The following is a 144179-nucleotide window of genomic DNA, read 5'->3' as shown; positions in this document are numbered from 1 at the left end:
AAAAGCACAAATCAAGACAAAGCAATGTGCAGAAATACTCAAAAAACTGAAACAACAAAACAAATCTCAGCCTCTGCTGACCAAAGAAAATCTACCACACACTCATGTGAAAATATTGGATTGCCTCATGGTTAATGCTAATCTCATGTGGTTGACGGAATAAATCTCAAGAAGAATGTTTATTTATTTAAACTATTTCTGTCCCACCTTTCTCCCCAAAAGGACCCAAGGTGGGATAGAAATAGTGAGAAAAATGGCGCAAGGGGTGGGACAAATGCCTGTGTAAAAACTTCCTCTCTTTTGCACATATTTGCTGAATCAGTACAGGAAAAAGAGACGCACGATATTCATTTACAAATATTTTGCAGTGGTTTATAAATAGACGGAGTTTCAGAAATGAATGGTACAAAGGATTAGACCATTTCGTTTCGCCTAACCAGTTTCCATACCTATGGTGACCATGGATCTTAAGCTGTGTCTTATCCTGCAAAAGGATATGTTTAACATATGCTGGACCTCTGAATGACTGAGTAACGTGTCTAATTGCTGGCACTGCAACCCACACTGAAAAGGTATATAAAGATTCCTTCATTTCCCTGGAAATGAAGGCATATCTCCGAATGAGATATCGGACTCAAACATGAGTCAGATATCTCATTCAGTGAGATATCGGACTCATTTTTTAAAAAAAGGAGAATTTTGCAAAATTTGAACATTTCTTGTTAATTGGGTGGACAAAATACAAGATTTTTTAAAAAGGTCAAATGTGTGATGGAGTAATTTTTAACCTCTATCCAGTCATTTAAATGTATTTTGCAAGAACACATGGGGGGGGCAGAAGAGCATGCCAAATCAGGAGCCCAGTGTATGTGGCAAGCCATCACAGATGGTGGACAAAATTCACCATGGCATTTACCTTGAAGAGCAGTGGAAGGCAGTGGACCTGCAGGGTGGAGGGGCAGGAGCTAACATGGCTGCTGCCTCACATGTTGACACGACAAAGTTTTAAATGACTGGATTGGGGCTTTAGCCTCTACGATGGAGTGTGCAACTGAAAATCCTGAGGGCCAAATCTGGCTCCTAGCATATTCACGTCCATACACCCATCAAATAATTCTTACCTATGCCTAGAACTTGGTGTTTAGGGTAAGTGTCAATAAATAAATGAAACCACCCAGAATTCCTTATCCTTATCCAAAACAGCCACTGGCCAAGAACAATTGAGTTCATATTTGATCAGGTTAGTTAGTTAGCTAGATATGTACCAACGTATAGTGGAACTAGTAAAACTTTCAAAGTAAGTAAGATATTTAAAGAGTGGTTTTGCAGTTTTTTCCCCTAGCGAGTTTCCATGGTCAAATGGACCACACTGATCTAGCACCCACTTTTGCCAAAATGTATCAAAAAAGCCTTAAATATCTTTTAAAAGTAACTTTTAGTTGTTACTTTATTACATCTAAGTAGCCTATATGTTACTTGTTGCACCCGAAACTGAGTAATTAGCTATAATTACTACTTACTCCAAAAGCAACTAGTTTCAGGTAACTATATAACTTTAAATTACCAAGTTCACACTATATATAATACAATTGGCAATGCGAGCATAAAAAAGCAGTTACTTAAAGGAAGCATGCTAATTACTAAAAAGTTGGATTTGTATTATGCTTAACATTGTTCAGTTATAACTAAATAATGACTGTGTCTTTGCTTAATCATCTGGTTCTAATGAGCCATCACACAACTTGATCTTAATTTCAGTAGCAGGCAAAACAAAAATAGAGAACATGCATATAAAGTGGATGGATGAGAATTTCAGTTTAGTTCTTTTATAAGAATTTACTCAAAATTGCAAATAAATATTTATCACACTTCTTTTTTCTAAACCAGATTTGAGGGAGAAAGGATTTAAGAGTAAAAAAGGAAACCTGATAAATGTATACATTCAGACAGAGGACTCTGGAGAACAGAGTTCAAATCCCCACTTGGCTATGCAAACTCATTGGGGAGTTGGAACTGGTAAAAACACTCCTTAAATATCTCACTTACTTTGAAAGCCCTATTAAGGTTGCTATCTTGGCTCTGGCTTGATGACACAGAACACATACACATGCACACTGCAGAATGCAGATGACAGGGTTACATAGAATTAAGCTGCTCCTCCATACATTAATAATTTTATTTTAAAGCCTGCATATGGAAAACTAGGCAGTTAATGCACTGACACTCACATTTCTATACCAGAGAGTGGACTTCATTTTAGGACCATTTCAGCACATGACTCTGCTGACTGCTAATACCTGGACACAAGTTTAGCATCAGAGTTGGGGTGGGTGGGGTAAAACTATAAATACAGACAAGCCCTCGTTATTGTTGTTTAGTCGTTTAGTCGTGTCTGACTTTTTGTGACCCCATGGACCAGAGCACGCCAGGCCCTCCTGTCTTCCACTGCCTCCTGGAGTTGGGTCAAATTCAAGTTGATAACTTCGCTGACACTGTCCAACCATCTCGTCCTCTGATGTCCCCTTCTCCTCCTGCCTTCACACTTTCTCAGCATCAGGGTCTTTTCCACAGAGTCTTCTCTTCTCATGAGATGGCCAAAGTACTGGAGCCTCAGCTTCAGGATATGTCCTTCCACTGAGCACTCAGGGTTGATTTCCTTCAGAACAGATAGGTTTGTTCTCCTTGCAGTCCAGTGGACTCTCAAGAGTCTCCTCCAGCACCACAATTCAAAAGCATCAATTCCTTTGCGGTCAGCCTTCTTTATGGTCCACAGCTGAGCATATTTTTGGCTTTGGCCCAACCACTTCATTAGCTCTGGAGCTACTTATCCTTGCCCTCCGCTCTTCCTCAGTAGCATGTTGGACGCCTTCCAACCTGAGGGGCCCATCTTCTAGCGTCATATCTTTTAACCTTTTGTTTCTGATCATGGGTTGTTCTTGGCAAAGATACTGGAGCGGTTTGCCACTGCCTGCTCCAAGTGGATCACGTTTAGTCAGAACTCTCCACTATGACCTGTCCGTCTTGGGTGTCCCTGCACGGCATAGCCCATTGCTTCTCTGAATTACTCAAGCTCCTTCGCCATGACAAGGCAGCAATTTGTGAAGGAGAAGCCCTCATTAGAAGCTGGAATTCCTTGAGAGTTCAAAATGTTTTACTCTCATGGCAGAAACATGGCAATCTACATTTTATATAGCTTGCAAATTAGCTTGGTTTATTCTGTGATTGGACTTCAGATGCTAAGCACAGGCTTCAATTTCAAATGTGAATGTTCAGTTAAAAAAAGGCCTGAATCATATTCAATAACTCAGTGGTTTAGATCTCTGACTGCAGAGCTAGAAGTTGGGAGTTCTATTCCCCACCATGCCTCTTTGACAGGGGCTGGCATGGGGTCCCTTCCAGGTCTGCATTTTGAAGATGGTGATGTCTTTAACAATTCCGTAACAGATTTTACTTTATAATAAAACATATGTGAAGTATTGTTTGGGCTCAGTAAAAGTAGAACAACACATCAGGCACAGTTCCCTGGTCTGCATTTGGACTCTCTGCCTGTATGTGCTTATATGTGCATGGATCCGTATGCCTCTTTTTCCCTTGCTTCTCTAACCCACTCACAAAAATATATTGATCAACTAGCATTTAGCAGTGATTCTGTTATGTTATCGATCTGACATCAATCTGTCTTTCTCCCAGACCTAGTGCTCAATGAATGACAACAAATTAAAACGGATATGGAGCTTTAAAAGATGATAACAGGATATACAAATAAGAAGAAAGGAAATTATAATACAGTTGTCTAGTTATACCATGAAAGCATTCCATTAAAAGCATATTTTAAAACACATACTAAAACCTTGATTATATAATATTCCAGAACAGAATTCTGATTTATTATTTATTTTCCAAGTGTAGCAGATAGTTTTCAAAAACGGTGTTCACATCTTTCTCTCCCTCTGTGGAAACCAGGGGCATTCTTACATGAACCGTCTCTGGAGGGACCCATGAGGATGGGTTATTCAGAGACAGGCTGTTCCCATGATGCTTCTTGTTCTGTTTTCTGCAGATGTCTTTAGTGCTTTTTTTAAAAAAAGGATTCTGTTGTTTCCAGCAGAAAGCGAAGCTGCTGCCCATTCCGTTGCCTGGCACCTGTGTCCCAGGGCATGAGTCCAAGCAAGTTGTGAATGGGCAAGATGCCATTGCAACAGATGGGCATAAGGAGAGGCAGCCTTGGGCCCATGATCCTGCATCAGCTAGGGTGCTGGCTCTTTAGGTCAAACATCTCCCGGCGGAGAGCGCCAAAGCAGCTGCTGCCCTCAAGTTTATACACCTATAATTAAGAGGCTATGCAATTTCTAATCCAGTTCCATTTGAGCTGGATTAATTGGTAAGCTATAAATAGCTTCTGTGACCATGTAAGGGAAGTTTTCCATGCATGTTATTTAAAAACAGCAGAACACTGGGTAGCAAAAAGCCCTTCCTATTATAAATATCCTCTATGCTCATTCACGGTCTGGTACCTTGAAATGTCTGTAACATTCACCAGCCACTGACTTCTGTAGGAGAGCGACAGGGTGTGGGCTTAACCCGCAGGTCATCAGGGCTATTGCTCTTATAGCTGCTTTTACTTTGAAGATTTTTGCAACCTGTTAACAGCCCCAGATTGCATAAACTGAACTCATTCACAAGTCGCAGTTATAAGAAGATCCTCCTAATGCTGATCACAGAATCATAGAATAATGGAGTTGGAAGGGGCCTATCAGGCCATCAACTCCAACTGCCTGCTCAGTGCAGGAATACATATCAAAGGCTACCTGCCAGGTAGTTCTCTAAATTGCTCTTGAACGCTTCCAGTGTTGGAGCATTCACTACCTCTTGAGGTAACTGGTTCCATTGTTGTACTGCTCTAACAGTTAGGAGGTTTTTCCTGATATTCAACCAAAATGCCTGTAACTTAAGCCCATTGTTGTGTGTTCTATACTCTGGGACGATAGATAACAGATCCTGCTCCTCCTATGTATGACATCCTTTCAAGTATTTGAAAAGTGCTATCATATCTCCCCTCAGTCTTTTTCTCTCTCTCAAGGTTAAACATGCCCAGTTTTTAAAGTCTTTCTGCACAGGGCTTGTTTTCCAACCCTCTGATCATCCTTGCTGTCCTCTTCTGAACTTGTTTCAAGTTGTCAGCAACCTTCTTGAAGTGCAATAGAGTGGCCACAAGAACTCTTTTGGGGAATACAGTTTTCTCTTTGAAGGGCTACCAGAGGACCTCCCCTTTGGAAGACGTTCTCCATTTGAAGAGCCATCCAGCCCAATAGCTGATTTAAAGATCGAAGTTTCTAAGGTGGGTTGATCAGATACCTTGACTTTACCTCTCTGCGGGAAGCACCTGGACACAAAATTCAACAAACACCCTAGCCACCTGGTTGCAGTTTTTGAATGAGATGCTCTATAATTTTGTTTAAATTCTAATAAACATTTCTGGTTTTGAATCTGCACCAGTAATTGGCTTGTGTCCTTCTGTTCGGTGATGTATAGGTGCCCACCTTAAACCTGAACTAGGAAGATCTGGGTTCAAAGCCCGCCTTCCAAAATCCTGCTAGTTTGAAGAACCACCAAACTGTTTCCCACTTTAAAACGGCCTTTTGTTCCTTTTCAGGCATGCCTCAATTGTATCCGTCTTAGCTTCTCTGTAGATATCTGTTGTTGCCTCATTCAGAAGGAGAATTGCCTCACAATCAGCTCCCATGGAAACCTGGTTAATGTTCCTTGATCAAGTCCAAGACTTTGATAGGTGTTGCTTCAAGTTGGAAGCAACAGCAATAGTCCCAGCCATAGAAATCCTCTCGGAAACCAATAGCTGTGCCATCTTGTGTGAATTCTAGATCAGCAAATGTCAAAGCAAGCCCCTCTGTGTTGCTTTGTCCTCTTTTGGAAGACAGAAATAATTATTTTCTTTCTCATTCTGCCTTTGAGACTAAAGCCCCTTTGAGACTAAATCACCCTAAAGTCTTCAGGTACTGTACTGCTTCCATCAGCCTATTAATTTTGTTTTGCAGTTATTTTTAATAATAGTTTTCGCTGCTTTTATTAAAAAAATACTGCTTACACCTTTCCCCCTTGCAAACTGCTTTGGAAAGGTGTTAAATTAAAAAGTTATTTAAATAAATACCGTAAATAAATATTCTGTAAATCTATAGCTTTCATAACTTAGTAAAGCAGGGGTTGGCGAAGTGCTGCCCTTTGGCCAGATGCAACATCAGAAGCTACGTCTACAGCCGAAGTTGCTCCCTGATTTTAAAAAACAAACAAACTGGGAAATTTGTATTTTCTTCCCTATTTTCAATAACACAAAATAAGGGTGCATAGCCCTCCAAATCCTTCTCAGACCCACAAAAATGAAATCAGAAGTGCGCTTCTAGATATATTTAGGCTCCCCCACCCAATTTTTGCTCGCTCTAGGGGCTGGTCCTGGGGAGGAGAAATTCAGCCTTTGGGCCTCTAAAGGTGCTTACATCTATATTCATAGAGCTGCTGTAGTTCAGAAACAATTTAATGGCATATAACAACTGTGACCAATGGTTAATAACTACAGGCTGGGTTAAAAATGGAATGGTACTGATGTTACTGAAAATGCTAATAATCTAGTAGGATGTCCATATCTATGTGGGTAGATTCCAAGCCTTCCGTCCACAGATGTGTGAAACCATGGATAGTGACAAATCCATTCAACACAGTGAGAGGCAGAGGGAAGGGTGAGAGGAGGTGGTAAATGCGCATGCACGTTGCGGTGTGCACTCTGTGGGCTGGGTTGCAGCAGCGGCAAGCACAGATAGCTGAAACCATAGATTCTGGCTACACAGATACATGGGTCCTACTGTATTCCTATAAGAATTGCATAGGCAATTTCTAAATAAAAAGGAAAAACCTCTTTTTATAAAAAAATCACTCCCCCTCCCCTCCCCGGAGTCTGAAACCTGTTGAAAGGGACTCATCACAATATGCTCTAATAAACATGGCCCTGCAGCCCTCCCTGCCTCCCATTTGTTATACCTCCTAGGTGTTTGAAAACTCCCCCTCCCGCAGCAAGTAGTTTTAGACTTGGGCCATACGCATTCCAGCTGGTATTACTGTTAGAAAACTATTCATCTTACACCAGAAAATCTTAGAAGTGGCAAGATTTCCCCCCTGCCCCCACATACACCAAAACATATTTTGGCATGGCACAAATTCTATGAAAACTTCAATAATGTCGCTTGCTTGTGAACGGAGTATCTTTGCAGACATGCTTTGTGTTCTCGACTGCAAGTTAAGATTGACTTCCTTTCCAGAAAATGTGTGAAATCCCCAGAGTGTTTGAGCGTTTCCACTTGCCAGACAGTCATAAACCATTTTAGTGAAACCAAAGGGGCCTCAACTTCCTTGTCTCTGAAACTATTAACTGGGTCACCATGTAGCTTTGGATACCATGCCAAAGTTAATATCTTTACACACATTTATTGCCTGCCAGTTTTGCAAAGCTGATGTTGCTCAGTATCTCTCTGTGAAGACTACATAGCACAATGGTGCAGTAGGCAGTAATGTTATTTTTTTTAACAGATAGAAATGTATTTCAGAAATGCAGTGAGCCAAAGGGTCACTTAGGGTTCTTCATCAATGCAACGGTGCAGCGCTATGCCACTTACCAAACAGCTTAAACCTTCTAATCAGTATGAGGAAAAACGAGGGTTTTTAAAATTGTAATTTTCAGAATATTCCGGATGGCTGTAGCTGTGGTGGTTGGAGGATTCCGAGAATTATTGTCAAAGAAAGGAAGACGTCAACATTTCTGGAGAAAACAAACTTTCAGAAAGCTGTGATTCTAATTACAGTACAATGATGCCCCTTAGTTGGTACTCGGTTGCTGTTCCAGTTCTGCTATCAAGAAAACAGAAGACTGATTGACACAAATGCATGGACTGGCATGTGAATTTAGTCACCTCTTTAGAGGCACAGCTCAGTTCTGTTCAGGCCAGGTGGTGCCCTTGCTTGCACAGAAGCTGTGCCATCCTGAATGCACTGTCATAATCTTTCATTTGAAAACCATTTGCAACTATCAATCCAGGAAACTTCCTACTCCGGAACCAATGAGCACAATGCAGCTGGTTTAGTGCAGCTCACTTTTGTATAGAAGCTGAAAGCTTTGAATTAATATCAAAGACTATCTTAAATTAAGAGAAAGTATTTATTGAAGAAATTACGTAGCTAATATAGAGAGGATAATGGATCAAGGGGAATAGCTGCTGGCTATGGGCATGCCTGCAGCAACTTGATAGCATTTTGCCTGCCCTGGTTGAGTCATATAGTATTCTGGGACTTGTAGTTCAGTAAGGTACTTCTCTGAGGGACTGCTCATGTGATGCAGCAGAGCAGTCTAGCAGAGAATTGACAGTATCTCACCAGACTGCAGATCCTGAGACCCTAGAGCAGTGGTTCTCTACCTTGACTCCCCAAATATTCTTGGACTACAACTCCCAGAAGCCTTCACCACTAGCTGTGCAGATCAGGATTTCTGGGAGTTAAATCCATGAACATCTGGAGACCCATTAGGAATCACTGCTCCAGAGGATAGAACCATGCCATGAGTCCCCCCTCATAAGACTTTAAGTGCAGACTAGCTAATAAATCATGTGGGATATTTGAGTAACTAATCTGCTGACCGCTACGGCCATGGAAGGTGGGGGAGAATTATCATCACAACTGGCAATGGATTATATCAAGGAACTTCTTCAAGAATGTCAAAGTAATATAATTAATCACTTGGAAATGCAATTTGAGGAGTTCAGAATGGACCTGAAAGTGACTTTTTCTGCTTTGCACAAATAGATAGAAAGCAAGGAGAAACTGCTTAACCAGATCTTTAATGAACAGTCTTCAGTGCCGGAGAAACAGCCACCGTCGTCAGAGAGAGGCGAAGAATCTGTATGTCATGATTGCATCCGAAGACCTGGAACCAGAAGGGTTAACTGAGGCTGAAGAGAATGCTGAGAGATCAGAAACACCTGAACCGTCTCCAGATTCTCCTTCCACAGCAGACAAGCTTCGGGCCAGGCTTCGGGAAAGACTTAGGACAAGAAGATCAGAGGATTGCTCAAAGGCAATCCACAGAAACCTACGTTCATCTAGTCCTGAGTATTAACAGGATAGAAAGCTTTCCAACAGCTCAAGGAGCTGTTTTACTATAAAACAGCTCCCAGTGAAGCCAGAAATTCTGTGGAAGCAAAGAGTCAAAACCTTGGCTTGCATCCATGCTTCTTGAACCATGTTCCTAACTCTGGACTCTGCCCCCGGACTACGCTGGTATTGAACTTTGGACTCTGGCCCTGGACTACGCTGTGTATCGGACTCTGGACTTTGACACTGGACTTCATTCTGTGAGTTGATTCATGGACATTGGCTTTGCATTCTTGGTATCCTTGACCCTGGACTGGTTTATCGGACTTCGGCTGTTGTAACCCCTGGGAATGGGACACTGTACGATCTGAATAGAAACCAGAGTCAGAGAGAGAGAAGGAAAAGACTCCTTTTCTTCAAAGGATGACTAAAAAAGACAAAAGGGGGGGCAGGGAAGAGAGAATGTTTCTCAAGACTGTTCCGAAAAGAAAGAATGTAGAGGGGGAGGGATGGACAAAGCTGAGGGGAGGAATTTACGATCAGAGATCACATACTATGTTGCTCCAAAACCAGAATACTGACTGCATTGGGATGAAATTAGTGAATCGCATAGAAAATGTTTTTTAAAAATATTAGAGATGGCATTTCAAAACTGGAAAACACTTTGTTTGTGAGGCATGTATATTGAGACATTAAATATGTGTGACCATAATAGTGACAATGTTGACAAGATTAGAGAGCCAATCCCGGTTTGATGACACTGGAGCTGATAAATAGAAATCAGAAAGGAGGAAGTTACTTGCTGAATAAATAACAGAAGTCAATTGGTTTAAGATAGATATAACTAATATCTAATTAATATATAAAGCAACATGACTAATATACTATAAGCAAATTTGGCCAGATATGAAATTTAAGGTTAGACAAGCGTATGTGATTTATGAATTTTAGAAATGATGATGAATAATAATATTGGATGTTCTGCTCTAAGGCATGTATATGGAAATATCAAATATGTGTCAACCATAAGAGTGATTATGTTGAAAAGATTAGATACATAGTTTTCTGTATATAAGAATGGAGATCATCGAGGAATGAATAGGCCTGTGAAGATATTATGGTGGATATGATGAGAGACAGGTGGATGGAAATGCAGATGAGGGAATTTTAAAAAAATTATTATAAATTTAGGATGTTTAGATACTTAATTAGATACATAAAATAGTGATATGGAATATAACATGTGCAGATGCACACGGATATATTACTTCTGTAGTCAGAATCTATATAATAGATAAGCTGGCATGGGAAATACCTCCCCGGCTATATGTTTGTTTTGTTAGTCTTGTATGTTTTGTTAGTTTCATGTGTTATTGTTTTGTAGGTATTTCTGTTGTTGTTTGTTGTAGATATGTATGTCATAAAAAATAATAAAGTACTAAAAAAAAGAAAAAGAAAAAAGGAGGTTTTTGGGAAAGGCTGGGGACTGCATGAAACACAAGCACTGCACTCTGTCCATCCCTGATGGGCAGCCAAGGAAGAAAGGAAACAGGGAAGACAAAACAGGAACACTCAGAATCCCTAACTTTCTGCCTCTACCTCTACTGTCCTGTGTTGGCACACGATTGCATTTCTCCAATTCCAAGATGTACTGTTGTTTTCAAGGTTAAAAGTGGGCCACCTTGTGAAAAAAACTAGAGACGTTTCCTGTTTAGCCCCATATCGTCCATGTCTGTGTTCCAGAAAGCTACGCAGTATTTTACTGAGTAGCAGGTGTGTCTCACAGTGAAGGGTAACCTTGAGCTCCAAATCAATGAGCAGCATGGACACGTGAACACCTTCCTTCATATAACTCTCCCTTTAAGAAAAAGAAAAAATGAGCAGAGGCTCTCTTTGCTGTCCCTCTAAAAAATCATAAGACACCAGCATGCCACAGGGACTGTTCTGTGGTGGCTCCCTTCCTCTGTACCTCCTCCACCTCCTACCTGACATTTCGAACAGAAAAGCCAAGTATATTCGCGAAAGCTTTCATGGATGGGGTCTAATGGTTGTTGTGGGTTTTTCGGGCTCTTTGGCCGTATTCTGAAGGTTGTTCTTCCTGATGTTTCGCCAGTCTCTGTGGCTGGCATCTTCAGAGGACAGCACTCTGTGCTCAGAGTGCACAGAGTGCTGTACTCTGAATATGCCAGCCATAGAGACTGATGAAATGTTTGGAAGAACAACATTCAGAACACAGCCAAAGAGCCCGAAAAACCCACAACAACCAGAAAAGCCAAGGCTGAACCTGTGTTTTTATTGGATTTGTTTCCTGGAGCCAATTTCAAAATGGTGAGATCCTTTTCCTTCCACAGGTATTTCTTGAATTTCGCAATATGGGTGAAGACGGATTTCTTAACTGTCCCACATGTCGAACGGCATCCAGTTGCTTTTCTCATTCCTTAAAATTCCATTTATTTTAGCTGAACAGACACAACGCACATTGAGATGCACCAAACACTTTTCTTAAACCATAAGACTGAGCTATAAGCTCGCTCTGTCCCTTCAATATCTAACGAGGTTAAACTATTTTGAAGAGTTTGCAAATAGGATCGGAGGCCACCTCTAGCCCTCTGATATATAGGTCCATTCTTGGGCAAAGTAATACTGCACTGAGTGATCCTCAAGGTTAAATTGCTTTTAATTCCAGCTTAATTATGTGCAAAAGCACAAATAACTAACAGCATCGATCTGAACTTGGCACCGAAGGCTGGTTCCAAATGGCGAAGCATATTAAGAGATCGAACTATTAAATGCGGATAATGAGCAAAATAATTATGTGTTTCCAAGCCGTAAAAGGTTAGACTTTAAAGTTGTCACAGTTCATAAGCAAGGAGAGATTTAATCCCACTCTTAATAAACTATTTATATTATAATGCACTTTAATCAAAACAGCCGCAATTAATTTGGGGGTAGGAGATATATTGTCTTGGGTGCTTGTCCAAGATTTTCAAAGAGAGACGGAGAGAGCGGAAGACAATGAGAAAGGGAGAGTGTTTTACTCAGGCATATGTTTTCTTATTGAATAATGAATGACTCCCAGTCATATGCTCGTAAAATGCAGCGTAGCTTAGGATAAATTGGCATAGCTGTACCAATTCAGCACAGAGGAAATTTTCTAATCATTTGTTTCTCTAAATAGGAGATGAGAAATCCAGGTTCATGTTCTCCAGGGAGCCATGAAACTTACTGGGTATCCTTGAGATAGTCTCGTACCCTGATCTACCACACAGGGTTGTTGTGGGAAGAGGTTATACATGTTTGCCAGCTTGAACTTGGTGGAAGAAAGGCAATGTACAGATATATTCTTAAAATACAAATATAATCAAGGCTACTTTAGATTGTTACATGTGTCCCACTTTCCCCTTGGCAGTGTGAATGTTCCTGGGAGACAGACTTGTTTGGCTTCATTTGTGTCTCATCTGGAACATTGGACACTTAAACATCCCAGTGGGTATCATTTGTTTACTTCCTGTGTTTACATTTAAAAATGTGACATGTGGATATAACTCACACGTGCTTACAGAAATGAGACTGGTAGAACAAAAACTACTGGGGGGTCATGTGGGTGATGTGGTGTGGGATATTATGGATAATATACAGTGGACCCTCTACTTACGGAATTAATCCGTATTGGAACGGTGGCTGCAGGTCGAAAAGTCTGTAGGTCGAGGCTCCATTGACCTACAATGCATTGAAAACTGATTAATCTGTAACCGGACGTTTTTATTCTGTTTTTGTTCCATTTTGATTTTTTTTTCCTGGTCTGTAGGTCGATTCTCCGGCTGCAAGTCGAACCTAACTTTTGTGGCCAGAGAAGTCTGTTACTCAAAAAGTCTGTAAGTAGAGCTGTCTGTTAGTAGAGGGTCCACTGTAGTCCAAAAAAGGTAACTTTCCCCTATCTCAGGTTAAAGGAAGCAGAAGCAAGGGGCCATGTTATTGTTTTTATGGGTTGTCTGGTGCCTTCCCGCTTACAGGGGTTTTGACGCCTGTGAGATATACCATTGCCCCTCCTTTTTCCATGGCCAACGAGGCATTTGAACCCCAGTCTCTTGGGCCTCTGTCCACGGCACCACATTGGCTGTGCTGCCAGAGAATTATATCATGTGAAAAGCACCAGAGCAGGAAGCTAATTAACAGAACACAGCGGTGGGCCCATGTTCTGTTCTTCACTTTATAAGTAGCAGAACTGGCCAGCAGGTGGAGCACCTAGACTACTTCCAACCAGACCTTCTGAAGTTGCACATCGTTGTGCCAAACACAGCCAAGTTAGTGAACTGTGGGAGTATCCACTGTATCACAGTTTTAAAGTAGATGCTAATGCCATAGTATAAACTAACACATCAACATATAAAGGAGATGGGTTTTAAAAGCCAGATTTGCTTCAATACTTGTCTGTAGGGATCTTTCAGTCTGAGGTGGGATAGCTTTTAGATCTTAGTCATGTGTATCAGTATGGGGAAGTTTATTAATTAGAGGATGTAGTTCTTTGAAGGAATACATGTAGAACGAACTCTTGAGTCCATCCAGGTGGACAGCTGAATGCACTCCTACCAAAAGGCAACATTCAGCTATTTTGCCTTTCCTTCCTCAACAGATATTCGCTGATAAGAAAAAGAGGAAATGGAAAAACACAGGAGGTTATGAAGAGATAAGAGTAAAGCAAAGCAAAGTGTGCTGCTTATATACCGCCCCATATCACTTCAAGCACTCTCTGGGCAGTTTACAAGTTAATTATGCAGGCTACACATTACCCCCTCCCCAGCGAGCTGGGTACTCATTTTACTGACCTCGGAAGGATAGAAGGCTGAGTCAAACTTGAACCGGCTACTATGGGATTTGAACCCCAGGTCATGAGCACAGTTTTAGGTGTAGTACAGCAGTTTAACCACTGCGCCACAAGTATGTTGGCATTAAAAAGTTGTATCTGTCTGGTAGCACTTCAAAGACTATGGCTTTATCCCATGGAATCCTGGGATCTGTAGTTTGTTGAGGCACCATTCTCTGCTAGACAACAGAGAGTGGTATCTCTAGCATACAATGCTAGTAGTTTGTTGTTGTTGTTGTTTAGTTGTTTAGTCGTGTCCGACTCTTTGTGACAGCTCTATTAGCCTTTGCCATGCTTCGTTTTGAACTCCAAGGCCAAACTTTCCTGTTGTTCCTTTTATCTCTTGACTCCCTACTTTAGCATTCCAATCCCCTATGATGAGAAGAACATCTTTCTTTGGTGTCAGTTCTAGAAGGCGTTGTAAGTTGTCATAGAATTGGTCAGTTTCAGTCTCCTCAGCACTGGTGGTTGGTGCATAAACTTGGATTAATTTGATGTTGAAAGGTCTGCCTTGGATTCGTATTGAAATCATTCTATCATTTTCGAGATTATATCCCATTACAGCTTTTCCCACTCTTTTGTTGACTATGAGGGCTATTCTATTCCTTCTACAGGATTCTTGCCCACAATAGTAGATATGATAATCATCTGAACTAAATTCGCCCATTCCCATCCATTTTAGTTCACTGACACCCAGGATGTCGATGTTTATTCTTGCCATCTCCTGTTTGACCACATCCAGCTTACCAAGGTTCATAGATCTTACATTCCCAAAATCCCACAAAATGGAGTCATGGCAATTGAAAGTAAAGTCAAAGTGCTGTGACAGTGTAGTATGTTGTATACTTAATGTCTGGTGTATCCTTTATAAATACCATGATTTGAGTCATGGTGATTGTGCAATAAAAGCTTCCACTAGATACACCCTGAGTCCCGAGAAGAAGAGTAAAACATGGAAATATTGACTTTCTGTGTTGCAGATATAACTTCCCACACAGCAGGAGCTGGGATATAGAGGCCTCTGACTGTATTTTAGCATGACTGAACAATGATTCATGCTGCATGTAATATTTAGTGAAACACACAAGTATAAAAAGAATGAGAGATTTATTCCCACACCTCTTTCCCATTCATACAATACTTGCAGCCAGTTCATACAGCAGAGAGATCTGCAGCCAGAAGACAATAGAAGCTATAAGAGTGACAACAGAAGTTATAATTTTTTTCACTGCTACAGCTTTTATTGTAAGAACCGTCTTGCCTCCCTATCTCCCTGCCATATTGGTGCTACCGCTACTCTCCAAGAACAACTTCTCTAGCACTAGTGAAGATCACAGGAACATACTTTATACTGTACTAAGATTCTTGATTGGCAGGTACTCACCACACCTTCAGGTATGACTGATTCCAGATCCTGCTTGGGAATCCCATTTGAGCACTAACAAGGACCAACCCTGCTTCTCTTCTGAAACCAGTCATGATTGAGGCATTATGGTGTATTTGAACAAGCCAGGGTTTACCATCATTCACAGATTTCTGACCACAAAGTGCTTTGTTCATTGCTTCTGTTTGGCCTGTCTCCTTGCCTTTGCACCCAAAAATAATATTGTTGGTGGTTTTTTTTCCTGCCTCTTTCTTCCATCAAGGAAGAACTGTACATCGAGTTTATCTTCTGGGTTGCTTGGAAATATCTCCTACTGTTTCTTTTCCCAAGTGGTGGCTTCACTGGAAGTGACTGCTTCATCGTTTGTCCTTCCAAATCAAGCACTCCAATGCAAGACAACCAGTTTTCCCAGCCGTTTGCCATTCCTGGAACCACATTTCCTCTGGGAAGCCTCTCAAAAAACATCTTGGTTGTGCCAAAAGCATTGCCATACTTTTAGCAAACATCTTCCACCCTTGTTCTGCCCAGTGTATGATTTAATTCCCATCAAATATCTCCTGGTGAGTGAGTGTTATGTTTTCTTCCTATTTTCGCACTTCATCAGCAAGTGTTCCTTTTTGGAGGGGGAGGGGTGTAGAAGAAATGCTGAGTTGGCGCCTTCTCTCCGAGTTCAGATGAAAAGCTTTTCAATGAACCATCATTGATTGGAGCAACTTCTGTTGCCTTCGGTTTGTCCAGATGTTTCCTAATTAACTATCTGTCATGTTTTTTAAGAACAGACATTTCCTCGAAATGAAAAGTAGTGTATATTTCTTTTCTTTTCTTTCCTTGCCTGGGTGAAATAGGCCAAATGATTTCATTCCAGCACTGAGGCTGTCTCCCCACCTCAACACATGCACACTTTTCTCTTTCCTGAAGAGGGAACTCAACATCAAAAGCTGGATCTTTTTTATTATTCAGTGCAACCTTTTAAGGCGGACTTTAACAAGTTCCAAATGGCCCATTTAAAAAGTTTTGTATTTAAAACTTTGGGGATGAGTGAGAAGAAATATTAGCTCAAAATATTGCAGAGACTTCTCTTACCCAGCAACTCCAGGTAAAAGCTCCTGATTTGTATTCATGTATTTATTATTTATTTGAAGGATTTTTAGCCTGCTCAGTAGCTGGAAAAGGCCTCTAGAGTGTCTTGCAAAGATCAGCAAGAAGGCAGCCCCTTCCCTCAGGCATATGAACTAAAAGATGCATCAGAAAAAGAAAGGAAATTGGAAAGCAAGGAGAAAAAAAAAGGCAAAGTCAGGCATTTGTTCTCACCTAGAAAGCAGAGACATAACTTGCCGACAAAGGTCCGCATAGTCAAAGCTATGTTTTTTCCAGTAGTGATGGAAGTGAGAGCTGGACCATAAAGAAGACTGACTGCTGAAGAATTGATGCTTTTGAATTGTGGTGCTGGAGGAGGCTCTTGAGAGTCCCCTGGACTGCAAGGAGAACAAATGTATCCATTTTGACGGAAATCAACCCTGAGTGCTCACTGGAAGGATAGACCCTGAAGCTGGGGCTCCAATACTTTGGCCATCTCAAGAGAAGAGAAGGCTCCCTGGAAAAGACCCTGATGTTGAGAAAGTGTGAAGGCAAGAGGAGAAGGGGATGACAGAGGATGAGACGGTTGGACAGTGTCATCGAAGCGACCAACATGAATTTGACCCAACTCCGGGAGGCAGTGGAGGACAGGAGGGCCTGGCGTGCTCTGTCCATGGGGGTCACAAAGAGTCTAAACAACAACAACAACAACAATTGTAGAGCAAATCCCAAAGTATTTGTCGATGTTGTTGTAGTCAAGAGTAGTCACTGGGAAAGGATTGAGGAAGGGACTTCAAAAAGGTAATAGGTACAGTAATGTCTAAAGGGCAATGCATAAAGGTGACTCTTGCACAGATCCCCCTGGTTTGCCTTGTATTTACACACTTGTCTGAAGACAACGTACATTGTCTTCTCTGACTGAGACCGTCAAAGGTTCAGGTTATTTAATGGGAATAGACAGCATTGTTAATTTCTTCTCCAGAAAAGACTAAGAAGATTTTTGTTCCTAGCCTCTCAAACGTAAGAAGTGCTTTGTCAGTGGATCCATGACAAGTTAATTATGAAGATAATAAATCTCTGAAGGACATGAATATTCAAATTCCTTCTCCTCAACCCCAAAGATTGTATATACTTCAGTGAATGCATTTCAGTTTTTAAAGCTGTTTTTGTTATTAACTCACTCCCCTGTCCCAGATATCCTTTGAACATACAATTTCCTATTGGTTCTGTCGGAACAGAGGTGGAGAAATTTGGGGACTCCCCATATTTTGAACCAAAGTTTGCATAATTCTTTGTCATTGGCAGTATTGGATAGGGCTTTTGAGAACTGAAGCTGCAAAAATCGAGAAGGTCAACAGATCTCACCTCTGTCTTGGAGCTAGAGATGGGCATGAACCTCGCTTTGGAAGTTTGTGCCAGTTCATATGCATGTTCCCTTCCCCCACTTCCCTATCTGTATCCCCGCCCCGCTCACCAGCTGGCACATGATCCTCGTCTCCTCCTCTTCAGCTGTTCAACCAGTCTCCAGCAGGAGCATAGGTTTACCTGCCCCGCCTCCTTGGCTGATCGGCCACTCAGACAAGGAGGCAGGGCAGGCTAACATGTGTTCCTACTGGTGAATGGTTGAACGGCCAAAGAGGTGGAGGAGAGGAGTGCCCTCTGACTAGTGAGTGGGTCATTGGCTTACAAAGGGTGTGATGAACCGGCACAAACTTCCAAACTGAGGTCCGTGTCCGTCTCTAATTGAAGCACCTAGAGGCATGTGTGCACGCAGGACAAAGTGGAACTATGCTGTTATCCCTGACCTCAGCTTCTACATATCTCCCAACCCCATGTGATACTCATATGTATAGCCCTATGTTTGAACATAGGGCTACATGCACATATGTAGCTATAGGCACATAGCGAGTCCTTTTCACATGTCTCAACAAATCTGTGGATGTTCTGGCAGATCCAACATGCACAGTTGCACTATTTTCCCCCACTGGGGAGTGAGAAGAGTTTGCAAAAGTCCATTTGTTCGGAATGAATCCCCAAACCAGCACTGTCATTAGTCCACAGAAGGATGCTATTCCTCCCCACACCAAGCTCGAGGAGGGGATCATATAATCAGGAAAGCATTCTTAGCAACAGTGGGCTAAGAAGCAGCCAGATCCTCTAGGGAATCTGCAGACAATCAGGAAAGTTTTCTTGATCCCAGTTCTTGCTCCAGCAGAAGCAACAAAATCTTTGCCTTCCTACTACTCTGAATTGTATTGCTGAAATGAAGAACCTCAAGTGGATTTTTGTGTGCAAGGATATTTCTTTATTAAATGTTTTAACCCATCTTTATGTTGACAGCTCACAGCTTAAAAAATAGCTTAGAAATCAACCAATCAATCCTCATCATCATTTTAGAATTGTAGAGCTGGAAGGGACCCAATGATTGAGTCCAGTCTCCTGTCAAGGAGGCACAGCAGGGAAGCAAACTCCCAACCTCTGGCTCTCAAACCAGAGCCCTAAATCATTGAGCTGTCCAGCAATAAAATCACATTAAAAGAAACTAGTATACTCAAAGGCTTTCATGGCCGGGATCTGATGGTTGTTTTAGCTTTTTCGGGCTGTTTGGCCGTGTTCCAGAGGTTTTTCTTCCTAACGTTTCACCAGTCTCTGTGGCCAGCATCTTCAGAGGACAGGAGTTAGAACACAAAGATGCTAGCCACACAGACTGGCGAAATGTTAGGAAGAAAAACATCCAGAACACGGCTAAACAGCCCGGAAAACCTACAACAACTATCAAACCAATGTATTGTTGTTTAGTCATTAAGTTGTGTCCGACTCTTCGTGACCCCATGGACCAGAGCACGCCAGGCCCTCCTGTCTTCCACTGCCTCCCGAAGTTGGGTCAAATTCATGGTGGTTGCTTCGGTGACACTGTCCAACCATCTCATCATCTGACGTCCCCTTCTCCTCTTGCTCCACACTTTCCCAACATCAGGGTCTTTTCCAAGGAGTCTTCTTTTCTCATCAGATGGCCAAAGGATTGGAGCCTCAGCTTCAGGATCTGTCCTTCCAGTAAGCACTCAGGTTTGATTTCCTTTAGAATGGATAGGTTTGTTCTCCTTGCAGTCCAGGGGACCCTCAAGAGCCACCTCCAGCACCACAATTCAAAGGCATCAATTCTTCGGCAGTCAGCTTTCTTTATGGTCCGGCTCTCACTTCCATACATCACTACAGGAAAAAGCATAGCTTTGACTATTCGGACTTTTGTTGGCAAGGTGATGTCTTTGCTTTTTAAGATGCTGTCAAGGTTTAATTTTGTGGCTGCTGTCACCATCTGCAGTGATCATGGAGCCCAAGAAAGTAAAATCTGTCACTGCCTCCATATCTTCCCCTTCTGTTTGTCAGGAGGTGATGGGACCAGTGGCCGTGATCCTAGTTTTTTGGATGTTGAGCTTTAGATCATTTTTGCACTCTCCTCTTTCACCACTATTTCTCAAACCACTGTAGTATAATTTAAATACTTTAAAACAATTACAACACTGCAAAGTAGTCCAACAATTAAGAAAAAAAGTGGGAAACTGAAGGACTGAAGACCAAGCCTTGATTTCTCTAATTACCAAATGCTCAAATAAAACAGTCAAGTTTTAACTTGGCATTGTAATAAAGTCTGTGTTACTGCCAGTCAGACCTCCAAGAGGAGAGCATCCCACAACTGATGTACTACAGCTAAGAAAACCCTTTCTTGTCATCTCTACATAATGTGCTGTTCCCATTGTTAGGACATGCCCTCCTTCAGCATCTCTTAATGAGCTCCACCTCGTTCGGGGACTCAGAGCAAGTTACTGATCTCAGAATTATTCGATTGTAAGTGTTTTTCATTTGCACCAAGCCCCAACTAGTGGACCTTGGGGTTCTTGTGAAGAGCAAAGTAGATCCCAGAAAATGGACTCCCATTCATGGCTTAACCTTTGCTAGCAGGTACACAGAATTCTGCTAGTTAGTTTAAAAAGCTTTGAATGTTGCCTTTTTCTGTGTCCAGACAGATCTGATATCCTATTTTTTCATGCTCCCAAATTCTTTTGTATTATGACACTGTCCTGCGTTCCACACAGCCAGGCATATACTGTATTGCTAAACAGTGAAAAAAAACAACAGCTTTTTGACTATAGTTCCCATGAATTGCCAAACCAGTGTGCTCATGTTGGCTGAGAAGTTCTGGGCCTTGTAGTCTAAAAGTAACTTCAAACTCTGAGCTCCTGGCGCACACAACAAGGAGGAGGACAAGTCTTAAGGTGTTGTCTCTCCTTCAGAATTATTTAATGCATCGATGAGCATGTTATCTGTTGTTGTTGTTTAGTCATTTAGTTGTGTCCGACTCTTCATGACCCCATGGACCAGAGCATGCCAAGCTCTCCTGTCTTCCACTGCCTCCCGGAGTTGGGTCAAATTCATGTTGGTAGCTTCGATGACACTGTCCAACCATCTCGTCCTCTGTTGTCCCCTTCTCCTCTTGCCTTTACACTTTCCCAACATCAGAGTCTTTTCCAGGGAGTCTTCTCTTCTCTTCTCATGAGATGGCCAAAGTATTGGAGCCTCAGCTTCAGGATCTGTCCTTCCAGTGAGCACTCAGGTTTGATTTCCTTTTCGAAGAGATGAGATGGCTAACCACTAACTCCTTCATCTTGTCACCATCATGACTGTGACAATGAGCTTCCTTTGGGTTATCTTATTTGGCTGAGATACAATCAGCTTCTTTAAAAGCCCAGCTGCAGAGTTTATCATATTTCTCATATTTATATAAGATGCCTATCATTTTCTTCCCTCAGGCACTCAAGCAATTAACTCAAAAATAAAACATCAACAACGATTACCTTACTTGGCTTAACATCAGGGAGACAGAGATGTGAAATAACCCCTGTGATAGACCAGTATGTTCAAGACTCGTTGTGTTCTGCATTCTGCATTTCTTTTCAAATATACGTTCTGTTATCTAGGAAGCATAGAATACATTCCCTTCATAGATGTACATATGCTCCTTCTACTCTTGCTGGAAAGATTCCAAGAGCCCTTTCTCATATTTCCTGGCAATAGTTTAAATTGTGCTCCAATATACAGGGAGAGCACCAGGTTGGGGAAAGCTGGCTTATACCCCAGCAAGGGAAGCACCTTCCCCTAGTTCATCCCTGTCATGTGATACTTGAACTTTCCCAACAAAAAACTCCTGGTGCTTCCAGGAAACATGGGTACCCTAATGCCACCTGTTCTCTCCTGTTGGCATTCAACCTAAATGGATTCCAGTATTTGAACTCAGGTTAACAAAGCCCAGGGCAATTCGACCTCAAAAGGGAGGAATCATTACTCAGATCATGCTTCATATGCAGAAAGTCCAGGGTTTAGCTCAAACCATTAGCTGGTCATCTAAGATGCTCAAGAGCAGCTAAGGCAGTACATGATCTGGCAACTGTGTGACTTTGGGCAAGCTGCATGATCCCAGAATACCACCAGGAGACAGGTAAATCACACCCGAGAGCTTTATATACCTAGAAAACCCTACAACAGTCGCCGTAAGTCAGACAACACATAAAAACAACAATAGCAACGAGTGACAAAAGGCAAGGAATCCAGGTCTTTGTAATTCTTCCTATCATTTCAACACCGGGAAATATTTTGCTTTCTTCCCATTTGTGAAAGCAGTGGGATGAGTGCTGTGAGATATTCCAGTTTCCTGAATCAAATTGCTTTCTCGAAACTGCACAGTTTTGTTGTTGTACTACAAGTAGGCTTGTTAGCATGCTCTTAACACACTTCATGAAAAGCCTGGGGCAAACTGACCCAGACTGCACAGAGCAAGCTTACAGCAAAGAGCTAATGATCTCAAACTCCTATTGTATATCTCTAGCAACACAGTGACAACATGCCTTATCGACATGACATTTGTCTGTTCCCTTTTTAAAATATATATATATATATTGTTGATCTGAAAATGCCCCAATGATGATGATGGGTAATCAAGTAAATTTTGACTTATAGTCACCTTTCCGGGATTTCCAGGTACAGAATACTCAGAAGTGGTTTATCACATCCTTCTTCTGGGGGCGCCCTGGGACTGTGCAGCTTGCCCAAGGCCACGAGGCTGTCTCTTCTCCCTAGAGGCACAGTGGGGATTTGAACTCCCAATTTCTGGCTCTGCAGCCAGATACCTAAACCACTGAGCTATCCAGCCAGCTCTCCATAAGATAGGACCACTGAATCTGGGGAATTCACATGGGCAGTTCCTCAGCCCAATCTGAACATGATACATGTGCACGTAATGCAGTGCTGGACAATATGTAGCCCAGTGGGCCATTTGTACTCTTGCAGACCCAAAGGACAGCGAAAAATTGGAAGCAAAAAAATGTCATCACCATTCATTATGATCATAATGAATGCCAAAGATGCTGTCAGCAGTGCCATGACCTGCCATGTTTACCAAATCTGAAGAGCTGGTCGATCACACTCTTCCATTTGTATTTATTCTACGAAAATGAAAGGCTAGATGAATGGGTTCCCAACCTTGATTCTCTTGGACTAAAATTCTCAGTAGCCTTCACCGCTAGCTGTCCTGGCAAGGGTTTCTGGGAGTTGTAGTCCAATAACATCTGCGTTCCCAAGGTTGGGAACCTTTGAACTAGATTTTGTACATGGGAATTTGGCTTCCAAAAGATACTCTGTTATAACTCCCGGCTGCCATTTTTCCTAACCTGTATTTTTTTTTCTTTACTTTGTTGTGCTGCCACTGGTGTAGAGGGGAAGATTTGACTTGTGCCCACTGTCAAGCATCGCCAGCTTCCATGCATCCTAGTACCCAATTTGAACATCTCCTACAGTGCACATGTGCTCCTGTACACATAATCCCAACACTGGCTAACAACATTCAGAAACACATACTGATGTTTGTATGCAAGATACCTGAATGCATGGAGATCAGGAGCACAGCTTCCAGGCATGACCCAATCCACCCCTTCCACATGTTCATTTCTACTTGTAGAGTACACGTCCTAGGCTCATGAATGTTGGAAACAACAAGCATCTCAGCACATGTTTAAAGCATTAGCAGTTGTCTTTCTTTGGGATGCCCAAGAATATACACTACTATGTGGAATAATGTTTGCAGACACTCGGGGGGTGGGGGAAGAGTTTAATCAGTCTGTGATACAAGTCATTCCATTCACAAATGGCTGAGACAGAGGCATTCTTTCTGTCGAAATCAACCTTTAGTTATTCCCTCAGCACAACACACACACACACACTCACATATCCAGCTTCTCATTGCCCTTTTCCTGTCCATTGGGCTAAACAGAAAAGTTCTCAAAATAATTGAGGTCAAAAGAGCCAGCAGTCTCTGAAGCCATTAGAGTAGAGTATAGCTATGACCTGGAAAATGAATCCATTTTCAAATGTTGCCAGTATCAAAGGTTACAGATAGAGTTTGTATGTTTGTGTAAACATTCATGCATTCCTGGCTTGGCTGATTTGCAAGGATGTTGTGTTTCTCTGCTGCTTGGTTGGGAAATCAACCCTTGTCATTCTTCTTTTTTGGGGGGCTGGGGGTGCATGAAACATTTAGGACCCCAGGGGGGATTCTTTTCTGCAATGAAAAAAAATCTTTCTGGTCTCATTTCAAATTGTGCTGATGCTCTTAAGTCCCAGGACCTGTTTATGCTGATGCGTCTAGAAGTTCTAAAAGTTTGTTGAACATATTTATATATTATCAGAAAGTTTGAGGGTTGCAGGTATTGTTACAGAACTGTCAGTTTGTCAGCCATTCAAGGATTTAAAAACCCACACACAACACTTCCTAGAAATGTTGCTAATCCTGCTTCTTGGAGTTGGAGAAACATTGGGTTATTCATGAATCAAGTCAATATTTTCTTTGCCTGCTCCTTCTAGGATTTATTTTCATTTCAGAAGATGTATATCCCACCCTTTCAGTTACTACATAGCACTCTAAGGGAAGTGGCTATCATATGTTTTTAATGATTGCTCAAAAGGTACAAAATTAAAAAAAATGCAAACTGCAAAGGCTTACACAGCAGATATGTAATAGTTTGTAAAACAACTTCAACTAATATTCTAGAAATGGGACTTTCAGATTTTCTGGGCTAGAAATCTCATAATTCTCCATTCTGCCTGACAGGCAGACACCTTACAGACCTCTAAATCAGTGGTCCCCAACCTTGGGCCTCCAGATGTTCTTGGACTTCAATTCCCAGAAATCCTGGCCAGCATAGGTGGTGGTGAAGGCTTCTGGGAGTTGTAGTTCAATAACATCTGGAGGCCCAAGGTTGAGGACCACTGCTCTAAATGTCACTCAACTGGGAGAAAGGCCTCAACCGGAAGGCTTTGAAGCTGAATCAGGCCTGGTTCCACTTAGCTTCCTGTTCAGAAAGTTTGCAGCTAGCACTGGGGCAGGAACAGGAAGCTAAATCTTCCAGTTGAAGCCTTTCTCTCAGGTGTGATTAGGTGTCTATAAAATGTCTGTCTGTGGAGTAGAACTTCCATAATGGAAAAGTCCACCCCTATAAGTTTATTTTCTTCTGATACATTATTGTTATATAATGGCTCAGACCATTGGTATACCTTGCCCATCACTATCTACTATGGCTGTAGTTGTCCGTGATCTCAGACAAAAATTCTGCTACTTGACACCCTGATTAATTGGAGGTGCTGGAAACTGGACCCCAGACCTGAGTGTTCACCAAAACTCAATAGAACGGTATGCAGTTTGTGTGCAGAAGACCCCAGGTTCAATCCTAGCTAAATCCACTTAGAAAGATCAAGTGGCTGAGGATATAGAGAACTGCTGTGGTCAAAGTAGATCACAGCAGGCAAGCTCTTGTTATTTTGGATGCAATCTTTTGTCACTAGCCATATTGTCTGGGGATAATGGTATTTGCAGGTCAAAACATCCATAAGGCACAATCTTGCCAATCTCTGGAATGAATGAACACTGAGCTGGGCAGTCAAATAGTAGGGTCAACTGAAAGGCACCTTCTTGCATTTCTAATATAAAAGATGTAGGTACTTTTTTGCAGTATCAGAGTGAACGTGCCTCTGAAGATCAGCTGTTGGAAATGAAAGCTTGAGAAAGCCAGTGCACTCCTGTCTTGTTTCTAGATTTCTTATAGGCCTCTGTTTGGCTACTGTAGGAAAACAGGATATTCATACTAGATAGGCCTTAATGTAACCCAATAGGACTCTTTTTATGACTTATTACATGCAAATTGTGATTTCACAGAATACCAGCCATACTCTTACACAAAGGTGTCCAACTGATGCCCTCTAGTTGATCTACAATGTCCACCATGCTTCACTATTGAATATTCTGGCTAGGGTTGGTAGGCATTGCAGTCCAACACCATCTGGATATCATCAGTTCTCAATCTCTGCCCTAAACAACTGTTATATCAGGTAACCTACCAAGGCATATGAAAGCTTCTTTAAGTCTAAAAATGATCTCTGCAGCCTCTCTACTCCTGAGGAGGTAGAGGTTCAAAACAGGACATCTTTCCCCTTATGAGAATTAAAATAGCTTAAGCAAGGAAAAATAGTAAGCAGGTTAACCTGTCAAAGACACACACACAAAAATGCATGTGTGCATGTGCACACATGACTCTCACACACCTTCCTGCTTCTAATAGTGGATTCTAGAAGTGATATTTGATTCACACATTACTCATCACCTGGAGAGAAAGTGACATGAAAGTTTGTGACCAAAATCCTGTTCCATAAATTACATGTGCATAATTGTGATGACATCACTGGCGGGAGAGATTTCGTGTGCTTGAGGTTCCTGCTTGTATCTTGCTGCTTTTTTAACTGACATGTAATCAGTCTCATTGCGTGCAAGTGGTCGGATCCCTGGGATGGACGAAGGAAGTCTTTAATTACTGAAAGTCTCCCCCTGGCAGTGATGTCATCAGTCTTATGAGGTATAATTTATGGAGCAGGACTGTGTCCTGTGTAACATGTAGCTTGGCCCATCCTTATCTCTTTCTGCCTATCTCAGCATGAGCCCTTGGACTCAAGTGAGATATCCATGTCCATAAGAAATCAAGAAACCTAAAAGGATAATGATTTGGATAGAAAGCCACTCAACAGCCTTCAAAACGCTAAAGCTGTGAAAGCTGATTGGAAGCAGAAAATCCCTTAGGGGCAGACTAATATAATCAAGAAATCGAAACATACCAGGCAGAAGAATTTCACTGTCATTTAGCTCTATAAGCATGATATGCAGCCCAGCAATATTATCCAAGAGGAATTTCAATCATCTCTTTAGCAATAGCATTAATTATCACAAACAGCTAACAGCCAATATCACTGACACGGAGTTAAGGTGCAGTGAGGATAACCAATTTCCTATGCAGACATTTTAAATAAATACCCCCCAAAACCCACTCTCCCACTTATCCACAAAGATTCTTACCAACAACACAATGCCTTCCTGGTGTATTAAAATCAAGGCGGCATAGAGGCATTCAGGTTTTGTTTTGTTTTTCCATTACAGTACATGTTTATTTACATCAAGATAAACTTGTTTTAAAAAGTAGGGGTAATAATCTCTTTACAAAGGTACAGGTTGAGCTGGCATGACGGATACACAGAAGCAAGTACATAGGCAGATAGCGCTTCCTAATCCCAAAGCAACATCAATCAGTTGGCTTTCAGACAAATCCAGATGGCTGCTGTTGTGCATAATTTGCTGTGCAAAATGGGTTTGAGAGCTCACCCTGCCAGATGGGTGTTACAGACGTTTGGAAGGAATAGGATTGTGCGGACTATACAGAAAGCTTCGGCAATTGATCAATATGGAAATACAATACATAAGTACATGATGCATGTATAAATCTGTGGTTCACTGCTGGCCACCGAATTCTATGAAGAGCCAGGCTAGGCCACACCTAAAGAAAGAACCATTTCTTCCAGTCGTATCATGATGGCACTGCGTAATTCATAATACCAGTGCAATGGTGGATTCCTTAGCGGATAACATATTTAATGCTAATAAATGTCCTTGAGGCAGGATTGAGATGCTCCATGTAGAAGTATTTATCTTCGCTAACATATAGCACACCGTCCAGAAAATATTAAGTATGGTAAACTGTGCAATGCTTTTCACATTGGATATTGTTGGACTGGAGGTCCCACCAGCTTTGGCCTTCTCCAGAATAGCCAAGAGTGGGGGATGATTGGAGTTGCATTTCAGTTACAACTTCAGTTTTTTAACTGCATTTTATCCACCATTGATTTCATGCCTCAGATCCTGATCCAGCTGTCTATATCCAGAATGGAGCTCTTAAGTTTCTTTGGAAAAGATCATGCAAAGACCCTCATTTGTGGTATAAAACCTGCAGCAGGGCATGACATTCCTGGTCAACAATATGCAGGAAACACAGCTAAAGAATATGAGCCAGGGAGGGGGAATTGTGGCCCTCCAGATGTTCTTGGACTGCAACTCCCAGCATTCCTCACTGTTAACTGTCTTGGCTAACCCTGATGGGAGGAATAGTCCAACAACATCTGAAGGGCCACACGTTGTGCACTCCAGCTGCACAGACTGATGCACAATCCTAATGAGCCCACACAATAATGAGAATGCACAGACTCATCATGGGTCAACTGATGGAGTTTTCCTTGGCTTTCTTGAGGTGCTCCCAAGAACTGGCAACAAATCTAAATGGCTAAGGTGTTTCTTTGATTCTTCCATGCTCCATGCCCTCCTTCTGTTTCCTTCTTTGTTTCTCTCTCTCTCTCTCTCTCTCTCTCTCTCTCTCTCTCTCTCTCTCTCTCTCTCTCTCTCTTTCAGAATTGAACCTGAGTTTCCCATATTGAACCAACAGGCAGAAAAGGAAACACACCCCAAGTTTACCATCTGGGATTGAAGTACCCAAAACAATCGTTTCTGATGAAATAGAAGGTACAGTAAGCCATCCCATTCCACTGCCTTTGAGCCCTTATCCAATTGACTTTTTGTTATTGTTGTTGTTTAGTCGTTTAGTCGTGTCCGACTCTTCCTGACCCCATGGACCAGAGCATGCCAGGCCTTCCTGTCTTCCACTGCCTCCCGGAGTTGGGTCAAATTCATGTTGGTCGCTTCAGTGACACTGTCCGACTATCTCGTCCTCTGTCATCCCCTTCTCCTTTTGCCTTCACACTTTCCCAACATCAGGGTCTTTTCCAGGGAGTCTTATCTTCTCATGAGATGGCCAAAGTATTGGAGCCTCAGCTTCAGGATCTGTCCTTCTCATTGGTCATGAAAGTCTGAGACTTCTGGGAGCTGATACCCAGCAATTTTAGGGGACCTCATTTGAGTCTTCAATCTACAAAAAGGAGCCCCTAGAACTCCCTGACACAAGTTAGAAATCCATTAGGCCTACAGGTGAGAAAATATATTTTCTGGAGTGCAGCTACAGCTTTTTGGGGATCCTGGGAATTAGAATCCAAAGGTTTTTTTGTTTGTTTCTGAGCTGGCCACTCTACTGAAAAATGAAGCAGCATCTTCCCAATTCATCTGATAGGTGCTTACCTGCTCCAAAAAGAGGATTTGCAAGTATCCATGGGTGTTGTTTGTTTTTAACATGCATATTCCTTGTTATTATGAAATCAGTTAAGGAGAGACATTAGTTTCTGAGCACATTGGTTGGGAAGAGAAACATTAGTTCAGAAACATTAATTTTAGACAAATGTTTACAATTAAAACATAATTTCATTTCATTTCTAATCAAGTCTGGTATGAATATGCCACATCTAATCCTACTCAGGAAATGGAAATTCTGCTGGAGATGCCGATTGTGCTGGAAAGGAGAAGGAAATGCTTCCCAGTTGATTCCTTTATGGTTTTATTATCTCCCCCCCCCCAGTGTTAAATCATCTGTTTTGCAGGGGTAGGGTACATTCCATTTCATGGATTGCTGCCTTGTCATGGGAAATAGAAGGGGAAGATATGGAGGCAGTGACAGATTTTACTTTCTTGGGCTCCATGATCATTGCAGACAATGACAGCAGCCACGAAACTAAAAGACGCCTGCTTCTTGTGAGGAAAGCGATGAGAAACCTAGACAGCATCTTAAAAAGCGGAGACATCACCTTGCCAACAAAAGTCCACATAGTCAAAGCTATGGTTTTTCCAGTAGCGATGTATGGAAGTGACAGCTGGACCATAAAGAAGGCTGACAGCTGAAGAATTAATGCTTTTGAATTGTGGTGCTGGAGAAGACTCTTGAGAGTCCCCTGGACTGCAAAGAGAACAAACCTAGCCATTTTGAAGGAATTCAACCTGGAGTGCTCACTGGAAGGAGAGATCCTGAAGCTGGGGCTCCAATACTTTGTCCATCTCATGAGAAGAGATGACTCCTTGGAAAAGACCCTGATGTTGGGAAGGTGTGAAGGCAGGAGGAGAAGGCGATGACAGAGGAGGAGATGGTTGGGCAGTGTCATCAAAGCTACCAACATGAGTTTGACCCAACTCTGGGAGGCAGTGGAAGACAGGAGGGCCTGGTGTGCTCTGGTCCATAGGGTCATGACACGACAACGACTAAACAATAACAGGGCACATTGGCGTAAGTTGTAAAAGGGCTGCACAACTGTTTCAGAAAACACATAGCTAGGATAAGAAGTGTGCCGAGTGATTCTACGTATCTTTACTTAGATGTTTCCTCCACTGTGTTCAGTGGGGTTTTCTTCGAGGCTGATGTGCATAGTATTGAAGCCTTTAACATAATTCCATGTTTTTGTTGATGATGTAGCATCATCAGTGTGTGTGGTGTTCTTCAGAGCATAACCAAAATCCTGTTCCATAAATTATACTCCTGTTAAAGATGGTGACAAACCAGCAAGGGGAGATTGTTGATAAGGAGAGCCTCATGGCCCAGTGGTTAATCCTGAATAAAGGAAAATTTTATAATAGAAATCTCTATTGAGTTTACCGCTCCTGATCTTACAGTTCCTGCAAATGACAATCTTGCAAGTTTTCAGCATTATTGTTGTGACTACAAATTTCAAAGGGTTGAAACTACAGAGGTTTAGTAAAACAGAGCCAATCACAAGACCTAAAGCACCTTGGGCCTGTCATGTTCGCACATTGCAACTTTCTCCTTATTTCGAACCAATTCTTTCAATACAATTTCAATTCTTTATTTACAGCTGTCATTTGTAAACACTGAAAAGTTATTGGATACTAACCTTGTTTCTCAGACTTGGCTGAAACTAGCTCATTGTTTTGCAATTACTTTTAGTAAACTGTGGGTTAAAACCTCACTTTTAAAATACTTTCATTTTCCGGGATGCTTTTTCTACAAAGACACCCTTAATTATTTTAACACCATGCATTCAGAATTTCACATCTTGACAAAGGAGTCTCAGGATTTTTTGTGGAACAGGTCAGAAACTATTTTAAATAGTTCTTTAATAAGCATATATGCCATTATGGTGTATCTTAAATCCCTGGGTCATATTATTTTCTCATGCTTGATTAGATACTTACCACCACATTTGGAAATGTGCACGCAAAAATGATCCAAAAGCATTACTATTCAGCTTTGGCTTTTCATCAAAGCTCCTTATCAGTTGCTCTTTTCCTCTTAAGGCCCCATTTCCCTAGTCTGGCAAAGATTAATGAGCATTTCTCCTCCTGAGGCCCAAGGATTTCCCTCAGATGATACGTGACTTCTGCTGAGGTGAGCAAAGAAATCTTGAATAAAATAGGTCCTCTGACTCAGTGCCTCTCGCGTGACATCCCTGTGGATTTTTTCCTCAAAACAAAATCCTTCAGATCCGAGTCACATTGTTAGTCAGAGTTGGACGGTAGAAGAGTATTTGGTCCCTGCAGGGGACAAAACATGTTTACACCGTCAGCAAACGGATGATGCTCCTTGTACAAAGTGACAGAATCGATGTGTTTCTGCCAACAGAGTGTGTAAGTTCTCTGTCAGCCACAGAAGAAGAGCAAAATTAGAGTGACATACAGGGGGATGTGAGAAAAAGCGACCTTCTACAGTGCAGCAAGAATCCCTTTGGAAGAGTTCCTTAGCTTGGAAAGGTGACTTCCTTTGTCTACAAATGCCCAAGGAGCTGCTGGCTGAGAGGTTCTGGGAAACGTAGTAGCTAAACAGTAACTTATCCAAGGTCTGGTCAGTTGTGTCGCAGACACAGGCTGGGATAGCTAGGGCTGCTGGCCCCACAGGACATCATCCTAGATGGTACAGAAAGATAAGAAAAGGGAAATATTTTCAAAGCATCTTACAAACTCATTTCGTATACACCCATGTGAGCCCATGAAGAAAATGTAGAGTTTGGAAAAGTTCCTTTTGGCCACGAGAAGCCCTAGAATCCTCCAGCTAGCAAGGCTTATACTGGTGGAAGAATTCTGAGCTTTGTAGTCTAAAAAAGATTGTGCTGGGGGATTCTGGAGATTGTTTTCCCAAGCTCCGGATCTGCTAGGTAGAGTTTTCACAGAACTGTGGGATGGAGGGGGGGGCACCTTGCAGATCATCTTGTCTATCTAAACCCTTGCACAATGCAAAATATCCATAATTAGAACATCCTTAGCTTTGCATCCTACTTGATAACCTCCAGCAAGTAAAACCTCACCAGCCCATTAACTGAGGCAAACCTGCCAGAATTCCATTTGAAAGCATTCTGTACTTCAAGCATTGACCAGACCTTAATCTCCTTAAAAACAGGGAATCATAAGAATGGAAGGTAAAGGTCCCTCACAGTTAGCAACAGGGTTCCAGGAGACTGAAGGCAGTATGTTGTTGTTGTTTCAACTTATATACCATCCCTCCAGCCAGCTATCTGAATCCATCAAGATTGAACTCATGAGCAGAGGTTTGACTGCAGTACTGCAGTGTAACCATGGCACCCCAGGGCTCGCTATGTGGGTTGCAAATAGATTACAGGTCATACAACTCTTAGCCCTGTTCTAACCACTATGCCAGAGTGTTAAAGAAGATAAGACAAGGTTGTTCTTTTCCAATTCCTTTTGTATCGCCTCCTTTATACGCCTGCCCTCCCCGATCAGATGCAGCCCATCATCTGTGTGGATAGTAGAGTAGAAGAAAGAAGAGACACCGTTCTTGTTCCCTCTCACCTTGGACCAGAGGATTTAAATCCATGCACCAGTGGGTTGGAGTGTCTGGCTGGGAGTTTGATCCTCCACTGCGCCCCATGGGAGAAGAACTAGCCAAAATCACCCAGAGCATGTCTGGCTGATGAGAATACAACCCTTACAGCCTTCAGCAGACTATACAGCCCCAAGGTGCCTCAGCAGGAGGGGCAGGGAAAACCACTTTTGAATGCTTTATACCTAGAAAATCTTGGGAAGGTTGCCATAACTCAGAACTGACTTGACGATACATGGTTTAAAAATCCAGGCTTCATGTTGGCAAACATACAAAGTTTTAAAATTTATATTTGGCTTTGTTTTTTGTTTAAGGAAAAATAATCTCCCTTAAAGGGGGAAAAAAAGATAGGTCAACTCTGAGCTCCTGAAATGAGGCCATATGACCTAAAGACTCAGCAAAGAGCTTCTGAAAGCGAGATAGCAGAAATTTCTTCTCCCTTGCCGGAAGCTGGAATGCCTTCAGGAATAAAAGGTGATTAAATGCAAGCGTAGACAGCTGTGGAGAGGGAGGGGGGAGAGAGAGAGAGAGAGAGAGAGTACTGTAAATGATAAAGAGAGCTGTCAAAAAGCTGTGGGAACAAGGATTAAGCCCTGGCCTGAGGAGGAAGAAAGCTACAGAATTGGAAACTCTGCCCAACGACAGGAGAGGAAGCAGGGTGTTTTCTGAGAAGGAGCAAAAGGAAAATACACAAGCACACACCTCAAAAGACCAAACGGAAATTCTAAGTAAGAATGAAGAGATGAACATGGAAGTAACTGCTTTCAAGTCAACACTTCTAGCAAGTGCCAGCCAGTGGGGAGAAGAGAAACTCATTAAACTATAAAGAGTCCTGTGGCACCTTAAAGACTTGCACACATTGTGGGAGTTTTATGTTTTGTAGGGAACTGCCAGCCAGCTTCATTGTCTCCAGTGATGTGCCTCTGACCTGTCAAATCATTTCAGGATTCCTCCCCCATCCCCACCCAGCTGCCTGAAATGCTGATTATCATCACCAGTCAGCTGCCAATCAAAGTGAACACCGATGTCTCACATGCAAGTCTTGCATTTCTTTTGTGAAAGAAAAATAGACCCAGACACCAAGGCAGGGAACAGGAGCAATCCCAAATACAATTTGCCTTTCTACAGTTGGATCAACTGGCAAAGGAACCACCGCTTCCTAAGCCGCCTTCAGAGGCTGCACCATCTCTTAGGGGTACTTAAGTTTTCTTGTAGACTGCAGAGGCCCAGTGAAGAGCTTGTGGCTAGTGAGAAGACTCGATCACTGTGGAGACTGGAATTGTGGTCAGTCAGTCAGTCAGTCAGTCAGTCAATCAGTCAAATGGTCCATTTAGAGACAGTGCAGGAGGATAAAAAGCTTGGATAAGAATTCCCTGCTACTGACTCCTATGTGCCAAGGGCTGATGGCAACAATTTCTCTAGCTTCAAGTGGAATAGAATGGAAAAGGAGTAGTTAACCTCAGAGAAAGAAGGGAAAAAAAAGAACCTCTGTGTTGAAATTGTATACATTCAGAAAAACAGGAGGGTAAAACACTCAGATGTCCCACCTGTCTATCCCCTATCCTGTTCCAGTCTCTTTCGCACCACTGTCAGGACAGAAGGTGGGAGGTGACTGTTCCACCCCACCCATTCCCACCAAGGAGAGGAAATCTGGTGTGTCATTTCTCAGTCTGATGTAGTTTCCCACTCTTTGGGATGGCAGCTTGGATGAATGAGGAGTGCTGAGTTCTGGAAATCTTCAGTAATCCTGATATGCCCATAACAGGCTCCCTGTATCATATTTGGAAGTATGATGGGATGACAAGACTCACTGGAAAAAACAGTAATGCTATAGTAATGTGCTCTGAAGAGAGGACTTGGAACAGCATCTAGTGTGGCTGAGAAGGCCAATTTGAGAGTGGCCATCCCTTCCACACTGAAGACAAATACAGTCTGTCCCCTGTCCAGCTCCCTGATTTTGCTGGTTTCGAGATGGCCTCTTGGCCTCGGCCTACTGGACAAGGGTCTCTTCAAACTGGGAGAGGCCATGCTGCACCGCCTTCCTCCAGACTGAATGGCTAAAATGGAAGTCAGTAGGAAAAGGAGAAGATTGACTCAAAAAAGGAACACTCAGCCAAAAGTTTGCTAGACCTGGACACTGCTGTTACCCATATGACCTTTTGGAAGTCATTAATTCATAGGGTTGCTGTACGTTGGTGATGACTTGATGACAGATAACAGTTATGAATGTCGGGTACACCACACAAACAAAATAAAGCAAAACCAAACCTGCTTCCCCACCGCTTCACTTTTACCAGTTTCAAAGAGAACCTCATTTTTTCCTGTGTTTGTGTATATAAAATAAATCCAGTATGTTATGTGTTGCTGGGGAGGGCAGTCTGCTGTATATAACTATAAAATGTTCAGGAAACCTACAGGGTTATATAAATAAGTAATATAGGAATAATTATGAGCTATAAAAAAATCATTAACAAGGGAAACGTAAAAAGCTTACATGTCCAGTTGGGGAATCTTGCTATTGCAACACCCCCCCCCCCTTGAAAGCTGTTAGTAGGGACCAGTTCAAACTGTTGTGAATGTAAAACAGGAAAGCCTGCCCCCACAAATGAGCAATTTTAATGCATCCCATCTTTTTTTTATCCAGTGTATCCCAAGGAAAAGTTAATTGTATTTTATGATTGATATAAATCTAGAAGACACATGTATATAGCAGGATGCCTCCTTCCTTTCATCTATAAAATTTTACAGGTTTACCTTCAAAGATAAAAGGATGGCTCTCAGAAGTTTGCCCAGAGTTTTAGTTAAAGTTACAGTGGGGTCTCTACTTAAGAACGTCCCTACTTAAGAATAATCCAACTTAAGAACAGCTCCATTTGCTAAATTTTGCTTCTACTTGAGAACAGAACTCCAAGATAAGAACAGGAAAAAAAACCCTTTCCTGCTCTTTTTTTAACCTTAGGTCATCTTAGGTTAAAAAAAAATTCTCCCCCTAGTGGTAGAGTACGTATTAACCAGCTTTGCATTAGTTCCTATGGGAACTAATGCTTCAATGTACGAACACACCTCTATATAACAAAAAACAGCCAGAACGGATTAATTGGTTTTCAGTCCATTCCTATGGGAAATTTTGCTTCAACTTAAGAACGTTTCAACTTAAGAACACCATTCCAAAACGGATTAAGTTCTTAAGTAGAGGTTCCACTGTATACCCTTTTGGCATCTGAGACAGCGTTCCTGATATACGAGTGCTAGTATTTTTCTGGAAAGATTCTGATGATTTCATTGTCTTGGATCCCATCACTGGGATGGTGAGTGCCTTTTGTCTTGAGGTTCCAATGACTCCCTGTGGTTTTGGTTGGATCTGAAGCCTTTTTTTCTGAAGCTCTAGATGGCTGGCCAACTGACTTTAACAGGAAAATAAAAATGCCTATGTTTGGGATGGGGATGGTGACAAAATTGTGTAACAGGCATAGTAACCTCCCTTGCATGGATGAAGCCTGTCAAGGTTGCAACAAATAGTTGTGGGTTTTTCGGGCTCTTTGGCCGTGTTCTGAAGGTTGTTCTTCCTGACGTTTCACCAGTCTCTGTGGCCGGCATCTTCAGAGGACTGGAGTAGGAACTCTGTCCGTGCTCTGTTCCTACTCCAGTCAGGAAGAACAACCTTCAGAACAAGGCCAAAGAGCCTGAAAAACCCACAACAACATCAGATCCTGGCCATGAAAGCCTTCGAGAATACATTGCAACAAATACATGGATGGATGGATGGATGGATGGATGGATGGATGGATGGATGGATGGATGGATGGATGGATGGATGGATGGGTGGGTGGGTGGGTGGGTGGGTGGATGGATCTCATTAGCTTTTTCCCCAGCAGAGGGACCCAAGTTGGCTTACAAAAAAAATTATAAACAAGTATTAAAATAGCTAAGTATACAAAAAGTTACAACATTTTAAAAAAATTAAGACGTTAAGCATTTTGCTAAATAAAACCCCTTTAAAACATTTTTAAAAACACACATTTTAAAAGAGAAATGTATGACTCCATTAAAACCCTTTCCTTAGCAGTAATTCATTTGTTACTGCAATTCAATAACTCATTTAGCTTGCCTGCGGATAAAAGGTCTTTGGCCTGCCAGTGGAGAACAGCATGGAGTGAGCTAGCCTGGAAGCCCTGAAAGGGAGTTTCTGTCACAACCTCAGCAGAGGGGTCCTTCAGTGAGGAGGTCCTAACAAACCCCAGAGTCTGATAGGGTCGAAGAGCTACCTGGTCCTGATTCTGGACCCTCAGGCAAGCAGAAGCCTGAGCACCTGGGTGGTAGGGGTTGAGAATCTGAATCTGAGGAAGAGATTAGGTCCTCTCCTAGCGCTTGGGTGCAAAACCCAGTGATAAGTCACAACTAGAGCAAGTCTACTTGATCAGTAGAATAGACATAGGTGTTGCCTCACCAAATTCCCACTTTAATTAGCTGGACAGACTGATGGACTAAATGCCCCACCATGGTTCCATCTTAGAATATTACATCTTTAGGAAAATGTGGATGTGGGCAGGAAGTTAAGGTAGGACTTTCACTCTGATCAATGTTCCAATCAAGCAAAAGTCCTGGTTGCCAAGGGGGGACATACTATCACAATGTAAGCTAAAAGGTGCATGCAAACATGGAATTTGTCATATCAGCTGGAGGAATGTGGGTGTATAACTCGAACGTCTGAAACCCAAACTTCACAAAACTTGCAAGGCTTGTAGAGGAGAGTCATAGGAAGTTTCTCTGGAAATTTAGTGTCTATGGGTGCTCAGAGGCAATTTTATGGGGCTTTAAAGGAAAAAAAATGATAAATCAATTCATCAATTTCTCAGAAAAAATCATAAATTTGTAATTTGTGATTCATTAACCCTGATGAATCACAAATCAAAATGAATCACATTGTTCCCTGATTGTGTCCATCTCTAAAGTGAACACAAGATGGACTTACAAGCTTGCGCATCCTTCTCCTATCTGATATCTCCACCCCTGACTCCCTAGAATCTGAAACTGGGAAAAGGAACACTTCAGGACTTGTGCGTGTGTTCTTGTCCACTTCCTTTCCTACAAATTTAAAATGGAATTTCTAGTATGGCTTTCGTTCTAGGTAGTATTTTAATCAGTAAATTGATGCACAGAAAAAAATTTAATTGGAAAGTTGTATTTTTTTTAAAAGTGTTTGAAAGGGATTTTATTTAGTACTTTTAAAATAATTATTCTATTTCATTATTTTAAAATTACAATTTATTGTATTTTAAACTTTTTTCTTATGTGTGCCTTAAAATTATTTGGAACTTGCCTTGGGTCCCTCTGGAGAGAAAAGAGATATATAAATAAAATAATTTAAAAAGAGAAAATAAAACACATCTCAAAAAGAGATGTCTTCCTCTTTTCCTATTGCTTTCAACTTTTCCCAGCATTATTGTCTTTCTCAGAGAATCCTGTCTTATCATGCGCCCAAAATAAGACAGCCCCAGTTTTATCCTTTTTGCCTCCAGTTCAGGCTTGACTTGATCTAAGACACACTTTTTCTTTCTGGCAGTCCTGGATATCCCTAAAGCTCTCGTCTAGCACCACATTTCAAACTAATCATTTCCCCACTCTTGTCAGTTTTCTTTATTGTCCAGCTTTCACACTTGAGTGTAGATTATATTGGCCTTTGTCTCCAATAACACATCCTTACACTTGATGATCTTTTCTAATCCCTTCATTGCTGTCCTTCAGAGTCTGTGTCTCTGTTGATTTCTTTGCTGCAGACTCCCTTTGGATTGATGATTGAACCAAGGTGTGTGTGTTTAGTCGTTTAGTCGTGTCCGACTCTTCGTGACCCCATGGACCAGAGCACGCCAGGCCCTCCTGTCTTCTACTGCCTCCCGGAGTTGTGTCAGGTTCATGTTGGTTGCTTCGCAGACACTGTCCAGCCATCTCATCCTCGGTCGTCCCCTTCTCCTCTTGCCATCACACCTTCCTAACATCAAGGTTTTTTCCAAGGACTCTTTTCTTCTCATGAGATGGCCAAAGTACTGGAGCCTCAGCTTCAGGATCTGTCCTTCAAGTGAGCATTCAGGGTTGAATGCTCATTTGAAGGACCAAGGTACTGAATACAAAATCTTTATTTTGATTTTTTTTGGTAAGCAGGGAGGTGAAATTCTGTTCGGTTCAGCAGTCCTGATAAAAGTAACTTTTTGCCTCTAGCAAGATTTGTTGCCTTGAAAAAATCTGCCTTTGTGGGGTTTCTTTTTCAGAGAAAATAAAATTGTGCACAAGACTCTGCACACATTTTAAAATGTTTTAGAAGAGAGAGTTGTGCCAGTCTGTGCTAGCATACAAGGCAAAAGAAAAGAAAAGGAAAGAAAAGGAAAAGGAAATAAAGAAGACAAAAACATTGTGCCGCTTTAAAGACTAACTGCTGTATTTTGATGTGACCTTACATGGCCTTGTCCACGAAAGCTCACATTAAAATATAGCAGTTAGTCTTTAAAGTGGCACAATATTTTTGTCTTCTGTATTTTTTTTCCTTTTTCTTTTTGCCTGATATTTTAAAATATTTTAAAAATGGACCCAAACATATTTTCATCAAAGGTGGAAATGAGTATGTACATTAAGCAAAGTGCTGTAACTAGATGCATATATGAGGCACAAAAATATTACATATGTATTTTATTGGAGGAAGACATTACATATGTGTTTCAGTGGGGAAGGTGGTGAGTGCTCCAACACTGGAGGCATTCAAGAGCAATTCAGACAACCACCTGGCAGATATCCTTTGATTTGTATTCCTGCATGGAGTAGGGGGTTGGACTCAATGGCCTTATAAAGGCCCCTTCCAGCTTCATGATTCTATGACTCACAACCCAAAACAAAGAAAAGGATGGAAAGAAATGCCAGTGAGATTCAAAGCAATTCAATGAAATCAATATGGGGAGATTTCCTCTTCCTGCTACTGAGTACCGAGAGGATTACAGGCAAAACAAGGCCACTGAGAAACAAGAGAAGCCCCAAGATATTAGAGTTATGAAATATCTTTGTGTGTGTGTGTGTGTGTGTGTGTGTGTGTGTGTGTGTGTGTGTGAGAGAGAGAGAGAGAGAGAGAGAGAGAGAGAGAGAGCTAGGATGACATTCTACCTCTGTATCCACCTAAACAGTCCAGTGAAAAGATAGTTATGGAATGCTGAATTTTTGTCAGGAAGGGGATGGAGACCAATGCTTGGAGAGGAATCAGCAGAATATATCAGGGAAAAGGCATGTTTAACTGCCTGGGATACTGAATTTAGAAATGTCACTTTTTTATGTTTCCCAAGTTTTGTATTCACATACTGCAGTATTTTTTTTTCCACATGCCCCACTTATTTCTCTTCCATGTCAATTGTAAACATCATCGGCATCAAGTGTTGATGCATCAGACAGAGCACCAAATGCTGAGAGATTGGCAAAAAGCATGAGCCACTGTGACCCACATACTCTGCTGTTCAGTCACTGTGACCCAAGGAAATATGTGCAAGGCGTTGAGACAATCAAACAGGTTGTTGTGTTCTTCAAAATAGCTCTTGATGTGGCTTGGGAATCTCAGTCAAGGGTTGCAGAGCTATTATTTCTGAGATTTGGGGACATCACTAAGCATCACCATGTGCTGGTTGTATATCCTTACTTAATAATTGCAACTGATCAGCAGTTCAATGTGCCTTCGACCATCCACTGTCTAGTGCTAGAGACTCTGCTGGAGCTCCAGTGGAGACAGAAATGGAATAAGGAGAAGATGAAAAGGGGAAATAGATCAGGGCCTATGTCAGTTTGAAGATTTTTGTGCGTGTGACTCCATGGACTGTTGGACTACAGCGGCCAGTGGCCATGATGGCTGGAGAATTCTGGGAGGGAGGGATGATGGAAAATGTAGCCACCGGAAAGCTTCTGCACAAGCACACACAATTTGCCCTTTCTGAAAAGCAAGCTAAAATACACTGTGTTCTGGAAACCTGAATCAGTCATCAGTCTATGGTCCCTCCACCAGAGCACCATACGTCACTAGTACTGCAGCTTTGTCTCCAGATCATAACTTGTGAGTGACTTGACAGCATGCAACTATATTTATTCTCAAATCTGCATCATGAGATACAAAGCTGCTCATGAACGTTTTACTTATGCCATTGCCTTGATACTTGTTTGATGCATTGTCACAGATGTCCCGGGGTTTGCTCATTCAAAGGAAAGCTTAGAATATAATGTGTCCTTCAAACCATCCAAGTTGGCAGTTGCCCCTATAACTTGTGGTAGCAAATTCCATAGTTTAACAATAGGCTGCTCCATGATAAAGTATTTCCTTTTGTATGTCCTGCATTCTCCATCATTTAGCTTCAGCAGTTTCAGAATGATGAGAAAAGCTTCTTTCCATTATCCACATCACCATGGTGTGCTTCACTGCGTACACGTCTCTCCTTACTCACCATTTTTCTAACTTGAAGATTTCCCAAAGATGCAGCCCTTTCTCGTAAAAGACCCGCTCCAGCCCCTTCCCTGTCTTGGATGCCCCTTTCTGTACCTTGTTCAACTCTTTTGTTACGTGACATCAAGTTACTTCCAGCTTATGCTGACCCTACGAATGAGCAACCTCCAGAAGCTCCTAGCATCATCATTTTAGAACTGCAGAGCTGAAACGAACCTTATCAGTCTTGTTCAGACTGTGGCTTCCCTTAATTTTAGCTTTACAATATCTTTTTTGAGGTATGGAATTCAGAAATATACAGTGTTTCAAATACAGGAGCACCACAGAATTATGTAAAGGCATTATGAGTCATGACAGCCGCTATCAAATTTCTGATTCCCTTCCTATTAATCAATGGCATCAGATTCCCCCAACCACCTTTTTTTTGGCAGCTGCTGAATACTGGGGAGTATTTGGAATGCATGTGATGTGCCTTGAGAAAATCCCAAGTTTTTAGTGTTGAGAAATTCAACAGCACATTGAAGGAAAGTCTATAAACAATTGAGTCCACTTACAAACTCACTTTTAATGTGATCAGTGTAATTTGTCCACAGCTCCAGAAAGGAGAAGAGAGGAGAGAGCATGGAAGAGCATGTATCCTTGCACTGAGCAGGGGATTGAACTTAATGGCTTTATAGACCCCTTCCAACGTTATGTTCTACGATTCGATGAAGAGAGAGTAGGTGTTGAGGGATCTGTGCTTAGACTGCATTCTTTCTGAAAACAGGCCCCACAATCCTCAATTGATGTAGGTGACGTATTTCTGACCATCAAAGATTCCCCTGTCCACTGTTGGTGCAGGAGTGGCATATTAAGAACATATTCTCTTGAAAGAGAAATAATAATTGAAATATTTCAAAGACCACCTCTCCCTTTATGAGCTTGCCTGGATGTTGAGATCATCAGGGGAGGCTTTTCTCTCAGTCCCACAATCCTCACAAGTGCACTTCTCTGTTGCTGCTCCCAGATTCTGGAACTCTCTCCCACAGGAGGCCATGTTGCCCCCACTTTCAGTGTCCTTTCACAAGCAAAGCAAAGACCATTCTCTATAGGCAGGCTTTCCCTTAGCCACTGGCTGTCTGAGGGTCCCCCCCCCCTTTTTTTTAATGGATTGTTGTACTTTATTGCTTTTAAATGTGTTCTTAGTACTGATTTTATTTAATATAATAATTTAATTTAAAATGTGTTTTAATATATTTGTCTAATTCTTTTCTAATATTCAAATTATTTTTAAATATTTAATATTTCAGTTCTTTTAAAATATTTGTATACTTCCTGTTGTTGCTTTAAAATACGTATTGTCTTTTTAATGAAGGAAGCCACCTTGAGTCTTTTTAAAGGAGAAAGGTGGGGTAAAATATTTCAAACAAACAAATAAATTCACCTAGCATGCTGTTGCATCACAAATTATGGGAAGGGGCAGAAATCAAATTACCATGTATGTTTAGATTTAGTCCACTGAGAATGCTTGACTGATTTATGTATGATATATATATATATATATATATATATATATGAAAAAAAAAGTTTCCTTTTACTTAATTAAGACTAGGTGTTACACTTCCAGGATATGATACTTTTGGATAAAAGAAAGCAAGAAGGTGAATGCAAGCATCCAAAGTACTGTAAAATTTATTGTTTTAAGTATTGCAGCTTTTAAGAATAGAATGACATATCATTGCCACTATTGGTTACTGTTACACAAGAAGCGTTTTACAATAGAGTTGTGGAAATTGGCATCAGAGTACATAGTCATACTAAAACAGCAAAATATAGATAAGTACTGCATTGCATGTACTGTCTATCGTTTACGTAAGTTTTTTTTTATTTGAACAAAAAAATCAGGATACAGGACTGTTTATAACAAACTCCAAAGCCAAAAGCAATGCAACTGGAAATTGAAGAAAATATTAAAACAATGAAATGTGAGTATAAGGCAGGCAAATAAGGACTCAGGTGTTGTCCTTCATGAGCTTCTATATTACAGCAAAAATTTGAAAGCGTAGTTCATGGAAAACTTTGTGTTTCCTCCCCAACCTCTTTAGTTTTGTGTAGTACATGGGGGAAAATATATATATTTTATATATAGAGAAAGATATATATATATATATACTTTATCTGAGTGCCATACAGATCACACAAGAGAATATGAATTAATTTAGTTCCTGGTTAGTATGTTTATGCTACACACCTGGGCTTCTTTTATTCAACTCATAAAGAGGGAAAATGGTGGATTTTTCTTTCCATTAAATATAGCATTTAGTGCAATTTTTAAGGGAGATTAAGAATATTGATTTTTTAAAAATTCTCCACACTTAACAGCCAACCATCACTTCCTTATTCTTAAGTGGATCAGATTTCTTAAACCTAATGCTTGCTATTGTTGAAATCAAGATTCATTTTTTAAAAAATGATCTTTAGAATAACTTAGTACAGTCAGATGCAGCAGCTCAATACGCCACAAATTTATTTCCAGATCCAAACTCCCGCGTATAATTTTTCGGGGGGTGGAAATGGTTTAAGAATGGCCTTTGCCCTGGTGTAAGACACAGTGCAGAGAACTCCCAAATGTACTGCCTCATTTGAAGTTAATCTCAGTCCTGGAACTTCTGACAGATAGACAGAAGAGGTTGCCAAACAGAAGCGATGCCTTTTCTTTTTTTCTTTTTCTTTTTTTTGCTTTTTAATTTGGTCTCCTTTGGGGGCTCATTTCCTCTGTCTTTGATTCAAAGGTAAAGCAGTTCAATTGCCATTTTATCAGTGGTCTATAATTCTCCCTTTATCAGGCTCTCTAGTCTTCTCAGCTCTCAGGTGGCCTCCCTTTAATGTGGGGGGGAAAGGAAGTGAGCCAGGAGTTCTTATTATTACTTATTGATGGCATCCTCCTCATTGTGTATGAATGTCAGATATGGGAAATGTTTTTTTTCTGGATTACAGTTTTCAGAATCACATAGCCAGCATGCCTACCAGCAGGTTCTTCTGTGCCACAAATGTAGAGTGTTATTCCTAGCAGAGTTTCTCAAAAAAGCTGGCAATTAGTACTGCTCAGGTGTGTTGCCTTTAAAAGGCTAGGAAAAATTAAGCATTGGCCATCAAATATCAGCATGGAACTGGCATACAAGTGGTGCCTTGCTAGACGATGATAATCAGTTCCACTGAAATTGCTGTTTAGCGAAATCATTGTTTAGCGAAAAGCATTTCCCCATTGGAATGCATTGAAACCTGTTTAATGCGTTCCAATGGGGAAGAATCGTCGTTGTCTAGCGAAGATCGCCCATAGGAAAGCCGCTTTACGAACTGCTGATCAGCTGTTTAAATAGCTGTCTTGCGAAGCTTAGGTCCCAAAAACACCCGTTTTGTGAGCACGGAGGGAGCTGTCAAAATCGTTGTCTAGCAAAAATTGATTTGCGAAGCAGGGACCAAACATTGTCCAGTGAAATTCCCCCATAGGAATCACTGTTTTGCGAATCGCTATAGCGATTGCAAAAAGTCAATGTCTAGCGAACAAACTGTTATGCGGGGTAACTGTCTAGTGAGGCACCACTGTATATTTTTCCCAGTTTGTTTGGGCTGGTTTAGAAGACTAGGACACCGGTTGACATTAGCTGCAGATCTCATTCCAAAATAATTTGCAAAAGCTATTTCTCATTGAAAATATGTAAGCAAGTGTATAAAGGTGCTACAAAAAACACAGAAGTAGGACCTGTCCCTTCATTAACACCACCAAAGCTAGGAATACACTTTGGTGGTTGAACACTTTGGGCCTCAGTGAATCACAGCTACAGCCTTGAACCAAACATAACATCTATCTGCTTCTTAACAAAAACAAAAAGCAAACGAGGTAACACACCTCCGCCTGCCAGCATCAAGTAGTTTTGATGGATAGATTAACCAACCAAACTCAATCAGAATTTTCACATTTCAGAGAACTCTCTCTAGTACCTTCTCAAACCAGTAGTGGACTTGATGACTTGAACAGATAACTCAGCAAATTGTCCAGCAACGTTTAGAGGCGTGAAAACATAATGTAAGGCTATATACCTTGGGTGGATGCAGGGAGGTGACTTAATAGTTCAGCGAAATATTTTTATTTATTTTTTCAAAAAAATTGTTTTGGCCTCCATAATAAAGCTAAAAAAAAAAAAAAGAAACACCTTACTTTGTGGATTTTATTTCTCAAGTACCCTTAAAAAACAAAACAAAAACAAACCTCTCCTCCAGTTTATAAGCCAACACAAGAATGAAAAATGGAAAAAGGTCAGCATTCTGTTTTCTTCTCGGGAGAAGGGCCCTTCCTTTATTTTGGGTCTTCTGTTGCAGACAGAGGAGTGAATCCATGAACAATTTTGGCAATCAGTGCTAGGTTTTGGGGAGGTCCTTGGCAAGATGTTGTCCATGAACCCTTATCTCTGAGCAGGTCCCTTTTCTTCGTCTCCACTGTTGCATCTGCCCACTCTCCTCTAGCTGAGTCCACACAGCCATTAAGAGAAGGGCACACATGGAACAGTGGCCCATCTCAGTACCCTACTCTGTGATTGGACAGGGTAGGGGTATAATAACAGTGAGGAGGAGCTGTAGGGCCAGAGGGCTAAGAAGGTGGTAGGACACCTTCAGTAGCACAGGCCTTGGCCTGCTTTCCAACAGTTACCTGCCACTGTCCTATGGCAAACCTAACCTATTTGCCCATTTTGTACAAGGCACTCAAGCAGCTTTTAACAACCCCCTGTCATGTGGACAACAGTGTGGTGATGGCAGTTTTCTGATATGCAATCCACATGCCACCCAGAACTGTTGAGGTGTGTGTTTGTGTGTGTGTGTGTGTAGCAGACACACTAGTTAAGACCACAAACAAAGAAAAAGAATAACAACAACCAACAGCAACAACAACGAAAACACCAACATTACTATTCACTCATTTTGGCTCAAAAGGGCAGCAGATAGATTTGTCTTTTGGATGGAATTCTCAATTACAATACCCACCACAGGTTTCTGCCCTACTGGAGGAGTAGGATATGTGCATAAAAATGTGTTCAAGTTACCTCAACAAACAGTCCCAAGAAATCAGGTGTCAAGACAGGGAAGGAGCACCTTAAGCAGCGAGGCACATCAAATGGGGTTGAGTGGGGAGGTACCGAGGGTACAGCTCTAAGAAGGGGTACCCCAGGGATCTAAAAAGGAAAGTGACCACTTCCTGGAAGTTCCTATCACTAGTAATGATTTGATCCCCCTCCTGCTTTTGCTTTTTTTTTTCTTCAAAAAGGGAGGTTTACAGTTTCTTTTAATAAGGCACTAAATAGACTTGTCACATAAAGGAAAGATACATTTTAAAGAAAACCTCTATAAACTCATTGACTTTGTACCTTTCATAGGAAGTTAGATTTAGTTGTTCCGTTGAGTACTTTTATTTATTTATTTATTTTTAAAAAATCTGTAAATTGTAGGTGTTTGTAAAGCTATTGTCAAAGAGCTATGGAGAGGAGGTTGCGGTGCTGTAAAAAAAGTTTCAGGAACTTATCACTAGGCAAAAAAAAAAAAGGCAAAAAAGTTCATTTTAAAACGGTGAAGAATTCAAGTTCATCTCTTTATTTTTGTCATTATCATCCTCTTTAATATATATATAAATAGCATCCCCAAGAGTTAGAACTTTAAAAACTGCTGTCAAGCTGGTTTCTGGAGTTGGTGATTTTTATTTATTATCTTCTTCAAGTAATATAAAAGCCGCATAAAAACAAGAGTTATTGCCATTATATCTTTCATTTATGTTACCTTACTAATTAGCATCTGGCAGCAAGCAGTTACAATTTGTTGTAAAAAATTTAAAAAATAAAATAAATGGTCACTTGGTACAGTTCCCTCCATTTATAATTCCTCTCTCCCTGTGGGATTCTTGCATTCCCCTAGCAAGTGGAACTGTGCAGCCATAAAAGTTGCCAACTTTTCAACCAGCTGTAGTAGCTGTGCCTTTACCAGCAGTTCAAGACACAAGACCAAAAGAGAATCTTGTTGTACCAAAGGTGCTTCTGGGCCAACATCCTGCTTCTTACAGGGACAAAGCATTTTGCCTTCAAGAACTCAAAAGCGGGACAATAAAGACATTAATTCTCACCCACCCTTGACCCCACATCAACAGACAAACCTTTCCAATGTGATTTTCACAGACATGGCATGCAGCCTTCAGCAGGTTACTCTGTTTATAGACTGTTGTGTACATTCTGCTTGCAGTGTTCATTAATATTAAAAGCAGAAGAACAGGATGATTCTAGCGAGCTGGCAATCTTTTCAACTAAGCACACAATAGAGAGAACAAGGGTTTAATTCCCTTATACATTTTTTTAAAAAAATTCCTCTTCGTAATTTATGCCTTTCGCTCACTTGCACTGTCACATACAAATTCACCAAGAAGATCTCAAAAGCAACTGATCAGACCTTTTATACAGTATTTTTTAAAAATGTAAACAATAACGTTTGTAAGACACAAATGTTTGATGAGGTGAGACAGAGAGAAAAAAAAACACTTAAATAAAAATGGCATGCAGTGATTTGTTTGAAGGAGGATTAGGGAGCAAACCTCAGACACAGAAGGATGCTGTGTTGGTAATAAGTTAACAAGTGGGGGCTGGCTTTCAGAAGAGGCAAAAAAGGCTTGGTTCTAAAGCATTAAGGGCAACTCTTTAGCCTTGTAATATCTTGTAGGAATGGATGTGCTTCTATCTCATGTCCCCCTTCTGCTGTTAACAAGGAGCAGTCCAGAAAGTGAACAACTCAAGAAAGGTGCTTTTGGGAACCCTCCGGCCAATGGCTACTGGCTGTGCTTATGGCAGGATTCTAGGAGCCGTAGTACAACACTTTAAATTAAATCCCATTTCTAATGTCTGAGAAAGTGGTAATTTAGAAGGAAATGCCAGTTAGGTGATGACCACACCACCCCGGTATAAGAAAACCATACGGTTGGATTGAATCCCAGGATTACCCACCTAGGTGGTTCAATCGGTCTGCAAATACTTTTCTCCCCTAGTTCCTAGGGCTGTGTCCAGATGTTGTTCAGCTATGACTCTCAGCATCCCCAATCATCATAGTGAAGGCATCCCGGGAGTTGTAGTTCAACATCTGAGGACTCACTTTTGGGAAAGGCTGCCGTAGCTGACAAATCTCTTCCTCTCTTTGGTTTCCCCTCTACTGAGAGCTGCAAGGTGGGTTGGTGGGGAGAGAGGGGCTTGCTGCCAGCAGCTCATGGCTAAGAGGTATTTAACTAGGACAAAATTTTCAGGTCCAGAATATGGGCCACGAGGGACTGGGTTTTCTGTCTTCCGTGGCAACAGGGATTCTTTAAAGAAATCTGGTCAACTTTCATTTACGTATGAAGCTTATTTAAAACTTTGTAGAAAGCAGATGCACCTAGCCAGGTTTCGTTGACTGTATTTTGAACGGTGATCTTATCAGGCAGGTTTATGGAATTTGGAATCTCAGCCTCCCCCTCTTTTATTATCTCAAGGGATGGCCAAATTAGCTTGATATTAAAAAGAAGAAGAAGAGGATAATTTGAAGCCATCACTCAGTCATTAAATAGAGGGCAATTTAATGACTGCTTCTGGTTTTATGGTCCACTGGAAAAATCAGTGAAACAATTGAATAGGAGGGTTTTGTCTAGCTTGCTGCTAAAGAGCTTTATCCTGTAAAGCTCCACTAAGCAACACATCAAGGGGGCCACAGGACACAGAATTCTGATCAATGAGGAGTTTCTTCATTCGTCCCAATTTTGAGGGTAGTTCCTAGAGCACAGCTTAGAAAGTTACAACTCACTGCTGTAACCAGTCCAGTTTTGTTCCCGGGGGGGGGGGGGGTAATTTTGCTTCAATTTTTGGTTACTGTTTTGTTCTTTAAAAAAAATCCATCTAAAAAAGAAGAAAGCAGATGTGGGGGGGGGCAAAACACTGCTTTAAAAAGGGTGTGTTTAGCTCTCCCTACCCACAAAGAGCAAGAAAAAGTAATGAGGAAACATTCTTCATTACATGGAGAAAATGGCAATGCTACCCATGTTCTAGCATTATTATAGTATTGGTAACATATTCCAAATCTTTACCACCAAGAGTAACATGCCACAGCTATTGTAGTAACCTATTCCCCCCTCCACGTTATGGGTAGGAGGGCCCATTTACAGAGATGTCCCCAGCGCAAAAACTAAAGGGAAACGGCTTTGCTTCAGAACCAGAACTATCTAATTTTGCACCCAAAGCAAGTAATGCAAAATTGTTGCCCTTTGCTCATCACTGTTCTTTGAAAAGACCAGAGAGTGTTGGGGAGCAGCATGAAACTTTGATCATGCATGATACTGCACAAAGTTCAAAATTTACAAAAAAAAAAAGGATTCAAAGGAGTGGTTAGTTGTCCTCTCCCTGGATAAGCTCACTAGGAGAGGAGAGCAGCCAGCCCACCCCTCACCTCTCCTTTGCCCCTTTCTATTCATGAAAAGCAACAAGTTCCTAATCGGTCACAGGATCTACACACAATCAAGACCTCTGGGAAATACAGGCAGGGATGCCCCCCCACGACCCCATGTCATCATGCTGCTTTCCAGTACAGAAAGTGACAGCAGAGATGGGCCAGCTACTTCCCTCTGCCGATGAGAACCTTATCCAGGTAGGGAACAATTGAATAAGCCTTACAAAATGTGCCCTTTTCCTGTTGTCATAGTGTGCTTTGGAGAGTAAATGCATACTTTGCATATTTTTTTTCTGCACCCATTAGCTTTGCATGCCTCCGGCAAGCGCTTCATTTGCCTTGCACTGTTATGGCTCTCTCTGCTTTGCTTCGTGCACAGCTCTATATGCGGCTAGACAGACCTTGGACTGGGGCAATTGCTAGAAAAAACCCAGTACTCAATTCATCACCCTTCCAATAACTGTGAATGGCACAACAAACGTACACCCAATTTTTAAAATTACAAAAGGGGGCGGAGAATCTTGTTTTTATAGGGAATGTACAAGAGCGTATTTTTTAGAGGAACAGATAGGTATCTAACAGCACAATGAAATAAAATACAGGCATCATCCAAAACAGGAAGAGCGCACACACGTACATAAATGGTCTCTTTTTAACTCCCTCCCCAAATGGGGACATGGTACAATATTGTATCTGTTTTGTTTTGAATAAGGAAAGGGGCAATTTGCACACCTACGACCCATATACCCTTCACAACTAATGCAGCACATGTACATTTTATACTCAGGCCTCTGGCTATACCTGCGGTCTGATGTCATAGGATTATCACTCAGGTCTGAGACACGATCACATCACTCTGGAGTTTTTAAAAAATTGCACAAGATGCAGTTCTTGCATGTTCCTTACTGTGGTTTCAGTCTTATAGGTGTTCCCTCCTATATAATCCTTTTTTTTAAAGTCTTCACCATATTTTTCTAACAGTTTTGTGGTAGACATGATAGAAGTTTTTGACCAACACAAGCACTGACACATTTATATTAAAAAATAGTGCAAAATTTCAACATTTATATAAATAACTCTAAACCCCTGCTTTTGTTTTTTTGTTTTTTTTTGTTTCTCTCTGTTTTTTTTTTACAATGCAATACATGCTTTTTTGAGTTGGCTCTCAAAAATTGCCACTTTTTAAAATTCTAGTTCAGAAAAACACAACAAAACTTTTTTTTCTCCTCTCAATAGGCCTCTCCTAATATAAAAATACTCCTGGCTTTCCCAACACACATACCGTTTCTCTTATTTTTTTTAATATATATTTATATATATTGCAGATCTTTAAACAAACATTTTTGTGCAAATATTTTCGTCTTTAAAGTTAAGTGAAATAAACAAAAAAAAAAAGCCGTAGCATTCACGCACACCCACACACACACACATACAACTCAACTAGAAATGAAAATAGACGGGAAAGGAAGAAATAAAAAGACTGCTGTCGATTTCTTTAAAAACAAAAACAAAAAGTCTAGACAGAGCTCAACAAAGAAATGTTTTTGCAAGTTTTGTTGGCTTGTGCATTCAGACCAAACATAACATGTAAATATTTATATTACACAGAGGTGGAGAAGGGTGCCAGGGTTTGTACACTGCTTCCCCGTCTCTCCATATCTTCCCCCCTTGCCCCATTCACAAGAAGTGCAGAGTGTTTCTTTCATTCATGTTTCTTCTCTCTCTCTCTCCCTCTTTTTTTTTTAAAAGGGGTGCCCTTTTTGTTTCTCTTTATCTTTGTTCCATGCCGTTGTGCTCTCAAGGCTATTGATTTGTGACGAAGGGTGCAGCCTGCCCCCCTCGAGTATCGAAGGCAGGCCACTGTTGTTCTGCTGGTGCTGGTAAAACGCTGAGCCAGGAAAATGACCTATGACCTCGCTGTACGTGGGAGGTGGTCCTTCCATTCTGCCATTGCTTCCATAGCATGTCGCACTGATGCCCGAGTTGCTGCTTGGAGGGCAGGGTCCCCCATATACTGAATTATCTATCAGGTCACTGTCGAAGATGGTTCGGTTGGGAGGGGCTCGCACCGACTCCCTGTTGAGTTCCATTTGTTGCTCTGGATCTCGGAGCTGCAACGTGCAGGGCCCCTGGTAAGGAGGGGGCTCTTCTCCGTCTGATAGGGAGATGGTAGGTGGCAGGTCAATTTCATGCTGCATGTATGGGTAGGTCGGCTGGAATCTGTTAAAGCGGTCCCTCTGCAGGAACGATGGAACGGCTAGTCTGTCTGTAGGTCTCGGTGTGTAGACTTGCTGCTGGAGACAAAGACAGGAGAAACACATGACTCTTGGGTTCTGCATGCAAGCCAACAAGCTGTTCTTCAAGCTCCGTTTGGGCTCCGCTCCTTACCTCTGTTACACCATTTCCTGACACTGTGCTTTCTGAAGGCCACAAGCTTCCTTCCTAAAATTGGAAAGAACAAGAGAAGGAAATTAAAAAGGAAAAAAGAAAAAGAAAGCATAAAATATGGTGGCAGTGTAAGGACCTGCTTCTTTGTAAACTTTTGTGGGTAAAAACCCACTTCTTCAGACACGTTTCCCCCCCCCCCTTATGACACTTTCACAGTCTTATACACACCCATTGGATTTCTTGACTCTCCCTAGAAGCATAACCCCCCCCCCCCCAAGTTTAGGAACTAACAGCATGATCAGTGCTGAGCTAGATAAGCAGCGTAAGACAGCTTCCAGGGGCCTGCCACAAAGTTGAGACCAGCAGATGATTAGTACTTTCCCTGGTGACATCACACAACTTTTTCAACAGAGCAAGATTTGATGTGGTCCTTTCGGATCCATAGCTGACGTTCTCAGCTGCTTTCATTATATTATTTTGCCTAATCTGAGAATCAATAAAACCTTTTGGTCTGCTTCAGTTTTAAGAACCTGGGAGGGGAGGGCAGGGCAGGGCAGACCTACTGCTGCGAAGGGGAGAACAAGCCAATTGCTATGAAAAACAACAGCGGGTTGCAGGGAAGACCTCCTCCAATCCAGCTTTCAAGGAAGTGCTAAAAATGCAAGTCTTTTTAGACAGCCATTATATTTTGACTTGGATTCTTGCATTGAGCAGAGGAGGTTGGACTTGATAGCCTTGTAGGCCCCTTCCAATGCCACAATTCTATGATTTTATGATTCTATGAGACAGATGCTTTGTTGCATGTAGCACATAATGCAGATATCAGAGGCTGCACTCAAAGATCCATAGGGTCCCTTCCAACCCTGCAGTTCTAAGATGAAGAACAATCAGTGGCTAATCATAAACCAGAAACAAATACGCTCAAATGTTGTCATGCTCTGATCATATGCTGTCTTCCTCTATCAGCCTTGGTAGAGGTTTCCTTTAAAAAAATCCAACCCTTTTTTTTTAAAAAAACCCTTGGATATTTTGGTCTGCAGCATATTTATTTATTTATTTATTTATTTATTTATTTATTTATTTATTTATTTATTTATTTATTTATTACATTTATACCCCGCCCCTCTAGACCATGTCTACTCCGCAGCATTCCAAAGTTTGGCCCAATAATAAATAAATAAATAAATAAATAAATAAATAAATAGCTAGCCACTACCGGACAATGTCAATCACAATGTTCTAGACGGATCAAGGCTTTGGCTTATTAACAAAGCAGTTTCCCATGTACAGTGGTGCCTCGCAAGACAATGTTAATTCGTTCCATGAACATCGCTGTTTTGCGAAAACATCGTCTTGTGAAATGCGGTTCCCCATTGGAATGCATTGAAATCCATTTAATGTGTTCCAATGGGGAAAATAGTCATCTTGCAAAAATCGGCCAAAGGGAAAACCGTTTTGCGAAGCGCGGATCAGCTGTCAAAATGGCTGCCTTGTGAAAATCGGTCCCTAAAAAAACCGTTCTTCAAGTTGTGGACCTAGCTGTCAGAATTGTCGCCTTCGAAAAACGGTCCCGGGGAAAAAGTCTTGTGAAGCACGGACCGAAACAGCGTCCATCAAAAATCACCCATAGGGAAACCCGTTTTGCGAAGCGCTATAGCGATCACAAAAACTCATCGTCTTGCGAATAAACCGTTTTGCGAGGTAATCGTCTAGCGAGGCACCACTGTACCTTTTTTGAGTCACACTGCTTTTATCCTCACAGCAGCTTTGTGAGGTAGATCAAGCTGAGTGAGACTGGCTGGCTTTCTGGATCTCCCTTTTCCCAGTCCAACATTCTAACCACTTTCACCGGGCCTTAACAATGTATCTAGACTACAGAATTATAGCAATTCAACTCCAGCTTAATTGCCTTGGCTGCATTCAGTGGAAACCTAGGATCTAGATTTCATTTTCTTGGAATTCTCTGAGAGAGTTCTCAGGCATTAGAGATCTCTGCTGAAGAATTCTAAGCATCTCACCAAAGTATAGACTCCAGAATTTCATAGGATGGAGATGACATCACCTTGGAATATTATAAATTTATAGTTCAGACACCCTCGTCAGTAACAAAGATTGAATGTCATACCAAGTGTTTGAGGTGTTCATTCATTCATTTCTCATTCCTAATTCAGAACCAATCAGTTGTTGATTTGCATGCTGGAAGTATATTCACAGAAAATAAATTCATTCCCACCCTCTCAATTTCCCTGTCTTTTCTGTTGTCTTGTTCATTGGATTCTAAATGAAAATCTACAAACCAGGAAATGCACATCTATTAATGTAGGCTTTTTCAAAACAATTCCCTCCAATCGCAAGAAAAGACTGGAATATTATCAAATATTTAAGAGGTCAATGTCCTGATCAATAAGTGTCTCTATCCTAATTCTGTCTCGTTTCAGCTTGCCACCTACCTCTCTTAAAAGGCTAAACGTTATAAAACCACTGCTTTTAAAATTACATTCAAAATCTGGTACAAGATGTAACCTTCCAGAAGCTGTGGCCACAAGACTATCAAATTCAGCTTATATGAAATTGAGAAACTGTCCAGGTAGTCTAATACAGCCATATTTCAAAAGAATACATTTTGGAACCAGAAAGGATTCGTTAAAATGGAAGCTGTCGAATATAATAAGGAGGCTGTAAATTCGTCAGGAACCTCAGCTCTAAAACAATAGGTAGCCAAGTGGTGGGTGGATAGCCATTTATAAATTTATCAGCCATGACAATTAAATGTGACTTCAGTGCTCAAAGGCTTCACAAAGCTACAAATGCTAAGTATGGGACAGAAAATAACTGATGACTCATTCTATCATGCCTTTTTCTATCAGTTTCCCAGGCCATTTTCACATAGCAGTAACCTACCAAGTTTCTGTTGAATGTAAAATCCTGCCAAAGTTGTACAAACTGCTTGTACAAACCTTGCCATTGTGCAAGCAGAGGTTGCCTGTTTAGCCCCTATGAAATATTTGTCCAGCCAAGGGAGTCCTAAACAATTTCCAACATCCCTAGGCTAGGAGGGATTTAGACCAGCCTCAGCTGGCTTAGTACCAGTTCAGCCACCAAACCACAGCCATCTTAATGGTTAGACTTGCCCCCTTACATTTGTTTTAATGTGTTTCCATTTACCTTTATTTTAACTTTTTCCATTGAATTCAATGGACGCCTATCTTGTCTTCTGCTGCTTATAATTTTGGTATTTTCTAACCAAATCACATGAAGTTTGACATTTCCTCTAGGCCAGCAATCCCCAACCTTTTTGAGGGAACGTGGACCGGTTGGGGGGTGCAGGCTTTGTGCTTGGGGGGGGAAGGGGCACCCTCATGTTTGCGGGCAGGCATGTTGTGCTTGCGCAGAGGGGTGTTGTGCTCGCGAGCGCAAGTGCGACACGCCCACCCACGAGCACGACACGCCCACCGTGCGTGCGTGCGGGGTCAGTGATCCATCTCCATGGCCCAGTTGTAGAAAGCCCACAGACCGGCATCAGGTCGTGGACCGGGGGTTGGGGACTCTTGCTCTAGGCCACTGAATCATATGAGTAATAATTCCAACATTCCTGTAAGGTGGAGAAGTATTATCATAAGGCTACAGTTCGATATGTATTATGCAGGAGAAAACTCCACAAAACTCAGTGAGGCTTTATTTCAAATAAACATGTACAGGCTTGCATCTGTTAACCATTACAAACGTCACTTAATAAAATACCTCTAAATGTACTGAAGCCCTATACAGTACATGCCTACAACCGTTAAGTACATGATGGGTAGGTCTTTGAATGCTGTGGTTTAGCTTGCCTGAAAGGTAGTCAAAAGCACCCTGCGTGGATCTGGCCAGCCCTTTATTTATTTATTTAAACATATATGGCTTACCCTATAACACTGGATCATCGGGCAAGTTACAAGACTACATGAAACAATTAAGAAACACAACATATATAAAATAATTTAAAATCAAACAACGCAAAATCAAAACAATCAAACATTAAAAGCATGGCACTAAAACCTGTGCAGGCCTCAATTCCCAACCCTCACAAGGCTCTAATGAATAAGTACTGTACATATTGATTTGGTGCCAAAATGATGCCAACATTGATGCCAAACGAGCTTCTAAGCCACAGAGTGATGATGGCTAGGTAGCCCATTTGGAATTCCACTTGGCTGGGCTCAAAGTCCTACTTGATCATAGGATACATGACTGGACAGAGGAGGGAATCACTATGAGACATACAAATGTTTATTTTTCATCACCCCCTTGGGCAGATTTGCTAAGTGGTGAGTATATCAGTACCTTATGTTCCCTGGTTTATATTTAATTTAGCAAAGGGCAATGCCATGGCATTATCCCATCTGCTGCTCAGATTCTTTGGGCCAATGTCAGGCAGAATACTGTGGTGTGCAGAAAGAAATGGACGGAGGCAGCTGGAGATTGGCATGCAGTGGACAAACTGATGATTCAGAACCTTTACTTTTTTTCCTAGCATTTCAAAGGGTCCTACAATTCCTTTGTCTTACAACACATCTACATTGTTACTGTCACACTTGTTACCCTTATAATTCATTACTAGCAACACATGCAGTATGTTAGGTCACCTTTATATAGAAAACAAAGTGTCAAATGCTTTATAAACGTGCAAAAAATAATAATAATAAAGAAATATAAATATAAAACTGTAACTTTTACAGATTAGTTATTGGGATTAGAACTGCTATCCTTTAATATAAATAGCACAGCTTATTACTTTATAAAAAGTAACTTTCTAAGCTCTATACCGTAGCATCTGTCTGCTCAAGCTTTGGTACATTGGGGGAAAATCATACGTAACACAGAATGAAACACTAGTTTGCCGTAAAGAAAACTCTTGCATTAACTCATGGTTTTCTGACAAAGATACCTAAGTGACATATGGATTTGTCATCATCATACTTTACATATATATTTAGATTTCCACTTAAAGAAACCACGGGCACAGATCTAAATAAAAAGTAATGCGTGTGTGTTAGGGGGGTAAGTGTAAGCAAGTGAATGGTGTCATTTCTAAAGTCCAAGTTGGAACAGGTCCACTTTTCTCTACACTGCTCAGATCTCGTTTGCAACCCTTCCAGTGACCGCTCTTCCCATTAGTGGAGGTTCAGAAAAGGGAGAATGCAAACTGACAGTGGGTTGGAAAGCATGTTCTTTCAAGAAAGGCTGGAGAAACTGGTCTCATTGACCAGAGAGAAGAATGAGGAAATAAAATTGCATTCTTAAATATGCATGGAGAATAGTTACTGTTTACCACCCTAAACAGACTGATCTTGTTGGGTCTTGGGAGCTAAGCAGGGTTGAGCCTGGTTAGTAACTAGACAAGGAAAACCAGGAATTTTAAGGGTTTGCTAGGAAAGCACTGGAGAGTCATGGCTGCTGGTCAGAGCAGACAGTGCTGACGTAGATGCCCTAAGGGTCTGAATCTGTATAAGACAGTTCTTAGGTTCCTATAGAGGAGGGAGAAGTCTTGTACTTTGCTGTTGCTCAGGGCAGGAGCAGATCTAGGTTCCAGGAGAGTAGATTTCAGCTTCAGTTTAGTTAGGATAAATTTATTACCCAGTAACTAGTAACTCAGGGTTAGTGGGCTCTCCAGTTGAGGGCCCTTTTTAAAAATTTCTTAAATGGAGCCTTGGGTACTTTTTAAGGAGAAAGGTCGGATAAAAATACAGCCAGCTACTAGGCATATTCTTGCTTTGGAAGCAAAGGTTTAACTAGATAGCTGGACATTTTCCAGCGAAGAGCCTATGACAGGCCAAATAATCGATCAGCCCAAAGTGTACCCTTCATGTTAAACACTAGGGGGAGCTTTGATACTTTTTATAACTTTGCATCCTGTGCTATCCTGGATGATCTTATACACAGTGGGACCTTCCCTATGCTAGCTGGAGGATTCAGGTGGTGGTTGTTTGAAAAGGTAAGAAAGCCCTTCACCAGACCAGAAAGTTTCATAAGGACGAGGCTTTTCAGCTTTATAAACCAAAGCTGCATAATTGAAAGATCATATAATATGAATTTCTGAACTCATTATCTGTTCTGCTCTATTCCACATTGAATGGGGACTCCATATCTTCTGGAGTCCCCATCCTGACTTGTAGCATTCTGCTGTTTCTTTTACAATATTTTAAAAGTTAACTAATAACTTCTGAATAATAAGACATCCAAAGCGTTGCTTTAAAAAAAAACTGGTTACGATAACAATAACTACCTATTGTCTCAGAAGAGTTAGCCACGTTAGTCTGTGCTAGAATACTTATTGCCTGACATACTTATTGTCTTGCATCTCCGGACTATAACTGTTAACTAACAGTTCTGTTTATTTCCAAAAATGTATCTGGATCAGACAAAAACAAAATCCAAACTAGCATGTTTGTGGATCTTTACCATAGCGGAGTACCACTGCCTCCTGGTTAAGCAACAATTGGTTTTTGAAAAACCTGTGGGATTCAACCTCCCCTCCAAAAAAATAATATTAAAAAAAACCCGAAGCAAAAACCTCAAAGACCTAACACAGAGGTATCTTCGACCAGCCATCTGGAAGGCAGTAGGAAGGTAATCTTCTAGAATCAGATACACCTCCAGTAATTACCACATACAACAAGAAACCAGGCACTGTATTGAATGAGTGAAGGAGCCCATTTGGGAACACCTGTATGTCACACATACTACCAGCATTACTTCCTTCAGCACTGTGGGCTACTGGTTTGTGGAAATTGAGTAATTTGGTTTATTCGGCTGTAGCATATTTAAAATAGGGTGGTTACAGATCCTGAACAAACACTGTTAGACGGGAAGGCAACACAGATGTATCACATTCCATTTATGTAATAGTTACATTCCCTTATGTAATAGTGATGGACAACATGGGAGAGGGAGGCCTCGCCAATGATACCTCTCTTGGAACTCTTTTACTCCTGGATCTGTACCTTTAAGAAATATCCATGGAACTTTCCGGGGCAGAAAAAAACTGCACAGTTCCTGTGCACAGCCCACAAGACCAGAACACAGCTTACTTATTTGTGTACCTTACATTAAGTAAACAAACAACATTTAGGGGCGGAGCATGTCTGTGCTATTCTCCCCCTTTCTTGGCCTTCTGGTAGCCTTTCATTTTAGAAAATCTTTGTTGTTTTGACAACTTAATGGCTCGACACCCACTGCTTTTTATCTAACAAGATTCTGCCTATTTGTTGTTTTTGTTTAATTTTAAGTTATCATAACACTGGGTAGCACTTTTCAATTGTTATTTAACACACCATATTATTGTTTTGGTTGCTATGGATTTTGTTATGCATTTTGAACCTCTTATACAAAAAAGTACTGAATAATAATTGTGAGCCATCAAGTCAGTTCTGATTTATGGCTACCCTTTTTCTGAGTATTCAGAAGTAGCTTTCCATTCCCTTCTTCTGGTGGCATTCTAGGACTGCGCAGCTTGCCCAGGGCTACACAGGCTGGTTCTTCTGAGATTAACAGCAATTAATAGCAATTCACCACCCATCTGCTGCTACATGAGTCAGGTGTCTCATCATATTTTACAGAAAGGCTAACAGCTTTATACTGATGTTGTGATGCCAGTGCTACAAACTGGCCACCCATGTTTTACATTTGTGGAGAACAGAGGACATCTATTTATACCTATTTATGAATGGACCATTCCCAACGAGAAGGAGAAGGGTAGAAAAACCATCTTTTTAAAAAGTCTCACCACATTCCATCCAGAACCTGGTTCAGCTGGCAGTCAACAGATACACCATAAACAATGTGGACTGAATGAGGGAGCAGGAAAGAGTTTGAGGGTGGCAGAGCCTCCTTACCGATGATAGGTTTTCCTCTCTCCTCCTTCCTTGGCTGTGCCGACTGATGAAGGAACGCGCAGAGAGTTTGTAGTGATTCAGCAGACACGTGATAACAACCACCATAACCATCATTACCACCACGATTATGATTATCTGTACAAACTCCAACTCCGCTAAAAGAGAGAGACAGAAGGCCACACATTTAGAGAAATACTTACATAAAAAGGCCCCACATAAACAAAACATTATTATAGTACGCTGGGTTGAGGGGTGGATACCAATGTACAATTGGTGCAGTATTTGCCCCTGCTTTCCAAACTCTATGTGCCGCAAACCCACAAAGCAGCGTTCTTCCAACGGGCACCATCAAAATGTTTTGGATGACATATTCCAGCATTTCTGAGCAGTGGTTCTGATGGAAGTTGAAATCCAACACATTTGGAAGGCACCAAGTTAGAGACAAAGGACTTCAAGGAAAGCAGATGAGAATGGTATACGTATATAATGTCAACCATTGAATGAGCAGAATCCTCTATTTTTTTAAAGTTTTTATTTTCTTCTTGAATGTTTTAAATCTCTTTCTGAAAGTTTTCGATCTCTTTTTGAACATTTCAGTTTGTTTTGAATGTTTTTAGCCTGTTTATAACTATTTCAATTTTACTGTAAATCTCCTCGAGAATCTTGGTGGCCAGAAAGATGATTAACAAATGTCTTTGACTAACAAAAGCCTTCTGCAGCCAAGAGCTGACGGCCATCTAGTAAAGCTAAGTTGACTATAGCCGTACAGACACCATAGACTTTACATAAGATGCAAAAAGCATGGTGTCAGTCCAGTCCGGTGGTTCCCAACCTTGGGCCCCCATAGGTTCTTGGATTACAACTCTCCAAAATCCTGGCTAGCACAGCTAGTGGTGAAGGCTTCTGGGAGTTTTAGTCTAAGAAAATCACAAAGACTGGGAACCACTGGTCTAGTAGGTGGTTTTGTTTACAGCCCTGGCAGAAACTCAAGGCTCCGTGAGCCAATAGGAGTTGTACAGCCAAACCAGATTGCATAGCTTTGTGATGACTGTAGTCAGCAATGTAAAATAACAAAAACATCCCCCCCGCCCAAAAAAACACATACTCTGTATTGTCTAAATTCATCATAAGCAAGGCTTTGAAGAGGGTTTGCTCCTTTGGATTGTGTGTGTGAAAGGTATTGAAAGTCTCACATTAGGTTATGACATAGTATAAGACAGGCATTGGTGCTTAGGTTGCACTGACAGACATACATCACTCTTCTGTTCTGGCTGAAACAGGAGACAAATTAAGGTAGGGCAGGAAAAGGTTGTCTCTGTGGGCAATCATCTGTGGTGTCATTTAGTCCACAGCTGAACGAGTAGGAAATAAAATTGGGATTGGTTTGGGAAAGACCTTTATTGAACCACTAAAACATTCCAAAGAAGGTGAGACTGCATGTCACCAGGTCTCTTTCTATCAGGCTGGACATCAAGGAGGGGGGGGGGGATACACAAACAGTCTTCATTTCTGAATGTTAGTTGAACTTCAGATCCTGCAGTTCCAACATCTAGCCAGGATGATTTGGAGATGTCTGCTGTTTCTCTCCCATTACTAATGTTCTGGAGACCCCAAATTGATGAAAAGTCCAGAGGATTCAAAAGCTCACCTTCCACAAATTAATTAGTAGTCCAATAATGAAATTACAGAATTCTGATTTTGGGTTTCGCTCATGGACTTTTCTTTCTTTCTTTCTTTCTTTCTTTCTTTCTTTCTTTCTTTCTTTCTTTCTTTCTTTCTTTCTTTCTTTCTTTCTTTCTTTCTTTCTTTCTTTCTTTCTTTCTTTCTTTCTTTCTTTCTTTCTTTCAGTAAGGAACAGAACTTAATACTGTGCTAGCTACTTTATCTCTAACAGCAACAGAATAAGCTCTTTTTTTAATTTAAATTTTTTCTTTCACGAAAGAAAAAGGCATACACAAAAACTAGTTTTACGGAGCAGTGCAATATATCCACTAACTCAACGTAACTCAACTCTGTGCAGCTTACCCCCACAGGACTAGTTTCATGTTCTTCATTCTTATATTTCAAATCACCCCATTTCTCCCCATTAATACACTGAGACTCTTATCCTGGTGTATACCCCTTCCCTTTCTGAAATACATGTACCAAAACCAAATTCCATGTTTCTTTAAAATCATTACATTTCCTCATTCCTCTTCTAATTTTAATTTAATAGGTTAATTTAGCATTAATTGCTATATTCCACATTTCTCTGTACCACTCCTCCATACTAATTTGATTACAACAGATTAAGAACTAAAGCCTTTTGAGTTGATTCATCAACAACAGTGTCCATGTCAGATCCCAGCACTGTTGGGTATTTGACAAGGGTCCTCTCCCAGTACAGGGGGCACACTCCTGCCCTTTGCCCCCCCCAGCCCCACCCCCAAAAAACCCTTCTGGTACTGTGGTTGCTACTCTCTGCTTCAACTGCATGTTCTCCAAGCAAGCAGGCAAATGTGAAGGACCAAGAAGAGTCAAGGCAGGGAGCAGAACCCTTTTAACCTGGTAGGGTGGATTAAGTATGTGAAAGCAATGCAGTGACAGCAATTAAGGAGGTGGTGGACAGAAAAGCCACTGAGGATGCCATGTCCAGCAATTCCCCAAAATATGGTGCCACCACTGACTATCTGCCCTTGCTCTGACTGATTGAATTTAATGAATTTGGTTACCACTGCAGTACAAGAGATTCTATCACAGAATAACTCACACTTCTTTGTAACATCTCCCTCATTCTTACCACTACTGTCAGCTTGGGAAAGTTGTTTGCTTGGACCAGTGTACCCATCCTGAACACACTGATCTTGTGTGGTTCCAGAAGCTAAACAGTCTCAGGTCTGGTTAGCACATACATGGATGTCTACTAGGGTAATACCAGGCATCTCCAAGCATAAATAAAATAAATAGCCAGGAAAGAATTGAAACTGAAACTCTGGAGAGTTGCAGCTAACAGAGTTGACAGTCCTAGACCAACTGTCTGACTCAGTATAGAGAAAGTTCCTACAAAAGTTGCATGCTATCAGAACCTAAATATAGGTCCTTACTGGTGTTGGTGGTTAGGGCTTAGATAAGCTCCCCCCCTTCTAAACTAAAATTCCCAGGGCTACATCTAGTTGTTAGTCTCAGCTAGAGCAGACACAGCGTATCAATGCAACTTACATACAGTGGGGTCTTGACTTGAGAACTTAATCCATATTGGAAGGCGGTTCTCAAGTCAAAAAGTCGGTAAGCCAAGTCTCCATTGACCTACAGTGCATTGAAAACCGATTAATCCCGTAACAGGCCGTTTTTGTTCCATTTGGGGTTTTTTCTGGTCTGTAAGTCAAATCTCAGTCTGCAAGTCAAACCTACATTTTGCGGCCAGAGAAGTCTGTAACTCAAAAAGTCTGTAAGTCAAGCCGTCTGTAAGTCAAGGGTCCACTGTATGTGTTGACCTCCAGTTGATTCAATTAGAGAGACAAGCAATTGGATTTAAACTCTAAGACAACCTACCACCAGTAACAGCATGGCTGTGGGATTCCGAGACCTATAGTCCAGGGAAATAACTTTTCCAAGTTGGCTGGAGTAACTGGGGGATATTATCAGAAGGAAAGCGAGATACTGTCTTTCAGGAAACAGAAGTTCATTGCTAGCAGGAAAGCTCACCTTTGCTTTTTTATTTTCCATCCTTTCTCAAAGTCACACTTCAGAACAAAAAAAGTAGTAGCAACAGCGGCGACAACAACAACAACAGGTGTGCCTTGAGCTGCTTAAAGTTTATCCTTGTTAATGTCTCACATGATTTTAGGGATTCATTTGACAACTACCTCCCAAGAACTTTGGAAACCCTTCCCCAAGCCACGTGACCTCCTTCCAGACTTCCTCTGCAACGCTCTCATGTACAACGAACACATTCACTAAAATGAAGATGCACAGCGGACAATGACAGCAGCAACCTCGTCAACAACAACACAGTTCCTGCCTTTCTGTGGAAAAAAAGTGCAGGCTTTTCTTAACCTAGGCTGGTTCCAAGCCATTCCCAGTGGCATCCACATACCAGACTTCCAGACGTAATTCAATTCAGTGCTCAGTGCAGCCAGCTGGCAGTGGCAGCTTGAATGGCTTGAGCTGGCACAAAAGTGTGTTGTGAAAAAAAAATGGGGCGGGGGAGAAAGGAAGAAATGTAACCCCAAGCCGCCAAGCAAACAAGAACAAGCAACAACAGGCTACTAGTTAAACTTTAGCTGAGTTTGAGCAGGGGCGGGGCGGGGAGGGGGGAGGCATTTGGTAAGAGTAAGTCCAGAAGCTTGAGAACACAGTTCTCCATGCTTTCCTTGGACGGGGAGGTGGGGGGTGGTGGTTTTAGAGGGGCAGAATTTGATCCTGGAGACACAACACAGCCATTTGAGAGATAATTCCCAGGCAGTTTTAGCCCAGGGAGGATGTATTCTCCAAGCAGCACAAATGATAGTGGGGCACAGCGCTCTGTCTTGTCTCTGAGCCAAGAGATTAATGCTGTAAAACACACAGATGCTCACCTGTGCTTGAGGCAGAAAGAAGAAATAGGTCTTTCCTTCATGTGCTAGATGCGCCAGACTCAGGAATTTTGTTGGTGTGTGTGCGTGTGCGTGTGCGTGTGTGCGAGAGAGAGAGAGAACAAGAACCAAGACTTAACTGAAGTCAGGGTTGAGCCTTAGAAAACAGATATAAGTGAGGCCCAAACTACACATTGTACTGAATGGGTCGTTCGCCTTGACTTGTCTAATTTTTTTCCAGTTTTAAAATGGATTATGAGGACAATTGTAAGGTGTGAAAATATCAGAGCTGCTGGGCAAATGAGCAGGGAGTGCTCTATTTCGAATTCTGCCCTTTCCTCCCTTGCTCTAATCACACCACAAAAATTCTCCTGAATTGGTATTTAGAACGTGACTGAATTTTGCACCGGTTATATCCTTCCCCACCCTGATCTCCCCACACAGGATCTGATGGAACGACCCCTTCCCTTCCTTGCAGACTGTTTTTGATCTCCTGTACCAGATTTACTCTGTTCTAAAGGCAGGAACAAAACAAAACACCAGGCACACAAGGGCATACTACATGTTTAATGAAACAGGTAGCTGGACCCCAAGCTGATAAATAATATTCCAGCCAGTTGGGTTCACACCATACTGCCATCAGGACATAATTCATATTGTGCCCACAGCATAGATCCGTGCAAATATGCATGAGGCTGCTATATGCACAAATGTGAACCAAACCTTCCACATGCAGGGTGAAACTCATCAGCTACTCTCTGCCAATTCCCCCCCCTCCACTATTGTGCTAGAAGGTATCTTCCACGAAGACTGGTGGAACATTATTTTTTAAGCTGGTGTGTAAAATTCAGCCCTACTGGCCTCTTTGTTCTACACGGCTCTCTTCCTCTACCTTCAAGGAACTGCATATTGCTTCTCCTATCCCTGGGATGTGTGTGAGATTTTAGCTCTCGGTCAGATCAGTTGCAGCTGCTACAATGATTACCCACCTTTAGCAATTGATATTTCACCTTCCGGTATTTTGCAGGTGGTGAACGTTCTGTGACATCACTTACCCCAATGTTTGGAGAGAGGCTGGAGAGAGAATGGGCAAATTCTAATCCACATGTTGCATTGAGGATTAGTTTTGCAAAAACAGTGGGACCTAAGAGACAAGGATGTGAAGCCAGCAGACCTGAACTGTGGTTCTCTTTATTTGTGCCTTTTGAAAACCAAACTAAAAAGAGAAATTGGCAAGGGTGAGGAGGACCAGCACTTAAAAGAAGGCATCAAACTCCAGTGCTAACTATTTTTATCTTAACTATGTTCACAGGCAGATAAGCAGCCATGGAAACCACTGTTTGTGAAGTTGCTCTCATCCAGCAGAGTTTTTAGTCATAAAAGAAGGGAGTCTTTGGAACAAAAGGAACAACATCTCCACTATTTCTTTTATGCAATCAATCGGTGAGAGCTGACGTGGGTAGAAACACTGACCTGGCAGGGGTAGGAATGAAATTAAGAGTGAGATTTCCTTCTGGCCTCTAAGGGGAGTCCAGTGCCAGTGGAAACAAATGAAAGACCAAGCAAATGAGGAAAACCAGCCCTGCCTGCTACCTTGGAGCACAGTCTGCTTAAGTAACAGCTGCTGTGCCAGCCACTGGATACCTCCTCCCACTTGTATTACATTTCTTCCCAAAGGTGCCCCAAGTAAGCTTAACAAGAATCAGCCAGACTCTCATGAGAAGTTTTATTTGCCTACTTAAACTTCAAACTGACGAATTTTGATTCAAAACACATCTCCTAAATCTTCCCTGTCAGTCGAATGTGGCTCATAAGGAGGGCACAAGAAATTTTTTAACGTAATACATTTATTTCTCAGTTTAGAAAATGTAATGTCCTGTTTTTCATATCATGAGACGTACCTAAAAAGAGTTTAAAACAGTAAAAGAGCTACCACATGAATACCCTTTTCTCCCAAGGCAGATTTCAGCAATAGAATATTTCTCTCTCTCTCTCTCTCTCTCTCTCTCTCTCTCTCTCTCTCTCTCTCACACACACACACACACACACACACACACACACACACACACACAGAAACACAGAAACACTGTAAAGAATGGCTAGCCCTAACCTTGAAACAAATAAACTGAACTTTCTGAACTGAACACACAAGTTTTAAGCAGTTGAGCGGCATGTAGGATTATAGCCTCAAATATGCCAACAAAACAGGTGTTGAAGAAGAGGGAATGTATATGTTTCAGCTGGGAGTCCATTGCATTTGTGACCAGTCTTCAAGGGCAGCCCTCTACCCAATACATTACAACCATCAAACCTCATGTTAATCATGTGTGGTAGCTGTTGGTAGTGTATTATATAACAAAGGCGACTGATTAAAAACTCCCCTGGCAAAACCAAACCCAAACCACAACATGCAAAAAGCGAAAAGTTTACTTTGATTTTTAGGAGAAGAGACTTGTCCGTCTGTAGCATTTTGCAGGAAACCCAATAAAGAATCTTGTGGCATCTTAAAGACGAACAAGTTTTATTTGCCAACAACTTTCATGCACGGCAGCGCACTGAAATATTTGAAGTGGACCACAGCCCATACAAACCTATGCCAGATTAAAACTTTTTAGACTTTAAGATGCCACCAAGGTTCTTCATGGGGTTTGCAGTAGTTGTCCAGAAGAAATCAGAAAAGCTGTAATACGTGACAGGAATGGCATAAACTGAGTTTTCTCTTCTTCCTATGCTCTCATTCACTTCTGGCACAGCATTCCTTTCTAATACAGTATTTGAGGGGACACCCCCTTCTACACCATCCAGCACAACCCTTGGCACTTCACGTATCAACTGTGGCTTATTGGCGAAATTGTTTTCCTCAATGCCTTCAGCCTCTATGAGAACAAACAAGTCAACGAGACCCTCACTGGAACCAAATTTGTAGTGGAAGATGGAGGACAGAGGTATTTACCCAGCAACAGGGTTTAGAAAAAGAACAACCCTCTCCTCTGCTCTCCTGCTGCTTCCCTCTCCAGACTAGCTTTCCATGCTTTAAGCAGGAGTAATAGTCCTCCATTCACAGAGTATCATATAGCGTGCTCATTGTTCTTTCCAAACATCTCCATCTCTTGCCACAGCCTCTCACAGGGGATTGTCTGGAGAGCCTGTAAATAAACAGCGGTCTTTAAATCGCCTCCAAAACTGGGGTGGGGGTGGGGGAAGAAGAGGTGGGGGATTTCCTTTGTACAGTAATGAGATACATGTCCAAAAACGTGGCACAACTGGCATCAAGGTTCGAGGACACAGCAAAGACAGGGGACAACAAAGCCCAGTGGTACACAAGGCCATCCGCCTCATTTGAATGTTTAGCCCTTTAGAAGAAGAAGAAGAAGGCGGGGGGAAAGGGGTGCACACAACATTCAAGGGCTCCTTTTGTAAGAAAGCTGCCCTGCATTACTAAAAGAAGGGCACAGAGAGAGAGAGAGGGAGAGAGAGGCCACCGAAAGCCCTGGCGTGTTGGGCCCTTTTGTTTCTCTGCAGCCATGAGGGGTTAAAGGTAATAGGAACCCAACGGAGGGACGATCCCCTTGTCCTTGTGTTAACCGCTTTCACCCCGGGTACGGTTGGCTGAGTCCTAGACAGCTTTAAACACTCTGCCAGACAGACAAGGGAGCCTCCAGGGTGGAGTTCAGGCAGGCGGATTTTGGCAGTCATATCACGCACGAGAGAGAGAGAGAGAGAGAGAGAGAGAGAGAGAGAGAGAGAGAGAGAGAGAGAGTCATAGGGGGCCAGGAGAAGTTCATAGAAGAGTCCATGGAATTGGCTGTCTCCTTCTCACCCCTCCCCTCCAAGCTCCCCCTTTAAACCAGCCCCATTTTATGACTGCTCATCTGCAAGGGCACGAAAGGGTTCCCACAGACACAATCTGGGTATGTGGATGGGGAGCTGAAGGCAGTCTGCATTATGTGTGTGTGGAATATGTCCTCGTTTAGAATGTGTAAGATTTGCAGAAGGCAGTGCCGAAAGTGGGATAAAAGCATTCTTCCCACCTCAACTGCAGAGAGTTTGCTTTATCAGTTTCGTTACACCTTATGACATTGCATGTTTAATTTTTTTTACATCACCTTGGGCATCTTTCTGATAATGCTGGAAAGAAAAATAAAGTGAAAGACAGAGGCCTTCTGTTGGGGAGACAGAATTTCTCCATTTCCGTTCAGTCGCTCCCTTTCAGATGATGTGTCTTTCAAACATTTGTCAGTAATAGTAACAGGAACAAGACATGCCAGATGAAAATACGTGTTTTACACTAAACAAATGAGGAAGCATGCTGTTCACAAGGATGCAGAAGCAAACTCCCCAACTTGAATCCAGAATGTACATTTTTCTAGCAAGAGTGGAGATAGGAAGAGCAGTCAGATCTGGTTTTTTTTTATTTCTCTGCTCCCCCCCATACTTTTAGTTAATCTTCTGAACACTTTTTTCCTTCCTTCCTTTCTTAGTTAGATTTATATCCTGTTTTTCCTTCAATGGGTGCCTGCCAGCAAAATGAAATGGAGAGGATATGACTAGACAGACCAAGTGGATCCAGTGAGTGTCATGGATCCATGGAGACTTGATCATCAATGTGCTAAATCAGAGTCCAGTACTGGCCAATAAACAACACTGTCACTCACTTCCCCAATAAACTTACTGAGTGCTGACAGATACTAGTTTAGCACCAGGCGGCTTTAAAAGAAATGTCTCCTCCCAGGCCTTTAGACATGTTGTCATTTGCTCAATCTTTTTATACATTTCTAACACTGCCTCTGTCATTAAGACTCTGTCATGTTCTCTCTTTTTTCTTTAATTTAATGAGATAATTGTCATTTTAAATTGTTGGCATTAATTTTCAATCACTCTGGAAGCAACTGAGAGTTGAAAAGTAGGAAGGAACCGTAAATAAATAAATAAATTTTGTACAGTGGTGCCTTGCAAGAAGACGTTAATTCGTTCCACTGAAAAGCAAAAAGCGTGCTGCTTATATATCGCCCCATTGCACTTCAAGCACTCTCTGGGTGGTTTACAAGTTAATTATGCAGGCTACACATTGCCCCCCCAGCAAGCTGGGTACTCATTTTACTGACCTCGGAAGGATAGAAGGCTGAGTCAACCTTGAGCCGCTACCTGGGACTGAACCCCAGGTCATGAGCACAGTTTTGGCTGCAGTACAGCGGTTTAACCACTGCGCCACGAGGCTCCTGAAATCGCTGTCTTGTGAAAACATAGTCTTGCGAAAAGCATTTCCCCATTGGAATGCATTGAAATCCGTTTAATGCGTTCCAATGAGGAAAATACAGTGAAAATCACCCACAGAGAAACAGTTTTGTGAAGCGCCAATCAGCTGTAAAAATTGCTATCTTGCGAAAAATGGTCCTGAAAACACCCGTTTTGCGAAGCGCCGATCAGCTGTCAAAATTGTCATCTTGCGAAAATCGGTCCTGAAAAAAATACCCGTCTTGCAAAGCATGGACCGAAACATCGTCCAGCGAAAATCCCCCATGGGGAAAACCACTTTGTGAAGCGCTATAGCGATCGCAAAAAGTCATCGTCTTGCTGATTACCTGTTTTGCAAGGTAATCGTGTAGAGGGGCACCACTGCACTACAAAATCACTTCTTGAACTTGTTTGTAATAGTAAAATTTATTTATTTATTTATTTATTTATTTATTTATTTATTTATTTATTTTATTTTATTTTATTTTATTTATTTAATTTATATGCCGCCCACACTACCCAAAGGTCTCTGGGCGGCTTACAGCATTTAAAATACAATAAAGTTATGTAGCAATTGAAATACAATTAAAATATATATAAAATTGCCATCGGACCCACAGCTAATATTATTTCAGTTAAAAGCCTTCTGGAACAGGAAGGTTTTGACCTGGCGCCGAAATGTCATCAGTGTCAGCGCCAGACGAATCTCAGTCGGGAGGGCATTCCATAGTCTGGGGGCAGCTGCCGAAAAGGCCCTTTGTCTACAAGCCGTCCCTCTTACCTCCTTGAGGGACGGCTCTTTCAAAAGGGCCCCCTGGCTAGATCTTAACTGCCGGGTAGGCTCATATGGAAGGAGGCGGTCCTTCAGGTATCCAGGGCCCAAGCCGTGATATAAAAATGATTTATATCAGCGAGTACTCCTAGTATGAGATGTCTAGCAGGTCATCTTAAGCCATTCATTTGAACTATCTAGTGTAGCTGTATGAGTCTCCCTCATGTTGATTTTTTTGAATTCTTAGAAGTTGGGTCAGAGTGTAAACTACGTTGTCTTTCATAGGGATGGTCAACTGTACACACACTCACCCATGCACACACATACACCTGGGAGGGGCCCTACAGCTCCAGAGAACCTGCTGGTGACCTTCTAGAGATGGTCAGGCAGTAGGCAGAATGCTACTGGGAGACCACCTCATGGCCAGGCCTGTGGGCTCAGTTAGCTCTGTGGAAAATACTACTTGTGGGGGACAGGGTGTTTGCAAACTCTGTGGGTCAATATGGCTTCTGCCTCACAGATAAATCTTCATTAGAGTTCATACACATAAAACAGGAAGCCCTTCTAACTCCATTTTCTGTTCAAGATTATAGACATTCAAAGTGGAGTGCTTTTTCATTATACTTCAGGTTAGTCCAGGAAATGTTAGACTCTAGTTCAGAGAACTCTGAAATTGACATTAATTAATTATGCTGGCAGAAGTAAAGGGGGGGGGGGAGCCAACATACCACAGAACTTTTAAAGACTACCAGATTTATTTCAGTATGACCTTTCATGGAGAAAAATCCATGAATGCATTCCCTATATCTGAGTGGATTTTGAGCCACAAAAGCATGCACCAACATAATCTGTTTGACTTTAAAGTGCTACAATATTTTGCATTTTCTTCTCTCTCTCTCTCTCTCTCTCTCTCTCCAACATGCTGAAACAGACTAATACAGCTATTTCTTTGGAAATTCATTAACTACATATTTCTAGGAGACACAGGACAAGCAGCGTGGGTCAGTTTTTTAATTTGGACCGCTAGCTGTACATGTTTAGGAGAGGTACTTTCCAACTCGAATCTTTGATTAACATATTACTATCTAACATTACCACATAACTGAATCATAGTACAGAAAGTACCATTTGAGGAAAGGAAATAAAGTGCATGGAATTATTATTCAGCTCATGCCTATTTATGTAATTTTTTTCTGGGGGGGAAAACCCTCAACACATTTTGTATTTGGCTTCCTAATCATTGTCACTTTTCAATTAGAGGAAACCTCATTCCATTTTTCTTTGTAATTTTCCCCAGGGAAAGGTGATGGATGCACCAGGCTTTATGAGACGGACGAATGGGGGCTTCGAAATGCAAAGTAAGGTCACACTAATTTAATTTAGCATAATTTTTTACTCCTGAATACATTTCAGAGGCAGGTTCAGACATCGTATTGAGGTGGCACAACCTGCTTCTTTGTATTTTCTGTCTAGACAAACACCGACGCTTTGGGAATCCGGGCAGGAGGAACAGCGCGCAAGGCAGAGATTGCTTCAGCAATAAATATATGCATTTTTCGCACATTCCCATAAATGTTATCAGTTTCAAGGACTGAGCGAAAACACTCATCTACCTCTATGGGTTGCCAAGCACTTGTACAATTGTCTCAGGAGTTTTTGTGATGGCCAGTTTTCTTCAATTATGGCTGTAAACCTCAAACCACTTACTCCAGTGGGACTTAATGAGGCTTTCATAGAGAATGTAGTTTCATTCTGCCTAACAGCACAATACAGTGATCACAACTTCCACAGTGCTACAGGCAGCATGAAAGAGCTTAGCTGCGCACTGTTCAGATAGAGTGCTACACGTCTGAGTGTACACACATAATGCTATGCCACAACTGCAAGCTTGGATGTGTTACCTTTTCGGCTACAACTTCCAGAATCCTCCGGGCAATCTGCTGACTAGAGTATTCTGGGACCAGTAGTCCATACAAAGTAATATTTTCAGGCAATAGTAACAACCCAAGCCTCACAAAATCACTAAAAATTATTGCCTAACAATAGCTGGAAGGAATTTCTCCACTAACACCTGCATTCTGGATTCCAGTAGCAGATATCTTCTGAATATTCTTTCGGTTTAATGATACCTGGCAAATTCTGACATTCAGCATTAAAACCTGACACCCAAAGATCCAAACTGCAAGGGTCCCCCCCCCGAACTGTCAGCATTTGACAGATTTTGGAAGCTGACATGCTGCCAAAATTTGATAGCATCTGACAAGTTAACAGCCTTCAACAGACACACACCAGTAACTAGTGCTTCTTGGTGTCTAACGTGTCACAAACCATCTACCAGTCACATAACAGATTTGTACTAGGAATAAGTAACTTCTGCTCCAACTCAGTGGAGTCAAGAACATCCCTTGAACAGGCAACTGTGTTCCCCCAAACTACTGACATTCTATGTCAAATTAAAGCTGTGAAATTCAAACAATGAGTTGACATATAATTTTGAAATGAAATCATAACTGTAAATGCATTTCTAACACAAGGAGGCTGCTGAATATGGTCTAAAGTTTAGTAAAATATTTTCTAATGAATTCTTAGGTAATGGTTGTTGTGGGTTTTTCAGGCTCTTTGGCCGTGTTCTGAAGGTTGTTCTTCCTAACGTTTTGCCAGTCTCTGTGGCTGGCATCTTCAGAGGACAGGAGTCAGAACTCTGTCTGTGCTCTGGTGTAGTTGGCTTCAGAGTGCTAGTTTGTTGTCAAACATCATATTTTTACTGATGTGACTGTCTTCATTGCACGCTAGTCTGAGTTCAGCTGCTCTGATCCTGGGAAGGGCAGCCTAAATAATGATGAAATAAATAAATGAACCAAATATATATAAGTTTTCCGGCCTGATTTTCATAGGTAACTATGTGAGTCGGTATGGTATATATTAACAATCACTGATTCTTTTAAAAAGTAGTGATGCACATAACTATGGTTAAAGGGTAAACAAAACATGATGGACGCTCAAACTCTGGCACGGCTTTGCACTAAACCCAGAGTGAACGACTGGCAGCTGTTGAATTGGATTTTAAAAGAGAAGGAGAGGGAGAGATTTCGGGATTTCAGTCTAAACTGAAGTACAGGCTACCAAAATGCAAAGTATCCAACCTTCTAAGTAGCAAAAATAATGGAATGACCAAATTACACTAGGAATGAGACCCTGTGGCTACCAAGTTGCTTTGGTTTTGGATGGATGGATTCCGTGCTCAACTGAAAACCTCTAGAAGACGAACCCAACTGAACTCTTGCTCACACTATCGTTGTACCATCTGTCAAATGTGAAGAACACTAAAGTACTGTAAGCCCTTCCCCACCCGATCTTAAAGTGCTGTGCAGAATGCAAACAAAAGCATATGCAATTATTACTGGTCACGGTCAGCAATAATGAAGGAAGTGGATTTGGAAATGTTTGTGAAGAGTGTTACAATGTGCCTCCTGCTCCTTGAAACAATCATGCTTAGAACTGTTACAGCTCTGAATCCTTAGAACATCTCTACAAGACAGGTTAATACAGTTATGACCATAACATATAGATGAGGTCATCTACGCTGGTGTGGCAAGAAATATTGGTTTGATGAAGTTTACCTACCAAGTGTATACTAGTGTTAAAAGATGTAAAAACATCTTAGTTGTTATCTTAGAAATCCAGCATCTTGAGAAATTTAGCCATGTCTTGAAACAGAGTATTGCTTCTCATTTCATGAGCTTTTGGGGGAGAAAAAGAAGGAACTGAACTATAACTATGGTTCAAATTCTGGAAATATTGTAGCTTTCTTTAACAAACTGGGAGGGACAGTTTTATTTTAGGATTCTTTACTATATACGTTCTAAATACCTAGTGTGTTTCTTTAAATCCAGAAGACGAAAACCCACACATTTAAGAGAAGTCTATTCAGCTTTCCAGGCTGCAATACTTTATTACAGAAGAAAGAAAAAAAAAGGCAGAAACGATTTCCTAGAATGATCTAAAGCTGACCTACTAAATTCCCCTTTCATAACACACACCCTCCTTTGCTGGCTAACAACCAAGTATGTGCAAGATCCAGTCATGTCTGGACTCTGGCTGCCCATGAAGGCATGGGGGAGGGGGAGTGTCTCAAATTTATGAAAATCTAATCTTGTTAGCCAATGCAATCTGTGTGACAAGGCGGGGGTGGGGTGGGGAGACTCATTGTCATTCTCACCAGCAGCCCCCATGTGACTGACTTGCAACGGGCATGCAATTCCATTTATCTCAGCTCCAAGCACAGGCCCAGCCAAGGTTTCCTCCTGATTTGAATGAAGACCTGCTTCTTTAGAATTGCAACTCAAATTGAAGCAGACACTTAAAAGCAAAAGGAAAAAAAAGTGTTTGCAAATACTGGAATCGTCAAGCATTGGCAGATATTTAAAAAAATGTATAAACTTAGTTTCTCTCCCTATCTATGGTGGTGTGCAATATTTTTTAAAAAATGATTCAGATCAGTACTATTCTTCCTAACCGTGTAAAGGTGTGCTGCTTGTTTGGCCAAGCATCAGAGCCGAAGGCCATTGGGTGCTCCTTCTTAAGATACCTCCGAATATGCATTTATTTTCTAACCTGCCTTCAAAAAGCTCTGAATGGCACACAAAGAGTTTACTCCCAAATCTCAGGTTCACAACAACTCTGTGAAGTAGATTATATTGAACACATGGGGTAGGAACAAGTTCATTCTATGAGATCCCACAAAGCTGCATGATCCAAGAACTGCAGAGTAGGTACAGTGCCTGCAGAGAATATAAATTATGTTAAGTTAAACCACAAGTCTGACTCAGCTGCCTTTACCACCTCTCCAAATCTGTTGGGACTACAAACCTCATCATCCCTAACCAAAATGAACAATTAGGAGGGCAAAAAGTTGAGGAAGGCTGGTATGCCATTGACTCAAAGGACTTGCAAGTAGATGTTTTCCAATCCAACCTAGAAATGCAGGGACACTATGAGTGGCTCGTGGTCTCTCAATAAATGTCCCTCCTGTTTGAATCCCTCAATTTAGAATTTTTATTTTATTATATGGTGGTTGTTTATTTTTGAGCAACAAGTGACAGCAGTCCCCAGAGGTGGTTAGGGGATTTCTTGAGAACTGTGATCCAAACACTGTCTCCAAGCTTTGGCTGCATATGTCTAACATCTTCTGTACTGAAATCTGATGCAATCAATTCAGTTTCACCAGTCTCTCTATTCTCTTGTTCACGCCATTTCCCCTCTTACAGTCTAATTCTCTTCTTATCTGGTTTTCTGCTTCTGATGTCTGCAAAAAAATCTGTTGACCTACCTATTTTTTAAAAAAAAATTCCTTTCTTTATTACCAACTCATATCCATTTTGCCAGATTTCTGCCTTTTCTTGCATTCTCATCTACACAAGAGCTCCACCTCACAAAAAGCCTTCTCGCCATTTGTACTTCTTAAAAAATTTCCTCATTAACTATGTTTGCATCCTTCTGGACCTCTGTGCAGTTCCTCTGTTCTGACCCCAAAGGCATTGCTTACAATGCAAACCTTAATGCTCCACTCTGTCCAGCACTCTCTTTTCATCCAATGTAAAGCAAGCATGCCCTATTTTCATCTGGCAAAACATTATAAAAAACCAGGAAATGAGTCACTTTAATGAGGACCGAGTATGCGTATTAAACATGGAAATTCATAATAACTTTCAGCGTCTCCAAGGCCAAAATCTTAGCAAGAGGGAAGCAAAACTGGGCATATGGAATGGAAATTGGGTTACAGCATAATGTGGCAGTGGCTGTTTTTCCCTGTCATTATTATATAATCAGCAAACCAGAACTAACTGGTTTGAAATGGGACAATAAGAATGATCCCAATAATGAAAGCCAAGGGGAGCAGCAACAATCAAAGGCCAGCCCACTGCTTTTTTGTTAGATACAGAACACAACATCTGACCCATGGCAATTCCATCTCTTGCCTTTAGACACTGCCAGCACACAATGTTGCATTTCCACACAATTCCATAGTTATTTTAAAATATAAGAATGCCATAATGCAATCTTTCCCTTGTGCATGAGAGTACAGCTTCTCCTAGCTCAAAACATTTGCTCAGACTGGAACATCCGTGTGTACGTTTGCACACTGGGGTACAAATATATGCATGTGCAAAGTTCAGGATGACGGTGAAAGATTAAGAACAGTTTGGGGAAAAAAATTTGTCTCTTTGCAAGACAGAAGCAAAATGCATTATGCACAACCTTGCGAGACTGGAGCTTAGGAAAGCTACTTTTGTATTGAATCAGAGAGTTCTTCTCCAAGTTCCGCATGGGATAATATGAAGGACCTTGAAGGAACTTGCCCTGCTGTTTTTTAAAAACATGACAAAGCCTTTAGTGATGTTTCTTTTCTAAAAGGCATCTGTAGAATGTAATCCAAAATCTGCATCAGTATTATTTTTATTCTACTCATTACATTGCTGGAAGCTATGGAAGGCAGAAGGGGGTGGGGGGAAATGGTTGCTTGAACATTAAAGCCCCTCAAGCTAAGCACTAACACCTGTGCTGAATTCCAGAGATTATACTGGATAGTTAGCAGAGAGAGGAGAAAAGCAGAGGGATAAAAGGATTAAAAAGGATTCACAAAATATACACAAGTTAGGAGGCTGAAGAGATAAACTGGAGCTTCCTATGGACTATATACCAGCAAAGATTTAGGCAGGAACATTAGAAAATAGGTGCAACTCCCATAGTTTGGGAACCTCTCATCAGGGATCCGGGGAAAAGACCTCTCAGCCTCAGTTTTCCATCTGTAAAGGGGAAACAGATCCGGCCATTTGTACACTTTTCCAATCAAGGCAAACGGAAGAGACAGAAAAAACTAATGCAGATCACAGATACTGCATCTGTTCACAAACTACCTGTCTACTAGACTCAGCTAAGCTGTGGATGCGGTGTTAAGAATTTAACCCACATCTTGCCTGAACATTTGAAATGAAACACTGTTGTGTTTCATTTCAAATGTTGGTCCAGAGAAAATGAAGGTCCAGAGAAAAGCACTGCTTTTCTCCGGACCTTCAGCTATATGCAAAGAACAAAGTCTCTGAACCATTTTTTTTAAACTTCCAGCATCACTCTGTTTTTGGAAACATCAACAATTTTATTCTCCATTTCCCCAGAAGGCTGGGTTCAAACTGATGGGGTCCAAACTTCAGGTAAGGAGATACCAAATAAACATTAAAGAGCCCCGAAAGTCTTAAAGATTTATAAAAGTAGTTTTATTTGTCATATGCTTTCAGGGGTTGTAGTCCACTTCACGTGATGCAATTAATGTCAGCTACAGGTTGGGAATAATTAAGCTGAATAAAATGTTTTAGTCTTTAAGATTTACCAAGACTTGTTGTTTTTACACTACAACAGACTAACATGACTACCTTCTGCCCCCAATTCAACTACAGTGGTGCCTCGCAAGACGAGTGCTTCGTTTTACGAAGAAATCGCATAATGAAGTTTTTGCGATCGCAAAACAATGTTTCCTATGGATTTTTTTCGCTTTGCGATGATCAGTTACCTGCTTCGCTAACCGATTATCACAAAATGAAGATTTTTGCACAGCTGATCGGCGGTTTCAAAATGGCCACCGGGTTAAAAAAAATGGCCGCCCACTGTTTTCTGGGACGGATTCCTCGCTGCACGGGCAGCGAAAATGGCCGCGCTATGGAGGATCTTTGCTGGACGGTGAGTTTCAAGCCCACAGGAATGCATTAATCGGGTTTTAATGCGTTTCTATGGGCTTAAAAAAATTGCTTTACGATGTTTTCGTTCTACAGCGATTTCGCTGGAGCGAATTAACATCGTAATGCGAGGCACCACTGTACTGTAATCATGGGGATGAACTTCCTGATGGTTCAAAGGGCTCAGCTCTGAAGGCATTGGGGGGCCTCCCATTAGAAGTTTTCAAGCAGAGGATGGGAGGCTACCAGTAATGCTGCAGCTCCCAATTTAATGCATCAGAATGCGTTACAATTCCACAACTCGTCTACTGTACTAAGGGAAACCTTCATGTCCTTCAGCAAATACCAGCACCCCACATTCCTCCTGAACTAAAAAAAATGTGGCTCCCTTCAATAGTCAACATGACCGAACCACAACTGCCCCGCATCTCTGCTAGCTTTCTGCTTGCATGAGACTGCTTTTAAAAACAAACATGCATTTCTTCATAAAAAGTGACCCAACTTTATCTACAGTCTGATTTTTCCAGTCTTGGAATTATTAACACCAGAAAAGAAATCCACAGTGAGTTGGCTTTTTCCAGTGCTGGTGGCACTCCATCACTGAAATTAACACCTCTAATACCCTTACGGCCAGAATCACAACATGACTCACAAAAGAGAAAGCCAACACTGGCAGGAGCCACCCCATGTTCTATTTTAAACTTCATTTTCCACCCATTCATGCAGCCCCTGATCATGCTCCTCTGCAAACTAACTTTCATTCTGTCTTGGGATTCCCCACCCCCACCCCAGTCATTCATTTTCACATCAAGAGTGTTCTTAGAGGTGCTGCTGGCAATCCTCCTGATCACACAGTCCCAACACATGTGCAAATTGCAATATAGAAAGAACAAAGAATTATAATGAAACAGGGAGCTACACAGAGACAAAAAAAGAGAATGAGAGCTATGAGAAAAATAAAAAGAACATAAAGAAACATATCTATAGGTCTGACGAATGGCAATTATGAAAGGCACTAAGATCTAAAGTTGAGTCAATGCAAAGAGGTTTCTAGAACACACCTACAACATCTTGTGTTCTGTCCTCTGCTACCTGCTTCTCTTTACCCTATGCTAAGGAATGTGGAATTTCCTAAATGTTCTTCAACTGCAGTTCCCATCAGGTGGCATGGCCAGCAGTCACAGATGATCGGAGTTGTAATACTTTATCCTTGAGAAAAGAAGACAGCGGGGCAATATGATAACAATTTTCAAATACTTGAAAGGCTGTCATACAAAAGAGGGGCAGGATCCATTCTTGATCATGCCTGAGTGCAGGACATGCAACAATGGGCTCAAGTTACAGGAAGCCAGATATCGGTTGAATATAAGGAAAAACTTCCTAACTGTTAGAGCAGTACGACAATGGAACCAATTACCCTGAGAGGTGGTGAGCGCTCCAACACTGGAGGCATTGAAGAGAAACTTTGACAACCACCTGGCAGATATCTTTTGATACGTATTCCTGCACCGGGCAGGAGGTTGGACTTCATGGCCTTATAGGCCCCTTCCAACTTCACTTTTCTATGATTCTACAGCAGAAGAGTCACATGTGCCACCATCAAACTTTAGATGTTGATTTGCTGACTTTAAAAAACCCCCAAACAGCCGGATCCTTGTTCCGTGCATAAGAAAATGTCTACTGAGAACTGGGGGGAAACTGGCAAAGTTTTTCATAATTTTAATTCCATGCCAGGAAAAAATAATAATGCTATGTTTTACAGGTTAGATCCAATTGTCCCAACTAGCATAGATTGCTTGCATCAATGGGATTTATAGAAGTAAATTCATTTCACTTAGTTTTTCTAGTTGGTACTAACCATCAGATTTAATCTATTTGATAACATGTGCTTAGAATCACAGGAGGAGAAGAAAAAGGTGACAATCCTGCTCATGTCCTCTTCTGTTCCTATTCTAGGGCCCTACTTCCATTTTTATTACCTGCCCCATAGCTGACTAGAGGTTAAGTCCCTTAGGTTGCAACTCTTATTTAATAGCAGCATCTCTACATCAATAGGACTACTTCAAAGTACAGAATACTTTGAGGATTATGATGATCACAGACTTTTTTGTGCTTCAGAAATGCTAAAGAAGAATAAGAAACATACACTGTAGGTAATGCTTCTCTACTTCCCAGGAGCATCCTAAGGTTGCATGTGATATCTATGAAGACTGGTTCCGAATGTAACTTTTTTCACATAAAAGAATGTATGTGAAGAGGAACAACATCAACATTCAATATCCATGTAGAGAAACTTGCAGGAATTCAGTGCAACCAGGAGCTAGTCTTTTGCCTGTGGATCTTCCATGGAAAATCCATGTGAACTCAACATTATATCAATGTTTTCACAGCGCATCTGAAGTCAACACTACACAAAACAAGTGGCAGTACACCCAAATATCCTATGAGCTGAGTCCAAAGGCCTGGTTTTACAGTTGGAAGATGTCTTCTGGAAACACATGGGGTTGTCTTAACATTTCATATGAAAAGTCAGCATCAGAAAAGGGCCTCTAATTGCAATGAAGTTATTTTCGTGTGTGCAAGAACATGTGCAATCCATATGCGTGAGAACCTAACCGTGAAACTACCGTGTGCAAGCATGTGTGGAACACAGCTGGCAGCCAGTTCCGTTCAGTTTATAATCCTCCTGATCCAACCCAAATATGTTTTAAGATGTCTGGAAAACCATCCTTCTTTGAGAAAGCAAATGCGTCTTACAGGGAAAGCAAACAAACCTGAATTTCCATGTTGGCCACAAGCACACTCAGCTCATACAAGATGGAACCTGCACCTCTTGTGGAAGATGAAATCAGGGTTTGAATGTACTGGAATAGTGTTGTTTAGTAGCAGTTAGAGAGGCCACTCCAACATCCCTGATCAAACTCTACCTTTCCTTCTGTAGGGCAAACTTGCATTTTGAGAATGGTAAATCTTCTCTTGACTGCTTTAAGTTTGATTCTTCAGCTGAGTTGCACTGAAAATCTGCACATTACCACAGAATTCAAGAAGGAAAGTTACTACCAACAAAGGAAATCCAATACTTTGTCATTCCAAAGCATGGCCGGCTGGGTTGAGATTAACCATCTCTAATGAAAGAGAGTCCACCACCTCCCAAAGCAGTCTGTTCTATTGATGAATAGTACTCACATCTGCAGAAATATTCTTCTAATATTTAATATTAAAAAACCCAATCTTTGACATAATTTGAACTCACTGATTCAGATAACATACCACCATGCCCCCTTGAACATACCCCATCTTGTCTGAGTTTGGAAGTTAAGCAACTCATGGTTAGTGCTTGGACAGGAGATCACCAGATAATATCAGGGATCTGTGGGAAGTGTTAGGGACAGACTCATGCCAGCAACCCCAGAAAGCTTCCACCAGTCCAAGTTGACAAAAACCTGATTGGGTGGACCAGTGGTTTCAATTAATGTAAGACAGCTTCCAATGTTTCGGTGTTCTTATCCAAGCTTCTGACGCATGGAAAACAAACTCCCTGTATCATTTTTGCAACAGTCTTTCAGATATTTGAAGCCAGCCTTCATTTCCCTTCTTAATCTTTCTCTCTAAGTAAAACATATTGATTAATCAACTCATATATGCATACATCTACAGTATATCATTAGCTCTTTTTGTGTCTCAGCTATCAAGGTAAGCAGATATAAAGTTCTCATCAAGCTAGCAAACAACAAAACTATCTAGAGGCAGATCCTGCACATTTGCCTGTGAAAAATCAGTAGCAAGTGGGAGAAAGTATTAATACTTATTTTACTGGGTCACCAAGTTTGTCTAATATTACATTCTTCTGTATTTGATTATGGGTTGCCAAGTCCTTGTGTTAGGTTTGAAGAACAGCAGATTAGTGATGGTCACTGAAAGATGTGGTAGGTTGACACATGGGTATCCTTAATGTATGAGGATCTTTTAAAATGCCCAGAGCTGCATCATATGTGGCTTTTTTCTGTATTAAAAAACACATTTATTTGGGAATGAATACATGGATCAGGCAACTCCTCTGTGCACTAGATCCAAGTGTGTGTAGCAAAACAACAACTTATCTTCCACCTGACTAGTATTTTTGATGTGGAATAAAATAACTTTGTAAAATTGACAGTACCCGGCTCCAAAGATTTCACAGAGGGACATGCATTTATTTTCTTCCTATTCAGAGGAAATACCTTCCATAATGTGTGCAATTTTTAAAAAAAAATATGTATGAAATGGCACAGAGAACATAAACAGCAAATCAATTCAGGGTATTATTTTAATATACAGTAGCATTATCGTATTCGCGAAGGCTTTCACGACCGGGATCTAATGGTTGTTGTGGGTTTTTCGGGCTCTTTGGCCGTGTTCTGAAGGTTGTTCTTCCTAACGTTTCGCCAGTCTCTGAGGCCGGCATCTTCAGAGGACAGCACTGTGCTGTCCTCTGAAGATGACAGCCACAGAGACTGGCGAAGTTTTAGGAAGAAAAACCTTCTGAACACGGCCAGAGCCCCAAAAAACCCACAACAACCAGCAGCATTATCACCTGGGCATTTTTAGATCTGTGGGACTTGAAGGTGTGTTTTCCTGCTTCCCATCTACAAGGGTAACCAAGGGGATTATTTTAATTTCCGGCACATTTAAAAGAAATTAACTTGCAAATTTTAAGGAATTCCATCCTGGGAAAGAGTTACTCTTAATGCAGTGTGAACATTTTAATGCAAAGATGCTACATATTTGGCCAGGCTCTATATGGAAGATCTCTAGCAGAAAACAATTGATGGTACCCCCAATATCTACACAAAATCTGACATAGTGTTGAGCGTAATTTCTAAAGCAGAGAACTTGCTGTACTCACACAATTTTATGCCTCGACTGACAATTTTATACCTCGCTTAACTCAAAGATGTGCCAGCTGTATAGGGTTAGGATTAGGCCCAAGACTCACTTGCTGGCTGCCAGCTGATCTCAGAAATCTGCCTACGTAGTGCTCCCATTGGAATGGCCTGTTGACTAAGATCTGTCAACAAAAGGGTGCAAAAGGAGTGAAGAAGCAGTGATGTGGAGCAGCTCAGTTACTCCAGATCTCCCTCTCCAGTACCATAGTCCTTACACCAACACAAAGTTAAGCCCGGGTGACAGCAGCCTGAAACAATTTCTAGCATCCCTACCAGGGGAGAAAAAAAAAACCCTACTGGATTCAGCACAGTTTCAAGTATTCTTGTGCTGTCCAAGCTTAGGATTGTACTCTGAGAGTTCAACATCCTGCAAAGAGCTTCCTAGAGTACAGAAGTCCCCCCAGCCTCAAAAAAAAAAAAAAAAAAAAAAACACATGCTGTCCATGATCATCAGTACTGGTGCACCCCATGGAGCTTTAGTAATACAGCCTTACTGACCTATTTCATCATGCTGTGTGCGCGCACCAACATATATATCCTTCAATTAACGAGTCACAAAAATACTGGAAAAGACTGGTGCTATGCTGGCATAGTTTGCTCAATATAGCCATCATCTTCCTTCACCTCCTAGCCACCCAAAACTCTGAAGAACATGCCTTACTTTTGTGTTCGGCAATAAGATCTGCTAACTGCCATTTAGGAATTTCATTTCCTGCTTGATCAAGTCCAACTGAAAGAAGCAATTACTGTACTAAATTTGTTTCTACTTATGGAAATAGATGTTTGTTGTTGCCCAACCACATCTGTCTCGCCAGCAAGCTGTCTACTCTGGGTTCCCTAAATAATGAAGAAAGGGAAGGAAAGCAAACGCATTCCTTAGAGACCACGCTACTACTGCAAAAAGTTAGCAGCAATCAGATAGATGTTTCCCACTTGCTTTATACATTGTGTGTGTGTGTCTCCACATTTATACAACTTTTTAAAAAGCTCATTTTTTGTCTGTAGCTTACAATGTTTCTGATATGAAGACGCATTCTTCTGTCTACTACCTCCTGGCTTTCCCCTACTATGGAGTGGTACTCGTACAGTCCAGAATCAATTTACACCTTCAGTGACAAGTGGGCCAAGCTGTTCCAAACTCTACGAACCCTCTCAGGTTTCAGGATGACTCTAGCAGACCAGCCTGTTAATTTCTCTGGACCTCGTTGTCGTTTATTCGTGTCCGACTCTTTGTGACCCCATGGAACAGAGCACACCAGGCCCTCCTATCTTCCACTGCCTCACGGAGTTGAGTCAAATTCATGTTGGTTGCTTCGATGACACTGTCCAACCATCTCGTCCTCTGCCGTCCCCTTCTCATCTTGCTTTCACACTTTCCCAACATCAGGGTCTCTTCCAAGGAGTCTTCTCTTCTCATGAGATGGCCAAAGTATTGGAGCCTCAGCTTCAGGATCTGTCCTTCCAGTGAGCACTCAGGATTGATTTCCTTTAGAATGGATAGGTTTGTTCTCCTTGCAGTCCAGGGGACTCTCAAGAGCCTCCTCCAGCACCACAATTCAAAGGCATCAATTCTTCGGCGGTCTGCTTTCTTTATTGTCCAGCTCTCACTTCCATACATCACTACAGGAAAAAACCATAGCTTTGACTATTCCGACTTTTGTTGGCAAGGTGATGTCTCTGCTTTTTAAGATGCTGTCAAGGTTTGTCATCACTTTTCTCCCAAGAAGCAGGCGTCTTTTAATTTCGGGGCTGCTGTCTCCATCTGCAGTGATGATGGAGCCCAGGAAAGTAAAATCTGTCACTGTCTCCATATCTTCCCCTTCTATTTCTCAGGAGGTGATGGGACCAATGGCCATGATCTTAGTTTTTTTGATGTTGAGTTTCAGACCATTTTTTGCACTCTCCTCTTTCAATCTCATTACGAGGGACCTAGCAAGCCTCTAAAAATTTGCTGCAGTACATCTACAGGGCAGCCAAAGCAGTGATGGGTCGGGAAGCTAAATTCTATGAAGAACAGTTAAAGGCACAGGGTTCTCAAAGAAGTGGGAAGTGAGAGGGTAGCTGCCTTCATGCATCTGAGTGGCAGTCACATGAAAGATGGAACAAGGGTGCTTTCTCTTACTTCTCCAGAGGTTAAGAATTGAATCAGTGTTTTTAAATGATACGGGGAAAAAAAGAGTCACATTAAAATTAGGAATAAAATCCTGATGGTGACATCTATTATCTATTTGGCAGGGGAACACACTGGTTCGGAAAGTGGTGGATTCCTTCACTGGACATTTTTCAACAGAGGTTGGATGGCTGTCTGTTAGGGATGCTTTAGCTGTGGGTTTCTGCAGTCAGCATTGGGTTTGACCAGATGATCTTTGGTGTATCTTCCATCTCTAGAACTCTATAGATAAACCGTATTTTTCCGTGTATAAGACCACACTTTTGTCTAAAATTTCCGTCTTATACACGGAAATAAGCTGAGGCGAGAACAGAAACAAGTGGAGGGGAAAGCAGGGATCAAAGTGATTCTGCAGGGCTTTGATCGCTGCTTTCCCCTCCACTTGCTAAGCCCCACTTAGATTTCTTAATTTTAGGTTAGAAAAGTGGGGGGTGTCTTATACATGGGGACATCTTATACATGGAAAAATACATTCCTTTAGCTTTTCTAAAATATCCAGGAGGGCCCTTCTGCCTGTCACCTTTGGCTCCTGTACCACTGCTTGTTTCCCATCTCCAACTGATTCCTTTATGAGGGGCTCATGCATGCAGCCTCCTTCTCTGCCAGTTTCCTAGGCTGCCTATGGCCCAGACTCATGACAGCTGCTCCTGGTATGTGCAAAGATTCTACCCATGTGGTTTGGGCATACTCTGTATTTATATAACATGGCAGTGACACTCACCCCCTTGGGAGGCACATGTTATGTAAACACACCATGTGCCTGAGCCAAATGGGCAGAAGCTCTTTATCTTGCTGGAGCAGTGTGGGAGCAACTGCAGAAGCAATTCTGGAAAGTACTGAGAGTCTTTGGCTGAAATGCACAAGCCTCCTAAACTTGAGACATCTAAAGAAATACATATAGGATCGGGGTATTCAAAGGAACATTCCTATAACCTGCGCTTCTCTGGTGTTACATTTTGGCATACGAGAGCATGCATACACCATAGCTTGGAAAAGTTATTTTTGGACTGCAACTCCTAGAAATTTACAATATGGCGAGCATTTTTGGAATTTTAGTCCCAAAATGACCCTTTTATGTTCTAAAATACATTACAATCATCCCCATTTACTAGGGACAATCCTATTTGGATTACCCCTCCATAGATCATTTCTCCTGATTCTGCTCTAAGGAATGCCTTATTCTGCTTTTAGGGAATGTCATGTTATAATGTTGTTAGTGCTGAGCTGCTAGGATTGCCATACCTTGCATGCCAGCTTCCATGCTAGCAGGTGTTAATAGCTCATGAGGTTTTCTGTCTGGGACATTGGTCAACAAATGCAGGCACACAAATGTTGCAGCACATCTACCATTTCACGAACTGCTACTGAAAGATTCTGTCTGAAACTGCCAACAATCTATTTATGGGACAACTTTTCCAAAGAATCAAAAGCCTGTTATTTTAACATCTATGGAAGTGACAGTATTACAGGGTCAGAGAAGATATGGTTGCAGAGTAGTAAAGAAGAACTCATCAGTAGAGGACACAATAGAATGTTTATTATTGTGTCAACTTATCAGTTGGAGATGAACGTTCAGTCAATGTCCCGTAGTGTAAGAGCTAGGTGGTACATTCATATGATTCCTCCAGTGAGCTCCAGGTGGTGCTCATGGATCACCTCCTCTCCACTTTACCTCACAACAACTTTGTTAAGTAGGTTAGGCAGAAAAAGAATGAGTTGCCCTAGGTCACTGGTTCTTAACCTTGGGTTACTCAGGAGTTTTGGACTGCAACTCCCAGAAGCCTTCACCACCAGCTGTCCTGACTGGGATTTCTGGGAGTTGCAGTTCAAAAGCATCTGAGTAACAAAGGTTAAGAACCACTGCCCTAGGTCGCTCAATGAGTTTTCATTGATCTGGACTTCCCACATCCAGCTCAACACCCTAGCCACCATGTCACATTGAATTTCATGTTCTGACCAAGCATAGCCCAGCTGTTACCTGCAAAAACACTGGACGCCCAAAACATCTGCTGTTTTGGAGTGGTGGTTCAAGACTGCATGTATTCACTTATATAAATGTTAACCCTCACCCCTCCACGCCTGAAACCAAATATGAGGAGAGACTGATATATTGCATATTGTCTGTGTACCATGTGCTACGTGAGTCTCAGAAAAGACGCTGAGCTAAGCCCTGTTACCACACCATAGTAAACTCATGAACAAGGCAGCATCTCACCCCTAACCCTCTGTTGCTTTTTCTTTCCTATCTCCCATGGAGATATTACATGGATCCTGGTATTGCAGCATTCTTACTCACATAGAGTCTGCCTACGAACAGGAACCTCTTCTGTTCCTCACACTCGTTACACATTCATGTGTAGAAAGTGGTAACAGAGAGGGCACAGCCAAACCCTTCCTGCTTATAAGCTGGCTACAGAGTGGTGTGTAATGCTCGAATAGGTCTCTCAAGACTCTACAGCAGTGGTTCTTAACGTGGGCGATAATGCCCCCCAGGGGGCGATTTCATTTTTCAGGGGGGCGGTAGAACGAAAAGGGGCGGTGTGGGGGCGCTGGAGCAGAAGGGGGGCAGTAGGTGGGTGCTGGAGCAAGCCAAACCTGTGAAGATGGCTGCAGCTTTTTAAAGTTTCCTCCAATTTTAATTTGTTTCAGACTTTTTGTCTTGAAATTTTTAGTTCCTGCATTTGTTTTTATGCCCTTTTTATATTTCTTTTTGCATCTTAAAATTCACTTGCAACGAAATCATTAAATGTTACTTTTTTGTGGGGCATTTCAATTTCTTGGAATTTAATTTTGTTTTCAGGGGTCATTGGATTTAAGTGTCTTAAATAAATAAATAAATAAATAAATAAATAAATAAATAAATAAATAAATAAATAAATAAAAAGATATCATCACCACGGGGAGGGGGGCGATGATAACTTCCTCAATGGCTCAAGGGGGCGTTTCTTTCAAAAAGGTTAAGAACCACTGCTCTACAGGATTGAAGATCTGTTTTGGGGGACAAGGACAGTCTTTACTTTTTTCCTCTGTTAACCATACTACCTTCCACTTGTTTCCATCCAGAAGGGCTTTAACCTGCTTTTTAAGTGTCTGTACCCTCGTCCAAGGAACATAATGAGCAGGAGGGGCATTTGCAGAGGGATAACTGTACAGCCCCAGCATTCCTTTTACTGGCCCCATGCAAAAATCCCACCCCAACATTGTTCCTAACAAGTTTTGCCAAAACCTATTTGCCAAAATAAAACTATGCCACCCTGAGCATTCTAAGCTGAAATATAAAGGGAGAATAATAATATTATTTTAAAAAAATAAAACAAGGTAAGGTACCTTCAACCCTAAAAAGTTCTCTTTTTATGTTTGCACTCCTTTAGCAATATATTTTGCTACAGCATTAACTTGCTAAAGAGAATCTATGTTTTATACGCATGTACGCTCGCGGGTGCACACACACAATATTTCCCAAAGGATTTTGATTTTCTGGTTACTTGTCTTAACCATTTCATCTCTCCCTGCCCACCCCCCAAAGGGAGATCTTTCACACCAAAAGCATAGGAACCAGAAAGCAGATAGATGGGTTGAGGGAGGACATGGAAGCAAATATTTATGGCTTTTTCAGCAAGGTCAACACCAACAATAGTCCCCCCTCCCTCTCCTGCCCACAAGGCGGGGAAGAAAACAAAGCCATAAAACCCTCTTTTATTGCAGACTGAAGAGAGGGGGGGACCCTTTCCCCATCCCCCCACTCACCCCCTATCTGAGTTTGCAGATTTAATTTTAGCTTGGCTTCTAATAGGCTTTCTAGAGATGGTAATATCATCTCTCTTAAAATGACCATGATATGAATGAATGAGAGAGACAGAAAAAAAAACTTTCTTCCTTTCCTTAAAACCCCTGCTTATTTCATGTAATTCAGACTGGGAAAGGAGGGGAGAGAGATGCAGTGTTTCTGAATTGGGCAATTTTTATCCTGATGAGGGTTGAAATAAGGGTGAAGATGTCCTTTCGGGTGGGGAAGGGGGGGCGTAAAGGGCAGAATGTCTCCCAGCACAGCCTGTTCCCCCTCCCCCTTTATAACAATAAAGTAGCTATGGCAACAGGGTTAATTAATCCTATTTGCGTAACTAAAACCCTCCCAAACTCATTCAGAGGAACTTGCAGTCTCCTTTTTGAAAAACCTGGTTGGAAAAGATGTATTCTTCTCTTACACCACCACAACACCAGTGCGGACAAAACAGGGAGGGGGAAGGAGAATCTGAAGAGAAGGGGTTGCATTAGAAAATTAACATGGCTTTAGAAATGCGATCTGGTTTAAGACACCGCCAATAATAAGAGTCACAATTTTCCAGGGTTTTTTTCCTTTTGGAAAGAAAGAGGAGGGGGGAAAAGGAGGGGAAATATGAAATCATGAGGTAGAAAGCTGGGGTGGGGTACTAAAATCACAATGGCAAATATGATGCCTCGGAAGGGCATATTGAGATAAGATTTTTTTTAAAAAAAAGCAGGTAGTAGGGTTAAAAGAAAATGAATGGAAGCATTCGCTGGAACTATCATATAACCAGAGGGGAAAACGTCTTTTCACTGCAAACACGTATCTGAATGATGTCTAGACAGTCATAAAAAGGGCAATTAAAGTGAAGCAAGCTGCAGTAGGCTAATGTCTCCTTCAGAGAAATAGAGCAATTTAAAAAAAACAGAGTGCAATACTAGCATTTCATCCCCACCCTTCTTTAAAATAAGAAAAAGGAAGGGGAAAGTTTGCCTGATAAGGGGAGAGGAGGAAGGGAGGGGGCTTATAATTGGTTCCTAGAGGAAGTCTGTAAAATTCACCTAACCCTTGTCAATTCTCCTCCTGCACCTTAAAACACACACATACACACACACACAACTATCAGATATTCTGCCTGCATCCTGTCTAGACTGTGATAACAAAGGGCATTTAAGCCCTATAAGATGCACTGAGAGTAGCCATTTAAAGAGGTAGCACTACGTTTCTCAGTAGACTACAATTTGTCAGATGGTCTTCAAATGAAGACCCAGGTCGAAATCTTTAATGCTTTCTCTTCCCTAAATTTGAAAGCCAATGATTGTATAAAACAAATACCTGAAGCAGTCATCTATCTATACTTGGCCTTAATTTTATTTCAAAAACTGTAGAAATAGACAATTTTAACATAATTTCTAAAACCATAAAGTAGTTTACAAGTGACAGCCTTTAAAAAACACACACCCTAATTTATCCTTTAGTCCATAATTTAATCGTGTTAGTTTTTGGCACAACAATAATTTTACTGTTCTATATGGTCTGTCCCATCCTACCTTTTTCCTTTCCTCTTTCCTCTTACATCTCTTAATCTTTAATCCCTTGATAATCCATATGTGTTTGGATTGCCAATTAACGAACAGAAAAAGTTTATTCTGTTCCTATGCCCTTAAAGGCAGACGGCTGTGCAGAAATCAGGTTAATATATTTTTTTCATAGTATGTTGAACATTACTATCTGCTGCCATTGACTTCAGCTCACTCAGCTGTTATAAAGTGTAGGAGAGCACAGGCTGTTAAAAGAGTTGGCAACCCTATGAACTACTACAAAGCCTCCTGCTATGTTAAATAAATGAATTCAAACATTTTATTAACTGTTTCAGGCTGTTTCTGTCCTCAAATCATTCCTAGAATTCTCTCTCTCTCTCTCTTTTTCCTGGAAAGCCTCTAGTTTAACTCTTTCATTCTCATCCCTACACCGAATACTTGGTGGTCTGCTTCCCATCTCCTTCACTGTCAAAATCTGGTTATGGAGATAGCCATGGATTGTCAAGTAGCTTTAAGTTGGATTTAGGACATTTGGTCCAAAAGTTCACTGTTCATCAGTGCATGCAAATAGGAGTGGGGGTCTACATTTATCTAGAGCAGTGGTTCCCAACCTTGGGTGCCCATATGTTCTTGGACTATAACTCCCAGAAATCCTGACCAACACAGCTGGAGGTCTCTGGGAATCTTGGTCCAAGAACATCTTGGAAACCAACGTTGGGAACCACTGAAGAGAAACCACTATGCATTTAAGCCAAGACTGTGTCAGAATACAAGGGTTCACAGATCAAGCCAAGAAACTGAAACACCTGTCTCTATAACCAATGAATCATGCAAGTGAGTCAATCCACAAACTTCTGAGAATTACCTGACTCAGACATCTTGGTAAAAAATTAATTATCTGAAAAAGTGAACTGTAATCCATGAAAGTTTATATCAAATGTAACCATATCAATGAGAGTACTGTAGATGAGCCTGAAATTAGTTCTTCTTTCCTAAAGGCCCAGACTAGCTGTCCCCTACCCTCCCAATACAACCGTTCCAACTGGAAGAGGTCCATGACTTAATTGACAGCTTGCATCTTTCCTGACTAGTCATAGTGACCAGAATTTATGAGAGCTGAAGCCTCAAACGTCTGGTGAGCACCAGGCAACATTTGGAACATTTACCTTTTCAAAATTATTTGTTGCTTTTTAGAAAGTAAATTGCTGGCATTAATCATTGCCTCAGTTTTGGTAATCAGTTGTTAATATACTACTTTTTGGTTATCTTAATAAAATGACCACCATTTATTTTAAAAAGTAATAAAACAGTTTCACAATATCTAATAAAACTTCTGCCCAAAGTACTGTTTTAAAGTGAAGAGTAAAGATTACTTGTTACAACAAAAAACAAAAACAAAAAAACACACAATGCTACAAGTGGTTATGCTACCTTTAAAAACATCACTGTTAATCCCTCATTACAAATAAAAAGTAAGACATGATAGTTTGTTGTTTAGTTGTCAAGTCATGTCTGACTCTTCGTGACCCCATGGCTCAGAGCAAGCCAGGCCCTCCTGTCCTCCACTGTCTCCAGGAGTTGGGTCAAATTTATGTTGGACACTGTCCAACCATCTCATACTCTGTCGTCCCCTTCTCCTCTTGCCTTCACTCTTTCCTAACATCAGGGTCTTTTCCAGGGAGTCTTCTCATGAGATGGCCAAAGTATTGGAGCCTCAGCTCTACACGTTTATGTCCATGGAGTTTTCTTGACAAAGATACTGGAGTGGCTTGCCAGTTCCTGCTCCAGGTGGATCGTGTTTAGTCAGAACTCTCCACTATGACCTGTCCATCTTGGGTGTCCCTGCATAGCATAGCCCATAGCTTCTCTGAATTATTCAAGCCCCTTTGCCACAACAAGGCAGCAGGACATGATAGGTAGCATTGTTATTTGTAATGGGTTACATCCAAGCTATGGCACCAGGTTTGGGAAAGGCTGTCCAAACTAATTTGACTTTCTATTTAGTTTAAAAAAGGGTAAAATCAATGTAAGTTCAATTTTCTGAGCCAGGAATTGACTATATTATACCTTTCAGAGCTGAACTGCATATCACTGTTCTCTGTGCCACGTTTTGATTTTTCTGAATGTAAAAACCTTGTTATGCACATAAAGACAGAGCTGTAACTACCCATTTTGGCACCTGGGGTTAATGCTGTCTTTCACCTTTGAGACAAGGGCATGCACCCTTCATTAAAAAAAAGAAGGAACAGAATATGGTGTCTCGTGAAAAGAAATAATTTATGTTTTCAAACAAGGAACATGCATAGGGCTAGAAAATGTTTCCTAACATTTACCAGTACAATCACCTCCAGATGTTGGTGCTTCCTGCATTCTGATGCCCAGGGGCAAAGCCATAGTTGCTCTCTCCTAGGGGCAGCCCTGCATACAGACCAAATGTCTTACCATTCTCCTTCCTTTAGTCTTGTTATTTGCAATGTGTGTTTTCAGCTTATAACCTCATGCATTTCACACAATGCCCTCATGTCCAAGTACTTTATTATGTTGTGTCAAGTGGCCAAAATTTTTGGAAAAGCAAGCTTCATACTGAGATGACTCAATATTAAAAAAAGAAGGGAAGCAACAGATGACATCGTTTAGCACTAACCCCTCCACACAGTTTTGATTTTGTTATGTTTAAGTTGCTCAGCAGTTAAATCATACACAATTGCATCAGCTCTCAGAAGCACAAAGATGCTTTCCAAGCTGCCTACTTAAAATGCAGAAGTAGCCAACATTTTCCATTCTAGGCAGCAAACTGACTGCAGCATTTACACCTGCTTTATAAACAAAAGGCCAAATTTGTGGGCAAAGGAAAAACCCTTGAAAAGCAGATCCAGTACAGGACACACACACCTGCCCTTGCCCGCAATTTATGAGTTTTTGGAAAGTCAGAATGTCTTAGGTAGCCCACAAAATCTGGTCGAGTCCTCTGTCACTGCTGGTCCATCAGTGGTCACTGCTGCCTCCTTCACTTTACACACTCCTGCTTCTTTCACCACTGTGGTATCTCTGGACCCCTCACCAGAGAAGGTCCCTGAAACTGGAAGTTAAGGAACAGATATTCATGGGAAATAGCAGCAGTAAAGAACAATGGAAATAGCAAAGGCTTCCTTGCCTAGAGAGCTTCCCACAACACTTGATCTGATGGTTTATCTGACAGTTCAGTTCAGAAGACGTTTCCTTTGTAAGCTTATGTCTGTCTTCACTCCAAGAGGACTTCTGCTAATGACAACTGAATCTACAAAGCTAAGGCAGTGTTATTTCATGACAGCTTTTCCCAATCTGACACTTTTCTGTTGGACAACATCATGAGACCTGCATTTCTCTCTCTCTCTCTCACACACACACACACACACACACTCTCTCTCTCTCTCTCTAACTCACTGGGGTCTTCTAGGGGTTACAGTCCAACAGATCTGGAGAACACCAGATGGGGAAAAACAGTGTTCATTTCTTCCTTCCACCAAATTGTGCTACATTTCTCACTTTCGTTATATATGTTTCTTCCTTCAGATGGTTCAGCTGTCTTCTCTCAGGTAGCTGCTGTTTTTTTTTTCTGGATCTTCAAGAATGAGGAACATGGGAGGGGGTGTAAGTGAAAAACCCAAAGGACTCTTAGGAGGAAGGTAACAGGATGCTCATTACAATGGTGGCTACCAAACCTTTACCTTCCAAGGGACCCCACATGCACGCGTTTCAACATTTGTATCAAAGAGGATATTGGATATGGAGGGTTGCTGGGGCAGACCTTTGGTTCACACAGAATGCTGGCCAAACCATTTGGGCCTCACCACTAGTCATTGTGAATTCAGAAATTTCCTAAAATATATGGGCCCTCACTTAGCTCTTTGCACTATATAAATGTTCAGTGGAAAATTGCAAAGGAATGTCTGGACAACCAGTCTTTCAAGCAACCTCGGCAGCCGTTACTAACTGTCTTCCACTGAGGAATCTTGAAGGAGCTTCTGAGTATTATCTCACATCAACAGTGTTTCTAAGATGGTGTCCTCCAAATGTCTTTGATCGCAACTCCCATCACTCCATTCCATCCAATGGCCATACTGGACCTCACGGGAGCTCACAATCATCAAAAAGGCAGTCCTGGACTAACACTAAGTGAGATGCAGTTCAAACACAGCTTACTGTGTGAATCCAAGTTGAAAACATCTGAGCATCTAATGACATAGGTTTATTTTTAAAAGCCATGTACAGTAGGTGTATCTGCACATCATAGTGATCTAAGTTCGATACCCCTTTAACAACTATGATGCCATTCTAAAGGATCCTGGAAGCTGTAGCTATAAAATTCTCTGTTAGGAGACTCTAGTGTATTTACACCTCGGAACTACAACAGAAAATTCAAAGCACTACAGCAGACTATGAAAATCAAGTTACTATGGGATGGAGTCATAGTAGGGAAAAGGGTTATCAAACTGATACAATTGTGCAGTACAAGTACATCTTCTATCTCCAATTAAAACCATTCATTGCTAATTAAGGCAGATATAGGTAGATGATTATTTGTACCTAGCATCTGGTAATCTGAAGTTACAGAGGTGCCTTGACTTACAGACTCAATTGGTTCTGGAACTCAGGTCGTAACTCAAAATGGTTGTAACTCGAAGCACCATTTCCCATAGGAAGGCACTGAAATGCAATTACTATAATCCGTTTCGGCAGAAGAAAAAAAAATCACAAAAAAATTACCAACCCCCCCAAAAAACAAAAACCACAACCCACTGCAAGACCCATCAGAAACGAGATTAATCCATTCTGGCCGAAGGCGCAAAAAAAAAAAAAAAAAAAAAAAAAAAGGTTCTGAATTCTACAGAGCTCTTGATCAACCAAAGATGGTATAATAGTTGGGGTTCAAGCAGGCAGTCCCCAGAATTGAGTCAGATGTGATGCCCCATGGCTCATGCAATCAGCCTCCCGGGAAGGCAAAATGGAGTTTTAGATGCTACATGAAACAGTGGGGAAAGACACCTGTCGAAGCAGCATAAGAATTAATTCCAGTTATTGCAAATGCTAACAGAACAGGGATCTGTTATGGCCTTTTGATTTTTCCCTGCCAAATGGCAGTTTCATTCCCCAATTGGCAGTTTGACCCTTGGACTCATCCTTAGCCCAACTGCCAAAGCTACAGCTGAAGTGCCAAAATGGAAATCCGGTTTGGCTAAAATGCTATCAGCAGAGTATTCTTCGCTGAACAGTGGTTTGTGAGAGAAGGCAGTTATGCCCCTGACAATCCAGAAGTGTTTATTGTCTAAATATCCAGAAGTCATAAGCTAGTGACCATGACATTCAGTTGTAATGGATTGCACCATTTCCCCTAGAGATTCCTGAAAAGGGTGCTAGACAACCAAGCCCAACCCACACATAAAGCCCAAACAATCCAAATCTCCTGCAGAGCTTGGAACATTTTTCCCCCAAAGGACCTCATTGCATTACGTACTCATCCCTGCTCAGTTGTCAGGCTCTGCAAATAATTCCTTACATTATGTGGTCTTTATGCATTGTGGGGTTGCTACCAGCAAGGCAGAAATGCTTTCTCTAGTGCTCCCAGACAGCCAATTCTGATACTGCACCGTGCAAATATCCACACACAAAAAAGTGAGAGAGAAAACCGAAGAACATTTCCCTTACTGCTGAAGACTGGTATCAGAACAGCACAAAATAGGAAAAACTATTGTCAAGATGGCTAAAATGCCTCAAAAGTAACTTCTGAAAGAAGCAGGAGTTACTCATCATACCTAAAAGTAACTTTATACCTACATATTTAAATTAGTTTTACTGTAAAGTTTTAGATATTCGTTATATTATTTGCTACTCAAAAGTAACCAGTCATAACTTCCACTTAGAGACGGGGGTATTTGTATACAAATATCTCCATGCTGCTGGACCATCCACTCATGCCTCTGGCAGCAGCAGCAGCAGCAGCAGCCTCGCTCATCCTTCCAATCACTCCACTCTCTTCTTGCTCGGCTAGCAACTCAGCAGCCCCGCAGGGAGACTCGTCCTCCCTCCCACTGCCTGGAGTGGCCAGTCGAGCAGGAAGAGAGCGGAGCTCCAAGAGCGATTGGAAGGATGAGTGAGGGTGCCGCCGCTGGCGGACATGTCAGTGGACAGGCTGGCCGCAGGGGCCAGCCCCTCATTAAGTCCAGTTGTGTGGGAATATTTGTATTCGTATATGAATACCTCATCTCTACTACCAATCATTGCTTTTCCAGCCACATACAAAGCAGGAAAGGCAGGCAGAACAAGCCTGAAATGTAGCAGACAGAATGTCAAGCTTAGGACTCAGGATAACTGCACTCAAATCCCTATTTGCCCATGGAATCTAACTGTGTGGTGGCATTGGTAAATAATTATGATAATCATGTGATGTCAAGCTAATTCTGACATAGCAACTCCTTTCAGGATAGAGCCTATTCAGAACTGGTTTACTATTCCCTTCTTCTTGGGGTACTTCTGAAACTGTGCAGCTTGCCGAAGGCCACACAGGCTGGCTGTTCTCCCCAGAGACACAGTGGGGAATGGGGAATTCCAACTTCCAGCTCCACAGCCAAATATATAACTCACTGTAGCCAGCTAGCAATGGTAAAACTACTTCTTAAATACACTATCTTACATACCTTGAAAATCCTATTAGACTTGCTATAAATCAAACTTGTAGCACATATCTTGACAGCACATAACATAACGTGTGAATCAATGAATCCCCATCCTCACACATCCTTGTTGTTAATATGCATACTCACAGCAAACGTAATGCTGTGGCCTTCGTTACTGAGTTAATGCATCCCAAGTTGGGTCTTCCTCTTTTCTTCAACTTTTTCTAGCATTATTGTCTAGTGAGTATTGTCCTTGCATGATATGTTGAGAGCATGATAGTCTCATTTTAGTAATTTTGACTTCTAATGGGAAAAACAGGACACTGCTTGCATCAGTGCTGATCTCACACTCTGTATTTCAATTAGCACATTTTCTATATATATAAAAAAGAAATTATAACCAAAGAAGAAATAGCTACATATGGAGGAAGCAGCTACCAAATGGAAAAGACAGGAAGTAACTAGTAACTCTCACACACCAGAAGCTAAGGCTTCCCAAGAGGAATGGGGAGAAATAGCACTTTATACATGCTCAGAGGCTTAAACTGAAGAAAGCATGCACAGGATGCAATCCCATACCCGTGTGCTTGAAAATCAACCCAATTGAGTTTAATGAGACTTGCATCTGAGTAGACATGCACGGGACCATGCTGTTTGCTTTGTTTCAGGCATGCCCCCAAGGTGGAGGAATGGGATAAGTAGATTCCAAACCTTTATATTTTTGCAACTGTTGTTATGAGTAAAGGGAGGCCAAAAGGTTTCCCCTGGAAATTCTAAATTGGATTTGCTACTATTTATCACCACTTACTACACTATCAACATCCATAATTCTACCCCCCCAATCCTGCTGCAACCCCTCTTTCTCTCGTTTCTTAATTATTGTTTTAATAAGACTGTTCTTAACTTCACTGCTCATTCCACAATAGCCCAAGGGCTACAACTGTTCATTAGACAGAATTTCTCTTTTAATTGCACTGACACAGATGCGTAGGTTATCTGAAAGAAATTACGAAAAGGAGCGCAGAAGAATGGAACATGATTCTTTTCTCCGCCATCTCGTCTTTGAAAGAACCACAACCTACCTTCCACTGAAACCCGTTTCAGCATGTCCTGCAACCTAAAGATGGGGATTGCTCTCACTCCAAAAGAACCTCACAGAAGGCAGGAGGTGCTTTATGCAGCTTAGTAGGAATGTTTCCAGGTGGTTCTTATACAAAATAAGACAGAGAAGACTGTTTTTCTGTACCATCACATGACTCCTATGATGACCCTATGAATTCATCACCTCCAAAAGATCCTGTCATTAACAGATTTTTTTTTTTAGTAACTCCCACCCATCTTGGACTCATTTTTATGTTCAAGCTGCCATGGGAGCTTCCTTATCATTATTCTGTGTTTACTGAAATCCGCTTTCATAAAACCCAGCGGCTGCACTCTGCTTTTGTTTCCTTCTAAATCAAGAACTCAAGTAGATCATGCTTGTTTTCCTCCAAAGTTCCCCTTATTGTCACTTTCCCATCAAGTCATTTCTCTTGGTGAGTACCAAATCAAGGGTGACTAATCCTGTAGTTTCTTCCTCCATTTTTTTTAATACGAGAAAATTTTCAGTCACACAAGCAAGGAATTTCTTGGAAGGGCTATATTTGGCAGAATTTGCCTCCCAACGGATATCAGGATAACTGCAATCTCCTATTACTACTACTGTACATCATTTTCCCTTGAAATTCTTATCATTTGTGTTTCAAAGGCTTCATCTGCATCTTCTCCTTGACTGGGGTTGTGGGCATTAGACTCCAACCAAGTTTATTTTGTTTTTCTCCCCAATTATATTAATTTTCTCTTTCTACTGCCTTGTGCATCCTTACACTTGAGGATTTTTCCTGATAGCTGCCCTTTGGAGTCTGAGCTGTTTGATACTCAGTCTCAGCTTAAGAATGAGATAGCCAATCTGTCTTCCTTACCCTCATCACCAGATAATCAAAGATGTAGTGCCTCTTGCAATGCAAGCTATATTTACCACCACTGACCAATGGCCCCTGGTATAATCATGCTCTTCCTGAACATGGGCTGGCTGGCTAAGACCTAAGTTCTACTGATTTCAATGGGACCTACTTCTTTGCAAGCATGGTTAGAGTTGCCGTTTTATTCTTTTGACAACTAGGATGATCAGGCAATGAAGTCAACCTAGATCTTAGCAACAAAGTAAGCAGATGGCCCCATCACAAGACTTGTAGAGTTGGGAGAACTGTTTCGAATAAAACCAAACATTAAGAGCAGAAAACTTTTAGAATAGAAAAAAAATACCATTAAAAAAAGTGGGTGGAGAATCTACATGAGCAAAACTATTGGCTGCACTTTGTTGCTATGACAGTGGCTGTAACAAAGATACTGTATTTAAAATTCTGCTAATACGTTTCAACAACACCTTCTTCCCCAAAGACTGAACATCTTTCGTGTGGAACGCAGTAGACAGAGGCATGTCAGTTATACCCTTTTCTGTGAGACACACATTGCTTAGACCTGAATTCAGTTTTTTAGGGGTGCGGATTATTATTATTATTATTATTATTATTATTATTATTATTATTATTATTATTATTATTATTATTATTATTATTAATCTTGGTCCTTGTTGCTATTCGGCAGCTTGTTTGAGACTTACTGGCACAGACTAAAAGGTTTTTATTTAGATGGTGTCAGCTGAGAATCTGTGCATGCAAGAACTGAAGTGGGAGTAATCTTGAATGTATTTCAAAAGCATGTTTCTCTTCGGGAGCTGCCTTGGTAATTATAAAAATTGAGCACACTTAAAAAGCAGGGTTTGCACTCTGTGGACGAGTCCTGGTTTTATTTCCCAAGCATAACCTCCTATTATGGGAAAGCATCCAGTGATCAGGAGGGATAAAATTGGCTGGGAACACTATCCTAACCCTATGACCCCTCCTAACAAAAGGTAGAGAAAGTGTCTAGACCTTCAGTCTGAATGCAAGAGAAGGCAAGTATTGTATTATTGAGATACATGGCTTGCTTCGGAGAACAGAGGCTGGCATATATTTATGCGGGTGGGGGGGGAGACAGGGGGTTGAAAGCAGAGTGCAACTTGGAAAGTAGCATTTGGGGGAAAGATCAGAAAAAGGTAAAGGAACGCAAGTTGCATGTCAGAAAACAGTTCTGCAGCATGCAGATAAAGGGTGGGGGCTGGAAGACATTACCAACATCAATGCGGGCTAGGGTATGCTGGGTATTATAATTCAAAAGATAACTATTCCCATCTCTGGACACAGCAAGAAATCCAAAGCACACGGAGATAATACCAGTCTTTACACTGGAGACAAGAGCTCACTGGGCAAAACATCTTCAGCAATTGTTTCTGTTTCTGTTACCTTTTTTCCTTGCCTAGAGAGTATTATGACTTTTTTTTTCTCTTCATGTTTTACTCTTTATTTCTAAGGCAATCCAACCAGAATTGAAAGCCTATATGTGATTACCCGAGAGAAGTAATTCTCACCGAGTTTACTGGCACCTTCTCCTAAATACCAGTTAATATCAGACTGCACCAGTATAATCTGAGCTTAACCCGAGCTTAATTCAGCCAGTTGGGAGAAATCTGAACCCGCATCCTTCTCTTTCGCACCCTGGGCGCTGAACTGTAATCCCTCCACAAACTGTCCTAATGAATAACCTGGGTTTCTTTCTAAGCAGGTTACAAGATGTGCAACCTCCTCTAGAATCTTACACGTACAAGGACTGCAGGCAATTGGTGCAGTTTAAATTTAAGTTAAGTAAGTAAAACAAGGACATCAGCTCTGCCAAATGAAAACATGTTGCAGCAAAAGGTTACTCATCTGCTTGCTAATTTGTGTTTCATATTCACTGAATCCTGCACGAAAAATATCAACTCATATCTGGCAATGTCATGCCTTTGAGATTTGTTAACGGAATGCTCACCAACGGCCCCAGCGCACACGGGAGGCCGCGTTCAAGAGACAGATGTCTACATTTGCCAAATATATATATGATGAAAGCTGAACATTCTCATGCCATGAAATGTAAAGGAGAAACAAAAAAGCACTTAGGACACACATTGATATAATGAAGCACTTTGGAGACACGATATATACAGGACACAGGGTATTCCACCAGAGCTTGGAATAGTTACGTTTTTAGAGCAGAAATTCCAGAATTCCCCAATCTGCATGGTCAGCAGCCATGCCAGCTGGAGGATTTTTGGGGTTGTCATTACAGGGGCGGCGGGGGACGACACACGTGTGTACTAAACTGAATCTCCTACAAGTCTTCAACCTGTCCTGCCACAGCGTTGCTCTTTCTGGAAGCCACAGAGGCTGAGCTCTGGATGTCAAACACTGCCATCTAGCCCACACTGTAATATCAGCACAAGTCTTCTGACCACAACAGCCAGTCTCTTGTGTCTCAAGCCCTAGAAGGATCAATCTTGCTGCAAAACGTCTGGCTCCAGAGCTAGCGTCTCAATTTAGGGACACAGGAAGCTACCTCACAATGAGTCAGAACATTCTTCCATCTAAGCTCAGGACTAGCTGGCAGCAGCTCCTGGAAGTTTCAGCCATGATTCCTTCCCAGAGCTAGCTGGAGGCCCCTGGCATTTTGTGACGGCCTCATTAGATTCCAAAATCAAATGAAACTAGGTGCATTTGAGGTGATACGGATGGATAGAAGTAATTTTTAACCTATTTAATCATCACATTCCTGCTCCCCCCTTTTTTTAAAAAAACTGCTGCTTTGGAGCTTAACCTCTGCCTGATATTTTAAGACACCCTCTAACCCACCCCAGCCCCTGGAACTTTGTCTGCCACCCTGGAAAACACTCGCCGCTTGCCCTGGATTGCATACCTTTAACTGGCTCTTTTGGATAGTCAGCTAGCGCTTTGGATCTCAACAGCTCCTTGAACAGGGGTGGGAAAATCTACTGAGCCTTCCATGCCTGGTTAGACTCCAACTCTCATCAACTACTTTTAGCACAAATTAATGGTGCTGCAGTTCAGAAGGGAGCCACACACTGTTATTCATTCTAGGTAAAGGTAAAGGTTCCCCTTGACAATTTTTGTCCAGTCGTGTTCGACTGTAGGGGGCAGTGCTCATCCCCGTTTCCAAGCCATAGAGCCAGCGTTTTGTCCGAAGACAATCTTCCGTGGTCACATGGCCAGTGCGACTTAGACACGGAACGCTGTTACCTTCCCACCAAAGTGGTCCCTATTTATCTACTTGCATTTGCATGCTTTCGAACCGCTAGGTTGGCAGGAGCTGGGACGAGCGACGGGCGCTCACTCCATCGCGTGGATTTGATCTTACAACTGCTTGGTCTTCTGACCCTGCAGCACAGAGGCTTTCGCGGTTTAAGCCCGCAGCGCCACCACGTCCCTATGTTATTCATTCTACTGACCTACAAAACGGACACGCCACTTCTGGGGATCCACAAGGAATACAAGTCTCACACTGTGCTACATGTCCACCTGCTGCTATCCACGAGTGTCACAAATATTTGGTGGCCACAGGCTGATGACTCTTAAACTAATGCTCACACTGAAATACTGAATAGAAAGCTGTTCTCTGCCAAGTCATATTTGTCCATCTAAAACACAAGCAATAGTCTTTGGTGTGCCCGCTTTTCTGCCTGTTCTGGGATCCTTGGAGGGGGTGGGACACAGGCTGCCAAATACACACGCAATGAAATCAAAAGTAGCCCTGAGACTTTTTTTAAAAAATGACCTACCAATCCTTGAAGTTTCCAGGAACTGTAATTATCCATTATATGAGTGAGAGAGTAGAACAGGAGTCTAGGGCTCTTAAAAGCAGTGCTGGGGCTACGTGTAACCCCTTCGCCTGCGCTTTCCCCACCCTGACCTAGTGCAACATCACTGGTTCTGCCTGGCAAGTAGCTCTCCAGGACTCAGGATTTCGGATACAGGCCCCTCCTGATACTTGCTCCTTGATCGTTCAAGTGACTGGAGATAACAAGGGGATGAAAACAAGCACTCGCTATGCGTTCAGAGCATGTCTCTGCAGGGCAAGGATGCACATCGCCCCTCTGCAGAGCCCTTTTGATGAGGTCCCAGACCTTCTGCTGCACCGCAGAACCAACTGGAACTAATACACAAGGTAAAATATAGCCACGACAGAGCATTTTAACAGAGATTAAAAGGCCAAGACCCACACTGAGGTGCTGCCTTAGATGCTGGCTCCTTCCCCCGCATGGAGCAGGCTAAGCATGCCTAGTGCTGAAGCAAGCCCTGATCCCGCCATAAACGAAGTTACAGCTGCTACTTTCCAGTAGCAGTTTGTGGGAGCGCGGAGATACATTTTTCAGCTGTCAAGCACGACCAACAAGGAAAAGCAGCAGCTGGAAGTGGGGAAGCAGTGGTTCAGATATAACTGGCTTCCTCCACAGGGATGGAAATCCTTGGGCAACAAATGCCTAAACCAAAGCTATATTGTTAGGTGGGTTATAGCCACCAGGCTGAAGAACAACAAAAGCCCCAACCCAACCCCCCAACCCCATTTTTGGATGAAGCTTTCTACTGGAGAGTGAGCTGCCTTTCAGTCTACTAAGAGATGAACTCTGGGACCACCAGCAGGATGAACAGTTTGCACATTGCTCATGCAGATTTGCATATCGTACAGCGGACCCTCGACTTACAGACAGCTCGACTTCCAGACCTTTCGAGTTGCAGACTTCTCTGGCCGCAAAATTTAGGTTCGACTTGCAGCCAGAGAATTGACCTACAGACCGGAAAAAAACCAAAATGGAACAAAAATGGAACAAAAACAGCTGGTTACACGATTAATCAGTTTTCAATGCATTGTAGGTCAATGGAGACTTGACCTGCAGACTTTTCGACCTGCAGCCACCGTTCCAATACGAATTAATTCCGTAAGTAGAGGGTCCACTATATATAGATGCAAAACTGAAATTGAAATTTCAACAAAACTACACAATACAGCTCACTCAAGGAGTGGGGGAGACTTGAACTAGGTGACCTGTGGGCCCCCTCAGTCTGCTCTCCAGATGCTGCCACCTGTGAATAGACTACCTCAAGGTCCCTCATCTCTCTGCTTTATGGCTATTGATCATTAACAGAGACTTGGAGCGGACAGCCTTCGAGCTGAAGAATGTCTTTACAAAGAGGACTGTTCCCTGGCAGTTTTTCAAATAGAGGACCGCCCTCACATTAAAAAAAAAGAAAGAAAAGGAAATGCAACCACCCTACCACTGCATGATGCCAGCACAGATGTCTTGCTGCAAGTCCTGAAATATCACACCTCTGCCTAGCTCATTTCTGCCTGACTTCTCCTGAAAAGCCTGCTTTTGCTACTCAAGGATCCCAGTCACCATCAGGGTGGGGGTCCAGTTTGTAGTTCTTACAGGGCAACAATGAAGTTCAGATAAGATGCATTTTGCTTACTATCTGAGGGGCAGCTGTTGGAAAATCGTCATTTTGAGAAGAATCGGTTCCTGAAGCAGGGAACCGATCATCGTAAAATGAAAAAACCGTATTCAGACCATTGTTTGCGATCGCAAAAGCAATCACAAAAATGTCGTAATGCGGTTTTGTCGTAATGCGGGGCAATAGTAAAGTGGGGCACAACTGTATAGGCCAAGATTTGTCAGCATGAAGCCCTCTAGACGTTGCTGAATTGCAGCTCCCAGTATTTCTCACCCTGGGCTGACAGGAGCTGCCAACCAACAACATCTGAAGAACTGCACTCTGTCCATTTGCTGTCCTGCAAACTTTTCTGATGACATTGTGAGCTGCTTTAAACATGGTCAACCATAAAATACCCCATACAAATAAAACTGATGAGGTCAGTCAGTGATTGACAATTCTACAAAATTTGGTTACAAAATTTTATTAATGTTGTTCCGCCCACTGTTCTGCTTAGATCAGTAGACAACAACTAAACATTGGAATACTTTATACAGCCCCATTTAGCTACAATCCTATAGATACCTAAGAAGGAAGCAAGCTCCATGGATGCAACAGGATTTATTTCGGCACAAACCTGTTTGGCAGTTTTAAAGTGCTCTCTTCTCCCAATGCATACCCCATGCAGAAGGTCCTACTCTGCCTTTTGTACTTTGCATTCATTTGCTCTGCAGGAGCCTGGCTGGCACAAATTTAAAAGCCAAGAGGGTATTTGTTCGTTTGATTGAAAATGTGCTAGAAAAACATACATAGACTGCAGTTGCCCACAATCCAAAATAGTCTCACTAGGGTGTGAGAAATAGCAAGTTGTATGCATCATTAATATTGTGTACCTAATACTGTTCTACATGGGACATAGAATGATATTTCATTCATGTGTGTGCACTGACAGTCATGTGCATTGAACAGAAGATGCTTCTTCCTACTCCTGTTATGTCTACTGAGGAGTAAGTCACACTGCATTCCATAAGACTTGCTTCCATAGGAGCATGTATTGACAATGTGAGAACAGCATGGAAACGTCTGTAATCTGAAGTACAGCTTCCCAAAACTCATATCAGCAACATTTTAGAAAAGCACCCTCAAAAAAAAAAATCTCTGATAGAGAGGAATTTAACAAGACCATGTACAAGGAAAAAAAATCTAACCCTGAAAAACAACAATAATAGAGCTGGTGCACTATCTATTTGCTAAAGGCAAAACAGTCATCACCTGTGGTTAAAAGCTGTTCTGTTCCTCGGGTAGCTGAGAACACACAAAGTTCCAGCAAAAATATGAACAGTTATGAAGCTGCTTTGATCACTGATTAATTTATCTCAAGTCTGCCTACTTTGATTCAAGAATGGTGGAGGAGGAATGGAAACCATGGTCTCTGGAGGGCAAGATGACAAACATTACCAGAATGAAATTACTCTATGATTTCAGCTTCCAAATTGGGAGAGTCATTGGGTAAGATGCCCTGGGTGAGCCCACTTTCTTGTTAGTGTCATGACTGGCTGTTCTCTTAGTCTTTTATCTTTGAGTCTAAATAGAGATGGGCACGAACTCTATTTATAAACAGAGTTCGTGCCTGTTTGTTCAGCAGCCAAACAGGTGTTTGGTGCTTCGAACCCCTGTTTGAAGTGCCCTCGTCCGGTGGACACTCACTCAGAGTGCCCTTGTCCGGTGGGCACTCACTTAGATTAAGTGAGACTTTGAAGTGCTGTTCAGCTGTTAAACAAACTGGCACATACTGCCCAGGTGGCAGTTCATGCCCATCCCTAGGTCTAAATCTATACCACCTTCCTTAAGAAGAGCAAAGACAAAGGCTACTGTTTGCATTGCAAACTTTGCCATGGTTCATACATCAGATAGGGCAGGCGACAAGAAAGGAAGGAGAACCCACACCAAAGTCTTTAAGGAACAGGACGTGCAGTGCAGTATATGCCTCACTGGGTACCCAAGTATGCCAGCTCTGCCACTGCATCATGGCAGCTATTATCTCTGAGAGAGCTGTCACTTGTTCCTGGGAGATAAACCTAGAAATGCCCAATAACGCTACAAGGATATGCTGTTATCTTTTGGAAATGTACAGAATGGTCTCCTGGGAGGGTGCCTGAAACCTTACGAAAACAATGGTGAAGCCTGTGAATTAAATAAAAAACATTTCTGGATGTGATAGTGCCCCCCCTTCTTTCGGTAAAGTAGAGAGGCGCAGACTCTAGCTGCAGAGAAGACTGAGACAACAAAGGCTCCGAGAATAACTATCTGATATGGGGAGATCTGCCTTAAATGCACTTTTTTTCAAATCCTTAGAGATGTCTTTTCTGGTTTTGTTATGCTACACAGTCTTCCTTTTTGTTTCACATTTAATCAAAAATAGCTCTTCCCTCTGCCCCTACGATATAGTGAAAGGGAAGGAGGCCAGACTTGACTCTATGGGAATTCTCCATAATAATTTGATTCAGAAAACTATCACAGTTAGAGCTTTTATTACAAACTGCTTTGTCAAACCTCACATTTCTTTGCCAATTTGTCTGCCACTCTCTATCGCATTATTCTTAGCACCTCCAAATACTGAAAATCGCAACACTTTGGGATAGTCCAAAATTCCCCAGAAGCACAAGAAAAACAGCAGGGTATGATGCTAGCCACAAAACTCGGCTTCCCAAGAGCTTCTGTTGTCAGAGAAAGTCATAAATTTCTGATACGTGGGCAATGATCACCAGCAAAGTCTTGGAACTGCTTGAAACTTGCTTTATAAATCTTAAGTGTACTTATTGTTCATGATATGTCTCAAGTACCTCAGAGTCTTCCTGGAAAGCAGTATGAGACATCAGTGTATGAATAGCACAAGAAAGGAAATTGCAGCCTATTTTATGGAGCTTACAATGGCAATTCTTTGCAGTAATGCAAGGAATATAATTAGACTCTGGCAGGTTCTGCAATAGGTAGCCAAACTAGTTTACCTGGGAAAGCTGCAGCCAACCATTTAGTGCCTTAAGAGACTGTGACAAAAAAACCCTCCTCAAACAACAACAGCCAAATGTAACAAGCTTGTCTATTACCATGTCATTGCCTCTGTCTGAGTAGCCTCAGATGGAGCATCTGTTACATGAGACTACCATTGTAGAGCATCTTGTTCGGTCCTCTAGGACTATGAGCATTGCACATGCATGTGGGACTGACTGAGGGAGTATCCCACTTGTAATATCAAGATAAGTTTGTGTAATCCTTCCCTGGATATAATATACATTCCTTTCTATAACTTCCAGACAAGGAAGTTAGCATTCATTTCCCAGGACCATACAAAACAGCTGAAATGAACGGAGTCCATCAAATGATAATTGTTACCTCTCCAGAGCCTATTCAATAATACTGCAAATGCACTCATGAATAAAAATGCCAAGCATAATACAACCGGCATCTCCTTCAGCAGTCACAGTTTTATTTGATTTGATTTTTTTTTAAATCATAAAACCCAAAATTGAAAATTGCATCTTCTGACAGTATTCAGGGCTGTAAATATCGAGACTCTCATAAATGTCTGCATGTGTCTGCAAATATTAGCAATATCTCACCTTAGAGAAGTCCTACGTACATGCTAGCATCCTGAGCTTCCACATACCTCACTAGTACTATTTCTGCAGCCAAGTTCCCCCCCCCCTTAACAACCCATTTGCCCTCTTCTCCTCCATGGGGGTACCGTCTGGATTTTTCTTCTGTACAGTTGTTAGCAGAATTAAGACTAAAAAGAATCTCTTCCCTCAGGATAAAAGATCCTATGCATAAGACAGTGTTTCTCAACCTTTAATTGTGACCCCCTTTTATAGCAGCCAAGTAACCTGTAACCCCTGCCATATTTGTATAAAAATGCATTTTAATAGGGTAAAGAAAACACATTCAAAAGAGATTTTTAGAATATAATTCTTATCTAATATATTAATACGACTATAATAATACATAAAGATGGGGGACAGTAAATTTGCCTCTACCTAATAAAATTTGGGAGGGAAAAACAATGTCGGTATATTTTGAGTCTGATTTACTCTATCGGAGATGTAAACAACCCTGCCTTCATATGTCCTTCTCCCAAAAATCCCCTCAGTGAAGAGCCCCTGCCTTGAACCCAAATAAACACTTTCCCTCCAGAGTCTCCACCCCATGCCCCACCACTTCCCTGGTTCTCCTCCCTCGTGTTTTTGCCTCTCCCTTCCTCTTCCATCACTCAGAAAAGAGTGAAAGGTGGCACTGCCACCACCGCAGCAATGGCTTTTCAATCCTGCCACCATCTTGGGCGTTGGCCCGTCCAAGATGGTGGCAGGTATGCACCTCACTCCCACTTCAATCAGACCTTTTTGAGCTGGGCTAACGCTCAGGTCCGAAGGGCTTATGCCAGTCCTCCAAAGGTGGATGTGGGGGAGCAGAGAAGCGAGCAAGAGCTGTTTTTTGGAGTGGATACAAGTGATGCACATGAATAAAAGGAATATTTATTTATTTATTTATTTATTTATTTATTTATTTGATTTGTATCCCACCCATCTGGTCTATGCGACCACTCTGAGTGGCTTCCAATATAATACAAACAATTAATAAAAACACATAGTTACATAAATCTGCCCAAGATACAAAAACAACTAGGACTCTAGGTTGCCTCTGTGGGTCAAAAGGAACAAAAGAAAACAGCATTGCGTATAGCATATGCACAATGCTATACACATAAGCTACTAACATGAATTTGACCCAACTCTGGGAGGCAGTTGAAGACAGGCCTGGCGTGCCCTGGTCCATGGGGTCACGAAGAGTCGGACATGACTAAACGACTAAACAACAACAATAGCATATTTAATATAATATATAAAAAAATAATTGCAACTGAAAATAACTGTGGCAAATCCCCAGAAAACATTTTGTGGCCCCCTCTTGGTGGTCACGACCCCACAGGCTGGGAAACCATGGAATAAAATAGCAGCAGAAGAATTACTCCAGAGATGAGGGCTGTCTCACATTCCCTCCAATGTTGGATTACAAAACCCATTTCCCCTCCCTACTGCCCATTTGTGCTCAGGCTGATTGGAGCTGCACAGCAAGAACATTGCAAGGGCCTCCCCACCTCTGAACATTGCAGAAACCACTGCAGATAAAGACTCATGATCATACACAACAATCTATTGTTATTTGTCTGTGAGTATTAACTACCTTATGAATACATGCACACATGTTACCAGTCCGTGTTCTTCCTAGATCCCTCCTCTGAATCTTTCAAAAGTAGCTAGTATCAGTGATTGGCTGCAAGAGTGAGGATTTTAAATGGATTGGTGTGCCTTACTGCTTTGAATGAGTTTTTGGTACTACTTTTGTTTACCATTTCTTAGAGTACTATTTGTTTGATCCTTTTTCGTATTTGTATACTTACTGTTGGAAGTTTTTTGTCTGTTTATTTTGAATATCCTCTTTTAATGATGTAAGCCAACTTGGGGGTCCTTTTTAAGGAGAATGCCAAGGTAAAATAAAATAAATAAACCACCTCTCTTCTACCTCACAGATTAGAATTAGGCATCCTTCAGTCTTGAGAGACTATGGTAAGGTGCTCTGTATGGAGGACTTGGAACAGCATCTAGTGTGGCTGAGGAGGCCAATTCGAGAGGGACAATCCCTTCCACATTGAAGACAAAGTCTACCTCACAAGAACTGACCAATGCTATATCACATGTAACGCTCATACCTGCCACAGATTACTGAGTGAGGGGCTATTTACCACTGTAGCCCAAGACTCTGAAATATGGCCTCGTAAATTAACAGCCCTGGAAAGATACTATGACCCACAACATGTGAATTACAATGTGCAGTGGGTATTAGGCAACCAAGTCTGCCAACTCCCTGACATCATTAAAATTTTACTATTTGATAGGTATTTTTAAAGCTTCAATTCCCAACATCCAGGACAATGATCTTACCAACTTAAGAGGAAGGAGGAAGGGAAGAGACAAATGTCAATCAAGTCCCCTCTAAGAAATTCCATAATATCACTGGAACTACTTGTAACTATTTCACAATTTGCCACATATCCCTTTGCGCTTCAAAGCCCTCTCCTGAGGAGGCAAAGTCCATTTACAAGATTGGCAACCAAAGCCAGATAGTCATAAGTTTAGTTCAGAAGGGACAGGGAAACCAGTTTTTTTTTCTGAAGAAGTGGACTTGTCCGTGAAAGTTCACATTAAAATATAGCAGTTAGTCTTATTTTATTTTTCTTTTGTTTTCACCAGATATGCTAACATGACTAGCTCTTCTAAAACTACAAGATTTTTTTAATGTCCCACCCACATTTATGGTTTGGGAATTCTCATAGATCCTTTAAAATATATACATATGCTAACACAAAATGATTTGCACTGGCTAATTTGACAGGTACAGCTATTCCCAATATGGAGAAGACCATGTTCTGGTTCCCTGATTTAAAAGTGATGAGATGCCTCCAGGAGAAATAGGTGACAACTCTGACTAAGAACTAATGTTGTTGGATTTACAAGGATTCAATACAAATTTTCAAGAGCTAAATCTAAGCCCGGTTTGAATAGACGAATCTGCCATTTTCAATCCATCCATCCATCCATCCATCCATCCATCCATCCATCCATCCATCCATCCTTCCTTCCTTCCTTCCTTCCTTCCTTCCTTCCTTCCTTCCTTCCTTCCTTCCTTCCTTCCTTCCTTCCTTCCTTCCTTCCTTCCTTCCTTCCTTCCTTCCTTCCTTCCTTCCTTCCTTCCTTCCTTACTTACTTACTTACTTACTTACTTACTTACTTACTTACTTACTTACTTACTTACTTACTTACTCTGGTTGTTTCCATTATAACTTAGAAGATACTTTTCAATTCTGGAAAATCCAGGTAAGAAATAGCAACTGAAATTCGCTGCCATCCCCAAGACTGAAGTATTCTTTGGCCATCTTACAGACTGGCCTAGAACACGCCGGTGTAAAAATCCCCAACCTTCCCACTTCCCTGGGAGAAATGGTTCACAGCCTTTTTGTAAATTATCAGCCTAGAACTGCTGAGACTTGTCTCAGATGAGTCACCAGTTTTAAGTCATGCTGATTTGCATTAACACTAGGAGACGGACTGCAAATAAGGCTTCCATGTATAGAACACATTAGAACACTATCTGCTAAGATATACAAAGCAAAAGCACCTGAACTTCTGCCAAGTAGCATGTTACCATTAGCTTGTGCGCATCCGATAAATCTTTATTTAAATGCGACACGTCAGACCATTAATCATGGGTAAGGAGACAGAAGTGAAAAATGCCACTAAGATCAATGCCAACAAGTTTATTACCATCCCTTGCCCTTGGTAACCTACTAATCAAAGGGGAAACAATCTATTCATTTAAACTTTTTTAATGCCAACAAAAACCACAAGAACATCTATGCATATATATCCAGTCACAACTTAAGCAGCCTACATTAGAAATGAGGACCAGACAAACCACATCTAATTTTAAATAAGGAGCATCACAAACACAGGCTTATAATGGAGGACAGCTGTGTGGACCATGACACATTTTAATTAGATATATGAGATGGTTTTCGAAATCAGTGTGGATATATTTGGGGACAACCTGCTCGCAAGATTTTTATATGGAAGACATGCTTTGTTGTGAGTGCTAATGTGATGGCATTGTGGAAGAGAGGAAAGTGAGCACAGTTTGGGGCCTGGTAATATTCAAACAATTTTAAGCAACTAAAAGTAAATATTTTACTAATACCTGAGACATCAGAAAGTAAATTTTACATTTATAACAGCATCTAACTATAGTAAGGGGCTTGGGATTATAGCTATAACCAATTCTTTTAACTTTCCAAGGTTTGTAATAAATGTTTTGTAGACTGTCCTTTTTGTACCTCATATTTATTATCTTACCAGCATGATTTTGGGGCCTTTGCAACTGAAATTTGGGAAAGAAATGACACCATCCAAAACTTAAAAATCAGATTTCTCAGTCTAGTGACTTCTGGATATGTTGGTCTATAATTTCTATCATCATCAGTCAAAATGGTTATTTGATAGAATTTGCAACATAATGTCAATATTTAACTGATTTAGTAAACAAAATTTCTCAGGGAAATTTACAAATGCTGATATCAAGATAAATTATGTCTATGGCATCCCCACGATTCACTAACACATAATCTTCTAAAAGAGGGATCCTGTTATTAGTAGGCCAGGATTTACTCTTGATGTCCTTTGTGTCGAGTACTTCTTCCATCCTCTCATTTTAGAAAGGGAAGTAAACACTCTATCCTGTGGTGTTGCAGTGTTCTATGGTTCTAGAGGAGGATTTTAGCATCCTCTTGCAACACAGAGAGCCACCCCAGGTGCTAAAACAGCAAATTCCTTACCAGTGACCCCTCCAGGTTCACAGCACTCTGATCCCAGGACTGACCGGCAGTGATAGGTGTGTGAGCGAATAAAACAGAATGAGACATGACAGGAGGCAGCTCATCTATTGTGAGAAACATTACAAAAGGGAAGACATGATCTCTCCTTCCAAGAAGCTGAGAAGAATCTTTTATCTGCATAGCAACCCTGCAGGATAAGTTAGGCTTTCAAAAATTGTCTTGCTCAAGACCACCCACTGACTTTCCTAACTGAGCAGAGACTAAAGCAGTATTTTCAAGTCCAAAACCAACCAGCCACTGGCAATATATCAAACAGAAAACTCACTTCAGGCTCTGACTGAGGAGAAGACCTAGGCTTAAGCCAATCTCAAATATTGCTCTACTACAGACAAGTCTATTTTTCCCATGATAATGAACGGAAACTGGATCAGGGAGTGTTTCATTATAACACTACAGAAGTATCCTCGTTTCAAAGCTATACAGAGTCCCACCCTGACAGTTCTTTTAATAAACGACACTAGGGCTGGGATGTTATATTTTCCAGATGAATCTTTATGGAAAATGAAGGCGCAAAGGTGTGACCACCCTTGCAAAATATTCCAGTAGAGCAATGAAATGCACAACAACATTGTCAAATATATTCTTCAGCATCTGGAAGCCATTCCTACTCATTCTTTCTTTGTTTTTCTTACCAGAGATAGAACTTTTTTTTTCACCAGTGACAGAAATATATAGTAGCAACTAACTAGTTATTAGGGCCTAAGTGGAAAATGAAACAACTTAAGCAGATTGCTGTAACTTTGAAATCCTCCATTTTTCCAGCACATATTGAAAGCTAGATTCTTTAAGGAACAAAACTGAAATCTAAGAACTTGCTGCCTTTGTTAATATATGGACTTGAGCTCACACTGTTATTTCTAAATGTATATATTGACAGCATCTATGATGTAATGATTAGTGTTAGGCTTCATCTCAGAACTGGCTTCTAATCTCCAATAAGCAATGAAATGTGCCGCGTGACTTTGAGCCAGTTACTCTCTCAGTTGGACCTACTATTTTACAGGCAACTGTAAAGATACAAAGTACAAAGGAGAGCTATACAGAGCAGTGGTCCCCAACCTTGGGCCTCCAGATGTTCTTGGACTACAACTCCCAGAAGCCTTCACCACCACCTCTGCTGGCCAGGATTTCTGGGAGTTGAAGTCCAAGAACATCTGGAGGCCCAAGGTTGGGGACCACTGATATAGAGCACCTTGGAAGCAAACTGAGATGCAACTATAGCCAATATACTGTAGTTGTATCCCACTTTGCTTTCAAGGTGCTCTCTATCAGATTAGGCATTCTTCAGTCTCGAGAGACTATGGTAACGTGCTCTGTATGGAGGACTTGGAACAGCGTCTAGTGTGGCTGAGAAGGCCAATTCGAGAGTGACCACCCCTTCCACACTGAAGACAAATACAATCTGTTCCCTGTCCAGCTCCCTGGTTTTGCTGCTTTCGGGACTGCCTTTTTGCCTCGGCCTGCTGGCCAAGGGTCTCTTCAAATTGCAAGAGGCCATGATGCACCGCCTGCCTCCAGGCTGAATGCTCAGATGTCAGGGTTTCCCATCTGTTGAGGCCCATTCCTAAGGCCTTCAGATCCCACTTGCAGATATCCTTGTACTGCAGCTGAGGTCTCCCTCTGGGGCGATTTCCCTGCGCTAATTCTCCATACAGTACAGGAGATTTTTTGGAATTTGACCACCAGCCATTCTCACGACATGCCCAAGCCGATAGATCCTTTAAAGCTGCCTGCATGTTTCCTGATTTACATCTGAGAAAGATGTGCATGGCAAAATCTATCTTGCCAAGAACATTTGGACTTTAAATTCTTCACACTGGTACACACTTGACAAAGTGGATGGTCTTGATCCATAAAAGCTTAAAGACTCTATGATGATTTTTAGTGGTATATAAAGGTATCAACTACTTTTGCATTAATATTCATGTTGTCATACTTTAAACTACTCTGACCATAATCTTACCAAACTGTTCATTTTGCAGATGTTAATAAGCTGTTAACCACATCCAAAGCTTTCCTTGCAGAGCACTGAAGTTAAACAAGTACAATCTCTAGCAACAGATTGTGCAAAACCACTGCCTTCATTTCCTGAAATGAAAACCTTTGCAAAAAGCTTTGCCATAGTTTGTCAAAAAGAACTTGAGAGTTCGTGTCATGTGCCAGCAAGTTACCTCTAACTTATGGTTACCCCACGAGTTAATGACCTCCAAAATGTCCTGCCCAGATCTTGCAAATTGAAGGCTGTGGTTTCATTTATTGCACCAATCCATCTCGTTTGGTATTCCTGCCCTGAACAGGAGGGTGGATACAATTGTCTTATAGCCCCCTTCCAGCTCCATTATTCCATGATTTGATGAAACCTCTTTTCCTGCTTGTTCTTTTTTTTTTTACCATGGATTGTTACTACTATAATTATTCCACATTAGCTGGAATCCAAGGGAACATTTTTGTTTGCAGAATTTGGAAGTCAGCTTGGAAGAACAGATTAGCACGGGTCAATGACAAAAAAGATCCTATTTTTGTTAAAAGCAGGGATAGCCACGTTGGCCACAAGACAATTAAATTTGCAGACTGCTTTGACCTCCCAGTTCTGGCAAAGCTCATCTTGACTGGCAATAACAGTTGCTTAAGAAACCACAGTGAACAAATAAACATGTGGTGGGGAAGTTGACTAGCTCTGTTTTTTTAAAAAACACTCAATGTAGAGGCAGTGGAAGAAGTTCAAAAGTGGTTGAGAGGAAGATAATCTTCAGTGTCTCAGTCTAGCCCTCCAAAACCGCTAGTGTTGACTGCGGGAAGCATTTGTTTTCTTCAGTGCCACTAAAGCCCAAGACCCAGATTTCATTTTGTCCTAAAATGGATGACATTCAAGCTGTGTTAAAAGTGTCATTTGATAGTTTTGGAGAGACAGGAAAAAAAGAAAGCTTTTATTCCAAGAGAAATGTTCCCACTCAAATGTTTCCTCTCAAGAGCGAGGCAACGCACGCACAGGAAGCTTTCCCTCTCGTTGCCCCTCCATCCCTCAGCTTAAGTTTCCCAAATCATTCCAAACACTTGAATACAGAGCACCCACTGAGGCACTGAACAAAGCTTCAGTTGTTGGATCTCCTGCAGATTTGGGGGGGTGGGGGGCACAACAGCTGCTGTCAAGCCACTTTGCAGGTACTCCACCTTCCAGAAATTTCAGAAATTGCTCATATAGCTTCCTATACATTACCTAGCAAGAGGTTTTGAAGAGGAAGGGGATATGTAGTATGCTTCCTCGCTGTTTCAATGGATTCTGTCAACAGCCCTTTTTGACTTCTCCTAATCCAGAAGGACTACTTCTCCTTCCTTTCACAAGTGAGGTTTACTTTACAGTGAGAACTTATTTTCAATATAACAACCGCAATAAAGGAATAATAATGGAGGAGGAAAGATCATTGTCGAAACCTTCGAGTAAGAGTTCTGTTTGTGCAAGGTTGACTTTGTCAGTGACTTCAGTAAAAATTCCTAGACAGATAGTCAGGAAAAGCATACATACATCCTGACCCTGCCTAAAGCAAAATTGTAGATGACACACGCTTCTTTCAAAAGCCTTTTGAGAATAAATCAAGTGTATGTGCCTTCACCAAGCAGTAAAATCCCACAGTGCTGAAAGAGAATAAACCTGCCCTATAGTTTACCATGGGTCATTGCTACCACAATTATTGTGCTTTAACTAGTGTCCAAGGAGAAATTTTTGTTTGCAAAACTCTGAAGCCAGCTTTTGTGTGTGTGTGTGTGTGTGTGTGTGTGTGTGTGTGTGTGTGTGTGTGTGTGTGTGTGTGTGTGTGTACATGCGCACGCATGCACACATGGACACACACACAAACACAGAGAAAGAGAGAGAGAGCGCTAAAAGCATTGCTTTTACAATGGAGGAACTTGTTCCCCTTTCAGCATAGTTCCATTCTGCTAAGTCCGAGAAAGTTCCAATTGCAGGCCTTAAACCAAAACGTCCACTGATCTTAACCAGAAATGAAGAATTTTGAATTGCCTCCTCTTAAAACATTTCAAATGCATCAGCAGGACTTAACTGCAGTTTAAAAGTAACCCGGCTACTCTTTGGGGTGTCACCTTTGTCATCACAGACCAAAGGAATGTTTAAAAGAAAATTTGGAGTCCATGACTAACCAGTAGAGATTCATACGCATCTAATCCTCTCATCAGAACATGGAATGTGGAGCAGGTGTGGTGTTATGCAGACAGGTGTGGTGGTATAATAATAATAATAATAATAATAATAATAATAATAATAATAATAATAATAATAATAATAATAATAATAATAATAATAATAAATCTGCCAAGAAAAAGATGAAACTGTGTCACACCTCATCTGTGAATGTCCAAAGATTGCACAGATTACAAAGTTAGACATGATACAGTGCACTGGTCATTGTGCAAAAAATATATATAACTTGCCGGCCTCCGAAAACCTGTGGGAACATCAGGTAGAGAAGGAGTCAGAAAATGAGGAAATTAAGATCTTGTGGGATTTCCAGATCCAAACTGATAGACACCTTGAACCTAACACACCAGACATAGTAGTAATAGAATGAAGAAATGTCTGGATCATTGACATTGCAATTCTAGGGGATGCCAGAGTTGAAAATAAAGAATTGGAAAAACTAACAAAGTACAGAGACCTGGCAATCAAAACATCTCACCTCTGGAAGAAACACATTTCAGTGGCCCCCGTAGTCATTGGGGCTTTGGGAACAATATCAAGAAACTTCATAGAGTACTATAAGTAGTTGCAGATCTCAGAAATCACAGTCAGAGCTACCAAAAAAAGCAATATTAGGAACAGCATACATACTGCACCAATATTTAACAGATACTTAGGTTTTTGGTTTAAAATTGTATCTGTTATATAATACCAATGTTTTTAAAATTTGACTGTACCTGGTGTTTTTGAATAATATTAAAAAAAGTTCTTTTATTCTTTTTTAAATTTTGTTTTATCTATAATGCTTGCACAGGCTAACACAAATGTCCCTTCTACAATTCCAAAGCTGCTATGTGTTTCAGAGACTGGGTTCCCTCCCCACCTCATTTTGCCAAGAAAAAAAGAAAGAAAGAAAGTGAATAATTATTCCACTGTGGAACCAGGCCCTCAATTGTTTTGTAGTTCTGTGAGTTTGAGAGTATGAGCTGTGAAGTCCTAACATCTAAACAAAGTTTAGAGTCTTGTATTGTAAAAACTACCGGTTATTATGGTTTCAAGGCCCCCCAAAGTAGTTAGAAGTATTCACTGACCAGAATCCAGCTGGCACAGATCCGGGAGTAAAGAGCTGTGTGAACAGGATTCAGGCTAATGTCAAGTTACAATGGTAATATATTTATATTCTTGCGGGTTAAACTTCAGAAGCCTCTCTGCTGCAAGGTCGGAAGACCAGCAGTTGTAAGATAGAATCCACATGACGGTGTGAGCTCCCATCGCTTGTCCCAGGTCCTGCCTACCTAGCAGTTCAAAAGCATGTAAAAATACGAGTAGATAAATAGGTACCACCACAGTGGGAAGGTAACGGTGTTCCGTGTGTAGTCGCGCTGGCCACGTGACCACAGAAACTGTCTATGGACAAACGCTGGCTCTACAGCTTGGAATTGGGAATGAGCACTGCCCCCTAGAGTCTGACACGACTGGATTAAATGTCAAGGGGGACCTTTATCTTTACCTAAAGGCAATTATGTGTCTGGTAGGGGGAGATTTTCAGTAATTAAAGTTTGCTTCACTCCTGCCACCTGTTCAACTTGCTTCTAATCAGTCTCATTGTGTGTGAGCCGTGCAAGTCCCAGAACAGAACCAAGAACTCTTTAATCACTGGAAATCTCTCTTTGCTGGTGATGCCATTGCCCTTACGCAGATGTAATTACAAAATATGATTTTGGCTTATAACAAGTAAAATGTTGACTGAAATCCAGTTTCTAGCGTCAACTAGATTAAACTCATGGAATCGGTTGCTGAACAATGACTCGACACTTATGTAAATCCCATTCATTTACTATGTCTACTCTAGATGAGGCAGCCAACTGGCTGAAATCAGGCTGTCATCCAAAGCTCCTTCCAAACTCAGGGTTCAAGATCAGCTATTCTCTTTCCTATTCCACAACTCAACTTCACAATACATGGGGGGTTTACTGACTTAGCTTAAAGAGTTCTTTTTAAGAGTTAGCTCATTTATGAACAAGACTATTCAATCTTCTGTTTATATGAAGGTTAGGCTGCCTCCCTTGCTGGCCTTCAGTGGGCTGATATAAATTATACCATTCCATCAGACTTTCCAAGATTGATGCTACTTCCTTGATTTTAGAAGATTCTCCAATTTCATTGTAATATATGTCTTTCACCTGTTATTCCAATTACTGTATTTCATGTTTTGTACAGTATTTTAAAAAAAGCTCTAGTACAAATCTCCTAAAGCACTCATTAAGTGGAAATATGGTTCAAAACCACAATAAATTAAAAAAGTAAACTGTACAGCAATGGGTAACCATCTATTCACCAAACAATCTGGATCCTTTCTAAACATAATGAACAAGAGATCTCCTGCATGTGTTCTACTACTGAATTATGGTCCTGAATCCATAAGGGCATATAGACGGGTTAATCATTTCAAGCAAGAAAGATATGAACCAGATAAAAGAGAGATTAACTTAAGATCCCAACAAAATAGCTGCTACAAAATAGCATGAAGCAGGGCTTAGAAACATTATATTTTTGGACAATATATCCCAGAATCCCCCCATTCCTAGGGGTTTCTAAGAATTATTAACCAATGCACAAAAGCAAGGCCAACCTGACAGTGGAAAGCCACATTTAGAATAGCTTAGAACTATGATATAGTAAAGATATTGATGCCCTCAGTACAGGTGCATGTCTATCCAAAACTGCATTAAATCATCTGCATACCTGCATATGACCCGGAAAGAAACTGAATGAAGAGCTAAACTCTGGTAGCAAAACTCAACATAGCATGTTTCTAGTATGACTTGCACATGCTGAAGGAAGGATGCAAGAAAAGGATGCAGGTTTCCCAACAGGTATGGTTCCACTTAGCTCATTCTGTTCTTTAAAGGTCACAGAAATCATGCAGTACACACATGCTACCAGTCTCTGACAAATGCAGACTAAAACACTATCCAATTATGGGCTAGCTCCTTGATTATGGTCCCTTTAGAAAAAAATGCCAAGACTGAATGGAATAGATGAGTGGGTTTTGTACATTTTTGGTCTTGAATGCATCTGTTTTTAGTCTCTGAAACAGACAAGCTCATTACAGTTTGGACATCACACTTTCACAGATCCTTCATGTACCTGATACAACTCCTAAAAGCCAATACATGCCTTTTAAATAGAATTGAGAAGATAGGTTTGCAACAGATAGGTTTACAACCTGCAACAGATTCCTCTGTAGGCATGGTGATGCTAGCAGCTTTCAACAAAAGGAATTTGCCAGAAATACTTGGGAAAGATATATGATTTAAGTCGATACAATAGTATATAAAAGCTACCCTTGGAAAACGCACTAGCAAAGTGCAGAGGGAGGATTTTTGTAATATATATAAAATGGCAAGCATTACCTAACGGGTATATTCACAAGAATAATTGGCACCCACTCCATCATTCGTCATACACCCACCTTTTTCTCTGACACCATAAATAGATTTGAAAAGTTGCTGCAGATGAGCATGACCCCATTTGTTTGTGCACTTAGCCATGCATGATTCATTTTTGGCTAGTAGGAGCTCTTTGGAATGACTGAAAGATAACCAGTCGACAGACAAACCAATAAATGAATCACGCTTTCCATAAAGCCATACCTTTGGCCTTCTGCAGACACCAATCACAAAGTTAAAAGGTGGGCTGTGGGGAGGGGGAGAGAGAAAAGAGAACAAAGAAATTACTCATGCTCTTTACACAAGGCTAATCAAAGTTGATTCATTGAGCTGAAGATTTATTGCTAGAAATCACTGGTATGTTGGGGCAGGGGACTGCTCAGGAAACGTGAATTGGAAGGTTGAAGTAATTCAGGAGTGGCCATTTCTGGCCAATCCATCTCTAAAAGAAATGGGAAAGGTGCAGAAGAGGGCGACCAAATTTATTAAGGGGTTGGAGCATCTTTCTTATTACAAAAGGCGCAAGCATTTGCAGCTTTGGAAACTGGGTGGGGAAAACAGGGAGAAGGAAATTATGAGGGAACTGCTAGAGGCTTACATGATTATGAACTGTGTGGAGAAAGTGGAATGAGATTTTTCTGTATTATTCATGGTGATCTTGCTGCTAAGTCATTTCTGACTAATGCCATTGGTTAACCATTTGTTCTAATGTCTCTAAAAGTGGACAAAGCCATCATTAAGCGACCAAAATTATATCCAAGCAGCCAGTGGCACTTTTGCCACTGTACAGGCATCTTTATCAACTAATGCAGGGGTGGGCAATTAATTTCTATGGGGGGGCACGTGAAAAATCTGAACTGTGTTCGGGGGCCGAACCAACTTTACTAAAAAATAAGATTAATCAGTGATGTTATGATTGTTTTTATTTTAAACTTGTTAATCTTCACAAATACTAAAGAGGTTTTTTGCGCTATGTTACAGAGATGCAACTGATCAACTTTAGACAAAAAGCTATAAATGGTTTTGATGTTCAAAACTGTCTGCGGGCTGGACAGCAGCGGCTCGTGCGCCGTATGTGGCCCTCGGGCCGCACTTTAACCAGGTGTGAACTAATGGCAAAAGATCAGGCCAAAGACAAGCTGACCCAGTATATTCAGATTACCCCACTGAACATAATTCTAAAGCTTCTGGCTTTGCACTGTTTACAGACATTTGATAAATAAGTGAAAACTACTGCAATATTTAACCAACCCATAAAAATAAATTCTCTAGCTGTAGATGTTTTTCCCATTTTCTGAATTTTAATAAGCTCTGGCTGAAGTCCTATTTGGCATAGCATAGAGTTATGCCTGCAGAGGTCTGTATGGAGTTACTCTTACACAGTCCACACTGTGTACCTAATTATGCAATGGATTATGTTGGCTGGATATGACTTCTACCTGGCCATGAATTTCATAATGGCTTGTACAACTTCCAAGTTACATAGGAGTGGCTCTACAATAGGATTTTGGCCCCTGATTCCAAAAGGCTTATTACAACCAGCAGAATTCAACAATGACAGCTAACCATTCTACACAACATTTCACACATGGCTGACAAAGATTTTCAAGGTATAACAAAAACTTCAACAAAATGTCGAAAGGTCTGCTAGATTATCTCCCTTGATGTCAGTCTAAGATCTGCAGAACTATTCTTTGTAAACCAGACATCCTTAAAAAAAATCTGTGGGCATACTACTAATCCATTACTATTTTGTATCTTCGTGCCAGTCAAACCCTATTCAGGTGTGATATAGCAGGATAACCTCACCATAAGCAGAAATAAACTACAGTAGGGTCTCTACTTAAGAACGTCTCTACTTAAGAACAATCCAACTTAAGAACAGCTCCATTTGCTAAATTTTGCTTCTACTTGAGAACAGAAATCCAAGATAAGAACAAGAAAAAAAATCTTTCCTGCTCTTTTTTAAAGGTCATCTTGGTTAAAAAAAAAATCTCCCCTAGTGGTAGAGTACGTATTAACCAGCTTTGCTGTACGAACGCACCTCTACATAACAAAAAAGAAAAGAAAAAAAGAAAAGAAAACAGCCAGAACGGATTAATTGGTTTTCAGTCCATTCCTATGGGAAATTTTGCTTCAACTTAAGAACATTTCAATTTAAGAACACCATTCCAAAACGGATTAAGTTCTTAAGTAGAGGTTCCACTGTAGTTTCTATGGACGGAAAAGAGCAGATACGGATTAAATGGTTTTCAATGCATTCCTATGGGAAATGCAGATTCAACATAAGAACTTTTCAACTTGAGAACCACCTTCCAGTACGGATTAAGTTCTTAAGTAGAGACCCCACTGTATCCTGATCCACATCATTCCTTGTTGTCCTTCTGCACATGGGAAGTGGAAGCTCTGCAAACCATGATTTGGGACCCTTACTCCCTCAGTATCTAAGAAAGCCATGAAACTACAGAGGAAAGAGGCAAAGCCACAGATTTCTCCTCTACCTGTGTTGAGATTTCTCTAATAGAGAACACCTGAGGTGTTCACAGGAACTGCACATAAATATGCGCAAGTCCTTGAAGCCCCAAAAGTCACCCAGTCTCCTTCAGAAGCCTTTTCCTGACAGTGTATTATAGTAGTTAGAGTGGTGGGATATGAGAAACGGCGGGAGTCTGAACCACAAGACCCATGGTGCAACCTTAAGCCCCTTGCTCTCTCAGCCTAACTTAACTTCCTAGATTGTTGTGAACGTAAAGTGTGGAAGAGGTATACTGTGTATGTAACCTGAAGTTCCTTGGAAGAAAAGTAGGATAAAAATGTAGGTAACGATCAAATAAATGCAATGGTAGCCTTAGGCTTGATTCACACATGCATGCCCACCACCTGATGTCCTTCAATTACACTGCTTGCAATCCTGTTGAATATGTGGATGTCACATATATTTGGCTACAATGACATCAAGTGACAAAGCAAGACAGGAAAGTGATGGTGTGCATGTATAAAGTACAGTGAACCCTTGACTTACAGATGGCTTGACTTACAGACTTTTTGAGTTACATACTTCTCTGGCCACAAAATTTAGGTTTGACTTGCAGCCTGAGAATTGACTTACAGACCAGAAAAAAACCAAAATGGAACAAAAATGGCCTGTTACGGGATTAATCGGTTTTCAATGCACTGTAGGTCAATGGAGACTTGACCTACAGACTTTTTGACTTGAGAACCGCCTTCCAATACGGATTAAGTTCTCAAGTCAAGACCCCACTGTATATGATTTTTAAATATATACTGTAATGCAGATTCACACTTGTGGGCCATCAATTGCTCTTGACTGACCCAGGATGAAGTAAAACTGGTTCATAGGTTGAAATTGTCTGTCCTAAATTCTTTCCCTAGTGCACCAAAGAGGACTTGTATTCACAATAGGCAATAGTAAAGCAACGCTTTAGGATCAAAACAAAGGAGACACGGAAATGTTTTGGTGTAAGGAAGAGATGATCATTCAGAGTAAATGCTTTGTTTGCAGAAGGCCTCATGCGCAGTACTCATTACTGCCAGATAAAATAGTCAAGTAGCCGGTGATAAGGAAGACCTTATTTGTCAGATTGCAGCTGCAACTATGAACAGATAATACAAGGCTAGAGAGAGGCGGACAGTCTCATCAAGAACAAGTCATTCCATGCTGTTCTATAGGGTGCAAGCTCATAGGAAGAAACAGAGTTTTGAAAAATTACTTGTCCAAACCACAACTTCCAGAATTCCCTAGCCACCTTGGTGTGGGACTCTGGGAGTTGTACTGTAATTCAAAATGATCAATTTTCCAAACTCTGAGGAGATTGGAGCCTTGATAGTGGATTACAAAGATCTGGGTGTTACACAGACAATCCACTATCATGACCTAGAAAAGTTTCACTTCTGGGTCTTAATCTTTGCATGATCCAGGAAGATACACATTCTATTGTTGAGTTAGCCTTCTGACACAAGCCTAGTTAAAACGGCAATTTGATGAAAACTACAGATTACAACCAAGCTTGGAACCAGGTGTGAAGATGGGTCATCTATGGTGTCCAGCACTTCAGCAAAGAATTTTAATATATCCTCTGCCGCCTAGAGTGGTCCTCACCCAACCAGATAGGCGGGATATAAATAAAATAAATAAATAAATAAATAATTTCTAAAGTGTATCACGGAGGAGAATGGCATTTGCTTCTGCTGCCAGCTTCCCATTCAATTGCACGTTTAGCCAATATTACAGCTGAACCAGAGCTCAAAGCACTTACACTTTTGTATTAGCTGGCATTGCGATGCCATTAACCATCCTACTCAGATTTAATTTTTTTACCTTTGAATTTAGCAGCAATCTTCACAGCTGAGGATTGGGAAAAGAATGGATCTCCCTAGTAAAAAGGTATTTGTTGCAAGATACCTCAGTGGTGGTCAAATAATGCCCATTATCTTTACAACAGACCTGCTCTCAAGACGTATGAACACCATCCGAGCTTTTCTATTGAAACAGATTCACACAACTGCTTGCATTTCGGGTCTCCCCTTGGACACTATGCATCTCTCAGGACTTATAAGTACCTATGCTTCAGATTTTACCACTCACAGCAAGTAATTTTCTACTGGATAAATGGAAAAATGTTTGTTTGCTCTAAAACGACCCTCCCCGTGCAGCTGTAGGAACAAACTCATTTGGATTAAGCCAATTATCTTTCCAGCTCTGTTTCTTATTTCCAGCAATGACTTAATTTGAGTCCAACGAATAATTTTTGAATGTGGAAAGATCTGAGTAAGTTGGTGCACAAAACAAAGAACAGAAGTTGTAATATCAGTTTTCCGGAATGTAGCCATCCTACAAATGCAAGATTTCTTAAAGGGAGTTTTATTGGTACGTATATTTGTGGCACAGGTTGGAATGCATCCAAGTTTCCAATACAGCTGTTTTCAGAACTACTGAGTTGTCTTTGACTTCCATGCAGTGAGTGTCTGCTATGGGATTCAGTTTTGACTCCACTGGGGTCTACAGCAAATCCTCAAACATTTTTGAACTTCTAGTAATTAGATATACGCCTCTTCAACATGTCTGATAGCCCATTCTAGGAATACTTCTTGGCACATATATATATCAAGGGAAAATTCTAATGTATGGTGTTCTCTTTAAAAAGCATCTGGGCCTATTTGCTTAGTTAAAACCCTCACGTTAATAACACCTCAATTTCTCGCAAGTCAAAAAGAGAGTGCGAAAAAGGTAGAAAACACTGCTTGAAGGAAAGGATTAGTACCTAATGCCCAAAAGGCCATGGGTACAGCTTCTTCTGTCTGTTCTAGAGTGGTTATCCTATATAAAACAAACACTTTGGAGTAATCTTGACACAATTCTACAAGCACAGGAGGGCTCAGAAAATACATTAAACGGTTAAGACCTGGCTGTGAAACAAAAATGGCTTCCTATGGATTTAATATTAAACTACATTTTAGTGTTACATGAGTCTTGGACTCATGTGATTCCCTTCCTCTCTCCATTTCTGTGTATTTGCTGCCTACACTTTCAGATAATCAGTTTGCAGTTACAGCTGGACTCTAAACTAAAGTTAAGTCTTTATTGGTGGTTTATTGAAATAGGCTGGTTACCTAAGCTAAGGGTTGTTGATTTGTTTCAGTAAACCATCATTAAAGTAGCCACAGTATTTTCTAGGGTCAGAAAAAAATTCTGAATGATAGACAGTTCATTATAAAAGCAAACACTCTGGATCTTCTCTTCACAGATGGGCCAGATGAGTCAGGGAGAAACAAAAATGCCCAAGGTCCATCCACATCACAGTAAACCACAGTTTGTATTTTTATAAGACAGCAACATCACAAGCTTCCATGACTTGCTTATTCAGATACTACCTAAAATGTCCCTTTGTACTTAAAAAGCAAAACAACAACAGAACAAGTGTTTGCTACACATCATGCAGCATCTCAGCACCACTTCATACATTACCGTTTTAACTACATACTGTAAGAAATTTAATTGGTACATGTGAAAATGCAAAATATAAGTTACAACCAACACATGCTTCCAGACATGTGTTTCCAATACAGCTGTTTTCAGAACTACTGAGTTGTCTTTGACTTCCATGCAGTGAGTGTCTGCTGTGGGGTTCAGTTTTGACTCCACTGGGGTCTACAGCAAATCCTCAAACATCGTAGTAAACCACAGTTTGTATTTTTATAAGACAGCAACATCACAAGCTTCCATGACTTGCTTATTCAGATACTACCTAAAATGTCCCTTTGTACTTAAAGAATAAAACAACAACAGAACAAGTATTTGCTACACATCATGTAGCATCTCAGCACCACTTCATACATTACCGTTTTAACTACATACTGTAAGAAGTTTAATTGGTACATGTGAAAATGCAAAATATAAGTTACAACCAACACATGCTTCCAGACATGTTCTGTCATACACATACAAACAAAACATGAAGTCATGACTGGTCATGAGTCTTCAATCACCTTGTTTGAAGATGAAGCCTATTACTCAGACAAACCACATATATTTACTGATCATAATGGCTTGCCATTTGGAAGAAATTTGTATGATTAGCTTCCTAGTTTTAGGAGGAGTGAAAGGGATGAGATTAAAGGAGACAGCCTTCTGTTTTCTTTAGAGACTAGTCTATATTCTGTTGTGTCTGTGAACTGAACCAACCACAACTGATGGAGGGAGCTGGTGTAGAAACATGGCATGTCCAGTTGCTTTTGGAACTGACTATTTGCAGTCCAGCTCCTATAACAGAAGGGAACGTTGTCAGTTTGGAAATAAAACCTCAGTGTGTGGAGATTAGGAAAAGGTCCCAGGACACAACAATATGAGAGGTAAGGGGGTTGAAGATAGGATAGGTAGACAAGGATTGTAGAATATAAGAGCTAAAAAGACAGGAAAGTCAGGGAAATATGGGTTTGCCCAGGGTTGTTAGGTGGAGGGCCAGCCCTGAAGAAATACTACAACATTTGAGATTGGGAGAGATCATACTCGGGGTCAAAAGTAGACTAATTCTGTAAACATTTTAAACGGGTTTGAATTTTATATTTCATATATGTCCATCATTTTAAAATTCGTACAATGCTCTGACACAAATCAAAAAGATTCTGTGGGTGATTGCAAGAGAATCATTAGGAAAGCTGGATACAAGACAAGAGCGCCTGCAGAACAAAGGAGACTATAGTTCAAAAAGCAGAAACCGGATAAAACAATAAATAGTGGCAACATCAGAGTTCAAACAAGGAAGGAACTGAGAGTGAAGTAGGGTCACAGCTGTGCACTGCAGACAGAAAGGAAGTGGGCAAAGGCTCGCTGGGGGTTGAGGAACAGAACGACAAGGGAACACAATGCTATTAGTCCCCCCTGTTTAGCCTTGGCAAGGCAACAGTGCTATGTGTGGCTTCTGCTATCACTGCACCATTGAGTCCTGGCAGCCCAAAGGAACCATGAGAATCAAAGTCCACTATGTGTCCCGGGGTGGGGTGGGGGGCAAGGCCTAAACTGAATTGCATATGGTTGTTGTGGGTTTTTTTGGGCTCTTTGGCCACGTTCTGAAGGTTGTTCTTCCTAACATTTTGCCCGTCTTTGTGGCCGGCATCTTCAGAGGACAGGAGTAGCACTCTGCTACTCCTGTCCTCTGAAGATGCCGGCCGCAGAGACTGGTGAAACATTAGGAAGAACAACCTTCAGAACACAGCCAAAGAGCCCGAAAAACCCACAACAACCATGAATTGCACATATTAATTTAAATCAGTTACTTGGCTGCAGGAATCTACTAAGGAATCACCTTAGCTACTCGAAGTCATACTTCACAAGACAAATATCTGCACCAAAATGATGAGAATGATCACGATGGGTTTAGCTTGGCCATTCCACCTTGGACATCACAGTACAGTGTAAAAGGTATACAGAAGGATCGCCTATTACCAACTGCCTTAAATGTTCAAGTTCCCCAACCATCAGCCCCAAATGCCTCACATGGAGTTGTGAATCCATAACCTTTTGTTACAAGACTCTGATCATCTGAGGCATTACTGTGAGTTATAGTAGGAATAAACAGAAGGAATAAATTGCAAAGGATTTACACCTCTAGTTTTTTTCATTTACACAGACGCACACCTACCTTCTTCCGGAAACATGACTCCCCTAAGGTTGAAACAAACTGCTCTAGGTTAAGAAACTATGAACCCTGAACAAACAAACAAAGTCAATGACAAAAATCCTGAAGGAACTCGATGGGCAGAATTAAACGTTTTGAGGAAGCACAGTAGGTTAATGAAGGATGTAGCCTTACTCTGCTGATCTGGATGATTTGTTATTTACAAATCCAGCCAACAGTGCGAACTGCGTTGACCTCATTTCACTTTGTCTGACTGATTAGGACAACATCAGAGATGTCTGCCTGCCGCAGAAAGCATCATCACAATGCATGGTTGCTAGGACGGGTCAAAGTACTTGCTCGTCTCTACAGTAGTCAAGACTTTGAACTTGAAAAGAGGAGGAGGAAAAGAGGCAGGAAAGAGCTTCTTTGTAACCCTGACCTAGGAGCACAGCACAGAAATTGGGCACTCCCTCTCTCTACAGGTGCTGATTTGAAATAAGCAATCCCCTAAGTCAACCAGACATGAACCTAAGTGTGGGTTCACAATGAGACACATATGTACATTGAGACAGTAACCTTTTAAAAACAAATTTCTCCTTGCAGCATTATCTCGTTGGTTTCCAGAACTGAATAAAATTAGCATCTTGATCAAACTGAAATACATTTGCTGCTTCTTATGTTTATTATATGTTTATATTCATCACTCTCAGGGTACACAAAGTCAAAATATGGCTCAGTCACTACTTAACACACATCAGTTCTTAACTTTATAAAACACAAAATCATGAGGGATTTATACAGTGGGTTTTCTACAACTCTTAGAAGAGGGTTTTTAACAACTCTTAGTGATTGTGGAAAAGAAATAAGGGTGTGAAATTAGTTCACATTGATTAAGCCAGAGGGTACATACAAATACTTAGACTAAAAATTAAGTTGAAGGAAATATTTTCAGCTGTTTATATTACTAAAACATACATAAATCCTCCATCAAGAGAGCTATAGCATTCCATAAGGACTGAAATACTGGTTTGGAGAAGTACTAAAATTCTTTAGATGCAAAAATGTTCCAATGTTTTAAGTGTGCTTCTTCTCAAAATCTATACCAGTGATTCAAAAAGTGGATACTGAAACAGGAAAAAGTGATGCTTTGAGACACCAACCAAATTCAATGGAGTCTGCCGAAAAGTATCTGCATAAGATGGAATGTCTAACTAAGAAATAAGATCCAATGGCCAAAATCCTGTTGTCTAGCTACCTCTGCATAACTCAGAGCTGTACAAGCATTTGCAAAATTTGCACCAAGGTGGAAGTTAGACTCAGTAAGTGGTTTCATGGGCAGAGGTGAGTAACTACTTGCACTATCAGTTGTGCAATGAGACACACAATGCAAACTCCCTTGGAGAAACTCCCTGTGAACTTCCAGAAGCATAACTTTACACTAGCCTAAGTGCAATAGGATTACAGCCACTGACTTTCACTGTTTACCTCCATGCATAGGTGTGCAATATCTGAACAGATGTTGTCCGGTTCTTTGTATCAGTTTCCTCAATAAAGATTAATACACCCCCTATAGAAAGCAAAATGATTTTTTCTTAACCCATAAAATTCCTCCACTGAATAACATTATCATCAAGACCTATCTTCATAGTGCCAATGGATTATTTGAAGAGAACTAACTATTCCGAAACAGGAAATTTTTGCTATGTCTTTCTTCTCTAAAAGAAAGTTGAGAACATTCTTTGATCTTTCTTGTCAAATTAATTTCTATAGTCATGCAATGCCTTGAAATTTTTTTAAAAATTGAATTACATTAGCTCCTTGCTTGTGGGCTGGTTTTGGGAACTCCTTTCAGGAACAGCCATTGAAACATACTAGCTTGTTTTTGGAGGGTGCAGTGCGGGGGGAGAGACACACAAATCTTAAAGTAAAACTTGAATCCAAGTTTCAGACAAGATGCAGAGAAACATGTCACATAAACCAGTTCATGGTGGCAGATTTCTTAGAAATGAGGCAATTGCTCTGGAAGGTTACAGTGAAAGAATTCTCAAATGTAATCAGTCACACTCTCCAGTTACTATTAGCGTCTAAATAGTCTGTGTACTGCTGTAGGATATGTCTGGGAAGCCAGGGGTGGTACAGATGCATATGTACTCTGTTGGCATTTCCAGTCAGTGGTTCCACTGCTTTCCATTTTCGTATAATGGAGGAAACAAACTCCACTTTGGGATGAATATAGCCTTTATTAACTTGTGCCATATGATAATATGCTTTGATACAAGAGACTTGAGCAGTAAGATTTAAGCATTTTTTTTAAAAAATGGGGCTTATTTTCAAGCATATAATACATATGCACTGCAGCCTACTTAGATTTTGCCAATACCCTCCCTGGAAATTTAAATAAATTAATAAATCAGCCTCTCTATATATTTCTATTTTATTTTTTAAAATTCAAGTACCTATGAAATAGCTGGATTTCTAAACTGCCCAAATATCCAAAGAAATCTGGCTTTTTAAACAGATAGTTGTTTCTACCCTTTAAATTTCAATCAGAGCTAAACAGCAAATATAAAATTAGACATCTGTTTTGTGGGGGTTCAGTTCCTCCAAAGACTTAAAAAATGAAACTATATCAAAATTAATTTCCTAAAAATACCTCCCTTGCATTTCACTTTGGTCCTAACTAACTAAAGAATGCATCTGTTATATATTGCAGTTAGTACTAATCCTAACCTTGCAGGTCAAATTCCCCTGAGGATCACTTCATCAAGAGTGAGAAATGAAGTCTCTTTGGAAGAGGAGGCAACTAAATTAACAAGGCTGGCTCTGTGTCAGCCAAAACATCATTATGGCTGATTAGCTTGGAGGAAGGGACTGAAAATAAAGGTGATGAATTTGAAAATAAAAGAAACAAAAATATGGAGAGAAGGACTGGAGGAAGGAAGATGAACATTTGGCATTTCATTACACAGTAGACAGAAGCCGCATGCATATTTTTATTAGCAGAGAAAATACTGTCATGTGTAGGGGATTCTCTGGCAGATAAATATTCCAAAGCTACAGCCAAAACAGTTTAAAGATCAGAGTGAAATATAGGGAAGGGGGAAGACAAATTATTTTAATTGCTGCAATATTTAGAGAGATAATTACATTTGCCATGGACATTGATTTCTAATTTGCAGATTTTAAAGAAGAAATAATTTGACACCTCTTTCTTCAAAAGGGGGCGAGGGGGAGAGGAGACTTCCCCATAGTCATTATGAGACCTGCTGTGTCTGGCAGTCTAGTGAAATAGCAGCTATATCAAGGGCATTGGCACACTAAGAATTAAGGAGAATGTAGCTGAGCATGGCTTGTATCCTTCACACAGGTTCTGTGTTTAAAATATCAGGCACTGTATTTGTAAAGAACGGGAGGGGTGGTGTCGGTGGAGGTATCCCTCAGCCAAACCCATCAAAACTGGGCAACTATTTAAAATATTCCAGGCCTGGTTATCTCCCCATGCTTTTGCTGGGAGTTCAGAATAGGGCATTTCTTGTGCATAATATTACAGAGTGGCAAGGAAAGAACAGAGTGTGACTTTATTTTGCTGCATACCGTGCAATGCTATCTTGACATGTCTACTCGGAAATGTTCCAGTTCAATGGGACGAACTGTCGGATATGCAGATACAGGTCTGCAGCTTTCGTACTTGAAATCATTGCTCCCACCCCACCCTTATAAAGCGTCTTTCCCATACACACGCGCCACTAAAATACTGTTTCGGAATTCCAGATTTACTTGCTTTGCAGACTCAGACACACAGGCAGAGAGAGAAAAACAGTCAACTTTGTCTGACTTGGCCTTTCGGAAGGCTAGACAGAGCTGTAATCTACTTCTCAGACCTAGTGATTACTATTTATAGCCACAAATTCTCCTTCGCTGGACATAACATTTGCATTCTCAACACACACAGACACACACAAACACAGGACTCTTTGGGGAGACATTTAATTGCTAAATGATTTTTCTCTTATTCCATGGTGGCAGGAGGTGCCTTAAAGAGCCCCCCCCCCTTTTCCAATAATTTCCCCAAATCCCCAAGCCGTCTGAAACTGTTTGGAGCCGGAGAGGTGCAATGAGGCCAGAAACCCCTTCTCCCTTTGAGCTGAGCTGGACTGGACCCTCTGGGTCCAGAATCCTGCTCCTCAGAACGCTCAGCTGGTTTCCCTTGGGAAACTTACAGGCAGCAGCGCATCCCAGCCCTCTTTGCCCTAATATCCCAGCAACCCAGTATTTAAGGTGGGCTGCCCCTAACCCTGGAGGCTCTCCATAGTTGAAAGGACAGACCTAGCCTGCATGAAATTTGTTTTCCTCCCAGAAAAAGCGGTGCCAAGGTGAGGAGGAAGGGTAGGAATAAGCAGGGCGGGAAGGAAGAATTGAGGGCTTACGGGGGGGGGGGGGGGAAGAGACCTTGGAGGAAGATCGGATCGGAAAGGAGAGGACCCTACTTGCACCAGATTGCAGCGAGGCAATAAACGGAGGCAGCGCTCATAAAACAGGAGAGAAAGAGAAGAGAGAGAGAGAGAGAGAGAGAGAGAGAGAGAGAGAGAGTGTCTCGTTTGGGGGGGGGGGGAGAGGAAGGGCTCCCGGGGTTGCTCGCTGGATTCTCCAATAGAGCATGTGCTTTAAATAGCCCGAGCAGGCTGTTCCACCGTCTGGCTTAGGGAAAGAGACAAAGCTCCTACGGGCGATCGCCGCCTCCCGGCTCCCTCCGCCCCGGGTTCTTCCGTCCTCCTCCCCCCCCCCCCGCCCCGGCCTCCTCTGCAAGACGGGGAAACCCAACCGCATCGGGTAAAAAAGAAAAAGGCCGGGAACGGGGGGGGTGGGGTCCCGAGGCGCCGCTTCCCAGCGCGTCGTTCCCCCGTTCGTTTCCCGAGCTGGCCCGATCGATCTAATGACTTCTTTTTTTTTCCCCGCGTCATCCTCTCGCCTCCTCTCCACCACAACCCCCCCCCCCCCGATCGTCTGCCCCACCAGCCAAAGCCCCGCACGGTCCCCGCGTCCCGCCCCGCCCGCCAAACCGAAAAAAAGGGCAACGTGCCTACGACCGGGGAGGGGGGGAGAGGAAAGCGTCTGTTCCGAGTTGAAGTTCAGATCTTGTTGGTGCCAAGGATTTTGGGGGAAAGGGCGGTGGAGGGGGGGGAGAGAGAAAGGATGGCAATCGCAAACGAGGGTTACAATTGGGGATCACAACTGCGGGCCGAGGCGGAAAAGGGAGAGAAAGGTCGGCAGCCTCGGGTTTTTCACAGGAGAAAACTGAAGGGAGGGAAGGGGAGAAAATATGCAAATAGCTTTTTTTTCTCCCTCTTTTGCACACAGAAATAACTTTTCCGAAAATCTGTGCGTGCGTGAACTTTTGGGCACCGATCCCTCCCCACCAAGTGAGGAGACAGAACAAGCCAAACAAGAATCTTGGACCCCGATTTCAAGAACCACTTTTGGGGCGCCCTTTCCGCCTCTCTCTACCCCCCCCCCCACTTTCTTGGACGTGTTCATATCGGGAAGAGGGAAACGGGGTCCCGTCCCTCCCCCCCCCCAACCCCGTTCAGAGAAACTCTTGCGCCGAACGATCTCCGCAAGGGAAGCCCCGAAAGCTGACGAGGGATGGAAACCACCACCACCACCACCCCGCCCGAAACCCCTCTCAACGGCCGAGAGGAAAGAGGGCTTGCAGAGGAGAAAGGAGCGAGAAGGGAGGCAGATGGTTCGATGTCCAGAAAAGAGAGAAGAAAACTCCGAAAGTAGTACTCACTGATCTCCATACTCTGGAACAAAGACCGCTTGCAGTTGCATGTACAGGAGACATTGGGCTGGTTGGCTCCGCTTGTGCTGTTGAGACCCATCAAGTTATACATTTAAGAAAAAAAAAAGGAAAAGGAAAAGAAACAAAGGACGGGAAGACCTTGGAGGAGGTCTCCGGGCTGCATAAAGCCAGGCTCTTCTTTTTACCGGCGGCGGCGGCGGCGGCGGGGTGTTGGGTGAGCGGGCTGGGAGGCGGAGAGAGGGAGGGGGGGGGAAGAGAGATCACCGAGCAGAAACACCCGAGACGATCGGGAGCGATCCGGGAGAGCGGGTCGGGAGCCGCTTTTGTGGAAGGGAGGGGGAAAAAAACGCCTCCCCAAAAAATGCACCGGGTGGGAGTTGGGGGTGGGGTGGGGTGGGGGGGTCGTCGGTCGCTTCCTCTACCGATCTCGGCAAATCAAAGTGGCGGCCTGGGCTCGGAGGTTTCCCGTGTGACCCCCCATTCCGTCGCCCCCTCCCTCCGCCAGCTCTCGAAGTTGGTGCCCCGAGCCGGGTGGGAAAAGGGGACTTGGCGACTTTGTTTCTGCCTCGGTCTCCCTTCTTGCTCTCAATCCCGCCCGCCCGCTCGCTCGCTCGCTCCTTTCCTCGCCCGCCTGTCCAGGCAAGATCTTCGGAACTCCCTCCCACCTTCCCCTCCTCCTTTTTCTCTCCTCCCTCCCTCCCGCCTCGCCTCTCCCCCCGCCCCTCCTTCCCTCCCGTCCTTTGCTCCTCATTCAAGTCCAAGGAGATTCAGTTTCATCTGGGAACGGGAGGAGGAGGAGGAGGTGGAGGCTGGGGGGGGGCAGACAGACGGGGGTGACGTCAGCGCTAGACTGGAACTGCCCTTTCCAAGGGGAGGGGCGGGGAGGGGAGGCGGGCCAGCGGGCGCAAGGAGTCTGTGTAAGTCTAGAGAAGAGGCGGGGCGGAGCCAGGGAAGGGGGCGGGGCCATAGCCGGCCCTCCTGTCCCAATCACCGGAGGCCATCCTTTGAGCTCCTCTCCCCCCCCCCCACTGGGGGATTTTGGTCCAGCCTCTTAAAAGATGCTGCTGGCCCAGAAGGTGGTTTTGGTGGATTTTTTGGTTTGGTGCAAAAGTTGGGGGGGGCGGGGGAGGAAAGAGAAGAATTGAGATCTGTAAAGCAGGGAATAGAAAGGGGGGGGGGAAATAATCCCGTGCGAGACTGGGAAGAACCGACAGAGGGAGATTGCGGGTGTCTCACTGTGCTTGATCTCTAGTAGTACCATTCATGCAGGGCAGGCAACAGCCCCCCCCCGGGACTCCCCGAGGAACTCAGCAAAAGAAGGAGCCACCACCACCACCACCACCACCACCCGAGCACTGAAAGGCTCGCCCTTAAATCGCATCCGCTCCCGAAGCGTTTGCTCCGCCTTCGAGAGGAGGAAGCGCGGTGGCGGTGGTGGTGATGGTGCCGTCTTGGGAGGCGAGGGTCTTCGGATCACCGGCGACCTTCTCTGGCTCCTTCCTCGGCGGCGGCGGGAGCCCTCCGGAGCGATCCCTTCCCACGACCATCAGCAGACACGCACATGTCCGCGTGGGAAAGGAGGGAAGGGAAGAACCCCGGGGGAGGGGGCTTGGTTTGGGCGACCCGCTTCCTGGGGCGGCTCAACTGGCGGATGTAGCGATCCTGGCCCCTGACCCAGCCCAGAGGCAGCTCCCAGGAGGCTTGAGGTCCTTTGAGACTGACAAGGGTGATTTGCTGCCACAAGCTCTCATCCCGCTTCATGGGGGTGGGCAACGGGCTCCCCACCCCCTCCCCGCCTCATCTCCGTGCCCTTGTAGCAATAGGCAGGCAGGTCCACAGAACTGGGCAGGAACCTTCCCCCATTGCTACTGACCATCTGTATTGGCTTACTCTTATCAATGCCGCCAACCCCCGCTGTGGACCAAAGGGCTCTGAACTCTCAACGTCAAGGTATCCAAGGTATGTATTTATAGCCTAGAATCAACCCTAGTCCGGCTGATGTCGTGTTTAGCAACCGCGAACTCCATCAGCCCCAACCAGCAGAACCGACTATGGCAGACCAAAACACCCGAAGAGGTTCCGTGTTTCTCGCCCCTGAGGTCTCAGGAAGCACATTTCTGTCTCTGAGTATCTTAAAGGGACACATTCCCTAATCCATAGTATTGCGCTGTCACAATGCACATAAAATGGACAGAGTTTCAAGAACCCAGTACACGTTGTGAAATCCATTTTCCTAAAGCTATCCGTGTAGGGCCATTCACGTAAGCGAATTTACTAGCTGGTAATTGTTTGTATCAACAGCACTGCTAATTCTACAACACCTTGCAATACCTATCATTGCAAATAGCACATATAGGTGAGAACTATGAGCTCATGGGAAGAGGGCTATACCATCTTAACCTTTTTTCGGTCCTGTTTTAGAGCCATTTGACCACACATTGTTAAATGGAAGGAGGTGGCAGGTAGGCAAGGATGCTCCAATTCTGACTTGCACTGCCATGGTGCTCATGGCTAGTTTTTTTAATGCACACATTAATGACCGTCCCCACACTTACATCCCAAGGAAAGACCAAAAATGTAGGCAGTTGTGCTGACCTATACTGTATTTATTTTTCTATGTGCAGGATACATTTATGTACACAATCCCCAGCCCAAGATTTTCCAGGAATTGTTCCCACTAGCATCATGAAGAAACACTTATATCTCAAAGTCAACAAACTACAGTATTTCCAGCCGTTTCTCTCCAGCTGTTGTGAGAATCACAACTAAACTCAGTGGACATCAGCAAAGGGTGGGAGGGTGAAGGGGTGAAAGGGGCAGCAAATGCCATTCCCCCTACTAATTATGGGGAGCTAGAAAAGGCAACAAAAAGTGACGATTTAGTTAATTTTGAATACTGAAAAAATACATGATTTTTTAAAAAATTGTTCCTATGATTATAACTGACTACTTCTAGGCTTGTAATAAGAATATAATCATTACATGCCATCAAGATGATTCCAATCTATGGCATCCATTTTCAAGGTTTTCTAAGTATAGAGGGTTCAGAAGTGGTTTACTAACCCCTTCTTTTGGGAGTTGTTTGGGATCATTACCTTGCCCAAGACTACACAAGGCAAAATTGGAAATAAATGTATTCATTTATTTATTGGATTTCTACCCCACCCATCTAGACCAAAGATCTACTCTGGAGGGGTTTAGAAATTTAAAAACAATAAAACCAATAAACATATAATATAGATCCAAGGTGGCAAAAGTATAAGAAATTAGATACGGCAGGAGGGAAAGTCTGACCAAATAGTCAGGTTTTAAGTTTATTCCTGAAAGCACCCAGAGAGGGAGCCAGGCGGATCTCCACTGGCAAGTTGTTCCAGAGGCGAAGACCTCCCTCGGTGTTAGGCCCCTCATCTGCCTGGCCTGACTGGAACGAGCGACTCTGGCAGAACTGGGTGGGAAAAGGCGCTCTGTCAGATATCGAGGCCCTAAACCGTTTAGGGCTTTATATGTAACTATAAGAACTTTGAAATCAATGCGGAAACGAATGGGCAGCCAATGCAAAGCGGCCAGAGTGGGGGAAATATGATGGTACCTTTTCACCCCAGTAAGAAGTCTGGTCGCCGCATTCGGTACCATCTGAAGTTTCCGCATCAGTCTCAAAGGCAGCCCCACGTAGAGCGCATTACAGAAATCAAACTCCCAGCTCGGCTGCTCCAACTCACTGAGCTATCCAGCCTTGGAGCTTTTAGTAGTAGCTAGTTATTATTAGAAGTGACTTTCTAGTTTTAGATATGAGACAAAAGGATAGTGGAATTAAAAACAAGATCAAGTAAGGGCCAGATAGGACAAAACAGTTCAAGTAAGGCACCTGCTGGAAGGGCTGTCAGCATCGTAGTTGAGGAAGGCCAAAGGATAGATGGAGGGTCTCCGGAAAGACAGTGAAATCACTCTCTTTATCTCTCCCTCTACTTTGCAGCCAGATGCTCTTGCTCTGTCAAGCCACATGTTTCAGTTGTTATAAAAGTGCACACTTAAGCTCTTCAATACAGCAGCCTTCTAACAGTTGACTCTCTAGTGAGAACTGGTGGAAATAAAATGTAAACATACCATCTACACATTCAGGGGATGAGGTTACCAGGGTCATCCTGCAATGCAAAATTCCTGTCTATCAGGGCATTTACTGGAATTTCTTACATAAGAAGAGTCCCGCTGATTCAGGCCAAGGACCTGTCTAGTCCAGCTTCCTGTATCTCACAGTGGCCCCACCAGGTGCCTCTGGGAGCACACGAGACAAGTAGATACCTGTCTCCTGATACCACTCCCCTGCATCTGGCATTTTGAGGTACGTTCCTTTGAAGCCTGGAGATTATAGATCCCCATCATGACTTGCAACCTTCGATGAATTTTTCCTCCGGAAATCTGTCCAATCTCCTTTTAAAGGCATTTAGGTCAGATGGCATCACCACATCCTGTGTCAAGAAGTTCCACAGACTAACAACATACTGGGAAAAGAAATATTTTACTTTGTCTGTTCTCCCTCTCGAAACACTCGATTGGCGTGGATATCCCCTGGTTTTAGCATTGTGTGAGAGGGAAAAGAACTTCTCACTATCCACTTTATCCATGCCTTGCATAATTTTATACATCTCAATCATGTCCCCCCTCAGGCGCCTTTTCTCTAGACTAAAGAGCCCCAAACACTGCAACCTTTGGGACTTCTTCTAAGATATATTTGCCTTGCAAGAGACCTGCATGCAAGGCATTGAGCTCCGCTGGTATACTATCTCATATGGAATCTCATGGAATAATTCAGCATATATACAAGCTTTAGGAAAGTATTGGATTTTAAGTTAATAAGTGTTTTATTTTAGCCACCCTGAAATTTGGGCAGCAACAAGGAGACTCATATTTTGGCTTCTTGTATAAATCAGCTGCGTCAGCATCACCTTTGGATGTATCCTTATTCAATCTGGATCTTGCCTTATTTATAGCACAGGCATCCTTCAGTCTTGAGAGACTATGGTAACATGCTCTGAATCGAGGAGTGTTCTCTCCAGAGCATGAAGCCCGGGTAAGGTAATATGGAGGATAGGCTGTTACCCAAGCAGCAGATCCCCTCTCTCCACATTGCTGAAATGGTCCAATGGAAAGGCAAGAGCCAATACAACTGGTTCCAATGACATCGCAGGAGTTGCCAGAACACCACGAACTGCCTCCGGGACAAGAACTGCCTTCAGGACTCCAGCTCCGGATTTTGCCTCTAGGTTAACTCCTGAAGCCTTTTCCATCAGTGGATATAGCCACAAGGCAGTGGAGGTTTGAAATCGGAGTTTTTCTTCTCCTAGATGAGGGCTGCCTTCCATGGCTGACGAGCCCCACCTACCCGGCCTGCTCTTTAATACTTATTTATACTGCTATTTCTACAGGGCAGGTAAATTTGTCCCAAAAGCCTTTTCATGCTTAAGGACTAGAGACGCTTCATAGATTACGTAAGGCGAGGTGGTCTCTTTTGCTGGCCATTTTGAATTATTTAATACTGCAAAACGAATTGCACAGATTTCCAAAAGGATCTTTCCAGACTAAGGAATGGCATGAAAAATTCAGCATAATATAAAGTGATGCATCCTGGGCAAAAAATAAATAATAAATAAATCCCAACTTAATTATCCATTGATAGCGGGGGAAAGCCAGCAAGCAGCAACTGATCAAGAAAAAGATCTAACTGGCTGCATTGGAAAACTCAGTAAAAATGTTGACAAAGGTTGTGGCTACTAGTGCAGAAAGTAGATGGTGGGGTGTGAAGGACAGGATGCTAGTGCGCCGTCCTCAAACAAGAGTACACAGGAGGAGACGTATGGATGTGCAGAGGGAGTGCTGATAGAGATAGAGGAAGAAGAAGGGAGGGAGAAGAAGGCATTAGAAGTATCTTTAGCAGAAGATAAAGGGGAGGAGCAAGATTTGATAGTGTGGGAGGAGGTTTTAAAAGAATGGGATGATGCGCAGGAGTTTAGAGTGGAAACGGACCAGACAGAGAGAATGAGAGATTGCACAGTTCAAACGGATGAAAGGGAGATAATTTCTGATAAGGTCTATGATCTATCAAAGGAATTCCGCAACCTGAAAACTGGTGGAGGATGGCTCCCAGATCCAGGCATTCTGAAACAAGAAGGTAAGGGGGTTAGACCACTAGAATGGACGGTGGTGGTCTACCCCCGCAACTGAGGTGGAGGGAGAAAGGTTATTTGTCCCAGTATTATTTGAACCTGGGGCAGAGGGAGCCGTCTTTCAACAATCCAACTCTCAAAGGGGACTGGGTGAGACATCCCTGTTGCAGGACAGTACGTGTGGTAAGGAGTACCCCCTTGAGTGTGAAAACAGATTGGGAGCGTTTTGGCCTGGCCCCGATGTAAGGAGCGACTTGTTCACGTAGGATACTAAGATCCGTAGTTATAAGACTTTACCTGAGTTGAGTTGCTTTGATCTGTTTAATTTAGTTGATGCTGAAGTTAATATGAATAAAGCTGAACCTGTTCAATTTTTAAAATCGTCTCTGGCTCTCACTCCTGCCAAAAAGAGGGAACCGCCACCAGTTTTTGAAGAACCCGATCACATGGGGGGAGGGGATTTCAATGCTATAATTTTAAAGGGAATCAGAATTAAACTGCCAATATCTTTCTGCCCCTATGGAGATCCATTGTGTGACCACATGTAGAATGTATTGTTCAGATTATCACATGTGGAAAATGATACTGTGGAGCTGGAAAGGTTGCAGGAAAGAAACAACCAAAATGATCGGTGGAAAAGCAACTCCCAATGAGAACAAGTTATAGTATGGGGGGGGGGTTGTTTGTCTTAGAAAAAGGGAAACTAAAGGTGTTGTGTCTCATGACAGATACTGGCTCCAGTCCCAGAGACTGGATGCCTCCATATATAAAGTGTAGGTGCTATAGGTTATTGATTAGCAACTCTGTAAACCGAATCCTGGACTTGATGGCCGTTTGCTATGATCCAGCGTGGTTCATCTTATATTCTTATTGCTGCATGTACATCTTAAATGAAGGGACGTGGTAGCACTGTGGGTTAAACCACAGAAGCCTCTGTGTGCTGCAAGGTCAGAAGACCAGCAGTCGTAAGATCGAATCCACGTGACGGAGTGAGCTCCCATCGCTTGTCCCAGCTCCTGCCAACCTAGCAGTTCGAAAGCATGTAAATGCAAGTAGATAAACAGGTACCACCTCGGTGGGAAGATCATGGCATTCTGTATCTAGTCACGCTGGCTCCTTGATTTATATATAGGGAGTGGAGTCAAGTGCATTCTTGCAGTCATGCACCTATATTTTTTCCGTGTATAAGACTATACTTTTGTCTAAAATCTTTAGACTAAAAATTGAGGGTCGTCTTATACACGGAAATCAGGTGAGGCAAGAACAAAAAGAAGTGGAAGGAAAAGCAGGGATCAAAGAGATTCTGCAGGGCTTTGATTCCTTTCTCCCTAAGTCTCACTTAGATTTCTTACTTTTGGGTTAGAAAAGTGGAGGGCATCTTACGCATAGGGGTGTCTTGTACACGGAAAAATACGGTATATCAGGATGTATATATAGGTGCATGACTGCAAGAATGCACTTGACTCCGCCCCCTCCACACAGCTTTCCTCCTCCCACGTGCACCCACAGCTATCATTTCCAGCCCCTTTCATTCCTGTGGCAATGGAACCCCACGTGGGAAAGGGCAGATACACATGGGGGGGGGAGAATGGAATTAGAGGGAACATTGACCGGAAAAGGGTTTCTGTTTAGGAAAGTGTCCCTCTTGCACTGGCTGCTCCTGCAGAAATGCATTGCACACAATGGACTTGGAATATTCATGCAACAGTACTGGCGATCACCCCCCCTCCAATATTGGCATACCAGTGTTTCAATGTATCTTCCCACAGGGAAAAAGTTGGGTTACTTACCTGTAACCATGGTTCTTCGAGTGGTCATTCTGTGAATCCACACGAAAGGGTTAAATCAGCGCCAGCGATGATCCTTTCGGAATGTTCTAGAGCTAAAAGAAACAACATTGTAGATTAGGCATACTGCGCATGCTCCTCCCACCCAGCCTCAGTTCCATTTATCCGCCACCTAACAACAGCGATGAAGCTGAGAGTAGAGTACAAACATACAGTGACGGATAGAGGGGAGGCCGGGTGGGATCGTGTGGATTCACAGAATGACCACTCGAAGAACCATGGTTACAGGTAAGTAACCCAACTTTCTTCAGCGTGGTCTTCTGTGAATGCACACGAAAGGGTGACTAGCGAGCTGACTCACCGGATGGAGGGACGTCACTGAAGGACTGATGTTAGAACCGCTCTACCAAAAGACGCCTCCTTCTTCGCTCGGACATCCAACCTGTAATGTTGGATAAAAGTAGAAGAAGAGGACCATGTGGCAGCTCTACAAATATCTGGAATCTCGATGCCACGCAAAAAAGCCGTAGAAGAGGCCACCGCCCTGGTGGAATGCGCTCGAAGTCTTTCCGGAGGGTCCTTATGTAGGAGTTCGTAGGCTAGCGAGATGGTCGCAACAATCCATCTGGATAAGGTAGACGGTGACGCTGGTAACCCTTTCTTGACACCAGAGTAACAAAGAAACAGTTTATTAGACAACCGATACTCCTTGGATCGAAACACATAAAAAGCCAGTGCCCTTCGAACGTCCAATGTATGAAGCATGCGCTCTGTATCGTTAGACGGATCAGGAAACAACGTGGGTAGAACAAGGGGTTGACCCAAATGAAAATCAGACACCACCTTGGGCAGAAAGGAGATGTCGGTGTGGAGAACAACTTTCTCACGAAAAAACTGCAAAAAAGGGTAGTCCACCCGAAGTGCAGCCAATTCGCCGGCACGTCTGGCTGAGGTGATAGCTACAAGGAAAAGGGTTTTAAGTGTTAAGAATTTGAGATCACATTGAGCCATAGGTTCAAATGGAGGTCGCATAAGGGCATGAAGGACCAATTGCAACGACCACTGAGGAAGTGGTGGAGGAACTGAAGGCCTGAGATTGGCCAAGCCCTTCAAAAACGCCTTGAGTGTTGGATGCGCAAAAAGACGTGAAGCCGAAGAACCAGAAGGCTGAAAGGAGACCACAGCTGCTACATATACCTTCAACGTGGAGATGGAGAGGTTAAAATCGAAGAGATAACGAAGAAACTGGAGTAGGGTAGATAAGGTCGTCGGAGACGGGACCAATCCCCTGGAGGCCGTAAACTTCAAGAAGCTTCTCCACTTATAAGAGTAGAGTTTTGTTGTAGATGGTTTCTTAGACATCGCTAAGACTTCCCTGATTTGTGGGATATCCTCCACGCGTGGAGGCGAAGTGTTTCTAAGTCGGGATGGAGCACTTTGCCCGCCTGTTGTGTCAGTAGTTCCGGGAAGAGAGGAAGATGTAGAACCTCCCTGGAGATGGACCGTAACGTGTGAAACCACGGTTGTCGGGGCCAGAAAGGCGCTATCAGAATGGCTTGCGCTGCGTCGTCTATGACCTTGATCAC

At 41.9% G+C, this 144179-nt stretch overlaps 1 protein-coding gene across 2 annotated transcripts; it reads right to left on the bottom strand.

The window, feature by feature from the left end:
* Nucleotides 1-48305: 48305 nt before the first annotated feature.
* Nucleotides 48306-134910, bottom strand: PMEPA1 (prostate transmembrane protein, androgen induced 1). Of its 2 annotated transcripts, none has more exons than XM_020797470.3 (4): nucleotides 134634-134910; nucleotides 59816-59970; nucleotides 51942-51995; nucleotides 48306-51847 (listed from the first exon to the last, which is right to left on the bottom strand). In XM_020797470.3, exons 1-4 carry the CDS (start codon nucleotides 134734-134736, stop codon nucleotides 51296-51298), a joined length of 864 nt encoding a protein of 287 aa, XP_020653129.1. In that variant the 5' UTR covers nucleotides 134737-134910; the 3' UTR covers nucleotides 48306-51295. The 2 variants fall into 2 exon arrangements, with proteins under 2 accessions (XP_020653129.1, XP_078248279.1); XM_078392153.1 differs by having other exon boundaries at nucleotides 48306-51844; nucleotides 134634-134878.
* Between the last annotated feature and the right edge of the window lie 9269 nt (nucleotides 134911-144179).

This window comes from Pogona vitticeps, chromosome 4 (genome assembly GCF_051106095.1).
Source record: "Pogona vitticeps strain Pit_001003342236 chromosome 4, PviZW2.1, whole genome shotgun sequence".
Taxonomy (NCBI): Eukaryota; Metazoa; Chordata; class Lepidosauria; order Squamata; family Agamidae; genus Pogona; species Pogona vitticeps.
Note: the sequence above shows the minus strand (reverse complement) of the source record. Positions and strands in the feature narration are given on the sequence as shown.

Bases quoted from the DNA above. Each gene is read 5' to 3' on its own strand.
- PMEPA1 (XM_020797470.3), bottom strand. From the start codon at position 134,736: ATGTATAACTTGATGGGTCTCAACAGCACAAGCGGAGCCAACCAGCCC. The intron at 59,971-134,633 runs GTGAGTACTACT...TCTCTCTTTTAG, and splicing joins GTTCCAGAGTATGGAGATCA to CGGAGTTGGAGTTTGTACAG. The intron at 51,848-51,941 runs GTAAGGAGCGGA...CTTTGTCTCCAG, and splicing joins CAGGAAATGGTGTAACAGAG to CAGCAAGTCTACACACCGAG.